General features: G+C 45.8%; 2 long non-coding RNA genes across 2 annotated transcripts; both read left to right on the plus strand.

Moving 5' to 3' along the window:
- Window positions 1-19,606: 19,606 nt before the first annotated feature.
- LOC138565834 (uncharacterized) lies at window positions 19,607-93,322 on the plus strand. Its single transcript, XR_011301645.1, has 3 exons — window positions 19,607-19,931; window positions 55,821-56,045; window positions 93,205-93,322. It is a non-coding gene; the product is annotated as an uncharacterized lncRNA (long non-coding RNA).
- Window positions 71,867-77,187, plus strand: LOC138566246 (uncharacterized). Its single transcript, XR_011301877.1, has 2 exons — window positions 71,867-71,965; window positions 76,768-77,187. It is a non-coding gene; the product is annotated as an uncharacterized lncRNA (long non-coding RNA).
- Window positions 93,323-144,179: the final 50,857 nt, after the last annotated feature.

Genomic DNA, 144,179 nt, shown 5'->3' on the forward strand with positions numbered 1-144,179 from the left:
TCAGAACTGGAAACCAAGCTTGCGATCTCCACTCTGGTGTCACTATCACTACCTCTGTCCAGTTTCGGCAAATATTTGCTTGTGCCCTTCCCAGCATTGTTAAAATGCATGATGAAAATTCCCTGCCTAGGGTTGCAGGAATGCATCCTTCCATAGGGCTTCCAGATCTCGCCTCCAAGTGAAGTACTTCAGCAGTTGAGTGTTCAGTCTGGAAGCAAAATGGTCCGTATTGAACTGACCCCATCTGTCTAGTAGTTACTCGAATACTGGTCTTTGTAACTTCCAATCACTTAAATCCTGTAAATGGCGGGAGTTCCAATCTGCTATTTTGGTCTGCATACCCGGCAGGTTCTCTGCTGTGAGCGAGATCCTCCTGTTCAGGCAAACATTCTGGATCTTGTTCCCCCCAGTTTATGGATATAGCGCACCACAGATATGTTGTCCATCCGAAACAGAACAAAACAGAGTGCCTTCCCCTTGGATGAATGCATTCACTGCTAGTAGCTCCAGACAGTTGATGTGTAAGTCAAGCTGCTCCAGATTCCACTTTCCATCTGTTTCCAACTGTCCGCACCTGACGCCCCAACCTGACCTGTTGGCGTTAGGCTCTATGATAAGCTCTGGAACATCTCTGAATATGGTTCAACTGTTCCATGCACCACCACTGGAGCTCCGCTTTGCTCTCCTTCTCAAGTGGGACAAGTTAGTGGTCCCATCTTTAGCCTTTGCAAGCCCCTGTAGTACAGTGGGGCGAGGAAAATCGCTCAAATGGAAGCCGCTAGCAGACTCACTACTCTGGCTAGACTCTAAAGTGATATAACCTATCACTTGAGGACTGCTCTCGTATTTATCGCTATCATCTTCTGCAGGGTTAGCTCCAGAGTCGATCTTCTGGTGTCTACTACAAAGCCCAGGAATTCTGTCCTTTTGTTGGGGGTCAGTGCTGATTTTTCCTTGTTCACTAGAAACCCTAGCTCGGTCAAGTCAGTGGTCACCCACCGCACTTGGGCCTGCAGTTGCACTTTGTCCTCTGCCATTAACAATATATCGTCCAGATACATGATCATTCTGACATCTTTGTCTTTGAGTGCTACTGCCACTGGCCTCACCAACTTGATAAAGGCCCAAGGGGCTGAGGAAAGGCCAAACAGCTTCTGAACTACCAGGACTGCCCTCTCCAAGTAAACTTTTAAAATGGACAGTGATCTACTGCTACTGGTGCGGTGAGGTAGGCATGTTTCGGGTCCAGCCTCACTAACCAGTCTTCCGTTCTGATTATATCCCATAGGAGGTGAATCCAACCCATTTTGAAATGTCTGTAAACTAACCAGCTGTTCAACTCCTTTAAGCTATTGACTGATCGCACCGTGTCTTTTCGATGGACCAGGAACATATTGCTGTGGAAACCCTGCCTCAAGGGGCTTGCTCGCTGTATCGCCTGTTTTTGCACTGACAACTCTAATCCTGAGAGGTTTGCATCCCCGGGGGGGGGGGGGATGCCTTTGCCTGTGGTTTTCCCACACATTCTAGGCAAAACCCTGCCACCATTTGGAGCACCCAGGCATCACCTGAACGCTTGCGCCAATTTGCTATGAAAAGCTCTGTTTTGCCCCGCACTGGCAGGTAACGCTTGCTGTGGTCACTCACATGGGAAGGAGGTATGAGGCTGGGCAAAGCTTATTTAACATGAAAGTGTTCTTTAACCTGTTGGATGCATCACTTGCCTTTTGGGGCTTCTTTTTTACCCCCTGTATCTGCACCAGAGGGAGTAGAAGAGGCCTTTCTCTTCTGGGTTTGTTTGCTCCCCTTGATTGTCCCCTTCTCAGGTTTGCTCATGGATGGACTCTCATCAGGATTATCTTCCTCCTCACCAGCGCTTTTATTCAAAAATATTGCCCAAAAGACAGAATACGTATGTGTTACAAAAAATATGATTCTTAAAGGAAGTTTATAGTTCTTTCATATATATGAAAAGAGGAATGATTAATAACCTATATACCAGACGTAACACCATGAAACATTTTCACTTATAAAAACCTATTTAATTGACAGAAAAACATTGTTAATGGGATGCCATGGTTAAGTGCATCCCACCCTTGGGACTCCTCTCCTCCAGTAGTTAGCCAGTGGCGTTCCACCTTGGCATCCAAAATGCAGATGCAAAAGATTTTAAGACGATTGTTAAGTAGCAGTTGTGGTGTGGAAGCTTAATATGGTCATAGGGTTATATTTACCGTTTCTGGAAGTGATTGGTGGATGGATGTATGACTGTTTGAAAGCAGGCATTAAGAGAGTTGTACAAATATAAAATTTAAAAGTGTAGAAGGGCTGCCCTGTGCAATGGTGTGCACATGCCATACAGGTCTTTTAATGATCCATGGCCTGGAAAGGGGACTGTGGAGACCGTGGATAGTTATAAAGGTCCATCGATTATGGTCCTTATTGTATGCTAGAGAAAAGTATTTGGGAAAGAAAATTGATTCTATCCTTTTATATTTTTCTATCGTATACAATTGTCCATTAGCACCCTGGGCGGGAAGCCAGCCAATCAGGTGGCTAGGAATGCAGACTTGAACTAGCGGTACAAGCCCGCGTTCCAAGCCGCCTGACGTCCGGCTATCCCTTCCGCCTTCTCCCCCACCCTCCGTTCCATTTCTTTTATTTAACCCCTCACCCCCCTTACTTACCTTATTTCGATGCTGGTGGTTGCTGCTGCCGCATTCACTCCTTCTCTTCACCTCCCACATGCCACCATGGAAAGGGAAGAGGGCTCTGTATGGAGCCCTGCTTTCCCCTCCCATGTTGGCCATCTTGGAAAAGGATTTTCCTTCCTACAGTGCGACACTGCATCCATCCCACTGTAGGAAGGAAAATCCTTTTTTTTAGCGCCCTGGTTTACTGCTTTGGCAACCCGGGATGGCCTTCAAACCCCCCTGCTCCGTTGCAGGGGCTGGAATGGGGCATAATGGCCCGAGCCCTCGCTATCCACCCTCGCTTCACTTGGGCTGATAACTTGTGCTGCTGGGCCATTATCCCCTGTTCCAGCCTCTGGAGAATCTTATTGAGTCTATCTACTTTATTGAGAAATGTAAAGTAGATGGAGTCTATAAGATTATTTCTTTTTTAACTGTGAAAGGTGGTTCCTAAAGCAACTTTATTTTTTTTGCAGGAGAAGTCAAAGTAAGGTGGGGAGGGAAATGAGGGAAGAGGCGCCAACCATTAATATGGAGAGGTAGGTGGACAGGGGAAGAAGTTGCATGTGTGTTACATCTAAGGTAGGGGGCAGTGTTCTCATGCTCCTTGATTACAGCTTCAAAAGCACTTAAAAATGAGTCCCCCCTGCAGAGTGTCGTGTTGCAGGATATAGTACTGTTGTCTTCGAAAGATATGGATCGACATCCTCTTTTATTGCTTGTAAGGAAGCTGGTGGGATTTTGTGTCCCACAGAAGTAGGCTGTGTGGTTACAGTATTGGTTGAGGAAGATGAGGTGGAGGAAGACAGCCTACTACTTGCTAAGAATGGAACAACCTTTCTGACAGCATTGCAGTGGTTAGATTTGGTGGTCCCGTAGGAGTACTGTCCAGGTAGTCCGCGGCTGAGTACAGCATTGCACTCAGTGAATTTCACTTTAGTAGCTTTAGCCTTTGGTGCATTGCCAACAGTGGTAAAGAACTCCCACACCTATGATTCTCTCTGGTTGCTAGATGTAGGCACTTCCTATACCTCACTTTCTTGGTCCTCTTCATTGTCTTTGGAAGTAGTGTGCTTTTTTTTGGTGTGTATGTCCGCTAGCTGGTGGTGGTGGCTCTTGGGGTGTAGGGATGATAATAGCTGATGGAATTTTTAAGATAAATAGCAGTTTTGCTAATATTCTTCCAAGTACGTGCTCTGTGCTGGATTGTTAATGGATAATGAGTAAGAATAGGTGTAGGAGCTTTGCAAGGGTACATTTTGAGGTTGAAAGTTCGTAGATCAGCAGAAAATGCAGTTCTAAACTGTTCACGAAGCACGGACCCGTTTACGAAGTGCGGACGCGATCGCGGATACCTCATCATGCAGAGGATGTCAACTAACACAAAACAATGGAAAAAGTTGAAAAACTTGTATATAAGTATTCAAAATGATGCTAGAACCTGGGGAAAGACAGTTTAAGGTCAAACTTAGTAAATTTGACAAAAATGTTGCTATATTGGGGGAAGTTTGATATTAGTAAGTTGTGGGAAATTAGCGTGGACTGGTAAAAACCCATGAAATTCATGGATATTAATGTTGTTAGTATGACGTTATGGTTAAGTTGCAATAATAAAAAAAACTATGAAATTCAATGAAAAAACATTGTTAAAGGGACGTTGTGCTTACAAGTAAAACCAAAACCTCCCAGAAATGTGCCAGTTATAGTAAGCTAAGCAACCAAAACTATCGCCACCAACGTGCACTGCTGAGATTAACACCCAGGACATAAAAGATGACATCACAAATGTCATTGATGACATCACTGATGTCATCACTTATACACTTATGCAATACATTTTGATAAAATGTCTCTACAAGGGGCTGTGTTTATAATGTTGGTAACACAATGTCAGGAGTGATTGGGAGACCTATTCTGAACTACTTAATGTAGTGGCATTTCAAGTGGACTGGACTGGCTGTTTGGCTGTTAGGCTGGTGGGTAAGTGGGCACTAGATCCTATTTTCTGCTAAATGTAGTTGCAAAGGTATTGCTACTAATGTAGGACTGAGTAATGGCAGCTGGTCTTCGCAGTGGCCGCTTAACGGACATGACCGAAGTTCAAATTCTCAAGTTGGATGCTTTGGTATGCAGCGGGAATGCCGCATACCCATTATCTGCATCAATTGGTGACCCTTGTCCTCCGAGCGAGGTAAATATAATATCTAATGGGCCATTAACATCTTATAACCTTCACAAACAGAGTTATGCTGAGTTATGCACTGAAGCGAAACTTGCAGGAACTAAAGTCTCTTGTAATATGGCTGGTATCAGCAATACTCCCTCAAAGCAAAATTGTGCATACAACTTAGTAGAAGGAGAAAATATTTTATGTGACAGGACTCCAGCTTCAAGCAGTATAAATGAGGCTATGGAGAGTTCTTTTGTGGAAGACAATCATACCATTGGTACCTTGGGCAATGACCTAGCCCCATCTTTTGAATTGAATAAACGTATTAAGGCATCTGTAGCTGGGTTAACCCCACTAATCGACAAAAAGCTACTGTGCGACCATATCATCAGTCCTACCTTCCCAACACAACCACGAATATCTGCTAATCAATCTGAAAACCTTTTGTCAAACTCTATTCAGCAACCTTTTTCTGGACATGACAAAAATTCACAGGAGGGTAATGATTTGCCGCATATCTCTTCACCACCCAGCCCATACTCTTTTCCGGTAATTATAAGAATTCTTGACCTCTTACACAAAGGCCATGATTTCAAACACATGGAACGTCGTGAAATGAAGTCCACATCTAATGAGATACTTGTGAAACTCAATCGTCTCGAAGGCTTTATGTTAGCAAAAGAGACATTTGTCCCGTTGTTCTGCCCCTGTGCTGCCAGTTCCCATAAACCACTTGGCATTTCAGAAAAGTTGACATTAGAACATAAACAAACTCAGTGCCACTTTCCAAATGAGGACTTGGAACTTCGTGGAATTAAGGAGGACCAACCACGACTACTACCCATAGACTTGGCTAATATTTTAGGAACCTTAGGAACTGATATTGTATCCTTGAAGCAGGACATCAGAGAGATAAAATCTACATTTGACACAAAGCCTTCTTCCCCTCAGCCTGACATTTCGCCTGTATCTCCTGATAGTCTGTCTGAACTCTTAAAAATTATCGAAGAGCAGACGGCAGATGAGGAGAATAAGGCTAAAAGTGATAAATCTTCGTTTATCTCAAGACGTATTAAAAAAATCCATTTGAAGGCCAAAAAACAAGCTGAGAAACATAGAAATGACAAACAAATGTTAAAATCACAAGATCAGTTAAGTACTGAAGATAAAAAGATTGAATCAGGAATGAAGCATGAACTACTTCCCCACCAAGAAGAGGACATCATAGATGTAGATCAGCTTTCGGAAGTAAGTTGTGCACTACTTATCCCTGAAAATTAATACAAAAAAAATAAATAAAAATGATGCCAAAGATTTAACAAAATCGACCGATGGGGACACCCAATTGACCAATCTGGGAATACCTGAAACGGCTATCAAAAATAAATCTAAGAAAATGTTGCCCGGAATTGGGATCAGGGATGGGGATTCTGTGACATCTAATGTAGAACCTATAAAAACTCAAAATGAATTGGGGAATTATTTCCCATCAAAGGGCTTAAAATCTACTACTAAGGCAGGGAATATAACAACTAATCAAGAAATTGGAGAAGAGAAAATCACCATAACTGCTCCGTTGATACCTAAACCTTCGGGGCTTACAACTGCTCCATCATATGCTGACGTATGTTGCTCTGACTTATCTACTATAAAACCAATCCACCCTCCTACTAGGAATAATTATGCGATTATTTGTGGTCCAGGAAAGCATACAGACATTTGTCTAGCTGCAAAAATAGATATAGCACCTACTACCTCAGTATATAGGATTGAGCAGGAGATGAGGAGTGATGAGCGAATTATTGCTACTAAGTTAAGTCATGACATAGGACCCATAATGCCATTATCAAAATCACTTGGCCCTGATTCAAACCATAAGTTAGGACCTACATAACCAGCACCTAAACTACCGAGCAAACACAAGTTAAGCCATCGGACACATTATCATTTACTGGTATGATACAAATCTTAAATTTTGCAGTCGAAAGTGGTGCCCTATCTTCAAAAGTACTAGCAAGAGAATTTAATTTATCAGAATTTAAATATCCGGAGCTAAGCGCTATGAATGAATACCAGCTAGGGTCACGTGATGGTGATCACATCTTTAACCAGACCACCGTTTATAATAATCAGAATCTTGCCCCAGTAACTTTAGCCTCACCTGAAGTAGCAATCCCTAACTTAAGCTTGGCAGCTGGTAACCTGCCTTCTGGCGAACAAAGGTCTGCAATCTAGATTGGATTTGGAAGGAACTGGGGATGTATCCTGTTAGGCTAGGTGCAATAATATTACATTGGTTGGCATTTGCTGATGATCTGCTTATAATGGACACTACTCCAACTGGCCTTCAAGCGAAATTACTTGCTTTTGAGAAATACGCCCTGGATTTAAATCTTGTACCAAATGTCAACAAAACAAATATCCTGATACTACATGCTGGCAGGAAATTAAAATCATTTAGGTGGCAAATGGGCAATCTTGCAATACAATTACAGTCTGAAATATGCTATCTTGGCAATCATATAAGCAGTAACTCTTCAATTAACATCTGGAAAGGAAGATTGAACAATAAAGCACGTCCACTAAAGAGCCAAATGAAGATCATTTTTACAAGATACTGTCAATTTTCCTTAAGCCCTATGCGTGACTTCTTAACCATGAAGGTCCAAGTGGTTTTGATTGATATTCTTGATGTGTGTCCTTTTGACTTATGTGAGTACTTAGATACTATGCAAGGACGAATATTTACAGATGTTTTAAATATCGCAATGTCTATCCCAAATTGCATGATTAGACACAAGCTAAACTTGATCTCTCTATCATGCAGAGTGGTATGGCGTCTATTATCAAATTATGCGAAAATATTAAATCCGCCTAGAAATTGTTTATACCAAGACTTACAACATGCGATGGAAACTAATTCAGTAGCCACAATTAAGAGCTTTGAAACTCGAATGAATGTGATACTAGATAGACTTAAAGTCACTTCTGACAACTTGTGCTTCCGTCCTGCCTTTGTTAAGAAAAAACTATTTGAGGAGGATTGGATTCGAACAATTGACCAAATAAAGTGTTACTCTACATACTCCGAATATGCTAAATTTTCGAGGAAACAAATTCCATGCAACCTTTATGTCAATCTATTTCCTTGTCCGATTACTAGGAGACTGTACATACGTTTTAAAATAAATCAATTCCATTGGAATAAAAGAACGGTGTCAGCATTGGGCAGGAAAAGCAATGTATATGCAAACAACGCAATGTAGATTTCCGGCATGTAAAGAACCCTATGAAACTTTAAAACACTTAGTATTGGAGTGTGGTTACGCATGTTTTACCTGGCTAAATTTGTTAATATCGAGTTTACTGACTGTACCGTATTTCTATGGGAGAGACTTATGAATGGTGTACACTACCCATTAATTTTAGCACTGGGTAATTTCTTAAAAATTATAGAAAAGGAACTCACGAGATTTGAAACCCAAGAAAAAATTCATTAACAGAGATGTATGATTTTAATTTTCAAACTTTTGTTTAAAGTACATATCAATTAGAATGCATTTCAAATTTATTGTATGAATATATATCTTGCAAATGGAAAATGATATGAAATGACAAAAAAAGTACATTTTATATTTCTTTTAAATGTGTTTTTACGATTTGTAGATGTAAGATGTATTTAATATGTGATAAATATGATTCAATTTTTGTAAAGGTTTTTTTAACCAAAAACAAATAAAAAACTAAAATAAAAAATACAAATGTATTAAAGAATGTACTCATCTAAACAAAAAATTATATCAGAGTGTTGTTGTTAATACAGGAACATTATCATACACACACATAGGCAATAGCTGCAGCGTGCACCATAGAAGTTCAATAATTAATCTGGTAATTTTGGATAATAAAATAATGAAGTGTACCTTATCAGAGTTTTCAGTAATGTTAAACATGGAAAAAATAGCTAATAATTCAAGACGTGCTACATAGTTGTGTTAGTACAAACAATGCATATGAAGACCCACAATGCATACACATCAGAGACACATATAGGGAAACTATAGTAAGGAAGAAAGAAACAACATCACCAGAAAATGTCAATAACATTAAAGTTCATCATCATTTATACAAATGAATTGTGGGTTTGAGGCCTGCTTATTGCCCCATATATGTGCACCATGAGCTTAGACCAAGCCTAAGGAAAGTACTTTAAGAACATACAAGATGGTTAATGTCTAGATATATAACACATTTTCAATGTGCATATTCTGTCAGTGAATAAAACGGCCTGACATAGATATGTCAGTGAACAAAGTGGCCCACATATGTGATGTCATCAGTGATGTCTTCAATGACATTTGCGATGTCATCTTTGATGTCCTGGGTGTTAGTCTTAGCAGTGCACGGTGGTGCTGTTAGTTATGGTTGCTTAGCTTACCATAACTGGCGAATTTCTGGGGGTTTTCGGTTTTACTGGTAACCATAACATCCCTTTAACAAAGTTGTTTCATTGAATATATATATATATATATATATATATATATATATATATATATATATATAATTATTATTATTACACAGCCTATGGTAGCGGCCGTGTAGTTATGGTTAAGTTGCTAAACTCATGGGAAGACCACTTTTTCGGCAGTTTACAACTTCTCTCCCCCTGGAGGAATCGTCACCAAACTTTGCAAAAAAAGTATGTGGCCAGGTCGAAATTTATTCGCTAAGTTGGGCAAGGTTTCGTGCAGGGGGGGCAAAGTTATAGGGGGGTCCCAAATGTTTTTTGTTTCCTCCATAGACTGAATGGGGAAATACTTTGCACATGGCTGCAGCCCGAACGGCTGGCAGGATTTGCACCAAATTTGCGACAGGAGCTGGGGCTTGGGTCAGAAAGCATGCTTTTGTGTGTTTGGTGGGAATCCGATCAGTACTTTTGTTGCAAACAACTGAAATGTACATCTCTAAAAATTAGTGATATCTGGGTCCGCTCCACGGACCCATTTCCCTGTTCGCTCTGCGGACAGAAGTATCATTGGCTTGCAGAATGGCGTGCTGTCGGAGAACTTTGGACGTGGCTTGTGGTTGGCTGGAGGGAAGCCTGCTGTGCATCAAAAATCTTTGGCTAACGCTGCCATGGTGCATCAGAGGACAGTGCGCCGGCGGAAGGGTCTGGAATATATACTGTACACCATGTGTTGGTGGCAAGAAGGGAGGGAAAGGGCGGGGGAGTGAGAAGTGGTTCATGTGACATATGTAAATAGGTGGAAGAAGACAGAGGAGGGCCTGCAGTATTCGTGCGTATTGTGCCACTTCGCGGGTATCTAGATAGGCGACTACTTTGTGTGGTGATTGGAGGCAGCTGTCATAATGGCCTGATAGCTTCTGCCGTGACCTGTTTGCGGCAACGTCTTTCCGTGGTGGGTGGTGAGTGGTGGCAGGTGAATTTCAGAAGGGGAGTGAATTGCACATGACATAGGTTGGGTAGGAGCACGCGTGACTGTGCTCTGCAGATGGATTGCAGTAGTTGGGCACATGGTGGCATGCATGGGTGCATGAAGTAGTGGTGGGTCTGTTGAAGGATTAGACTTTTGGGAAAACAGAAAGGTGATGGCTGGAAGGTTTTGAATTAATCATAACCACGGGCAAAGCTCTGGGCAACCCTCCAGACCATCGTTTGTCAGCCTGCCAACCCATTACAGAAGGGGAAAAACCATATGCAAATCAGGGTTGGTCCTACCCCAAAAGGGGCAGTCCAGCCCAAACTGCTACATCACATCCCTTCTACACGAGAACACAAGCATCCCCAGACATGTTTCCGCCTTGCTGGGTGTCATCAGTGAGGAGTAGCTTGGGTCTCTAGGCTCGGCAGACGCGGGACCCACGTCTGGGCATACCCGTCCCACTCGAAGGATTAGACTATTGGGTTCATGGCCTAAGGCTGTAGGCCGTAGTGCATGAACTCAAGAGCCTAGAGCTTCAGCACACCCGCCGTCTGACTCTGCATCTGGTGGAGGGTGGTGCTTGCATAGTGTAGTGTATGCAGATTGGTTGGGGTAAGGCCAATGTTGCGAACAGTATGTGGGTCGGTTGCCAGTGACACAGTACTTTGTGAATGGAAGTGGGTACGCCCATAGTATGTGAATGAAAGTGCACAGGGGTGCAGGAGACAGTGTTTTTTTTCTACATTATGGTAACTGTTGCAATTTATTGCTGCATAGCTCCATGGTGGTGCACAGGTTGGGTGGGAGTGCTGGTGACATTGTTGTGTATGTGGATTGTCGTAGTTGGTGACATGGTGACATGCATGGTGGCATTACGCTGCAGTGGGTGTGTTCAAGGTCTAGACTATCGTGTGCATCGCCGAAGGCCGTAGGCCATGCACTCAAGAGCCTAGGGCTTGAGCACACCCACGGCAGTAATGCATTTTTGACTCTGCATCAGTTAGAGGGTGGTGACTTGTACATAATGGTTGTGCAGCACATTTTAGATGGAATAGAGCAGCAGAAGTGAGCTGCCATGCGTATATGTTTGGTTTCGCAGGTGAGGCCACTGTTAGAACATGGTAAAGTTTTTCATGTGTGGTTGGAGATGGTGCAGTGAAAAGTCATGCAGTGTGGGCACTGGGTGCAGTGTTTGCATACTGTCAGTATGGAAGAGGGTATGGTTGAAGTGCAGCTTATATGTGCTTGGATAGTGTGCTGTGTGAAGATTGCTTGGAGTAGGGGCAAAGTTGTGGGCATTTTGTGAAAGGTTGGCAGTGACACAATACTTTAAGTGGAAGTGGGTAAGACCATAGTATTTGAATGAAAGGGAGTAAGGGTGTCGGAGATAGTGTAATGTTTGTAGATTATGTAGAATGTTGCATTTTACGCTGTATAGATAGTTTGTGGTGCGGAGGTTGGGTAGGAGTGCCAATGCCAGCGGTGTGTATGTGCATAGTGGCAGTTGGTGACATGCTGACATGCATTATTGCATTATGGTGCAGGGAATGTGTGCACCCACTGCAGCAATTCAGGATTGACAGTGCATTAGGCACAGGGTGATGATCTTTGGAGAATGGGTGTGGAGCACATTGAAGATGTGCTACAGCAGCACAAGTGAGTTGAAAAGCGTATCTTGCAATCCATAGTTGTGGTGATAGTTGCAACATGCTACAGTATTTGGTGTACGGCAGAAGATGGTGCAGTGAGAAGTTGTGCAGTGTGGCCACAGGGTGCAGTGTTTATATAATGTTAGTAGGGACGAGGGTATGGTTGAAGTGAAGCTTATATGTGCTTGGTTACTCTGCTGTGTGCAACTTTATTGAAGTAGGCCCAATGTTGTGAAGATGTTGTGCTTAGGTTGCCAGTGACACAATACTTTGTGAATGGCAATGGGTAGTGGTGCTGCAGGCGATGGTAGGTTTGTGGATTCTGCTAATTGTGATACGTTTTCATGAATGGGTGTTTTATGGTGTGGGGAAGTTGGGTAGACGTGCCGCTACGCATGTTATGTTTGTGCATAATGTTAGCTGCCCACATGGTCGCATGCATGGATCCATAGTGTTGTGGTGGGTGTGGGCAAGGGTAGCACTGTTGTGTGCATGGCCAAAGGTGTGCTGGGTGCGCCTCAGGATCTTCGTGGATGTTGTAATCGTGCATTCTTTAGAAAAAGGTTTTGGTGGAGGGGCTTTGCAATGAAATGAAACATGCACGGAGAGTGTTTAACGGTAAATATGGAGTGGTGTACAGAAATGATAGTGTGCAATGCAGAGGTTTTGTCTGTAATTGCTGCATGCATGTTTGAAAATTTGACAGCACCCAATGAGGGAGTGCTGCAAAAATGCCAGTGCAAAGTGAAGAAGTATTGTGTCTGTATTACTGGGCCGTGGCCCTCACTGTAGATGGGAAAGCGGACGTGCCAAATCCTGCCATTATGAGCATGGTGGCCATGAAATGGAATTGTGGCAAATAGGCAATTAGTTGTTTAGGGTGTGGTTAACCGGAAGGGGCAGTACTATTTCTTCCCAATACTGTGTTGTGAGGTTGGTCGAGATGGAGAGACGCACAGTGCTTATCGTCAGTGATACATTTGTGCGCCATCTTCACAGGTGTTGTGTGCAAAGAGGCGTTGCTGGTAATTTTGTGTTGGAAGGAGGGGACTCTTTCTGGGGCTGTCAAGGTGACTGCAGTTTCGGCGGGACGGTTCGCCTTTGCAGATATGTGGCCTCCGTTACGCAGGTAGTCTATGTTGTGGTGTACTAAGGAAGTCTACATTTGGGTTACATGTCATGTGGATGTTAAATCCGTCACCTGAAGAGGTTGCAGAATGCAGTGAGGCAGATTTTTCCTACTGACAAGGTTGTTTTCTCATGGATAACACCAAGAGGAGTAGGGCCCATGTCGGTGTAATTTGTCCCAGCCAGAGGTCGGAAGGTGTGTTATAAACAGAAGCATGTGTTAATTCATGCAGAATGCTGGCATGCTCACCACCCACTATGAGATCATGAGGTCGCAAAATATGCAGTGGTTCAATAGAAATGGTATTTATTTGAGTGCCATTAGCAATGCTGTTTTCTTTTACACTGTGCAATCAGCATTGACCAGAATGTGGTTAAAATGTGAGGAGAGGCAAACAGAAACGCATAAAAGAGTAAAAACAAAAAAAAAGTTGCTCGCACGCACGTAAAAAAAAAGAAAAAACCTTTATACATCTACAATGGAAGACCCACTCTCCTACCCAGCTTGATGTTGCTGCCCAGGTGCTTTTCTCATGTATACCACCAAGATTACTATGCACCTATTCCAATGATTGCTTTTGCCAGCTAGAGGTCGCAACGGGTCTCACCAACAGAAGCATGTATACTTTTTTGTCGGTTCGTGGGATGTTCTTCTGCAATAATGACCCCATCAGTTGTGGAAAAGCAGAGTTGTTCCAAGCAAATGGCATTTTGTTGTCGTACACTGGTAATGCAGTTTTCTTTGCTTATCTACAGGATGCGCTGAAGAGTTTACCGGACTAATACGAGCACAAAAAAAACACAAAATCAAATAAAAACCGAAAAAAGTGTTTCTCTAGAAGCATCTACAAAAAAAGCTATTTTCAGAGCTGCACCTTACAACGAACTCCCCCTACTCTGGTTACAATGTATTCCCCCACACCCACACGCAGCACGAAAGCCACATCCGGGGGCTTTCAGGATGGGGTAATGGAAATGGGACTGTGGAGGCAAAGGGATTGCGCGATAATGTTTCTGGGCATGGTGTGTAGGCAGAGGACTGTTGTACAGAACTGATATTGTTACATGGGAGCTCTTCAATGTTATTGGTGGATGCATGTGGAACTTTTTAATAGTACGCAATGACAGCTTGCTGGAAAGAAGACAGTAGATAGGGAAGAAGGAATGTTTCTGCTTTATTGGGGCACAGCCTTCGCCGTCCTTGGGAAAACGCACATGCACATACTCCCAGTTTCAGCTTGCTACCCGTGACATTGGGACAGTGGGCACTATCACACCTGCGGGTGTGGGTCATAGGAAGGGCCGCTCTTAATTTTCTACATTACTGTGCACACTGAGCCGGACTAACATGGTTGCAATTACTTGCAAACGCAATGTAGCACAGCCTATTTGGTCCAACATGACTTACACATCAAACCTATGTGGCTTGATACTGTGTTCTGAAAAGGAGCAGCTCTGGGTGTGACCTTTTGTAGGGCTGCTGTGGAGAACTTGCACCTGGCAAACAGGCCCATATTGTTCAAAAACCTACATACGTATTCAACAGCCCATTGTGGTGTGTTTGTAAGCGTGTACTTACCGAAAAACACTCCCTGCGTTCCTCAACACTGTACTTTGCTGCTGTCCGTGGGTCCGATCGTGTCACTGGGTGCGGTCGCATTGTGACGTCGCCACTGCTCTCCTTTCGAACTGCTGTCCGCAGGACGCGTTTTGGGCGGTATACATTGTGCGCATGTGCATACCGTTTGCACTTCAATAATAGGGTGCCATACATATGCCGTGCATTTTAGGAGACACTGGCTGTTTATAAGGTATAGCAGGTGGGATGTTTATCTGTATAGGTACCTGCAGGCCGTGGGTGAGCACTGCGACCTAATTAATGTTCGTTCGCAGATGCTGCACAGTGGCAGTGTTACCAGGAGACAGAGGAACATATACCCATGCGTGTACTTGCACAACGACCAAATGTCCCCTCCCACACTTCATCGTAGGTGGAGGACAAAATGAGGACATGCGGAGCGTGCTGGCGTTGTACGAATGCCTCCATTGTTATTGTGGATAGGCCGGGAAACTGCGGTGTCCGTAGGTCACCTACCTTTTTAATGAGATTTGTGATGGCATCTTTGATGTCATGGGTGTTAGACCTTGCAGTGCACACTGGTGGCGCGAGTTATGGTTGCTTAGCTTACCATAACTGGCGATTTTCAGGGTTTTTTCAGTTTTATCTGTAACCATAACGTCCCTATAACAATGTTTTACCATTGAATTTCATAGGTTTTTGCTAGTGCAACTTAACCATAACGTCCCTTTAACAATGTTTTTTGTTAGTGAATATATATATATATATATATATATATATATATATATATATATATATATATATATATATAGAAATAATTTTTTTAAAAATATTTTTTTTTCAAGAATTGCACAACATAGAAACATTATGTACATAATATAACATCATAAGGTAATGATAACAAAGCTAACAAAACTATATACATCAGAAAACCCCTCTCCTCCCCAGGAGTCACAAATCAATCAATGAACAGGTCTAATATAATAACAGAAATGTACCCCAAATCTTGTTAAATAATGCAGTTTTCTTCTCCCTTCAATACAACACTCTCTCCATATCCGCTAGAAAATGTATATCTGAAATCCATTCCTCAATAGTAATAGGGTTAGATTTTTTCCAATGTCTCAAAATTAATTTCTTCCACACCATTGCCCCTCGAAAGATCCATTTCTTCTGCGAAGTAGTCAGGTTGTCCAATAAATCTCGACAGCCCAACACGATTGTCTTAAAATCCATATGAACCCTCTCCTCCAAAATCTTTTCACAGATCTGGTCAAACTCAAACCACAAACCTCTCACCCTTGAGCATCCCCACAACATATGCTCCAAGGTGCCTACCTCATGTAAACATGCCCAACATTCAGAGCTGACACTCATCCCCCTTTTCATCATTCTCTCAGGTGTCCAGTAAGTTATATTCAAAATCTTTATTTGACGTGACCTATCAGCCAGACTCAAAGAACACAATTTCACATTCTCACAAATACCTGTCCAATCATCCTCCATAAGATCCTCACCAATTCTCCGATTCCATTCCAATCTCAAAGCATCATTAGCCTGATAGTTCGACACCACCAGTCTATAAACATAGCTCACCAGGCCACATCCACTCACTCCAGGCACCCAACCAAGCCAGTCTATATTGATTCTCTTTCCCAAATCCACATCCCCCACCACCCTCCTGATCTTCCGATAGTCCGTCAAACAAAAAGTAGGAATATCAAACTTCAACCGTATTTCCCTAGCCGTCATCCAATATATATATATATATATATATAAAAGGTTTGAGAGTTTAAAGCAAAGTGTAATTGAAATGGTTTGAGAATTTTGAAAGGCTGCTAGAGAAGTGAAGCATAGTGCTCGCCTTCGGTCTTGACATCGTATTTTTGTTTGGAGAAAACACAATGAAAGGGACATGGGCTTAAAGTAATATTTGCATATTGCACGGAGTAGTAGCTCCACTGGAATTAAAAGACTTAACACAATTAGCATTACCTTGCTGCACCTGTATCTTTCTATACCCCATCTCGTGCTCTCCGTTCTTCTTCCCTCTTTAGACTCAACGTTCCCCGTCCTCCATGTGCCCAGCCTGGTTTCCGATTTTTACACTGGAATGCTCTCCCACCCTCTCTCCGCTCCATTACTGTCTACCCTCTTTTTTTGTCTCTCCTTGAAAACCCACCTTCTTCAATATCCCTGATTGTCTGCTACCAGGATTGATGTTAATTGCCTATCATTCTTTTGTACTGCACTTTGTTTTTAAAATGTACAGCGCTTTGGTTTAAGGCGCTAAATAATATACAAATACAAAACTTGGTCTGGTGCAGTTTTTTGGTGCTATTACCACCATAACAGCACCGGCGATAATAGCATCAAAAATGGGCGGAAAGCTCTGTGCTGGAGGTAAATCTCTAGCTCTCCGCCCAAACCTCGGGATTGGGCGGAGTGGTAATGCGCCAGTAATAGCGTTACCGCTGCAATTTTGCCGCTCTGCCCAATCCCTGATGAGGCCCAAAGTGAGTCCTTACTTAAATATATCTATAATTAGTATTTTTCTTATTATTAAATACTACAAGAAGTACCGTTCTACGAACGGGTTCTGTAGACAGACATGATAACACTCATCAATTGTTGAAAATGAATGGTCATGTAGGTTGCTGTTCCGCCTCACTCTGGCGTGGTGCAGTTCATTGCGGTACAATATCTTGGGAACCATGAATCCTAGCGACATGACACAAGGTTTCTGTTCCTCATGTCAGGACCGGTTGAGAAGCTAAATATTTTGTTTCCCTTCCCGGTGAACATGGTTTACGGCTTCATCAGCAAGCACCAACTTGCAAAAATCATCTGTCTGGAAAAGTAATTTCACCTGATGCAGCAACATTTTTTGTTTCCCTTCCCAGTGATCATGGTTTGCAGCATTTTACAGCTTGATTAGAAACATTTTTTGTTTCCCTTCCTGGTGAACATGGTTTATGAGTTTGTAGGCAGGCACCATCTTGCAAAAATACTTTGGAAAAGTAATTTCACCTGATGCGGCAAAAAATGTTGAAACTTCTGGATTGCTACCTGCCTTCACCTTCGCCTCTCAGGTCCATTCACATCTGATAAATATTTTGTTTCCCTTCCCGGTCCACATGGTTTACGGCTTCATCGGCAAGCACCAACTTGCAAAAATCTTCTGGAAAAGTAATTTCACCTGATGCAGCAAGAATTTTTCTTTCCCTTTCCAGTGAACATGGTTTGCAGCATTTAACAGCTTGATTTGGAAAAAACTTTGTTTCCTGACCTGGTGAACATGGTTTACAGCTGTGTTGGCAGGCCACAAACCCACACCTTTTTTTAATGGCTGAAGGGTCTTAACAGGTAACTATGCCAAATGTGGTGCAGATTGGTGAAACAGTGTGGAATTGTATAAGGAACAATGTTTTTCCAAGCTGCAAACCCACCAACAAATTTTGACTTGTGCTGAAATCCAGGGACCGGGGTGGATGTCCAAATGTCATGTAGCTAGTATTGTCTGAAGTGTCCTAACAGGTAACTATGCAACATTTGGTGCATATTGGTGAAACCGTGTGAAACTGTATAAGGAACAAAACTTTGCCAACCCACACATTTTGACTTGTGCCGAAATCTAGGGAATGGGTTGGGCGGGGGGGGGGGAAATGTCATGTAGCCGGTATTGTCCGGAAGGTACTAACAGGTAATTATGCAAAATTCGGTGCAAATTGGTGAAACAGGGTGCAATTGTATAAGGAACAAACCTTCGCCAAGCCACAAACCCGCAAAACCCACCTCAAACCCACAGCCAAACTTTGACCTTTATATATATAGATTGAAATATCTGGAATGCGTATGCGTTGCTGTATTTAAAATTGTTACATATTACCCCTGGAAGTGCTGTTCTTGATATTGTTTTTATTATGAATTGTGTAATTCTATGTGTTTGTCTGCTTTTGTGGGAGCTATTGCAGTCCTGAAGTAAATATATGACAGACAGACTAAGGCAATCTTCTGGGGGCAATGTCAAAGGGTGCGGGGCAATGGTCTAGGGGAAATGAAAGAGACGCAGAGCATTTCCCTGGTGGGGCAGTGTCAAAGGGCCATGGGCAATCTTCTGGGAGATGAAAAAGCGGCATAGTACAAGTCCCTGGCCTAGAGATAGTGATAATTGACATGGGGCAGTTTTTTAAAGCAAAGTGTAATTGAAATGGACATGTGGCAGTTTTGCTTGGGGCAGTGTGTGTTGGTTTGGTTCTTCTGGGACATTGTGTAATGGCCATGTGACAATAGAGAGAATTAGCACATGGCAGTTTCAGGTGGCATGGGAAAATAGAAAAAAACAGAAAATGGCATGGGGAAATGTTTTGCATACGTGTACCCATATAGAATATAAACATGTCTGAATGATGAGGATAGTGGAAAGACATGTACACACATCTGGCAGTGAGTGAGCAAACCCCTAAGCACTGGAGGGATAAAGCCTCTTGCCACCTCATGCAGTGGAACATTTCCTTGCATGTTCTACTTCACTGAAGGTATCTACACTCATACCTCAGCACCCAGAAATAGCAACTCTGCTCGATCACCCGGGACACTAGGTCCTGAAGAAATTGACTGTGTGCATCAATTGCAAACACCTTTACATCAAGTATATTTATTCAAATTAATTTCAAGTCTCTAAAACCAAATGACAACCCTAACATAACATAGTGGAAAACATAAAACTGAATTCAAACAGCATGACAACAAAAAATAAGTATATAAACAGGACACCAAAGATATCACAAAACAACGTACAACATTCTCAGTGTGTCAATAAAATATTGATCCCAAATAATTTTGCAGTGCATGGAACCATCTAATGCTGTGCTTTGCTCATTGCTGTGTAACGTGTCTAATAACTCATGTATGTTGTCTTCATCAGGTCAGCTATGGTGCCATTGACCCACTCTTCAGCGACAGGGTTAAGTTCCCCTTCTTTTACCGGACAGTCCCAAACATGATCCACGAGCCCCGCGGCATCGCCAGGCTGCTTCGGCACTTTGGATGGACCTGGGTTGAGATCCTCACATCAGATAATGACATTGGCACAAGAGCTGCTGAGGAGCTGGAAAGAGAGATCACCAACAGTGGGGCCTGCGTGGCATTCAATGAAAGACTCCGCAGGGCACCTCACTACAATAAGGAAGAGATGGCGCGGACTGTAAATGCTGTTTATGCATCGACTGCCAATGTGGTGATAATTTACTGCACACGAGACGACTGGTGGGATTTTCTTAGTTTTTACTATAAATGAAAGATGGTCAAGGTGTGGCTGGCCTCAGCATCCACATCATATTTAAAACAACATGTGTATTTTCCAACTCCAAAGCTACTTAATGGCTAGCTGGCAGTCTCCATTCCCAGGGGAGAGATCCCAGGCCTGAAGGAGTATATGTACAGCGTGACGCCTTTCAATGTAGAACATAGTTACCTACTTCTGGAAGAATGGGCTTTGAGTTTCTACTGCGCTGCACCTTATGTGGATGGCACCTTCCCCTATGAGTCCATGCTCCCTCATTGTAGAGAGAATCAGACACTGGGACAGAAATGGCAGGCAGATAAAGCACTGGATGTTTCCAGTTTCTATTTCACGTACAGTGTTTACACCGCTGTCTACGCTGTGGCACATGCGTTGCATCACATGATCACATCCAGCAGGGTAAATGCACGTTCACCAGAGGGTCAGAATCTCAGGAAACACTTCGATCCAAGGCAGGTAATATAATCACTTTCTTACTCCTCGATATATACCAGCCTATAACCAAAATAAAGCATACAGTTGCAACTCACTTGCTTGCTCATCTACTACTCACTTGAACACTCACTCACTCAATGTCTTCCCTACTTGCACCAGCACTCACTCACTCACCTGTTCATTGCCATTGGTCGGATCTGATAGCTCAATAGGTTAATGTCATTGCTGTGAAGATCCGTCTGTGACCACGAGGAGGGACTGCATACATGAATGGGTATCAATAATTGGCACTATTAAGAGGCAAATGGGTATAATTAGTCCTTTCTAAAGTGAGGGGGATCTTATTTAATGACCAACACAATCACGGTTTCCAAGGAGAAACAGCGGTGGGGAGAGCCCTGGTCCGACCTACACAGAGGCACATTGGGTGAGTGGTGCACATGGTGGGATGTGATAGCGGGGAAAGGTAGCACCGATTCCAGCTGCAACACTGTGGCGATGCAGGCTCAGAATCCTGAACAACGGATGTGGAAGAGGTGGGTGGGTGTCGAACGTGTCATCAGTGAAGAACATTGAGGTTTGGTGAATATGGCATTGAAGAAAACAACACAAGAAGGCAGAATGGCAGCACCATTTGCTGGCATACCTTTAACAGAACTGATCATATCACTAATGGGGATTGTGCCTGTCCACACGTTAAATTTGGAAGAGTCATTTTATTGAATTGTGATATAATGCAAAACCTGGAAGTCTGTTCCCTTTTAAGGTGCTGACATAATGCTTTAATCCAGTGAATTCTATCATTTATAAGGTGATAATGTTTTGCCTCTTATTGAATACCTTATTCGTCCTTGATGCTGTCCTGGGAAGAGCCACACTCTCGCTTCAGGGAGCATATTACTGCTTGTGCATCATTAATGTCCATGCACCTGCGGCTTCCCTTGATCATGTGACCAGTCCTTCTTCAAAACGTTAATCTCGTCAGAAACCTTAAAGGTTAGCTGCCAATTTCTGCGTTCATTAAACAACCTGCTTAATGCCTTGAAAAATGCTGTGCCCGCCCGTCTCTGTCCTGCTTGTGCTTGACAGTGGCTGACATGTACTATTTACTGGTGCCACTGCCCATCTCCCAAAGAGAGCACCTGATTCACTGTGCCATCAGCCATGGCAGCTGTAGCTTCATAATAACATTTAGAACCATTGCCATTGTCTATGCGTATGCTTCCACAGTCACCCCGTTTTGCTCTGCTCGTGTAACCATCTTTGTTACACACAAGGCTTATTCATGCATTTCATGCCCTTTTGACAATAATATCTTTATTTTTGAGAACCGGGTAAACGTGGACTGCCCTTTATTAACCCCTTAATGCAATGACTAGACATAGTTTATTCTCATCATGGCATCAATTTCCTTTTTAACATTGTTATAACTCTCACCATGAAATAGAAAACTTGACTTGTAGATGTTTCACGTTGCTGGGCAGTGGTATATATGTGAATGGACCCTTTTATCAATACACTCTCTGCAGCACCACCAAAGCACAATCACTATGAGCGCTATTAACATGAGAACCCCTAGGGAGTGACTGGCAATCACCCCTTTGTCAGGGGGTGTACATGGCCAGTAATGGCCCACCATCCCCAGCCTAGGCCGGCTTGAGTAAAGCTCGGGGCTCGGCGAGGTCTGTGAGCCGTTACAGGCCAAGTCTGCCCCCAAAAAGGGGGTAATAGAGATTCACACCAGGTGTTCATCTGGGGTGCAAATATATATATATTTGTTTAGGAGATTGGCTGCGTGTATTGCGCTACGCCAATCTCCAGAGAAACAAAACCCAAAAGATGGCCACCGCCATAGGAAAAGGGATTAAGTCCCTTTTGCATTTCTGCAGCCGCGGCAGGAGGAGCCTTGGGGCCAGAGCACAAAGCTCCAGTCCAGCAATGTAAGTGGGGAAGGAGGAGGTGGGAAAAGAGTTTGTTTTGTTTTGGGGGTAAAGGGGAAATGGGAGAGGAGGGAAGGCAACAGCGAGACGCTCCATGTTGCCGCCAAACAAAAAAAAAGATGGCACCACACGGGGAGGGTCATCGGGCGGCTGGAAAATGCAGGCGGTATACAGTGTATTCTTCCCCACTCTTCCAGCCAACTGAATGGCTGAGCGCCCTGCATCTGATATAAGACAACACTTATATCAGATGCAGTGCACAGTACTTTTGCTGCATTTGTCCCATAGAGCCCAACTCGTAATGAGGCTCAAGGTTTTATAACTCCACGGATACATCCTGTTATGATCTTGTATTTTTAATGTTCCCTAATCTGTATTTTAGTATTCACACTCATCACAGATTTGTTTCCAATGGCAGTCATGCTTGTACTTTGCATTGTCACACACACATACATGCACATCTTCACATGTCACTCAGTTTCACCTGCACGCATTTGTTCAACATTCATGCTTGAACACGTGATCCATCCATGGTTGCACACTCATCATTAATGTTTATGGATGCATGTGCATGTTGATGTTGTCCACTGCTCTCGTGATGAACGTGAGATGTACAGCTCATGATGCTGGAGAAGGCGGGAGGTGGCGTATGAGGAATGGTTGGAGGTATAGTGAAGGTGCCAAGACTGTGCACTCATGTCTTCCTTATGAATAAATACGTATCTCAGTGTAAGCGCCCATTATTGTAATACCCATTTTGTCTTTCGATGGTCCCTGCTGACTGCGGGTGATCTCGGCAATGGCGTCGCTGTTGTATTCTGGAGGGCTGTGCCAACACCTTTTGAAGTCAGATCAGATAATGGGTGCCCTGAGCACTAAGAGATGCTTTCAGGTATTCCAAACCGGGGCCAAAACTCCTTTATGGGAAGCTTAACTACTATGTTAGTATCAGCCTTGCAGCAGGGATAGGTCAAATTGCAGCTTACTGCACATTTGCAGTTGAATGTGGCTTACTTGTATGTTTATGATTGTAAAGAAAGTCATCGCTTATAGCGCCTTTCCGCCACGTTTGGTGACCTTGTTGTGCGTGGCTCATTAAGAAATAGGGTGCAATTTAGCAACAAATTTGATCTCACCAAAGTGCCTGCCTCTGTCCTGCTCTTGGTTACCAATGTCAGTACTGTGTCACTGACCAGTGGGTTGCCCCATCTCCCAAAGCCTGAACCTGAATCATTGCGCCATCAACTAAAGCATTGGTTATTATTATTATTATTGTATTTATTGACCGCAGACCTAGCTTTTAGAAGCAGCAGGGCGCTTTACAGAGGTATACAGCAGTGCAGATACATAACAGAGCTATTTACAGAGGTATACAGCAGTGCAGATACATAACAGAGCTATTTACAGAGGTATACAGCAGTGCAGATACATAACAGAGCTATTTACAGAGGTATACAGCAGTGCAGATACATAACAGAGCTATTTACAGAGGTATACAGCAGTGCAGATACATAACAGAGCTATTTACAGAGGTATACAGCAGTGCAGATACATAACAGAGCTATTTACAGAGGTATACAGCAGTGCAGATACATAACAGAGCTATTTACAGAGGTATACAGCAGTGCAGATGCATGACAGAGCTATTTACAGAGGTATACAGCAGTTCAGATGCATGACAGTGCCCTTTCCAGTGGTAACAACAGAACAGATAAACAGCAGGGAGTAAGGTGCAGAGGGGCACCAAGGAGGTGTAAAGCTGTACAGGGTAGCAGGGAGTAGAGGGGCAGATGAGTCATGTGGCGCAGGGGTCAACGTAATGGCCTACATGTTGAGGAGGAAAGACTTCTTGAAGCGGTTGCTCTTGAGTTCTTTTCTGAATTGTAGGAGTGTGGGGGCCAGTCTGATGCTGACAGGGAGGCGGTTCCATAGTTTTGGGGCATAGGCAGAGAGGGCTTGTTTTCTGGTCCTTTCCTTTTTGTTGCAGCCGATTTCAAGCCTGCGCGTGTCCTTACTTCTGGTGATGCTGAATTCTTCTGGGAGGTAGCTGGGTGACTTGAGGAGGACTACCTTATAGATGATGCAGCAAAACTTGAAGGTGATTTGTGCGTGGAGTGGGAGCTATGAAGGTCATTGAAGGCTGGGGTTATGTGGTCATATCTGCGTAGACCCTTGATGAGGCGTGCAGCTGCATGTAAGACACTTCTCAGGGGCATAATGGAGGAAAATGGGGGGCATTTGAGGAGAGCATTTCCCCCATCCAGGTGGGATTGTATCAAGGCTTGAACGGTGGATCTAAAGCTGTACGGAGGGAGGGAGGCCTTGGCATTCTGCAGGAGGGAGAGCTGCTACCAAGCTATATCAGTTTTATTAAGTATGTGTGTCTTGAAGGAGAGGTGTTTGTCGATGTGGAATCCGAGGGACTTGGCCAGGAGGTGAGCTTAGGTGTGAAGTCCTTCCTACTCATAATTGATAGCCAAGTGTGTATGTCTTTGTGTTCGGTGTTGTTGGTAAGATGTAGGAATTCGACCCTGGAGCGGTTCAGCTTCAGGTTTGCACTGGACATCCAAGACTGGATCAGCGAGAGGCAGGTTTTGTGCCTGTGGATATCCTTGATGGAGTAAATCTTGAGTTATAGCTGTGTGTCATCGGTGTATTGGTGGATGTGGATGTTGTTTGTGGGGTATCACTACATATTATCCCCACCAAAAATATTGCTGTATATATGCTCGTCTGGAATGGCCATAGGCGATATTTTTGGGGTGCCTAATTTTGGGGGGTTTTGGGAGCAGGGGTTGCGGGGGTGTCCCTTGGTCCTTTAAAAATAATGCAGGAGTTGCAGCGGTGTCCCCCGCAGGTTTCATGCCTTGATATCACCGCAAAAATATGGCGATATTTTTGTATTGCAATATTTTTGCAGGGATATTAACACATGGAACCGTTTGTGGCTAGGAGGGTTCCCATCAGCTCCATGTATAGATTGAAGATCACTGGGGAGAGGATGGAACCCTGCGGTACTCCACAGTCGATGGGTAGCATTGGTGATCTAGAGGAGTCCATCTGAGCAGACGGCTGGTGGTTCGCGAGGTAGCACTTGAACCAGCATAGAACATGGTCGCTGATCCCCATACACCAATGTAGGGTTCCAGTGAGTGCCTGGTGTTCTAGTGTGTTGAAAGCGACTGAGAGGTCAAGCAGAACTAGGAGGCAAGGGTGGCAATCATCAAGGATGTTGAGGGCATCGTCGACCACTACCGCTTTCTCAATGATCTTATCTAGGAAGGGGCAATGGTGATGGGGCGATAGTTACGTAGGTTGTCAGCATCCAGAGTGGGTTTCTTAAATGTTGTCCAGGGTGTGGCGATTTCATGAGGAGGGACAAGAGGTGGGTCTGTGGATGCAGAGCTGGTGTATATGTGCTGGCGAATCTTGTTAAATTTGTCGATGAAGATATTTTTGATGGCAGTGGATTTTCCGATGGAGTGTGGTCTGGCAGGGTTGGGAAGCAGGTTGGCACAGTGCTTGACCTCTTTGATGAGTGTTCTGCTTTTGTTGTCGGCTTCCTCTATGGTGTTCTGATAGTAGGAGGCCGTGGCTGCGTTGATTAGTTGTTGGCAGGTTGCTCGCAGTTTCTTGAGGAGTACCAGGTTGGATGTGCTCTTGGAGCAGCACCAGGTTTTCTCTTGTTTCCGGGTGAGTCTTTTGCTGAGGCTGAGTTTTTGCATGTACCATATCAACATTTAGAACTACAGGTGATTTATATGCTCAATTAACTTTGTTCAAAATTAATCTTAGAATGTTTTCGTTCCCAAAATCCCCTCTTGTCTGGTATATGTGTAAATATTGTTTTTTAAGTTGAACTGGTGGGAATGGCTGAATGTCAGCAGGAGCAAGACTGTACTATACAGACACTGTGTTTAAGGTCTTCTTAACTGAATAACTGGATTTTAACAGGAAACCAAACATTTTACCAATGAAAGGCTTCTCCATAGTTTCACAGTTGAGTGTCAGATCCTCTACATTACTATTGCTGGAGATGGGAAGAACAACGAAGCATAGATTAGCTTAAACAGAGAGGGATCCATTACTAGGCAGCCAGTGCCATCTTGGAGATTGCAATGTGTGCCTTCTCGGTAGTGTCACTAGCAACAGAGTCTAAAAAGAAGAGAAATTAAGATGACTATAATCAGTATTATCTATGTATATCAGTCAGGCAAACCTACTTTACTTTAATAAATGTGTAAGTGGCGCAGCCAAAAGGCCCGAAGGCATACGGGCGCCAAGACCAAAAGTCTCAAAACATAGATGTTAAAACAAACAGAACCTACTCTGCACTTACCACAAATATGCACCCAGATATGGAGGCCCCTATTCAAATGAATGAGTTTTCCGCTTTTTCTTGAATATTTCAAGGGACTCACAACTTCTCACATCCAAGGACACTGCATTCCAACTAATGGGTGCCGCTGCCCAGAATGCACAACTGTTGACAAAGACTGAGCTGGTTCTGGGGATTAACAATAGCTTGAGGTTATTCGACCTCAAGTTCCTGGTGATTACTTTTCTTTCCTCAGCTTATCAGTGACGTAAGAAGGGAATTGTCCTGCTAAGCATTTGAACGTATTTGTGAGGAGTCGAAATTTGATTCTTTCCTGAATGGGAAGCCAGGGAAAACTTCTCCTGGCCTCAGAGATGTGGTTGAACTTCTTAAGTCCCAGAATGGCCCTAAATGTGCCATTCTGTATCGCCTGAGGTCTTGAAAGCTCTTTCTTCCTGATGCCCACCAGGAGGCGTCCACAATAATCGATTTTAGCACTGTTAATAGCTCGTGCTACTGTTTCACAACTCTTTTGGGAAAGGTAAGGGCGAATGTGGTGCAGTAGCCTATTATAATAGGCTGAAGATGAAACTAGGCTATGAACCTGAGCATTCATAGAAAGGGATTGATCAAACGTAACCCCCAGAGTCTTTATTTTATCTTTGGCCTTAATTAGACAATCTCCAATAAGAAATTGCTGATAGTCCTGGCTGAGATTTTTAAGCCTATGGCCAGAACCTAACACCATAGGATCTGTTTTTTCACGATTCACGGCCAATCCAATCCAACACATCCAGGCATGAATCATGTTGTAGATCTTGTTTATCACTTTCCCATCCTCAGCATAATCCCCTTTGAGGGGCCCTAATTGTTCTATTTCCCAAAAAAGATTCTATCAAAGCCAATGCTTGTTCGCTGAAGTTAGTGACCTCCCGAAGTCTCTATAGGAATCAGGTATGATCTACCAAGTCAAACGCTGCCGATAGAGCCAGTGCAATAAGCAGCATGTTCTGTCCTTTATCGATCCTACTACGCATAGTAGATTTTAAATCCACAAGGGCAGATTCCTTACTATGGCCAGGCTTAAAGCCAGATTGATACTTTTTGAGGATGGTATTATTCTCAAGATGGGCTAGCACTTGTTCATACGCATTGTATCTAGGATTTTGAGGAGAAAGGGGGTGTTTGCAGTGGGTCTGTAATTAGAAGGAATAGACGGGTTAAGACCTTGTTTTTTCAAAAGTGGAGTGACCCATACTTGTTTCAGTTATGTCGGGACACACCCCTCTTTGAGGGAGGCTTTAATGATTCTGATAAATTAAGTTATAAGGGATTATGAGCATGCTTTAAATGCCATTGCATGGAAGATATCCCCTTTATATGTTGAATGGTTTTAGTTTGGTCAGGAACCCCCAGAGCTCAGCTTCTGAGATCAGTCTAAAACTAAAAGACGGTTCTGAGCCGTGTTCAGTGTCGGTCTTCTGGTTGTACCCAACATCAAAACATTATGTAACAATCTGTTCAGGGAGTTTTTCTTTTTCAATAGTACATTTTATTTTTTCTAGCGTCTCAGTCGGTGTCCAGTCATTATTTCAAATACAAAAGGGTTGAATACAATACGTTCGAAACAAAAGGATCGGAAAAAAAATGCCATTTTTTCTGTGTATTTTTTTTTGGGTTTGGTATAGGAAAAGAATGGTGGTTTTTCCCCAAAAAAACAGGGGTTTGCGGGTGGAACCCCCCAAAAAAAAAAAAAAAAACCTGCATTCGATTTTTTTTTTCTGATACTTTTGTTTAAAAAATATTGCATTTCGAAACTATGTATTTGAAACTTTCTCTATAAACCGTCTCAGTCATAGCTTTTTGAATAGAGGTGCACCAATCCACATCTCTACGGATACTATCCAACAAAATAATGTTGGGCTTCTCCAATTCCTTGAGGATTATAAAAATCTCTTTGGATCTGTATTGTGCTTTATCGATTCTGGCATTGTAGACACTCTTTTTAGCAGTCTTAATGCTGTATGATAGTTTTTGGAGGATATAGAGTATCTTTGTTTGTCCAAAGAGTCCCGAGAAGACTTCCATTGATAGAAGTCTTTCCTTTTATGGATCCTTAGACTTTTTAGTTCCTCTGTAATTCATCCCTTAGTAGGCCTAGTAAAAACCTTCCTGTTATTAAACGGCGCCAGAAGGTTAGTTGCCTGCTCTAACGCACCCAGGAGAGTATTTGTCGTCTCCTCTGTGGAGTCCAATTCTGAGATTTGAACATTGGTTGGGACCAGGGCCATCTTTAGCACTTTTGGGGCCCTGGGCACGGACATCTTTGGGGGCCCGCTTAACCAAACCAAAGAAATGAAGGGATCAAGAATACTGGACGTGCCCCCCACGCCCATCCGTCACGCTCACAAACTATAGGTTGATATGGTGTCTCGCAGCATAATAAGCATGTTTACTCGCTTAAGTCCCCTTGCCCTCTTCATTCTTATTCTAATCAGAATGATAAACAAGTAGCATTTGAAGATCGACATTAGCAGTCTACAAAGGGGTTACTATTCTAGTACATACAGGATACATTTTATCAATAAATCCAGGAAGGTATGCAGCCTGTAGTATTAATGCAGGACCGTATGTCAAAGGTACATGTAACCCATAATAGACAGAGAACTCACATTAGCTGCCTCACAGAATGCAAAAGTGCTCATGCATGGATAGAGACCACCAATTGAAAGGAAGGTGAACGCTACACATACCGTAGCATGGATAGTGGAGGCAGATTAGAAGCTACCAGGAAGGTGTCTTTATCCAGACAGACTGAGATTAGAAGTTGGATATGGTTTTCAAATAGTGTTGCCATTAGATATCAAAGACACAAATGCCTGTGATGTGCGATATACATATGCTCATTATTAACACAGTGAAACCATGAATAAGGCTTTTATGAAGATCATACCATGAGAAGGACATTTTGAAAGGTTTAGGAACTGGCAATATTGAGAGGTTCGGCAATACAAGATTAAATGAGATGCCCAGGATCACACATTGGTTAAGGGGTGAATGGGTGAAGCTGGGATTTGTGACAACTCTGCAATTTCTTCAATTGAACACTTTCTTTTCCAGTTCTTACCATGAACTAAAACAATCTCATTTTATTTTTTTTTAAAAACAGACTTGGAAAGTACACAACTCACATTATCAAACATGACCATTTTTAAACAAAATATTATAGAAGGGTGTTATGCAAAATGGGAATGATTCTAGCTTCATTCTCTCCATCATCAAGGGAAGTATATCAGAACCAACAAACCAATCGATGTGATTTAACAAATTTAATCTGGGTTTCTCTTTTGTATTTTAAACCTTTAAATACTTCCAAAACAATGGCTTCTGGCATTTTCATTTATAAACGTACATAAAAACCATTGACTTTTACCAAAAAGCCAACCGTTTTTTTGTGTCAAATATGCTTGCCTGAGGCCTGCAACATATGGTCCACTCTCTTCTGTCTACCAACCCTTCCACCCAAATGGCCTACATAAGAAGAAATATCAAGTAGTGGGCTAAACGATACCAGCAGCATGCAAGAAGGCAAACCTCACAGAAGACAGCACAGTAATGTAATATATATTAGATGATTTGACCAGGATCACGGTATCATCTTCTGGCAAATCCAAGATACAAACATGAACGCTGTTGTTCCATATTCTGGAATTTGGATACTTATTCACCTCTTGGACTAACAGTTTATGCCATCGTTGGAGGCGATTGCCTAGGTTTGAGACTCTGAATGACGTAAGCTTGCCCGCTCCTACTAGAGGAAAGCACCTACGGACGTGCTAGTACGTGCGGCCATTTTGAATGGCAAGGGATAAACAATACAGCATTGCCATAACAACGAACTGGCAAAACATTATGCAGCCCATGTGAACGGCCCGGAACGCTGCATACAGTAAAAAAACTAGTGGATATTGTGAAAAAAAAGGGAAAAATAAATTGTCACCAGAAGCTGATGTCAGCATGGTTGTTGCAAATTTGAAGCAGTGAATGCATGGTGGAATAAGCACAATCACATAATATAGCAAAGAGATTGGACTTTCATTACAATAACAATTACAGACGTAAAGTGAAGTGTAAAACAAGTGAGACATGTCGTTGAACAATGAAAATGAAGGTGGAGATGCAAATGTGACACCAGAAGCATCAGTCATATCGACTGACCCAACAAACTTCTTAAGGAAACCCCTTCCATTCAACTTGGAACCACAGGACAGCCAGGGTCAGAGGTGGCAAGAATGGTTGGATGACTTTGAGGAGTTCCTGAGAGCGGTGGGCAACCAGAATGCCACGAATAAATTAGATATTTTCATGAACTTAGTGGGAAGGGAGATGAAAAATGTCATCAAGGCAATCCCTCTAGAAGAGAAATCTACATATTTATACTAATTACAGCAATAAATGCAAGAATCATTGTCCCGCCAAATCAGGATTATGAGAGATACATATTTAACCAGTGCACTCAGAGTCCAACCGAGACAATTGCACAATTTGCACTGCGACTACAACGTAAAGCCACATACTGTGATTTTTCGCATTTCAATGATGATGAGGCGATCAGATTTAGAATAATCGAGGGTTGCATATCATCTCAGTTTAGAAAACACTTGCTAAAGAAGTCGCTTCCTCTGAAGGAGGTGCTGGAACTGGCACAGATCTACGAGAGAGTGGACACCCAGGCAGCCAACATGGAGAATCCTAAGGGACTAGACACGATAGCTGCCATGGGTCAGAGACAGTATATGCAGTGGCAGAGGAGAAATTTAACCGAGACACAATGGCACAACAATCGCGGAGGTTATGGAGAAAGACATTGTTATAAATGTGGATATGAGTTTCCGCATAGGGGTCAATGACCGGCAATGGGACATATGTGTTCACGCTGTGGACAAAACAACCATTTTGAAAGTGTATGCTGAGAGAAGCTGCCTTGGACACCTGCACAGAAGGTGAATGAACAAATGACACAAAATAGAAGGTACACAGAACAGAGACAATTTAATGGAAGAATGAACGCGGAAAGGAGGGATGAGACAAGACCAGGGATGAATCAACCAAGTTTGCGATCAGGTTTGCGACCTGGATTTGTGAGAAGCATGGATGCTCTAGAAATTGAGGAAGATGGACAGAGAGTCTCAGAACAAATAAGATATAGCGATCCCTCAGAAAACAATGAAAATGTGGACATGAGAAGAAAAGTTGAAATGGTGGATTATGACATGTATGATAAGGAATATGTGAGATTGATATATGAATCATCGGATGACAATAGAGCCATAAAGGTGACCATAAGACTGGGTGATCGGAGTATACGTTTCTTAGTTGACACTGGGGCCACTGTAAATGTGATGAATGACAGAATATATGGAGCAATAGCACATCTATATCCCCTGAAGTCATCAAGAACCAATGTATTTCAGTGGGGTGCAGTACATCCATTGTCAGTGACCTGGTGCACAAGGACATCCACATATCAACTGAGATATTTGTCATTGACAGCCCAGTGGAAGGAAGATGTCTCATCAGCTGCAAGACTGCGACTGATTTGAAGATTATAAATATAAACTACAGTGAAGGTGAAATGATAGAGGGGATTCCACGTCAGAGGCAAGAGATTCTGAACATGTCAAAAGGTGAAATGAGCATTGATATCATCAAAGGAAAGTTTCCTAACTTATTCAAGGGAGTGGGAAAGCTAAAGAGTGACCCAATAAATCTGCATATTGTCCCACAGATTAGACCAGTTCCACAACATCCAAGGAAGACAGGTTTTCATCTTCAAGAAAAGGTGTCAAGGGAGTTGAAGCAGTTAGTTGAGAATGATATAATTGAAAAGGTGGAGAGTGGTCCAACGCCATGGGTATCGCCGCTAGTGGTGGTTCCGAAAACAGATGGGCATATCCGCTTATGTTTGGACATGAGAATCCCTAATGTAGCGATACAGAGGGAAAGACATCCAGGACCCAGTCTGGAGGACATGATTATCAGATTGAACAGAGCAACAAGGTTCACCAAACTTGACTTGAACCAAGGATACCATCAATTGGAACTTGACCCTGAGTCACGGGGTATCACTACATTTGCAACTCATGAAGGATTACATAGGTATAAAAGACTGAGCTTCGGAATATCATCGGCGGCAGAGGTTTTTCAGAAAGCAATCAGGAAAGTTATTTCTCCCGTAAAAAACACTTTTAATTACAGTGACGATATATTGGTATATGGAGTCACTCAGAAGGAACATGATGAGGCGCTAGATGGAGTATGTCAGGCTTTGCAGAGTAGTGGGTTAACTTTAAATGAATGCAAGTGTGAAGTAAATAAAGAGAGTCTAAAATGTTTTGGACACGTATTTTCCAAGAGAGGGATCAGAGCGGACTCTAGTAAAGCGAACACGATTATTGACCTGAAACCGTCAAAGAATATAACAGAAGTGAGGTCATTTCTGGGAATGACAGGATATTGTGCCTGTTATGTGCCAAATTTCGCGGTTTTGACGGATCCGTTATGACAGTTGTTAAAAAAGGAAACAATGTTCATATGGGATGATAAGTGCATGGCTAGTTTTGAGGCAATAAAAAAGGAACTCATAAATGGCAGACAACTGGTTTACTATAATCCGGAATGGGAAACAGAAGTCATTGTAGATGCCAGTCCTGTAGGACTAGGAGCAATTCTAGCTCAAGTTGAACCAATGAATCCAGAGAGGCATGTTATAATGTATGCTAGTCATGCTTTGGGCAGAATTGATGGAGGATATTCGCAGGCAGAGAAGGAGAGTTTGGCTGCCGTGTGGGCCTGTGAGAAGTTTCATCACTTCATAGTTGGAAGACCGTTTGTGCTCGTCACAGATCATCAGGCATTGATATCCCTGTTTGGAAACCCAAGAAAGAGGATGCCCCCGCGAATAGAGAGATGGGGCATACGACTACAAGAGTATGATTATACTATTGTACATAAACCAGGTAAGGAGGCCAATCCCACGGACTACCTATCTAGACATCCGGTGGCAAAGGAAGAAAATGGGATGCGAATTGAAGCAGAAGAATATGTCTCATATATGTCCGCTAATACCTTACCACCAACGATTTCAAGGTCGTTGTTTGCTGGAAAGAGTAAAGAAGATTTGACAATTCAAGAGGCAATACGGTTGACGATAACTGGTCAGTGGAAAAGGTTGTCTACACGACGAGAGGTGAACAAATTTGATGAGAGGATGGATATGAAAGAATTGCAAAGGTTGGCAAAGATCAGTGGAGAGTTGGTGTCAACAGATGATGGAATACTCTCGAGGGGCAATAGACTGGTGGCACCTAGGAGCTTAAGGAAGGCACTGGTAATGTTGGCACATGAAGGTCATGGGGGCATAAGCAACACGAAGAAGATGTTAAGAAATCATGTCTGGTTCCCATGGATGGACACAATGGTTGAAGAGACTGTGAAGAAATGTTTTGCATGCCAGGTATCCAAATCGGATAGTAGAGCCTGCCCTCTTCAAATTGTGCCATTGCCAGATTCTCCGTGGAATAGAGTGTCTATGGATTTCTATGGCCCTTTGGATGAAGGGGGATATCTGCTTGTAATAACTGATGAGTATTCAAGATTTCCATTGGTCAAGCATGTCATATCAACAGCGTTTTGTCATGTGGTTGGTATACTAGATTAAGTTTTCAGCGACTCGGACATCCCCAAGACAGTTAAGACTGATAATGGGGCTACTTTTCAAGGACATCAATTTGAAAGATTTTTTGCATATATTGGATTTAGACATCAGAAAATCACTCTGCTGTGGCCACAGGCAAACGGGATGGTGGAGAAATGTATGCTAAACTTGAAGAGGACAAGACAAAGGGCCAAAATGGATGATGTGGCAATGAATCAAGCAGTGTCGCAAATGCTGAGGAGTTATCGAAATTCTCCTAATGATATAACAGGATATACGCCGGCAGAGTTGATGATTCGTTATAGACCTAAAACTAGAATGCTTCTGTTGGAGGACTATACTTTGGAAGAGGTTGGAGAAATAAGGAAGCGTGATGAAGAAAAGAGGAAGAGAATTAAAACCTGGATTGATCTCAAAAGGAGGGTGGAGGAAAATGTAATTGGAGTGGGTGATAAGGTGTTGGTTCGGCAGAGAACACGATCTAAGTTGGACACCAAATATAAGCCAGTAATCTGGAAAGTGAAGGAGATAAAAGGACCTATGATCACTGCTGTGGATGAAGACAGTCATTGTCACGCTCACCTGATTCCCACGGGGGCGCAGGTCTGGCTTCGAGTGCTGATGCTTCTTCAATGGTGAAGCGCAGGACTCTGAAGATGGACAGGAAGGGCCCCTCTACTCTGGCTTTTCTGCTCGCAGGAATATTCCCCTGTGCGTGAAAAGGGAGTATTACCTACTGACGGAATAATGCTCAAGCCTCCCACTCCCTTCCAACCCTCCACGATACCCTTCCACGATTCCCTGTGAAGTCTCACCTTAGGGTCTGGAAGGATGAGTTCTCCATCCTGCTTCTGATGCAGGGGCGCGTTGAAACCCAGTTACTTCACTGGATTGAGGTTTGATGGGAGTTCAAAATAAGCTTGACTATTCAGGTGAGGCGCTGTAAGAGTTCTGTTGCAAGTTCAAAAGTTCAAGCTTGATAATAATGTTCATTGTCCTATTGCAGCAAGCGCTAATGCTTATGTCTTTTCCCCTTAGGGGCCGGGGTTCGGAATGCCGGAGATATGGCGCCCACCCGAAGTGAAACGTGCAGTTCCAGTAAATGACAGGTGAGTTCTGGATGAGCGTTCAGGTAATGTCTTTGCATTCGCTCATTCAAAGTCTTTGTCTTTTTTCCCCATAGGGGCCGGGGTCCGGAATGCCAGGAAGCGGCAGGACCCGAAATGAAATGGGAATGACCCAACAGGTAAGTCTTAGAAGGAAACTGAGCCTTTCCTATTCCCTTCCTTCTCCCACCTTGTTTTCTTGTCTTTTTCTCTCTAGGCTCTGAGAAGTGGGTGCGGATCCGGATGATCGCTGCTGAAGATGGAGGTGCCCAGGAAAGGTGAGTGAAATGAAGCGCTGCAGCGATCGAAGCGAAATGCTTTTAAAATGATGTCTTCCCTTTCAGGATCGTCGGTGTGATGTCTCCGTGATGCAGCTTTAGCTGGTAAGGTCTTCTTTCTCTCCAATTCTCTCTTATCTCCCTTTGCAGGCGACCCAGGATGCTGACAGGCGTGGCTGAAGTCCAGATGCAGGAGCTGACACGGTGAGCATCCAGCTGCGAGGAGCAGAACAACGCGAAGCGTGAGTTGCTGATCGGGCGTGGTTTAAATAGCTTTGGAAGAAGTTCCAGGTATGTATCCTTCCACCGATCAGATATGTATCCTTCCCCGACCACACCCAGGTGGAAAGTAGTCCCACAGGTAAAGTAGTTCCATTCAGGCCTCAAGAGGGCCTGGATGTAGAGAATGGTCTGCATCAGGTAAGTGCACATTAAAACACTTGAAAACATGTCTAGCTTTATAAGCCTGGCGCCTAAGGGGCCAGGCAGGGGTCTAACATGAGCCTGGTGCCTAAGGCACCAGGACTGTGTCCAGAGGGCCCCAGCTTGGGCCCGCTGGCACTTCCCTGGGGGGAATGATGCCTGCCTCTGGGGTTGCTGGGTCGGACCTGGCTCCTTGGAAGTAGGCATCATGACAGTACCCCCCTCAAGGCCCCTCCCAAGGTTGTTCCCTCCGGGGGTTTTGGCTTGTTCGGAAATCTCCGGTGGAACCTTTGTATTAATCGAGGTGCGTGAACATGGTTACTAGGCTCCCACGATCTCTCCTGAGGTCCATATCCCTTCCAGTCAACGAGATAGAAGAGTTTTGACATTTTCACACCTTGGAGTCTAAAATGTCTTTAACTTCGAATTCTAATTCCCCTTCAATTTGAACTGGGTCTGGAGGCTTGGACAGTCGGGTCCCTGGTTGTACTGGCTTCAAAAGCGATGCATGAAAAACTGGATGAATACGCATGTTAGACGGTAAATCCAGTTTAAAGGCCACGGGATTGATTATAGCCTTGATGGGATAAGGTCCTATGAATCTGGGATTGAAGGTTCGCGGGCCCTTGAGGGGTAAATGTTTCGTTGCTAGCCATACCTGGTCTCCTACTTGGTAAGGAGGAGTTTTACTTCGGTGCAAGTCAGCGTTTTCTTTATACTTTTTCTTGGCTTGCTGTAAATGAGTTGCAGCTTCTTTGAAGGCTCGGGTTATTGTGGAATGCAGATGATTTACTGCGGGCATTTCCAGGGTCAGAGGTGGATCTAGGTTAGAGGTCCGAGGATGGTGACCATACAAAGTATAAAAAGGAGTTTGTCCGGTTCCAGAATGCACTGAATTGTTGTATGCATATTCTGCGATCCAAAGGATGTCTTTCCAATTTAACTCGGATTGGTGTAACATGAACCGAAGATATTGCTCGAGAGTCTGATTGGTTCTCTCTCTCGGTTTGTCCGTCGGTCTGGGGGTGGTGGCTGGTGGATAACCGCACATCTATTTGTGCTAGTTGGCAACACTTCTTCCAAAAATGGGAGATAAATTGACTTCCACGATCCGAGACTAATATGGAAGGGAAACCATGTATGCAAACTATATTCTCCAGAAATTCCTTGGCCAAGGTGAAAGCTGAAGGCAAGCCTTTTAAAGGGATAAAGTGGGCCATTTTGGTGAATAGATCCACAATTACAAGGATAGTGTTGTAACCAGCACAAGGAGGCAGGTCAGTTATAAAGTCCATTGACAAGGTATGCCATGGTGCCGGTGGAATATCCAAGGGTTGAAGTAGGCCGGCTGGCCTTTTCTTTTGACCCTTGTTTTGGGCTCAAATTCCGCAAGACAATACAAAAGATTTATGTCTTTTCTCCAAGAAGGCCACCAGAAGTGGCGTTTGATTTTTTCCTCCGTTTTAGCGATACCAGGGTGTCCTTCCATTAATAATTCATGATGATGGGCAATAACAAGTTCTTGCAATTCTTTGCTTGGCAGAAACAACCGCTCCTGGAAGTAGGGTAAATCATCCTTAACGGTGTAATGAGGACCCTTTTGACTCCATTCCAGTAAGGCTGAAGAGTCTAGAAGTTGTTTTACTTGCGTTTGGATGTCCTCAATTGTTTGCAATGAAGTTAGGCCTAAGATTCTTTGTTCAGGTATGATTGGCACAGGTTCTAAACTCGAATTGGGTTCTTCCATGCCAATCCGGGATAAGGCGTCCGCTTCACCATTCTTGCAGCCAGGGCGATAGGTAATTACAAAATCAAATTCCGCAAAGAATAGAGCCCATCGGAGTTGCCGTGAAGATTGAGCTTTGGCCGTCTTTAAATACTGTAAATTTCTGTGGTCCGTAATTACGGTGATGGTGTGTCTTGCCCCAAGAAGGTAGTGACGCCAAGCCTTGAAAGCAGATTTAATAGCCAGTAACTCTTTGTCGGTAATTGCGTAGTTGATTTCAGGAGGAGAAAATTTCCTGGACCAAAAGGCCACAGGGTGTAGTTGGTTAATTTCTGGGTCTCTTTGCGACAGGACAGTTCCAATGGCCGAACTGGATGCGTCGGTTTCCACAATGTAAGGGAGATCTGGGTGTGGGTGCTTCAATACAGGTGCAGAGGTGAATTTGGTTTTCAGGTCCTGAAAGGCTTGTTCGGCCACAAGAGTCCATTCAAAGCGTTTGTTTTTCTTTAGGAGAGCTGTGATGGGTTGAACTGTTCGGGAAAATTCCGGGATGAATCTTCGATAGAAATTGGCGAAGCCGAGCATGCTCTGAACTCCCTTCACCGAGCTAGGAGATGGCCATTTGAGGATGGCGTCCACCTTTCGCGAGTCCATTCGGACTCCTTGAGGTGTCAGGATGAATCCGAGAAACTCAACTTCTGTGGTATGAAAAATGCATTTTTCGAGCTTTGCAAATAATCTGTGCTGGCGTAATCTCTCAAGAACTGCCCTAACATGTTTTCTGTGATCGGATTCTGAAGAAGAGTAGACCAGGATGTCGTCAATATAAACAATGACACAGACATCGATAAGTTCCCGAAGAACATCATTCATAAAGTACTGAAAGGCGGCAGGTGCATTGCACAAACCGAAGGGCATCACCTGATATTCGAAGAGCCCAAATTTGGTGCGGAATGCAGTCTTCCATTTGTCGCCTTCTTTTATACGCACCAGGTGATAAGCTCCTCGGAGATCTAACTTGGTGTACACACAAGCGTCTTTCACCTGGTCGATAAGCTCAGGGATCAGGGGCAGAGGATAACGATTCTTAATCGTTATTTGATTTAGGGCGCGATAGTCTATACATGTTCTAAGGTCGCCCTCTTTTTTCGGCACGAAGAACAGAGCACATCTGAATTGTGTTGTGCCGTATAGTCGCTCATCTACGATCCAGCCAGTGCCTCTTGCTGCACCTAGCCACACTGATACCTCCTAGTACCTAGGATGCTTTTCAACCCACTCTGAACCTATCCACTCCTGCCTACCTCAGGCTAGGTCCACCCTATCTGACTGTGCCCTCCTCCACACGCAGCCCCGCCCAGCGCACTATCATGCCCATAGCGGCCTGCAAGCTCAACGTGGCCACCACCACGCTGCTCACTCTCCTCGCAACATTCACTGCTCTCAAACTCTATACTCCCATCCATCCCCTCATACCCACACCACCAAGCCCACTCCCCTACCACAAGCATCTCGCTACCTCGGATACCACACCAACCATGCCACATCGCACACCATGTGTCGTAATTATGCATAGACTAGAAAGACTTAGAGCTCGCACACAGACCACAGAACTTAGCACACTACCCCTTCCCACAGAATACAGAAACTATAGACTGAGTTCGCGCACCACTTCCAAACGCTGCCCCCGCACGGGATACCCACTCTCCCACAGTCCACCACCCACTAACCCCGCCACACCCCACAATACCACCTCACATAACATATCAGATACGACCACCACTCGCACTTCCACAATCAAACCTCTCACACATCACATCAAGTGTGCCCTCCTCAATGTCAGATCTCTCCCAGCTCATGCACCTGATATTCATGACCTCATAACCAAGAATAACATTGACCTATTAGCCATCACTGAAACATGGCTACATGAAGCATCAGGCCCCGCCGTTGCACTTGCACTACCACCTGGCTTCACCATACTCAGACAAGACAGGCCAGATCGAATAGGAGGCGGAGTAGCCCTCATCTACAAGGAGAACCTCCAGCTCCGACATGTCAGTCACGCCTCGACGAATAACTCTGACCTCCTTTCGGCCAAACTCACACTGTCACCCAACAGCACCATCAACATTCACCTACTATACCGTCCCCCAGGCATCACCACAGACTCTCAGGAAAACATCATTCACATCCTCAGCAACAATATCAAAAGCTCCACCAAAACCCTTCTACTAGGAGACCTCAATCTTGGATTCAACGACTCAAAGGACAAATTTGCAGCCACTCTCACCAAGGAACTCAATGACCTGGGCTTCACCCAAAAAGTAGAAAGTCCTACTCACATCAAAGGCCGCATTCTTGACTGGATTGCAGACCATAACTGCCTCACCACTATCACCTCTAACTCCTCACTGCCCTGGACTGACCACAACTGCATCGAGTTCTCTATTCCCATTACCAAAAACCACAAAACTCTGACCCCCACCAGCGCTGCACAAGTCAGAAGCTCTAAAAAACTCATAGAGGAGAACCTGCGCCCATACCTCAATACCCCTGCGTTAGCTCCCCCATTCGCTAATGACCCCAATATCCTAGCAGACATCTACAAAGATGTCATCACCAAAGCTATCAATGAAATAGCACCACTCGATTTGAAAAAAGAGAAGAAATCCCTACACACCAACTCATGGTTTACTGAAGAACTGCACTCAATGCGATCCCACAAAAGAGCAGCACTAAAAAACTGGCAATCTGACCCCTGCACGAATACCAAAAACAAATTCAATTTAATCTCCCACCAATACAAGATAGCTATCACCGATGCCAAAGCCAACGCTTTCAACACACGTATCTCCAATGCCAAATCACACTCCAAAGAGATCTTCGCCATTTTTAATGAGCTCATCTCCCCCCCTAATACACCGGACGAAATAATCAAAGATGAAGCCTGGTGTACCAGCATTCAAGCTGCCATGCTACACAAAATTGACCTTCTCCAAAAGAAAATCAAAGACCACTTCAAAGCACTTCCGCAACAGACAGAAACTAAACCTACCAGCACCCCACCCACCTTGCCCAAGCCCACCATACCTGACTTCTCCTTCAGAGACGTCACTGAATCAGAAGTTATTAACCTACTAAAAAATCTCAAACCCTCCCCCTGTAAAGGCGACATCTGCCCACCAAAACTCGTCAAAGACTGCGCAGACTGCTTTGCGCCGCTCTTCACGGCATTCATCAACACGTCTTTTAAAACAGGCATCATCCCAGCTAACCTCAAAGAGGCCTGGGTCCGGCCTCTCTTAAAAAAACCTACTCTCGACCCCCTACAACCAAACAACTACAGACCAATAACCACGGTGCCATTTCTGCTGAAATTACTGGACAAAGCTGCTCACTGCCAAATCCAACACTTTCTGGAAACCCACTCCATCCTCGGGACCAGGCAATCAGGCTTCCGGAAAGGACATGGCACAGAAACAGCCTTGGTAGATCTGAAGAATCAGATCACCCAAATCATGGACAAAGGCAAGCCTGCTCTTCTGCTCCTTTTAGATCTCTCAGCCGCTTTTGATCTGGTTGATCACAAGACTCTCACTTCACACCTCACACACTCAGCCAACTTCTCCAAAGCAGCAGCCCTCTGGATCACTTCCTTCCTGGAGGGAAGAGCCATGAAAGTCTTCTCGGACATCGCCAACGCCACTCCCACGACAATCCACTGCGGAGTCCCTCAAGGATCTTGCACTGCACCCACACTCTATAACTTGTTCACCAAGCCCCTCTTTGACAAACTTGACTCATACGGCATCACATACACAAATTACGCGGACGACACACAAGTACTTCTACCCCTCTCAGGATCATACAACGAAGACGCCAAGGCACTCCACACAATCTACTCCGTCATCAAGGCATGGATGGCAGTTAATGGCCTCTGCCTCAATGGTGACAAGACGGAAATCATGATATTAGGTCAACAGAAGACCCTAGACAAACTTGACAAACTGTACGCCAACTTCTCCATTGACAACTCCATCATCCCCGTATCCACAGCCGTAAAGACACTGGGAGTATACCTTGACTCTTCACTATCTATGACTAGACAAGTCAGCGCAATCACTTCCGCATCCGCACACACCACCAAACTCATAAACGCCATTAAGCCCTACCTCTCTAAACCCAACTGCCTCTCTATAGCAAGGGCAACCATTGGAGCCAAACTGGACTACTGCAATGCACTCCTAGCAGGCACATCAGCCAAAAACATAAACAGACTACAAGTCACGCAGAACAATGTTCTCCGGGCCGCTCTTAGTATCCCAAGAAGAGAGCATATCACCCAGGCCAGGCACTCAGACCAATGGCTCCCGGTCAAAGAACGGATCACTCTCAAAATCCTCACCCTCACTCACAAATGCCTCTCTCTCTCCGCCCCATCCTATCTATCAGAAACCATCCTCAAACCTTCCTCCTCCCGTCCCACCAGGACGCAATACTCCAACCTAATCTGCATCCCACGCATCAAAAAAGCCAAAGCCGGAGGTCTAAGTTTCCCCTACATTGCAGCCAAGACCTGGAACGCTCTCCCTGCAGATATTAGAGCTGAAAACGCACTCCCCATTTTTCGCAGGAAACTGAAAACCTCATTCCTTGCAAAATAATTGGGAAACTCTCAGGAATCCATGTAAATATACTGCATTGCGAATGTATGCATGTCCACTGTAAATTCTGTATTGTATGTAATTACTGTATCCTATGTAATTAAGATATTGTCTGTAACAAGCGCCACGATGCCCACGGGCTGATGTGCGCTCTACAAATCTGAATAAATAAGAGCTGAGGAGACAGGAGACTTGGATGGGCGAATAAAACCATTGGCTAGGTACTGATCTAAATACTGACGCAAATGCAGGTTCTCAGGTTCCGTAAGAGCATAAATCCTACTACAAGGTAGTTGAGCATTGGGTACCAGATCGATTTGGCAATCATAAGACCGATGGGGAGGTAACGTGTTAGCCTGTTCCTTCTGAAAAACGTCTTGGAATTCTTGGTATTCTGACGGTAGCTGTACAGGGGTGGAAGTTGCTGAGGCTAGACCCATAACTGGATTTCTTGGATAACAAGTTGGTTCACAATCAGGAAAACTTATCTTCTTTGCTCGCCAGGTAATTCTGGGATTATGTGTTTCTAACCAAGGAATTCCAAGAATTACTTGAAATTGTGGGGCCTTGACCACATCAAACACAATTGCTTCCCGATGTCCATCCTGACCCACCAGTGTGATTCCAACAGTGGAATGCGTTACAGGGCCTGAGGCTATTTCGGTTCCATCTACTGTAGTAATGTCATCTTGGGTTACTTTCGGGCGGAGAGGGAGCTTAATCCTAGAAGCCAATTCACGGTCTATGTAATTTCCAATAGCTCCACTGTCGATGTATGCTTTTATAGCATGCAACTGCTGAGGCTGTTTTGGGTCCACGAGCACCATTGGCATGACAAAATGCGAGGTCAAAGAGTTTGTGTTCAAGCTCGGCAAGCGGACCCCTACGCTTGTCGGGCTAGATCGTTTCCCGAATCAGGTGTCAATAAATCGTTATCAGTGGCTCCAACCACCTTCTTAGGTGGTTTAACCGGACAATTTCGAAGAAAGTGACCGGAAGTCCCGCAATACAGACAAAGTTGCATTTGCCGCCTTCTCTCTCGTTCCTTCTGCGTTAATGGTCCTTTAACACCGCCGATTTGCATAGGTTCGGATATGTCGGGACTCTTGGAGTTAGCGTGGGTTTTGATCGGTACTCGGGTTTCGTACTTGAACCGATCTGCTTTTCTATTTTGAAGTCTGTGATCAAGTTGAACCACCAAGTCTATGTAGTCTGCGCAGACCTCGGGTAGATTTACAATCTGAGCTAGAACATCCTTAAGCTCTCCGCGCAGGCCTCGATGAAACAATGTGATCCTTTTGTTTTCTGGCCATCCAGTTTCCACAACCAGTCTATTAAAGGTGGCAACGTAGGACAGGAGATCCTGATTACCTTGTCGTAAGGATAGCAGTTCGTTATCAAGGGCCTGTCCTTGAGAGTGTCGAGCAAACAATCTTTCCATGCTGGCCTGGAAGCCCTGAAAATCCTGGAGAATGGGATCATCCTGATTTACCAATGGAATAGACCAATCGGCAGCACTGCCACTGAGGTAAGATAGTATAAAGGCTACCTTGGTCTGGTCGTTAGGGAAGGCCCCGGGTCTGCATAGAAAGTGTAAACGACATTGGTTCATAAAGACGGCATATTTCTTGGGATCCCCTGCAAAACGTTCAGGCGGGGCCAAAGGCATGTGTCCAGGTAGATTGATTTGTACCGGGTTATTCACCTCCGGGATTAGGTAAAGGAGTGTGCCCTGCCTGGGTCTGCAGTAACCTTTTGGCCAGGTCATCTGTTCTTTCCTTTGATAGGATCAGTTCTCTTTTGAGAGCGTTAGTCTCCTGGCGGGCTGAGTGCACTTCTGCCCGTAATTCCCCCAAAAGCTGGGCCAGCTGATCTGTCTCGGAAGTCTCCATAGTGCCCGGGTGGGAAATTGTGGGTAGTCTTCGCGTTCTGTCACGCTCACCTGATTCCCACGGGGGCGCAGGTCTGGCTTCGAGTGCTGATGCTTCTTCAATGGTAAAGCGCAGGACTCTGAAGATGGACAGGAAGGGCCCCTCTACTCTGGCTTTTCTGGCTCGCAGGAATATTCCCCTGTGCGTGAAAAGGGAGTATTACCTACTGACAGAATAATGTTCAAGCCTCCCACTCCCTTCCAACCCTCCACGATACCCTTCCACGATTCCCCATGAAGTCTCACCTTAGGGTCTGGAAGAATGAGTTCTCCATCCTGCTTCTGATGCAGGGGCGCGTTGAAACCCAGTTACTTCACTGGATTGAGGTTTGATGGGAGTTCAAAATAAGCTTGACTATTCAGGTGAGGCACTGTAAGAGTTCTGTTGCAAGTTCAAAAGTTCAAGCTTGATAATAATGTTCATTGTCCTATTGCAGCAAGCGCTAATGCTTATGTCTTTTCCCCTTAGGGGCCGGGGTTCGGAATGCCGGAGATATGGCGCCGACCCGAAGTGAAACGTGCAGTTCCAGTAAATGACAGGTGAGTTCTGGATGAGCGTTCAGGTAATGTCTTTGCATTCGCTCATTCAAAGTCTTTGTCTTTTTTCCCCATAGGGGCCGGGGTCCGGAATGCCAGGAAGCGGCAGGACCCGAAATTAAATGGGAATGACCCAACAGGTAAGTCTTAGAAGGAAACTGAGCCTTTCCTATTCCCTTCCTTCTCCCACCTTGTTTTCTTGTCTTTTTCTCTCTAGGCTCTGGGAAGTGGCTGCGGATCCGGATGATCGCTGCTGAAGATGGAGGTGCCCAGGAAAGGTGAGTGAAATGCAGCGCTGCAGCGATCGAAGCGAAATGCTTTTAAAATGATGTCTTCCCTTTCAAGATCGTCGGTGTGATGTCTCCGTGATGCAGCTTTAGCTGGTAAGGTCTTCTTTCTCTCCAATTCTCTCTTATCTCCCTTTGCAGGCGACCCAGGATGCTGACAGGCGTGGCTGAAGTCCAGATGCAGGAGCTGACACGGTGAGCGTCCAGCTGCGAGGAGCAGAACAACGCGAAGAGTGAGTTGCTGATCGGGCGTGGTTTAAATAGCTTTGGAAGAAGTTCCAGGTATGTATCCTTCCACCGATCAGATATGTATCCTTCCCTGACCACACCCAGGTGGAAAGTAGTCCCACAGGTAAAGTAGTTCCATTCAGGCCTCAAGAGGGCCTGGATGTAGCAGCATGGTCTGCATCAGGTAAGTGCACATTAAAACACTTGAACACATGTCTAGCTTTATGAGCCTGGCGCCTAAGGCGCCAGGACAGGGGTCTAACATGAGCCTGGCGCCTAAGGCGCCAGGACTGTGTCCAAAGGGCCCCAGCTTGGGCCCGCTGGCACTTCCCTGGGGGGAATGATGCCTGCCTCTGGGGTTGCTGGGTCGGACCTGGCTCCTTGGAGGTAGGCATCATGACAGTCATGAAGTTACACGAAATGCATCGTTTTTTAAGAGAATGTTCCAAGGGGACTACATGGATGATGAGCTGGGTGCGAGGAAAAGGGGTTGTGATGAACTAGATGGTGACTCAATGTGGGACAATATGTCTATGGGGAACAGGAATGATGTGGAGATAACTGAACATGTGGAGGGTGGTGATGCCCAAAATGATTTAGAAGGAGGTGATACAAAGGCTGGTGTAGATTCTGTGGCCAGCGAAATATTGCATTCGTGGGTCAAAGAAGATAATAGAGAGGAGTATAATAATGATGTCAGAGACACAATGGTAAGAAGTCGGTCTCATCGAGTAATCCACAAGCCGGATCGGCTTATTGAACAAATATAAATGCATGTCGAGTCAACAAACTGTAAGTCATTTCATTTCTGTAAATATGTTATAATATTAAAGTTGTGATAAAACAATGGTAAGGCAAATGACATGTCAAAAGATAAGTAAAGGGGGGTTGTTGTGGTGTTCATTGTTAAACGACGTCATGTTTGGAATGCTATGGGGTCGTGGGTTGAGCAGATACCTATTTTGGAATGTGGAACATAAGGAGAGTTAGTTAAGTTAGATATTAAAAAGATATGAGTGCAAGCATCGTAGTGTGAATATATATATAACTACAAAACAATGCGTTAGCTTTTACAGCAACCTCTATCTGGTACAGACAGGTACATTGCTGATAATAGCAGATGTTGTTCTGCAAAACCAAGTACATATGCAGGCAGGTTTATAAACTTCAGACATAGGAAAGGTTCAACTAGCCTTGCTGGAATGTGATATTCTAATTTTGCATATGAACACATATCTCTGCAATGGGTGCTTCACACACTGAGCAAACTTCTGAACCATTGTGGCACTCCATTTATCAATATGCATTTCACCATTGCCTATTGCACACAATCAACATAATTCCCAGAGGAAGGAAAGAATGCTACAGAGTTGTACCATAAGGAACACACAAACTATGTATACCACAGTGAACATAGAAAGCAATACATGATGAATTGATCAAGGCAGAATGCACTCGCCAGAACAGAAAGGCAATGGGTTTAGAGCCTCAGCAGCATCCCATAAATCTCACAGACCAGCTAGACTTTGGGGCCCCCTCAAAGGTGGGTGCCCTGGGCAAGTGCCCCTTTTGCCCTCCCATAAAAACGTCTCTGTTTGGGACCAACAACTTGCTGATTTTATCAGGTGATAGTTTCATCAAGTTCCTTGCAGTTACCTATTTATAATTAGGGACCCTGTTTCTCTGAGGGGGCTGGGCAATAATAGAAAATTCCACAAAAAAATGATGCGACCATGGGTACGGAAGGATGATAGGGTTCAACATAGAGATGTTCAAGGACGACACCCAGTCATGAGTGTGTCCTTGATTATGTGTCGGATCGTCACTGAGTGGACTAAAACCTGCTTTAGACAGTTATACCACAAGCTCGGTGGTCGCAACATCACATTTAGCCCCTTTCCAGAGGGTAAAATCCCCCAGATTGATCAATTTGGAACTATCCTTAAATTGAGAGAGAATAAAACTCTGCAAGTCATATATGAAGTTCGGCATGGCAGTGGGGCGGTCAGATAAATAAGAAACATATTTATGGTCAACGAGGGATCTGTCCTTAATTTGAGCCATAGGGTTTCACACCCCTTAAGTCTACTTTGGCCAGATTCCCATATGCCTAAATGATCTTTCAAAATAAATGCTCCCCACACCCACCTCCAATCTCTCTATTCATAAAGCGAATAGTGTAGTTCAAGGGGCTGGCCAAAAGAATAGAGGGACCTGCCGCATCATGCAGTCAAGTCTCGGTAACAGTGCAAATATCTATATCGGCGTTCAAAAATATAGTACACCACCTCCGATGCATGTTTCACCAACAATCTAGTATCGAGTAAAAGGAGTTGTAGGGTGTACTTATGCTGTTTTGACGTATCTAACAGCTCTGGCATATTGGCAATACCCCAGGGGTTTCACAGGTATACAATATTCAAAAACGAAAAGAGATCAATTTACCAAGCCGGGCCGAGACCTTAGTCTTCAGCCAAGCCGCCACGTCCGGCACGGACCTACAAAGACCGACTAGTCGCTTTCAATCTAGGGATGCGAGTACTGGGTTGTGGTTCGAGATTACCGCCCATTTCCACATCTGGTGCCCACATATGAAGAGAAACGCCCACAAGTAGCAACCCTACCCAATATGTGAGGCCTACCACACATTGTAGGCCATCACAAATGTGGAAATTGCTCAATGTGTGCGCACGTTAACTAGAAATATGAAGAACATCAACCTTTATGACGTCATCTGGGAATGTAAGGAATTCTTCAACTGTCAAACGACCTTGGCTATCTATGGGATAAAATGCCCCTGTAACTTGATATATATCGGGAAAACAAAAAGAGAAGCCCGCCAATGGATCTGTGAACATAGATCATGTATCAAAACTAGGTTCCAGAAAAACCTATGGTGGAGCACTTCTTAACCAAAAAACACAAATATAATGATTTTTGCTGCTTCATCATCCAAACAGTCAAACCTCTTCCTAGGAGAGGTGACTGAGAAGTTGCACTAAGGCAATTTAAACAAAGATGGATACAACGTCTAGACACAGTGGTAAATGGCCTGAATACCATCATTGAATGAAATCTGTTCATGTAACAGAAACATTAGGGCACCACAAGTTATCTATTAGGACATCCCAACATGACATGCAACCTCCCAACCACTGAGTCATGAGGCATTCTTGTGCCCAGTCTCATACAGGCGTAGACGGGCTTTCAACCCCTGAACATTTAGGTCAAGAGAATATAACATGAAGATACCAGTTCCACCCATTATATTCACCTAATATGAATGAGGGGATACAGAGATAATATACTGCACTGAAATCACTCTGTATGTTTGAAATATCCAAATAAAAATGTTCTTGCATCAGTACTATTTCCCCAAATGAGTGATATCCAAAACATTAACCCCAATTAACACCACCAGAATATAAGGCTAATCAATGGAAGAACAACTCTTAGATTAGACTCACACGTATGCCTTCACTGGACATAGAGAAATCTTTTCAATGGAGGGGTGTTTCCCCTGTAGAGGCAACCCACTCTTGAATTCTCCTGCGTGTCTTAAACAGTACTAAAGAAAATGTCTCACCCACGTGGTAACACAGAAGACCTGCTGAAAGAAAAATGGTCAAATAAGTATTGTAAATTCAGGTGTACAATATACACAAGATAATATTTAAATGCACAAATCTAAAGCAAATGTAGTCATGACAATATCGAAGACTAGAAATAAACTCATGCCTGTATTTGTATACAAAGAAAATGGTTTGCTTCTAAGCTTGTATGCACACCAGTCTATGGAAGTTGCTTGTTGCGCTGCACACGTTAAGATGGCTGCATGAAAATCAGTCTGTGTGTGTGCGTGTGGTGTTTAGTTTCATCAACAGTAAAATGTCTCACAGGACATGCAGACATCACATGACCCTTCTCCTGTATGAAATGGTGAAGAGGTTTCCTGACAAACAGAGAAGTCAATTGTGAATGAGGTGCTTGCCCGCGCGGAAATCCTAGAAGCGCGAACTGAAACGTTATACTCCCGTCATCAACTAATAGTGCCTCCTGGCCTCACAAAGCAACTGGTATATGTGCCTATCTACGCATGTGGCAAAAAGGCCGCGTAGCATGTACGCACCTCCTCCCATGACAACGCGACAGAAAAAGCTTTGTAAGGATCTGCGCCTCTGTGTTACGTGTGAAGCAAACGTTATGAACTCTACAGCATGCGCCATAGATATTGTGCGTCGAATAAGGAAATCCTCCCGCCTGCACATCATTAATAAGAAACCTAGTTTGAAGAAACATGTATTCCCAGACAGAGCTAGCTGTCCCATTGGCCCAGGCATCTGGATAGAACCGAATAGCCCTGTTGAATAGGAAAATCAGTGAGTAGGATTTAAAAGGGGTTGGTGTCCAGCTCATTACTCACAACAGCTCTTCATAACAGGTCTGCTGGGCAGAGGGTGCTGAAAAAAATAGGAAGAAATAAAGACACCAGGCGCACATACTATGGCCAGAAATAATACGGTCAGTGCATCTCAAATGTAAGTGTATAAATAAAGGAAAGTTTAATCAGGATACACATTATGAAACGTAAAATAAATGCATTACCACTGCAGGTGCCGCAGCCTGAACAAATGTGGGCCGCGAAAATATTTTGAGAAAGCCATGAAAAATCACCAAAGAGAAAAAAGAAAAATGTAGCCCAATCTGGTGGAGGTAAATTGGTAGAAGAGCTTCTGCACAACAACAATGCCTCACTGATTAGTGTTTTATGTTCATTGTAAAACAGAATCCTAACAAAAAACTGAGGGTAGCTGAGCGATATGATGTTGTTTCTGTGAATTAATTGTATATCCTGATGAAGGCACTCACTGCACACTTAAGAAGCAGATAATTAAGGATGGGTGGATCATTATTATAGGCCGAAACACCCTCTGTCGAGCGATCTCTCCCTATCAAAACATCCCCATAGTAGAAAAATCGGAAATAAAGAGTATCAGAAGGTACCCGCTGGGTAATGCTTGAACACATAAACCATCGTTAAAAAGAGATACAATATAATATTTCATCTAACTCTGCTTTCCATTCTTGACAAGCATGGTTATTACGCATTCATATTAGTTAGAACAAATTGTTTCTGTTAAATAAAATGCCTGTGGAAACGTTCCCATACCCATATGGACCAATAAGGACTTTCTGAAATAAGTTGATTGCATATAAAGCACTTTAAGTACAAACCCCACATTGCACTTACACACTATAAGAGTAGGCGTGACCTAACAATCTGGTAGCCTGCCCGAAGAAATATGTCTTTCTGAATGTCAAATATATATGAAATGTGTGCGATTTCTGTGCAGTATGTGGTATTAGTTTGACACTTTAGAATTATGTGTATTTTGGTGTATTAAGTGTTTTCTTTGGATTAGAAATGAAGTAAATAAACATTTTTTTTAATGAGTAACAAACGTTGAGGCAAATTGCAGCATTCATTCCATATCTGCATTTTCTCCACAGGTGTCTTATGGTTACCACACAAGAGGGAGGGGTAGCTTAAACTTGCGTGTCTAGTTTTGTTCATGATCCCCCACTTTTCGAGTAAAAGCCCCCTGTAACACAAACGTGGGGTTGACCCATTATGTTAGAAGGTGCCTTGAGATCCCTGCAGATGTGCAGTGTCAGAGACCCTCGTGATATTGTGAAACCCATTTCATCATTTCAGAATACATGAAACACTGTGAGAAGCTCAGGAAATAGAAGAAACCAGTATAAATAGATTGGAAGAAAAAGGTAAGTAATAGACCAGTGAATATTAACAAGCATAAACATGGTCACCCCAATGTGGTTGCCCCACGGTGGAACTCATGATGCAAATAATAGTAACCACTAAAATGTAACACCACATGCTATTGGGACCAAAGCTTGAACCTACAGGGATGGAGTGACAGGGGGTGGAGAGACACTGAAAGGCCTGACTCAGTCCCAACTCTTTCTCTTGAGTCAGCATGTTACAGTTTGCTGGTAATTCAAATCATGTCCAGCCTAGAGAAGATTCCTCAGCTTCCTCTTCTGGGAGTGGATATGCCAGTCATTTGCTTTGGGTTATTCCAGATGGCATGTTAGATTTTATTGGAGATCTGGATGTTTCACACGCATCTTGCTCATGGAGGGATGCTGATGCTGTATCCAGCGAGCCTGATCTAGTGTGCCTGGTCGTGGCCTTTTGAAATATGTACCAGGATAGCCTTGCCTCTAATTCCTTATTAAGTCCTCTTCAGGTCTGATTTGGATGGCCTGTTGGCACCTCCAGTCTTTTAACCTGGGAAGGAAGAGGGGTTGTATCAATGAGCTGTTCTACAGAAGCCTGCAGGAAGGTCCATAGGTCTCAGGGATGTTCAAAAAATGTAGAAAGACCAGATGATGCGATGATTGCCATTTTTGCTGGAGGCAAGCGGCCATAGCGTATCCCCCTGCGGTAGAGTTCCCGGGCGCATCGAGAGAAATTACTTCCTCTTGGTCATGGCATGATTAGAAAATCATGTGAAATATAAATTTGACTCCCAAATCTGAACAACGTCAGTGTATCGGGGTAGACATGCAGTCATTAGCCTGGGCTTTGCGTTATGATCCATCACCTGTGTGTCCATTTGGGGCAGGGAGGAAGTTAAGCTGAAGGGCCTCTGGTATCCATTTTTCCAGACATGCAGCCAGATCTAAGCCCTCCACACTTATCGGGTAGTCCAAAGAACCAAAGAACTGGGACTTTGTGTGTCCGAAGAAAAATAAAACGAATCCGAAAAGAAAGAATTTTCTTTTTTATCCCCCTTTGGCTGCATATATATGTGGGGGGAGACCCTTGCAGTCCCCCCTCTTAACCCTCCACATTTTTTATTAACTCCCCCCATCATTATATATATGCTGTTAAATTGGGCATTCCATACTCGGTCTTTTGGGATTCTGTCTTTTTGCCCTTGATCCTTTTGGGTAATACCAAGAACCTGATATTGTTTCTTCTATTCCAATCTTCTATCTGCATAACTGTTCCTCCACTTTGCATATCCTGTCTTGGAGATGTTCCATCCCTTCCATCCTGTCCTCTAACATAGAAATTCTCTCCTCCATGCTCCACCTGTCCGTGAATGGGGTCATGTATGCTCGGTTGAACTTCATTCCGTCCTGAACATCTTGCGCTCTTCTTTCGATTGAAGACATTGTCCGTTGGATTGTAGAGGGCTCTCCCATAATTAAAGAAAGGTCCATTTGTTCAGGCTATGTCACTCAGGTAGGTCTAATAGGGGTCTGCTGGGGTGCCTATTTCCAACTTTTGACATTGACTACATTTAAGGACTTCTTTGCAGCCATGCTGAAACCAGGCTTTTTCAACACTGTTTGTCCCCCTGTACTTCCAGCTTGCTTATAGGAGGATAGGTACATCAGGAGAATATGACCATAAAAGCTTGGTGTAAGTTGCTTACCCACAGCTTCATTGCCTTCTATGCATTTTTCCATTGATACATCTACATACAAGATGGCCACTGGTTTGTGAGTTTAGGAGCCATAGACCTGCACACCTGATGTATGTGGAAGCCTCATCTTGTATACAAGCCTCAGGAAGCAAGGACACTTCTTCCCCCCCCTCCTCACTGAGCAGCTCAGTTCTCGCAGGGGTCACTCTGCCAGTGCCAGCCAGCCTCTCAACAGTGCGCCCTCATGAGATCATGGAGTGCACAGTCAGGACCCGGCCACTCTGGCCAGCCTATCTGGCGAGTGCCCCAGACGGTCGGGGAGCACACAGCCAGTAGTCTGTCCCTCAGGTGTACCATGCTCCAACGCCGAACAACCACCAGTGATGCCCGTTTCTCCCACCATCCGTCACCATAGGGTGAGCCGGACCCACTGCTTTTTTAAATAGAAGCCTTAGCACAAGGTAATTGTAGGACGTGTTAATCCATATGTTTGTGGAAGATTAAAGAGGTTGGGGCATGGGTGAGAGGGCTCAGGCAGCCATCTTGAGGGCGATCGGCCACGTCCCCATTTTTTGTTGATATTTTGACTGCCAAGAGATTTAGAGCAATTGAGATGGGACAGTGACCGTTATGGATGTTCTTCTGGAAGGGGAAAGCAATGTAAAAACAAATGTTGCTTAAACTTGAATTTTTTAGGCTAAATGCTTTGCAGATTTAAATTATAGGAGCTGGTTAAGCAGGTGGTAGGCAATGGAAAACCATGTATCCCTCTTACTACTTTCAGTTGAAGATAAACATGTTCACCTCAACCTCGCTCTTAAACTGCAGAATACATTCTTCGTTTCTAAATTGATCTTTGAGGGGAAAATCAAGTAACAGAGGAACAGGAAAATCATAAAGGGATTTTGTAGCCACCTGCCTAGTGAAGGAGCTTGCACCAGACTGAGTGAAAGGGGCCTTCTTCCAGTGAGGGGATGCCCCAGACCAAGTGATAGAAGGCCTTCTGCCAGTGGCAGGATTCCCCAGACCGAGTGACAAGGGTTCTCCCTCCAGCTGGGGAATGCCCCAAACCAAGTGATAGAGGGCCTTCTGCCAGAGACATGATGCCCCAGACCCAGTGACAGGGGGTCTTCCTCCAGTGGGGGTATGCCCCAGACCAAGTGATAAGGGGACTTCTGCCAGTGGCAGGGTGCCCCAAACCAAGTAATAGGGGACCTTCTTCCAGTGGGAGTTTCCCCAGGCAAGTGACAGGGGGTCTTCTTCCAGTGGGGGGAGGCCCCAGACTAAGGCTCAAGTGGACTTCTTCCAGTGGGGAATGCCCCAGACCAAGTGTGATGGGGCCTTCTCCCAGTGGCATTATGCCCCAGACCAAGTGAGAGTGGGCCTTCTTACAGTGGGGGGATGCCCCAGACCGAGCGACAGGGGTTCTTCTTCCAGTGAGGAGAGGCACCAGACCAAGTTACAGGAGACATTCTTCCAGTGAGGAGATGCACCAGTCCAAGTAACAGGGGGCCTTCATCCAGTGGGGAATGCCATAGATTAAGTGATAGGGGGCCTTCTTCCAGTGATGAGATGCCCCAGACCAAGTGACAGTGGTCCTTCTTCCAGTGAGGAGATGCACCAGACCAAGTTACAGGGGATCGCCTTCCAGTGAGGAGATGCACCAGCCCAAGTGACAGGGGACCTTCTTCCAGTGAGGAGATGCACCAGACCAAGTTACAGGGATCGCCTTTCAGTGAGGAGATGCACCATCCCAAGTGACAGGGGGCCTTCTTCCAGTGATGGGTTGCCCTAGACTACGTTATAGGGGACCTTTTTCCAGTGATGGGGATGTCCCAGACAAAGTCACGGGGGGGCCTTCATCCAGTGTGATGATGCCCCAGACCAAGTGACAGGGGTCCTTCTTCCACTGATGGGATGCCCCAGACCAAGTGACAGGGGACATCTTCCAGTGAGGGGTTGTCCCAGACAAAGTGAGAGTGGAACTTCTTCCAGTGAGGAAATGCACCAGACCAAGTGATGGGGGGCCTTCTTCCAATGGGGGATTGCTGCAGACCAAGTGACAGGGAACCTTCTTCTAGTGATGAGATGCACCATACCAAGTGACGGGGAGCCTTCGTTCAGTGTGGGGATACTCCAGTCCAAGTGACAGGGGGCCTTCTTCCAATGAGGATATGCCCTACACTAAGTGTGAGGGGGGCCTTCTTCCAGTTGGGGGATGCCCCAGACCAGGTGACAGGGGCCTTCTTCCAGTGGGGTGTTGCCCCAGACCACGTGACCGGAGGTCTTCATCCAGTGAGGAGATGCACCAGACCAAGTGACAGGGGCCCTTCTTCTAGTGGTGGGATGTCGGGAACCAGATAAGAGGCAGGCTTTCTCCATTGGGGGGATACTACTTCCCTCTAAATACCCTCTAACCCTTGCTCTACTTGAGCAGGCTTGCATCAGGTTGGGTACTCTGACAGTGAACTGGTTGCCCCCGGCCAGACCTACGTGTAGTCCATGATTTGTCCAAGGGCAATAGACCTTCAAGCTTGGGGCCGCATGCTCTGTTCTTCCTCCATGGCATCTGTTGTCCTTTGTCCTTATCCTCTTGATCTCATACTCAGCGTGATGCCGAAGAAAGGATTTGGAGGGCAGGAATTATGATTGTGACAAGGAAGTGCAGGTCTCAATGTAATGAAGATGAGAGATAAGTCGTCAGGACTGTAGCCATGGCCGTCACTGATATACGCATGATGGTTACCTTACATTCCTTATCACATACAACCTAACTCTATGTCTCTTTTCTTCTTGACAGTTACATCGTCACATGCGGAATGTCCATTTCAAAACCACCAGTGGTGACATGTCCTTCAATGCTCAGGGGGACCCGCCCGCACGTTTTGAAATTGAGAACTGGCTTTACTTCTCTTCTTTAAATTCTACATTAACCAATGTGGGAAACATCATGATCAACTCTGCAGGGCAAATGCAGTTTAACTTCAGTGACCGTGACATTCATTGGCACCACGGATTTACACAGGTAAGACCTCCCAGATGGGATTTTAGAAAATGAGGACCACAATAGACAGATTTAAAAACATAATTTTCAATTGCCGGTTGAGTGGAGCATTGCAGTAATCAATGAATGGGAGTGTGAGTGTAAGGAAGAGGAGGCTATCATGTTTACTCTCCAGGCACAATCTGGGAACAATCAACCCCTTTATTTAATCCAGTATCGCTGTCATCAGCTTCACTATCCAGGTACAATCTAGAAACAATCAACACTTGTATCTTATTCCAGGATCGGTGTTACCAGCTTCCTTCACTATCCATGTACAATCTGGCAACAGTGAACACTCGCATGTCAACCCAGGAACTCTAACATCAGCTTTACTTTCCGGGCACAATCGGGAAATAATAAAAACTTGTTCTTTAATCCAGATGTATATCATCATTTCATTTCTGGAGCATATGGTAGTGTTTGCACCACATGTGCCAAAGCACTGGTAAGAGAAAAGAGACAGCAAAGAAGGGGTATTTAGAACCACAATATTGGGTTGGCATGGCAACTGGTAATACTTGGCATGAAACTCCAAACTTCTGTTTGTTAATTTGTGTTTCCCTCCACCATAGGAGACAATGATGGGTTGTTATGCAAGGTACTGGTCAATGAAGTGCTTAGCTGATGTATGTGCTCCTTTGCATCAGCCAGCTGGCCTCTAGCGGATGTTTCCTCCTGCTTACCACCTGATTTTCTGTTTACTCTATATACAACCCCATTTGCAACGTGGCATGCTGCTGTGCCGCTGTACTTCAGTCCTTTTACTGTTTCTTTCCCTACTGCCAGGATGGGCAGAGCATAGTGATGGGTGGCACAGTATGCATCCTCCTGACCCAGGTAGCATAGCTCAGGCCCTTTGTGAAATGTAATATGGAAGTGGCCCAAGGCAATTAGCAGCCATTTATACACCTGGGTGCTTCTTTGCGATGCAGTGAAGAATGCAAAGGCTTCAGCACTAGGGATGCATTTCACGGTGTGCACAAGGAAGTCCTCTGCATTGTGCTAACAGGTACACAACTGCCCGTCACTAACATATGTAGTGCCCCAAAGGAAGCAAGAAGCAGTGATTTAAAAAAATAAGAGCCACTCTGCAGATCAATAACACAGCCTGAAAGGGTATCTGCCAAGTCCAGATGTGTGTCAGAATCTGTAAGCTGTCCCTCCACTAGAGTATATCTAGAGTGTAGCCTTGTGGGCCAATGCTGTGGTGTTTTCAAGTCTCCTGGGCCCAGGAAGGTGGCCATTACTGTCCATTCTTTGCTTTAAACAGAGCATGTTGCCTGGCACCTTTGGAATCCGGGGCATACGCAGCTGCCCGGATGTTGTTTTCTTTTCTGCCGCTCGTCTTTCTAGGTCAGTGCTGTTGTGTTTGTATGTCTCATGGGCTCAATGGAGGGCTGTTATTTCGTGTCACTTCTCCTCAAATTTATTTTACTTTTCTTGCTCTATGCATCCATTGTTCTCTATGTTAAGAGGCTGTTTTCTCTTCTGCACAGTTCACCTAGTGTTGGGGAAAAGGATTTTATCTATGCGAAGTGCCCAGCCCTTAACCAATTCCACCAGTCAACTAATCTAGCTCGTTAATGTACCCGCAAAAATAACTAAATAGAAAAACACTACACAAAGCCCACCCCTGAGGAAAGAAATGAGAATAAGCAAAGATAGCACAAAGCAGCACCCAGAGTAATGAATCATGGGTTTAAGGTAAGTAAACCACAATGTTCTTTAAAAAGAACATGTTTCTTAAAATTAAGAAGGGATTTTGTGACCTAACCAGTCTCTAGGGCCCAAAATGAGCCAAGGGAGCAGTTAAGAGTCAACGGTATCTTCTTAGGTAACATGTTTCGAGCTGTTGTGAAAGCAGGTTGGACCAGGTTTGAGGATTGTGCGTCATAGTTAATCCAAGTGTAGAGCAAGCGTGAAGCAGAGTTGAATACTGAGCTCAGGAGTTTCAAGGTGGTACTCGAGCAATACAAGTCGGAATGTGTACTACAGTCGGTTCTAAGTCAAACTGGTTCAAGACTGGTACAGTGGCGTAACACAAAATGTGGGGGCCCCCTGTGAGCCATGCTGAGGGGCTCCCCCCCAACTTGGCAACAAATCACGGGTTGTGCTACACTCTGGGCCTGCCTAGATTATCACGCTTGCACAATACGCATGAACGAGCTGCTGCACGGGTATGCCACACACTGTACTAGGAGAAAGATATAAATATGTGTTTTAATGCAATATACAGCACACTTTCTGAGAAAAGTTGGCTAAAAAGCCAGAGTGTTTGCAATTGTTTTGTAGGGTAACACCAACCCAATACATGCAAGTCATCAACAGTGCACAGGAACATTAATGCTTTACTATTAAAAATGCCATGCCACATTGAAAACATGCCCCACTTGCTGCACAATGTAGACAAGTGTAGACACGTAATAACAGAGTAAAGCATGCCAGGCCACATTTAGACATAATTAGACTGGTTGCACAAAAATGCCAGTCGAAGCAATAACACTCATCAAGAAGAGAGCACCCATTGAAGCCCGGGTCTCTGCGGCCTCCAACAACATGGCCAAACTCTTTAAAATCTGCATGGAACTGGTCAATCCGGTTGCGGTCTCCACCTCTCCTGCTCCCTCTCAGGCCTTCTGTATGGCTCTGGCCTCTCACTTCTCTGCTAAAACTCAGGACATCCTGTCCACTATCTCCCCTTTCTCTTTCGGCCCCCCTTTGTTCATTTCTATCTCTCCTCCATCATGTCTCCTCTTTCTCTCTGGCAACACCTGATGAGGTTTCTAGACAAGCCTGATCCATGAAAGTATCGTCCAAACAGGTGCTCCCCAGCTCCTCCAGAACCATCAAGGACCATATTGACACCCTTGCTGCAGCCTTGGCCGATTTCTGTAAATACTCTTTCGCCACTGGAACGTTCCCCTCTCCCCTTAAGCACTTTCTTGTGCACCCACTCCTCAAGAAGCCGTCTACCGATCATACCTGCCTGGCAAACTATCGCCCAATCTCCATCACCGGTTTATTGGGCAAACTCTTGGAAAAATGCTAGCCATCTCCCAGTTTACTCTCTACATGGAATCGGTGGGTTGTCTCCATGACCATCAGTCTGGCTTCAGAGCTGCCAGAGGCACGGAAACTGCTCCCCTGAACACCCGTGAAGATCTGCTCTCTAACCTTGATTCCAGCATTCCTTATGTCCTAATCCTCCTTGATCTTTCCTCTACTTTCGACACAGTCAACCACGCCATCCTGATCAATCGACTACATGAGAACCTGGGCATCACGGATCAGGCCCTGGAGTGGCTAACCTCCTTCCTCTTGGGCTGCCCCGCCTAGGTCCAACTTGGTCCCTTTCTCTCCACCACCTCTCTCTCTACCTGTGGCATTCCCCAAGCCTCTATCCTCTCCCCTTGCTTTTTAAGCCTCTACTTGGCCCCTTTGGCCCACCTGATCTCTACCTTCTCCTCTAACTTTCAGTGTTATGTGGATGGCACTCAGTTTTCCTTCAGGCTCCTCTCTTTTCTCGTGCACTCAAGACTGTCTATCCGTGATTCAGGATTGGTGCACCTCCAACGACATCTGCCTTAGTGCCATTAAGATGGAGATCCTTCTCATTGGGACCCCTGCCCATGCTTTCCCTCTGACTCTAGCTGCCCACCTTGGGTCCTCTTCCTTTGCCTTCCTGCAAGGCAAAAACCTTTTGTGTCATCTTCGACTCCACTCTCGCTTTCTCTCCTCTCGGTCGTCGCCAAGAAGTCCCACTACCTACCAGCTGCTCCTCCTCAAAGGGACTCTTCCCTTTCTCACTTTCCTCCAGAAGCTCACTGTATCAAGACCCCTGTTTCTCTCTAGGCTGGACTACTGCAACAGCCTCTTTCTCAAGCTGCCTTCCTCTATTCTCCACCCTCTGCAACTAATACAGAACAGGACTGCAAGATTTATCCTTGGCCACAAGCCCAGGGATCATATCTCTCCAGCCCTCCCTACACTGGCTCCCGGTGGTTGCAAGAATCAAGTTCAAGACCCTTTGCATTGTACACAAGGCTTTCTGGGGTCGGGCCCATACTACATCCAACGCTCTCTTCCAAAATACCTTCTTTCTTGAGCCCTTCCCCTAGCTACTTCCAACTTTCTAAGGGCTAGACGCTTCTCCAGGCAGAGAGTGGAGGGTAGATCTCTCTCCTCTGCAGATGCCTCCATCTGGAATGGCCATCCTGCCCCTATAAAACTTGAGCGGACCACCTGATGTTCCAGAAGCAGCTAAAAACTTTCCTCTTCTCCTCTGCTTTCGCTCTCTCCCCGCCCCGGCTGACCTACCTGTCTGCTGTACCAACTGGTTGCTTGGCTACCCTCAGAGTCTCACTGAGTCCAGGCTCTTTCTTGATCAGTCACCCGTTGCACTGCCTCTGGCCTACCATGCACTTAGGTGCTGCAACTGTAACTCTACAGTCCCTTGTTCTCCTTGCACTACCCAGATCCACACTGCAATGGCTGCACTTACTCAGAGCATTACTTCCCTGTTTTCTGCTCCCTTCTTCCTTGCACTTCGCCGTCCCTCTCCCCCTGCATTTCTCATTCTCACACATGCACAATCTGAATGACACAAGGCCTATCTTGTCCCCCCTCTGTCTTCCCTCCCTTGCTTGTTGCACCTAGAAACACTTGTGTACAGGAGTGTTATAATATCTATCATATCATTTTATCACAGATACCCAAAAAAATATACAATGCCGCAGTAAGAAACGGCTAGACTGGCAGCACCCAAATGTCAGTCTAGCCAGGTAATTACACTTAGCAGGACTGCTTTATCAGAAATGCGCGGTTAAAAAAGTCACACCAAACTGACGAATAACTAGACTGGCTGTCCCAACATGCCTCTCTAGCCACTAATACCGCATATCAGGCCTGCTTAACCTGGACATGAACAACCATTATGATTTATCGCACAATTCCGCCACCCCACACATCCCCTCTCCCTCCCACGCCCTACCCTAACCTCCAAAATCGGCTCCTTGTCCCAGAATTACCTTCACGTCCCTCTTCCTTGTCCCAGAGCTTACGTTTGAGTCTACTTGCCTCATAGGTAAGCACTGGGATGAGGAAGAGTGGGATTAGGAGTAATGAAGATACAGATAGCTAAATCAGGCATTACCTCCATGTACCTCTATCTCATCCCAGTACTTGTGTATGAGTCATAGTGCCTCATACACCAGTACTGCCTCGTACACAAGTACAGGGGCGAGGAAGAATAGGGCTATGAGAAATGACGATTACCAATAAGTAATTAAGGCATTAAACACAAGTAGGGGCTTAACAATATTCAGTTGACTGGGCTGCAGCACTCACCCCTAGAAATTTTGGGCTATATTGACTCAAACTGGCTGACCTTCAGAGCAGTTGCCAGACAGAACAGGCACCTGGGTTTTGCTGTTAACAAGGGCCCAGCAATTACTAACGTAAAGCATTTCACTGTTAGTACCTGTATTCAAATGCCACATTTTTTAGGCAATTTAAAATGTGATGTGGGTTTAGTACTTTAATGCCAGGGAAGTGATTGGAAGGGTAGAAATGGAACAGGAGACTGCTCATTCTCACAGCAGTTCATAGTGGGTGCTTTCACACTTAAAAGAGAGAGTTAACTGCTTGTAACATTCAAGCTGCACTAGAATAGTCTCATTAAAATACAAAAAGAAGTTAGATGCCCCCACACAAATAAGTTTGCCCCTCCCCCCATGAAGTTAGCACCTCTCACAACATTAGAAGGTTCAGCCCCCTGAAATGTATCGGTTTGTTGTGCCCCTGAACACAAGCACACACACCATTCACCATATACACGCACGCACACACAGCTACCTATACATACATACATTTAAGTGTGCACCCTTTCACCATACACTCACACAGGCAGCCACCTATACATTTAAGTGTGCACACTTTTTCGGCATGCGGGCAGACCCAGGCAGCCACCCATACATTTAAGTGTGCACCCTTTCACCATACCCTCATACAGGCGGCCACCTACACATTTAAGTGTACACCATTTCACAATACACTCACACACGCACATGTCATGGGGTTGAGCGGGGCCCTATTACTTCAAAAAGAAATGGTTTCTTTTTTAAATCACTCTGACTTCATAAAGAAATGATTTCCGTTAAGGACCAAACCATAACGGAAATCATTTCTTTATGAAGGCAGAGCGACTTCAAAATTAACTATTTCTTTTTGAAGTCATAGGGCTCCACCACCCCATGACATGGAGGCCTCCAACCTGGAGTCATCCATGTCATGGGGTGGGGGGAGCACTCAGACTTCAAAAAGAAAATGTCTTTTTGTAGTCACTCTGCCTTCATAAAGACATTATTTCTTTTACATAAATAATGTCTTTATGAAGGCAGAGTAATTTCAAAAAGAAAAAAAAAAAAGATTTTGAAAAAATAATGTATTTCATTTTTTTCCAAGTGGGACCTCTCCCCGTACATGTGCTAGCGGGGTGGGAGTTTAGTAACAGCTGGGAGGGAGTCAGTGAGTGACGTCCCATCGGTTCGAGATGAGAGCCGGCAAAGAGCAGTTGATTCGAGCTGTGCAGGTGACAGGATCAGTGAGAAACGAAGCCGTGTTGAGGTGGTACGATATGTACATACACATCGGATCGAAGTGTTCGAGTGCAGCATTTGTGTGGTTCCAGACTGCAAGCAGGTGTCGAAAGGGTTTGAGACAGAAGTACGTTGCAGTTCGAAACAGTGCTTGATTCAGTGTGGACCATGGTGGACACTAGTGCCAGTATGATTGTCCAGGTGACGGCAAGGATGCTGGTAACTGAATGCACAGAGAAGTTCAAGCAATTCGAGGGGGCGTTCAAAGATCACTGATTCAAGGAGTCCCACAGAGCATGGTCAATTGTCAATGAAGATCAGCAATGAAGGTACTGTCAATTTCGACTGGTTTGAAGGCTGCAAGTTCGAGCCGAGGCAATGACGCAGTTAGCTGGTACGGTGCGGATTCAAACTTTTTTGAACATGCATCAAAGTGGTTTGAGGTGGGAGAAAGCCCAAGGCAGCTCCGAGAGTCCTGTTGGCACATGTGTGATATCATATTGGATGTGGCTGCAATGATTATAAGTAGTACCATACACCGTGCCGTAACTCAGACATAGATTTATCTTTAGAGTGTATCCTGCCACGTTCCTGGCTACTTATGATCATCATAGTTTTGGTAAAGGGGTGCATATCCTAAATGCAGCGCGTGCACTGCAGAGACTTGGCTGTCACTGCAACTGTGATCTGTGAATCCACTATGTGCCACTGAAAGAACAGGCGCTGCAATCAAGATACTGATGCAGGAGGCCACCAGGCGGCGCAGAGATGAAGTTCACTCTGTGTTGAGCTCCGCTTCCAAGGGCCGTTCTGAGGGTTAAGCCCCACCACGAAGCTCTCCCAGAGGAAGTTAACCACCCCACGGGTTGCGTGAGCCCCAGGAGCGTACCCCGGTCTGACTCAGTGCCAAGGACAGCTGTAACGCCGGCCTGGAAGGCTCTGCCTTCACTGCAACCGAGCTCCACTCCAACTGACAACAATGTGGAACTTCCCTTGCCTCATTTACGACAGGGAATCCTGATGGCTGCCACTCCTCCCCACCTGGCTGCAATCTCCAGACCGGGCTGGAGCTGGTGACTCCCCCGGCGAAGCGGGAGCTTGATTGGTGTTCCGCCCCCCCTCCATCCGAGAGCAGTGGTGAGGGAACTCACCCCCAAGAGCACAGGAACTGCCCGGAACAGGTCGGGCCGAAGACGGAGCCCAGCTGCCCCATTGAGGAGAGCAGGTACTCAGCCCCAGGAGGTGCCCCAGTCCCTATAATGGAAAGCGGCCCCCAAGGTGGCCTCCACTGTGATAGCCCAGCATGGATCTTGGATTGGGATCTGGCTGGGAGGTGCCCCCCCCGTATTGGATGAAACAGGGGGCAATTGATCAGGAGGTGAGGGGGGCCTAGAAGAGGCACACACAGTGAAGACATAGGCCCACAGTGGACCCAGACAGGAGATGGGAGAGGGCCAGGAGACCAGCAGACGCGGTCCTGACCCCCGTCCCCGCGACTCACCAGTTAATGTTATCTAAGGCCCATATATAAGGCTCTTAGCCTTTCTGGTGCCTTTCCGGGCCATGTAGGGTGCCTTGCACCCCCACATTATGCCTATCTACAGTGCCTTCCATCCTGCATCCCTCATCACTCCTGGCATCCACCTAAGTGCCTCCCTGCCCTACCATCGAGCAGCCCTACTAGCAAAGTAAGATGCAACGACAACCCCCCTCCCTCAAAACCTGCCTGACCTCCCTGAACCATTGGGACCACATCACCGTTCACTTCTCTACTGTCATGTTCTACACTATTTGGCTCCTGTTCTCATTAACGTGACAACGTGCACCTCACCTGCCCTCCCTCCCCTCAACCTCCCCCCTCCACGCTCTGCTCCGGTACACTCTCAAATATGTTGCTCTCACCTACACGTAATAACATGTTCGATGCAGCCCCCTTGCAACACATGGAGAGGCTTTCCAAACTGTGTACCCTGGACAATTTTGCTCCTTGCCTACTTGTAACTGCATGTTTGATGTAGCCCCCTTGCAACATGAAGAGAGGCTTTCCAAACTGGGCACCCTGATAAATTTTGCTCTTTGCATCCACCGTAACCAAAGTATGTATCCTACGATGTATGCAACTGTTGTAACCAACCATTTTAAGCAAAAAGCACCCAGATGCCTCCGGGTGCAGTGCTCTATTCAAATGTCTAAATAAATAAATAAATAAACAAATAAAGAAATCATAATGTTCCTATGTGATGGTTTAAAACGTTTTAGGATCATGCATCCTAAGCCGCTACTCAATCTATATGGGATGCACACATTAAATGAGGCTATGGCATTTTGCAAATCAATCAGCAATTGGAACAGCATTTATTTTGTTTCAAGATTTATAAGGTAAGGTAAGATAGCTCAACGGGTTTAGCGCTCGCTGCTGCGATCTGAGCATCATCTGCAGGTCGCAGATTCAAATCCCAGCAAGGCCAACTCAGCCTTTCATCCTTCCGAGGTTTATAAATGAGTGCCAATTTCGATTGGGTGATATTGTATGTAAATATGTGATCTGTAAAGCACTTTGGATTAAGGCGCTATATAAATAACACATCATTATCATACAGAGACCTTGGCCAAGGAGGCTCCTCTTGGCCAAGTGTTGAGCTTTTATTTGAAAGGAAAAACTTAGTTGCTGCTAATATGATTATTAATGTGACTTTTAGTATTTGTAACTGCTATTTTATACTTGCATTTAATATGGTGATTTGGCACAGATTTTTTTTTTTTTACAAAGATGGACGATTTTTCAGGGAAAATAAGTCAGTTTTCGCTTTCTATGGTGGCCATTGAAAATCAATGGAAAAAGGCAGGCAAACAAAATGGCCGCCATGGAAAGGGAGAAGGGACTAGAGATAGTCCCTTCTCCCTTTCCATGGCGGCCATTCAAAAAATAGGGAAAATGTAAACAAAGAAAATGGCCGCCATGGAAAAGATAGAAAGGACTACGTGTAGTCACTTCTTCCTTTCCATGACAACCTGTTGTGGATCAGGAGCGGATGAGCTGAGGACCGAAGTGTTCGCAGCACGTCCGCTTCCAAAATGGACAAAAAATAAGGTAAGTGGGGTTGGGACGGTGGGGAGGGGATTCTTTGGATTCAGGGGGCATGGGGAGGCAACAACACTTACCTTGATCCCCGACGTGGGAAGATGGTAGCCTCCAGTCGTGTGGTGGCTCAGAGCGGGGATTACCCCGTTCCGAGCCTCCTCATTGGCTGTATGGCTGCCACACCGGGGACATGGAAGGAATGTTATGGGGAGAGGGTTTCATGCGGGGGGAAACGGAGCCTGGTCCGTTTCTCGGATGGGAACTAGACACGGCAGCAGAGTTTGAACGAGGAGAGCGGAAGAATTGCTTGGGGAACTAGACACTGTGGAGGGACGCTAGCAGAGGCCCATTCCTCTAACAGGAACTAGGGACGGTGGCTCTGTTGCAGGGGAGAGGAGACTCTCAGAGAAGGCGGACCCAGGCAGGGCAGAGCAGTGACTGGGTGGAGGGTGCTGGGTTCGAGGAGGAGGAGCGGTCTCTGGAGTCGGATGCAAGGAGTGAGAGTGCTCAGAGGAGGCGGTAAGAATGGGTAAGGGGAAAGGGAAGGTTGGAAAGAAAGGGGGGGTGGAGGAGGAGGAGGCAAAGAGGGGGAAGGCATCTTCTGTGAAATTTACACCTGTGGAGGGGGGCAATGGGGGAAATGAAGGACGGCATCGCAGCAGATCCCCTCAGAGGGATGATGAAGGGGGGCTGGCCCGGGACATCTCAGGGTCGGGGGCTCCAGAAAAATGCGTTTTGGAGGGGCTGGAAGTCTCAGTGAGCAGTAAGTCTGAAGAGAAGATGCAGTCTGATAGTGTGTGGAAGGTAGTGTTGAAACCTGAAAATCGTGACAAGACGTTTCTGGGGGTGAATCCGACGGAGATTGCTAGATGGTTGAAGGCAGCAGTGGGAGATGTTTCCCGGGTACAAGTGGTGGCTGGGGGTCGGTTGTTGGTGGAGGGGTCGGATGCTGATAGCAAAGCAAAGATTCTGGAGATGCATTGTCTGGGTAGGCATGCGGTAAGAGTGTTTGATCAAAGTGGAGTGTCTTGTAAGGGGGTGCTGTATGGAGTGCCAGTGGTTATGAGTATGTCTGAGGTGGAGGAGCTACTAGCGGGAGTGGGGGTGGTGGAGGCGCGGAGGTTGGGGGGGAGAGATGCACATGGGGATGTGGGGTCTACAACTGTGGCAGTGAGATTTGAGAGAACGGAGTGTCCGGAGGTGGTGGAGATGGCTTATCAGAGGTATCGTGTGAAAGCATATGTGGCAATGCCATTAAGGTGTTATAAATGTCAACGATTTGGACATGTGGCGAGAGCATGCAGGAATGAGAGACATTGTGGGAGGTGTGGTGGAGAGCATGATATAAAGGAATGTAAGGTGGGGATGTGAGAGTTACAGGGTGGCGAGAGAAGTGGTACAGGTGAGGGCGGCGGAAGGTCTGTCTTATGCGCAGGCTGTTGCAAAGGTGAAACCAGTACGGGTAGTGAGTGAGGTGAGTGAGAAAAAGTTGGTGGTGGATGAGGTTGTGGGAAGAAAGAAAGTGTTGGGTGAAGTGAAAGGTGTAGAAATGGTGGTTGTTCCGAAAACTGAGTTTTTGTGTTTTATAGTGAATGTGCTGGATCTGGTTCAAGGGAATACGTCTATCAGTACATCAGATCTTACGAAAGGAGTAGTGGAAGCTGGGAGGAGGTTTTTGAATGTTGTAGATGTATCAGAAGAAGATGTGTTTAAGAAGGTTGCTAAAGTGCGGAAGCTGAGTGGGGTGCCGGCATGAGGATTTTGCAGTGGAATGCGAGGAGTTTGTTGAAGAATGGACAGGAGTTGAAAGTCGTGTTGTGTGAGGAGTTGAATGTTGACGTGGTTTGTATTCAGGAGACGTGGTTGAGGGGTGATTTGAGATTTGTGATACCAGGTTTTGAGTTGTTTCGTAAGGATAGGTTGGAGGGGAGAGGGGGGGGGTGTGGCTTTAGCAGTTCAAAAGGGGTTGATTGCAAGGGAAATTGTGGTGGATGGAGCAGTAGAGGCGATTGGGGCAGGGATTCGGGTAGGAGGATCGGAAGTATTGGTGCTGAATCATTATAATCCGTGTGAGGTGGTGGAAGTGGGTGTGTTGACTGGAGTGATAAGAGGACATGTGGGACCGTGTGTTTAGTGTGGCGATTTTAACAGTGCCAACACGTTGTGGGGTAGTGATAGGACAGATATGAATGGAGAATTGTTGGAAGACATGGCGGATGAATTGAGTCTGGTATTGCTGAATGATGGGACGGGTACGAGGTTGGATGTGAGGACTGGGAAGCTGTCGTGCTTGGATTTGACCTGGGTGACTGCTGCAATTGCAGGTGAATGTGATTGGAAGGTGCGTGAGGATGGAGACATGGGGAGTGATCATTCTGCTATTTTGGTAACTGTGAGGGGTGAGGTAGGGATCAGGTCACGTATGACTGGGAGTCGGTTGAATTTTAGGAAGGCTGATTGGGAGGTGTATAAGGGAGTGTGTCGGGATTTGATTGTTCCAAGGGGAAGAGAGAGGGGGTTGGATGAATGGAATGAGCATCTGGTGCAGGGAATGAAAGCAGCGTCTGTGGCAGCAATTCCGGAGGTTGAGAAGGGGAAGGGTGGGAAGATCGAGGTTCCTTGGTGGTCGGTGGAATGTTCAAGAGCAGTGGCGGCACGAAAGAAGGCTAGAGCAAGAGCGGTGAGAACGGGAATGTTGGTGGATTTGGTGGCATATAAGAAGGCTAAGGCGGTGGTGCAGAGGGTGATTAGGGAAAGAAAGAGAGGATATTGGAGGGGCTATTGTGGGTCCCTGGGGAGTGATTCGGGTGTGAGTGAGGTTTGGAAACAGTTCAAGCGGATGTCCGGATTAATGAGGTCGCAGGGTGGTATGTCTGTGTTGTTGAAAGGGGAAGAGGTGATTAGTGAGGATGGGGATAAGGCAAATTTGTTGGGGGAATATTTTGCGGGGGTTCACAGTTCAAGGAACTTCCCAGAAGAGGTGAGGATCCGAATGGGTGTGGTAGAGGAGGAAACGCGGGAGGTGGTGGCGAATGTTGGGCCTTGGGAGGAGCAATATGAGGTTTCATTTTCGATGGTAGAGTTGAATGGAGCGATTCGGAAGGGGAAGTGGTCTAGCCCTGGAGTGGATGGAATTATGTATGTATTTTTGGAGAAGTTGCCTGAGGAATGTAAGTCGGAGGTATTAGCGTTGTTCAATGAGATCTGGAAGAATGGAGTTTTGCCGAAAATGTGGAAAAGAGCGATTGTAGTGGCGATTTTGAAGGGTGGCAAGGTTCCTACAGAGTGTAAGTCATATAGACCGATTGCGTTGACTGTTGTGTTGTGTAAGGTTATGGAACGGATGGTGGTTGAGCGATTGGGGTTTTATTTGGAGTCGAATGGATGTTTGAGTGACTTTCAGAGTGGGTTCAGGAGGAATCGGTCGGTGGCTGATCCATTAGTGAGATTAGTGACTGGGGTGGAGGAGGCATTATGTGATGGAGAGTTGGTGGGAGCGTTCTTTTTGGATTTGGAGAAGGCGTATGATATGGTGTGGAAGGGAGGGTTGTTAGTGAGACTGTTGGAGATGGGTGTGAAGGGAAGAATGTTTTTCGGTGGATCAAGGCATTCTTGGCAGATAGGACATTTCAGGTGAGAGTGAGGGGGGTGCTGTCTGAAGTTTGGAAGATGGAGAATGGGACACCGCAGGGGAGTGTGATTAGTGCGATGCTGTTTAATGCGATGGTGGATGGGTTAATTCGAGCTTTGGCGGGAATTGGGTGTCAGGTGGATTTCTTCGCGGATGATGGTGTGGTCTGGGTAAGAGGGCGGTGTTTGTTGTTGGTACAGAGACGGTTGCAAGCTGCGATTGTACTCATGGAGGAGTGGTGTGGGAAATGGGGTTTCTCGGTGTCTGTGGATAAGAGTGTGAGTATGGTGTTCTCAAGGAAAAGAGTGCAGCAGGAGTTGAATTTGGTTTTGAAAGGTGTGAGGGTGAAGAGCGTGGAAGAGTTTCGGTACTTGGGGGTGATTCTGGATAGAAAGTTGAATTGGAATATGCAAGTGGATGGTGTGGTGGATAAGTGTAAACGCAGGCTGAATTTGTTGAGGGCGGTGACTGGGAAAGAATGGGGTGCGCAACAGAAGTGTTTACGAATGTTGTATAAGGGGTTGATTTTGAGTGTGATGGATTTTGGGTGTCAGTGGGTTACACGTCCAGTCAGAAGTTGCGGTTAGATAGAGTACAGGCGAGGGCATTGAGAGTGTGTTCGGGTGTGATGAGGTCCTCCCCAGTAAAAGCGGTTCAGGTGCTTGTGGGAGAGATGCCATTGGGGTTGAGGAGGGATGCGTTAAATATGAGATGGTGGGTGAAGTGTAGTGCGAAGAGTGTGGCTCATCCGGTGCGTGAATGTTTGAAGTATAATTGGAGGTTTGACTATTACAGGGATCGGTGGAGGAGGAAGGGGGGCACTTTTGGGTTTCACATGTGGGAGAAGGGAGTGCAGTGGGGTGTGGGTGATTTGATGATTGTGACAGATACGGATTTGGAGAGAAGGCAGAGGTGGATGATGAGATCTCCAAAGGTGTGTTTGGAGTTGGCGAATGTGGTATCGCAGAAGAGAGGTATGCGGGGTGAGATCAAAGCTTTGGGTCAGGAGTATGTGGCAGGAAAGGAAGGATACAAGGTGTTTAGGGATGGTTCAAAGGATCCTATGTCTGGGAGAGTGGGAATGGCGTATTATCTAGAAAGCATTGGGGAGTATAAAATAGGACGACTGACGAATGATGTGTCTATTTGTACGGCTGAGTTGGTGGCGATTGCATTGGTGATTGACAGGGTGTATGAGTTGGGGTATGAGAAAGTGGTGGTGTTCTCAGATTCATTGAGTGGGTTACAGGCGATTGTGGCAGGGGATGGTGATAGGAAGGATGTGATTTTGGACGTTAGGATGAAGATTGATCGGTGTGTGCGCGGGGGTATGGATTTGGAGTTGGCGTGGGTTCCCAGTCACAGTGGCATTTTGGGAAATGAGTTGGTGGATCTGGCGGCGGGTGAGGGTATGAGGAGGGGAGCGATTGATGTGAGGTTGCCTTTGAGTGTGGATGAGGTGAAGGCTGTGATGATGAGACGGGTCCTGGATGAGTGGCAGGAGAGGTGGGTGAATGGGGTGAAGGGCAGGTGGATTTTCGGTGTTCGTGGGAAAGTGTCGGTGAAGGTGGATGCAGGGAGATCAGAATGGAGGAGGGGGGAGGAGGTGATGCTGAATCGGTTGAGGATAGGTCATGTGGGGCTGAATGACTGTCTATTTCGAATAGGAAAGCGTGAATCAAGGGACTGTGCGGTGTGTGGGGTGCCTGAAACGGTGGGACATTTTTTGATTAGGTGTGAAAGACATGTTACAGAGAGAGAATTGATGAGGGTTCGGTTGACTGCGTTGGGTGTGGCTGAGCTGAGTGAGAGGATTATACTAGGAGGTAATGGGGAGAGAGGCAGGAGGGGGAATAGTGTGTTGTTGGATTTTGTGAGGCAGACGGGGAGGTGGGAGGAGTTGTGAGCTTAAATGGAGCCAAATAATAATTAGTGGGTACGGTGCACATCATCCTATTGGATGGGGAAGTGCCTGCGTGGGTCCGCCCACGCTTCCGATAATTAAGAAGAAGAAGAAGAAGGAGAGGTTTTCACAGTCAGGTAATGCCCCAGCAAGGACCAATGAGATTGCAAGTTACAATTTCATTGTCCCTCGCGGGTACTAATAAAATTAAAACCTAGGTACTTGTACATATCTACTTTAGACAGTAGACACTCCCAAACATGCCAATTAAAGCTCTTATTCTTCTGAGAGTGTTTAGAGGCCCAAACCATTATGTTAGATTTACCAATATTGATCTGCAGATTCTATGACAAGACAGGAGGCTCATATTATGCATTACAATCTTTACTCTGAAACCACAGCAGCAAAGAAAAAACTTTTACAAACAAAAAAGTTTCAACAACAGAACTAGATAAAGTTCAATGTCAATGCATGGGGAACTCCCCAAACCATCATGGAGGATAGGTCATACCCTGCAGGGGACCAATGAGCAGGGACCCTCCTTTATATATGTCCATTACTCTAACGCCAACCCCTCTTTCTTTGCTGCTGACACCACAGAGCTAAGTCACCCCTTTCAGTTGTGTCTTACATTGTTTGTCAGTAGTAGGCTTTATTAGTTTGAATATGACATATATTATTTATATGGTAAATATGTGTTAATTACCTTTTATTATAAAGGAATTTGTGTATTTGATACAATGTATCTGGATAGCCGCGTGCGGCCGTTGGTTTCATTTTGGTGTCTTTCAAAAAGAAAATATGTATTATGCTCATACTTCCTGTTTCAGCTGAAGCAGTGGTACAATGGTTGAATTTCGGACTACAGTCCATGAGGTTGTGAGTTCGAGGGAGCTCTCTAATTTATTTCTTCTTTAAAAATTTCTCGCGCTTGTAAACTCAGGTGTTTCTAGTGCATTAATCAACTCGCTCCCGGCGTGCGCGAGAGCAGTGTTGTTTACACTGTTCCCTCTTCATTTCGCCTGTTTGAATTCGTGCCCCTTGACAGATTTATGGTCACCTGGGGATTCCAGGTGCTGCAGGCTTTGGGTTCGGCCTGCCCCTGTGGCTTATGTTTGTAACAAAAGCCTCTGTTTCAGTACTAAGCCAAGTTAGCTCAAATATAGAGCTGCAGGTCTCCCATGCAGAAAGACCCGGGTTCGCGGCCGACCAGCGCATGTTTATTTGTATATTTTAAGATTAGATATTTTAATTGTTATATTTTAAATAATTGTATTTTACAATGGAGGTATTTGATTGTCACCTTTTTTGCTCAGTTGAGCAGGGATTTCCTAATGGGCATTTGGTCGGTTCATGACTTCTTCAGAAAGATTATAGCACAAACATTTTAATAGTAAAAATGTGGTTTTGTTAAATGTTTGTAATTTCGTATCCCTGGTGACACAACACATTTCCTTACCTTTAGTGCTGGAAAGAAAGAATGTTTACTGATAGACTGTGGGTTTGTTAGGTCAAAGTCTGACCATCCAGCGCAAGAGCCCGATGCACTGCCAGTCTGCAGTTTTATTTTATTTTCTTTGTTTATTTATTCATTTACTTATTTCTTAAGTTATGTGCTTTGCCTTCACTGTAGGTGCCATAAGTTCGGTTTCAGGTTCAGCCTGATTCTATTGCGAGGTTACCCCCTCGTGTACTGCTGATTATCACGCCCTGCTCGGGCGAGCAGTTGGAGGTGCACTTGCTCAGTGTATCCTACCTTCAACTTGACAGTTTTCTTTTGTTTGGGTTATCTTCCCTGGAAAGGTGCAGTCACCTGCTCGGTGGCAAGGTTGCCTGGGGTTTCTGCGAGGGGTCCCCTTCTATACGGCTGTGTCCACACCCTGCTAGGGTGAGCAGTTGAGGTACACTTGCTCAGTGTTTCCTCCCTTAAAGTGGGCAACTTGGGTAATTACCTTAACTGGCATGCACCATAACCTGCTCGGTTTCAGGCTCTGCCTGACTTCTAATGCGAGGTTACCCCCTCGTGTACTGCTGATTATCACGCCCTGCTCGGGCGAGCAGTTGGAGGTGCACTTGCTCAGTGTATTCCTTCCTTAAGGTCGGCAGCTTTGTTTAGGTGCTGCATATGGCTGACGCCATTGTTTGGTCTTGTAGGCGTGCAGTAACCTGCTCGGTTTGAGGCTTCGCCTTGTTCCTACTGCGAGGTGCTCCCTCGTGTACTATTGGTTGCCTCACCCTGCTGGGGTGAGCAGTTGAGGTGCACTTGCTCAGTGTACGCTTTGATAAACAATATGTTTAAGTGTTGACTGGAACACATTTGCGTTTTTTCAGAATTGTCAGTGGCCCAGAAAGCTCAGTGAGTATCAGCTTATATAAGGGCCGGGGATTCGGTCCCCTGTGAGGGCGTAACCCCTCTTCTTTGGATATTTTATATATATTTCATATATTATATATTCTTTATTTATTAAGTGCTTTAAAGAAAAGAGTGTGGAAGTGGTTGTAAACAGACCCATATGGGGTTGTACCTTCCTCTCTAACCATCTATCTGGTGTTATCATTCATCTTTTAGTTAAAAATTCTGTCACCCTTTACCTTAGTTAGTTTCAGGACAACTCAGTCCTTTCCTTAGGTTTTGATTCCCGACCTCAATTGCTCCACCCAATACCAGTGCTGATTAAGCTACAGTATTTTCTCTCAACATGAGGAAGAATAAAGATGATGCGTTATGCCTCTATTGAGGTCTGTAGGGCTTAAGGCTCTCTTTAGTGGGGACGTTTGTTCTCCCCTACTTTTGTCCCATTGGACATTCCTTATTCTTTTGGTTTCTGGTGGAGACAGGGTCAGCTCGAGGGTAACCGTTCAGTTTTTTACATGACAAGTTGAGCAACCATGTTTTACTTGGATGGAGTGTTTGGAAACACTTGATGGTATCAGTTAGACGAGTTGCCAAATAATAACTTGCTGGCGCCTGCCTCATGTTTTTCCTCCCAAAGCTTGGCCTATGGTTCAGCTAACCGTCTAACAGTGTGTTGCAACTTCTCCTCTGCTCGAGGAGTACACGGAGGCTTCTGTACCCTCATGAGCGTTGCTTAACCTCTTTAGAGTGCTGTTTTCATATCCGTGCTGACCGTTCTGATACAGGTTCCTAATTTTGGAAAGGTCTACATCAGTCTTTTATCCTGCTGAGATCGATAAGTGAACACCTCACACCACACGACGCTCGTAGTAGTGTTAAGCACCACTCATATACCTGAGGGTTCGTAGTACTGTATAAGTACTGTTTTGCTATGGACAATGTGCTTAGTTTTTTCCTTCCCCTGATTCCCTTAGTGGCCAGTCAGCCTCACATGAATACAGTGACTCAGACCTCAGGGTTTGAGGGGACAGTGGTCCCAGATTTCTTCTCAACCTTGCATTTACAGGGCATTGATAATTATCCAGAGTTCTTTCCCCCTCATTCCCCTTCCTGCCATCCTTGGGGGAGATTGCATCATAATATTACGCCTCTGGGAGTATCCAATGGTTTCAGTTTTCCTGCCATCCTTGGGGGAGATTGCATCATAATATTACACCTCTGGGAGTATCCAATGGTTTCAGTTTTTTCCTTTTTACAGGAGTTCTGGCGGGTGACCAGTGCAGACTCGCACTGAGCATTTCCCTCCCGTCTGTTACTTTCCTTTGTGCTAATCTCTGGTATTTCAATAAGTTAACTGGAGTCTGTCCAGTCAGGGGATTGGTTAGAGGCGCTAGTGGGTATTTATTTCTCTTAACGGTGTAAAGCGGGGCTTTAATGTGGTCCTCAGGGTAGTTTTCTTTCTGGATTGCAAGGTTTTTCCTTTGGATAAGTGGGGGAGGTTTCTCCTCTTTTGGGAAGGCTCAATATCCCTTGGTGGGATAGAGGGGTCTGGGAGTGATACTATCCCCCATCCACGTTATGACCCTCTATCACGATGCGTTCCAGAGTCTATACATTAACTTTCAGACGGTGTCTGCCGCTACGATTACCAGAGTGCTGGGATATATATTTGGTTGATGACTTGATTATCATAGTCACCTGCATGGCAGGTGGACCTTTGGGGTTTTCACAAGAGTTTGTTTGCAGTAAGGTGCCAGCTCAGGGTGCTGTGAGCTTCAAAGATCTGCAAATTGGCTGAAATATAGGTTGGACCTCTTCTGGTGTACACCTTCAGTTTAACCATTTAGTGATCAGTTCTTTGCAGTTTAGAGTCTTGCTAAGATTTTGGAAATTTGGTGTCCTCCTTCGGTTACTTTTGATCCGCTAGGGGATTTATCACCAGGGAGGAGGGATCAAGGTTCAAGCACCGGGCATACCTACAAAGGAGTTTAGATATCACTATAATGGTAGTGATTGGATGTCGGATACATTTTTTCTTCTTGCCAAGTTTGGCCTCTTAAGGATCAGGTTTATAATATCTGCCTTTTGTCATGGTAGCAGAGTCCTTCTTCAAGAGTTCGGGAGGTCTGAGGGTCTCCGTGTTGGCGGTTTGACGGGTTTACCTTCTCAGGTGGGGCCCTCTCTTCCATTCTGCTTCTGCCTCCAGAAGACTTCCCTCCTTAGTATACACATATGTCTGAAGACAATTGTAGATTAATTCTATTGCTTTTCAGCTCCGCTCAGGATGGATTGTCCTATTACAAAATTTATAAAAATGATTTTTTACTCCCATTTTACCCTTTTGAAGATTTGTCTTTCCCTCTTGGTTCCCCAGTGTAGTTCTGTGACATGCCCTGTTTCTAATGCGATATCTTCCTTTAATGCATGGGATGGAACCTATAAGACTTTCACCCCTATGGGGTACTTTTCTTTATCTCCAGGAGAGCTAGGTGTTTGTTTTCATTGGTTTGCTTTCTAGGTCCCCAAAAATGGTACGAATTTAAGTGTTTTGAATATTTGATTGAACAACATAGGTGTTTATTTCAGATGGTTTTGTCCTAACCTATTAGTATAGGAAAACTTTGTTCAATGTTTTCCCCTCTTTTAACCAGTTGGTTTTGGTGGCCTGTAAGGAACGCTGGATTTGGCACATTCCTGTTTTTCTTGCAGTGGATTTGACTTTGCCTTATAAGACAGCTTTTCGGGCAACCTAGTCTTGGGCAATTCTCTGATTGGTCAACAGATTGATTTAATGAAAGCATTTAAAAAATGTTACCTTTCCTTTAATTTTATTATATTATCTATTATATTGGATCATTTTGTACTTACTAATGAGATGCAAGGGCTTTGAACTTGCATAATATGAGCCTCCTGTCTTGTCATAGAATGACTAATCCCCCACACTAACGTGAGATGGGGGTTTAGATTCTATTAAAGACAAGGAGGCGATTATTATCCCTCCCACCCACCCTGGATATGATATGATATGATATGACAATTGTGATACGCATGTACACAGGTGGTTCAAGTGAGAACATTCTTTGGTTTGTTGTTCTTCCCAACCACCCACCCTTCTTGCTTGTTGTTCTTACAGGTACGAGTTGAGGTTCTGCTCAGGAGTGTGGATCGCAGTTACAAGTTCTGGAGTGCGTGATTTCGGGTGAGAAGTCCTATCCAGAAGAACTTCTTCATTGCTTCAGGCTGCGGAAAGGTTGAGATCTCCGGTTTCGCTGGATCCTTTTTCTCTGCGCTACGCAGTTCAACCGTTCCATTGGGCGTCTGGTGCAAGTCAGCTGCAGAAAGAGGGGTTGGCGTTAGAGTAATGGACATATATAAAGGAGGGTCCCTGCTCATTGGTCCCCTGCAGGGTATGACCTATCCTCCATGATGGTTTGGGGAGTTCCCCATGCATTGACATTGAACTTTATCTAGTTCTGTTGTTGAAACTTTTTTGTTTGTAAAAGTTTTTTCTTTGCTGCTGTGGTTTCAGAGTAAAGATTGTAATGCATAATAATCGCCTCCTTGTCTTTAATAGAATCTAAACCCCCATCTCACGTTAGTGTGGGGGATTAGTCATTATTTACAAGAGAGTATGCTTGAAGAGCATTCAGAGACCTTTGCACATCCACCAGTGTTCTTTCTATCAGAACCCATTTGTCAGCATAGAACAACCAGTGAACTGCCTGTCCCCCAATTTGTGGGAGATTTTCTCTTACATCATCCATAGACTCCCCAAAGTCAGACACATAGAGGTTAAATAATGCAGGGTCCAAAATGCAGCCCTGCTTTAATCCTCTGTGTGTCAAGACTTTTCTGGAGAGCCTACCTTGCTAGAGTAGCCTAACATAGAGGGAGGTATTTATGTGTACGTTTATTATCATCAGCAGAAATCCCTCGGGGAACCCCCATTTTCACATTTTAGCCCACAGTCTACCTTTATCTTATAAAAAGGTGTTTCCATACTTCTCTCTGCCGTTCCTTTGTCCCGAACGGTTCTACTTATTCTTTGGGTCTCTTTTGTTATAACGGGCTGGTCAAGGTGAACCACCTAAGGGCGTGTTCTGGCTGCAGAGGCATCAGGCGCCTTTTCGGTGACCTCTCTGCTTCACCGCCAGTTACCTCCTTTCTAACCCCATGGATGTGACCAGGGGTGGACTTGCAGACCCTCAGGGGTGTCGGCGTGTTTTGTGCAGCCTGTGGTTAAATGACAGGCCGCGCTGTAGCGAGGATAGGGATTTAATTTGGCCGAAGACGAACGGCCCCTCTTCAACAAAATGGCACCTGATGCGGCATCTGAGTGCCCTGCTGAGACAACTTGCTGGCCCATTGGCACTGCGGGCTGGTATGGACCCGAGGGAGCCGCTAGTGCATACCGGAGCACCGCAGAGTGGAGGAGCGCTTGGCGGAGTGCAATGCCAGCAGGGAGATGGCTGGTGGTCGAGTGCCTAAACAGACAGGGAAGCTTTCGGTCTCTTGGGCGGCTGGTATGCACAGCAGGGTTCCGGTGAAATGGCCCTTGCAGCGGGAGCTGGAGGGTCGGTGACTGTGGCTCCCCAAGAATTGCTGCCGAATCCAGCTGAGCTGTGACTAGTGGCCCTGAGTTCCTACGGTGAGAGAGAGGCGCTGTGTAATGTAATGCCGGCGGATTCGAAGGCTGCAAATCCCCATTGAATTTTCGGCTCCATGACAAGTGAGCTGGGCATTTACTGCGGTATTGGGGGCCTTCTCGAGCACCTCACATGCCCCAGACGCATGCCTTACCCTATTTGCAGCGACATCTGGAAGGTGGGGCACCTTTACCTGCTCCCCTCATGTAAAGCTGCACTACCTGCATCCTCTGCATCCACCTACCAGGAGTTGATTTGGCACTGTGCCACTCCCCACAAGTAGGCCTCACCCTTATTTGCAGTGACTTCAGCCTTTTTCATCAGGAGTGGAGGGGCACCTTTATCCTTCCGCTGCACCAGCACTGTTCCTTATTTGCTTGGGTCTCTCCTCGGCCGTGTGTGGGCCCATGTCCCTTGCCTACGCCTGTGTGCTCCGGGGTTTGCATCTTCTTTTGTTCTTTGCCTTCAATGCGCTGGAGGCCTTTTCTTCTTCGTCCTCTTCACCAGGTTTGCGCACTACAGCAATATTTGTTTCAATTTGGCAAAAGTCAAATGCTTGATTCTCTCTGGGTGCTTTTCCTGATGGTTGAGTCTTCCAAGTGCTTGTCTTCTGAGAAGTCAACATCTTAACAGCATTTTCATGCAAGATTGTGCAGTTGCCCCTTCCTCGTTGGACCGGGACTTTCCTGAAAGTTTGAGACCTCCAACTTGCCTCACCGAACCTACTTCTTCTCTCACTACATTTTTGACCCTGTTTTTGAAATTTGCATTTAGGAATGCACGATTTTTACATCTCTGCACCCTCTTTGCATTGCTTCTGTGCCTCTGTTTTTAAATTCAAATTTAGGTGTGCACTTTTTACATTTCTGCACCTTCTCTGCATTGCATCTGTGCCCCAGTTTTTGAAATTCAAATTTAAATGTGTGCGCCTTCTTTGCATTGCATTTGTGTCCCTGTATTTGAATTTCGAATTTGCTTTTAGATTGCATCTGTGCCTCATGTAACTACTAGACCACCTGGTGAGTTTAGCTCGAACTGTGCTGGCCAGCCCCTCTGCTTTTATCCCTCAACTAACCTCTGCCGCCTTTATGGCTCTCGCCATCTCATCTCACCCATCTTCTCTAACTGCTACACTATCACCTATTCTCCCTCTCTTACGAAGTCTGGAAGGAAAAAACATAAAAAAAGACATCCTGTCCACGAACCCAGGCTTACCCACTGTAGAAACCCATGTCAGCGCAACGTCCTGACAGGTCTTTACTGATATCCACTTCTCTGTACCTTCTCCAGATCTATGGACTCCTCATCTCCTCTCCACTCTCCTCCCTTTCACATCCTCTCCCATTAGTGGTGAGACAAAGTGAGAAGTCTGCATGGCTGGCTTCTCATCATCACGCTACATCATTAATGTCTTCCACACAGGCACTATCTTGGTTCAGTGTCCTCAACCCAACCTCCTCCTCTTTGACCGGCGCCTGCTGTCCCTCATTAACTTACTTCCTTCACCTGCCTCTTTCCCTACCGCTCCCTCTGACCCTCCCCCTCTGACTGGTGTACCACGTCCCTGTACTCCACCCCAGAAAACCTTCAAAGGCGGAGACCTCCTTCACCTGGTTACTCTTAACGCCCGCTCAGCCATCAAACACTCTGCCAACATCTGCCCCCTTCTTCAAGACACTGACCTTGACATTCTCGCTCTTACTGAGACATGGTTCAATTCCAGCTCAGCCACTGCTTTTGACTCCCTTCTCACTGATGTCATCAAGATCATCTCCAAGCCAGAACCTCATTGTGCTGACAGTGGGGCTGCCTTAATCTTCCCTGAGTGGGTTCCTTCTTCCGTCATACCCATCCAGCTCTACTCTTCCTTTGAGAGTCTGGTCTGCAAGCTGATCATCTCTCCCACCTTCTCTCGGACCATTGCTATCATCTGCAGGCCTCCTGGCACTGCCACCCTGTTCCTCTCTGAATGGGCTGATTTCTGCTCCTCCCTACTCTCAGACACCTCTTACCTCCTCCTCATGGGCGACTTCAACATCCAATTGAACTCCCTGCATCCACTCTCTTCCTTGACCTCTGCACATCACTATCCCTTTCCATTCTCCCTTCTAGCCCAACCCACTCGGCTGGACACACTCTGGATGCCCTCATCCATTCCAACCTCTCCCCCACCCTCTGATCACATCACTCTGTTGGTCAGACTATTATCTCCTCTCCTCGATCCTGGGTCTCCTTGGCCCTTTGACCGCCCCACCAAAATGCCTGCCAAACTCGTTTTACGGACATCCGTCTGATGAAACGAGTGTCAGCTGCTGCATTCGCATCCACCTTCATCCCCCCTCCCCTCCATCCCCAGACTCTACCACCGACTCTGCTCTCAGCAACCTCCATTTGTCTATTAGCAACGCCCTGGACATTCTTTCCTCAGTCATGAGGATCCACCTGATACCCGCCTCCAAACGTAACACCTAATACGACTCTGAACTTGCAGCCCTTAAACGCAAATGAAGAGCTGTGGAGCGGAAGTGGCAAACCTCAGGCTCACCCTCTGACAAACTGGACTGCTGCCTGCTCCAAAGGCAATACAGACTCTCCATCCATGGCAAGAAGAGGGCTCACACCCAGGCACAGGTATCGGGTGAATCCCACAACATGGCTGAACTCTTTAAAATCTGCAGGGAACTAGCCAACCCTCTGCAGTTTCCTCCTCCCCTTCTCCGTCCCATGCCCTCTGCAACGCACTGGCCACACACTTCACTAAAACTCAGGACGTCCTGAGCACCGTTGCTAGCCTCCGCCCAACCCCTCCCGCACACCCTTGCCTCCTATGGCTTCTCACCCTCCTTCTTCCTCTCTCCCCTCCTTCTCTCCTGTCTGACCTGAAGGAGTCACCAGAGTTGTCCGCTCAATGAACCATCAAGGACAACTTTGGCTCTCTTGCCTGTGAGAAACCAGAGGGTGTCTCACCGTCTAGTCCCTGAGGTCTCTTGTTCAGGAGCCAGGGCACATCCATCGCCTTTGGATCCAGACCCTGGGGGTGGAACAGTATGGGAGGATCACCAGGGTGAGGGGTCCTCGGAGAGTGGGGGTGAAACATCTAATGCTGAGACCTGGTGCCCCTCCCTTTCCAATAGCCCAATCCCATCCTAGGTTATTTCAACATCCCAGTCCCCCTCTTTCCCACACAAATACTAAGCCGAGGTAGAGGAGATCTAAGAGGAAAATGATTGACACTTATACGTTACACTTGAGATGTCCCGTTAATATGGTCAGGCAAGTGACCACAATTGCATACACCTGACACATATTAACTCTCCCCACACAAATAAAAGGTGGAACACTGGGCCACACTGAGCAAGGTGAGACTCAGCAGTTCTTCCAGGGCGATGGCAAACCAGGTGGAGCAGGACGACAGACTGAGGGATGGAAGCAAGGGGGAGAGAAATCCAGAACCTCCCTGTGAGAGGTCTTTACCTGCCTGGGATCCTGAAGATTGCGGATGAAAGGCTGATTGTGTTCTGACTTGAGTGTCGTGTAGACCGATGAGTCCTCTGTCCCCAAGTGACGCACAGGGGAACTAAATAGAAACCCGCTGTGCGACCTTTGAGGCCACAGGTGGGAGATGTCTTCCCAGATCCACGGAGCCTCTGGAACACCGATGCTGCTGTCAAGAAGGAACGGGGTTAAGTACCAGGCAATCACAATACAGTCAGATAAACAAAAGGATCTAAAGTGTCTTACCTATCTGGTGTAAGGGTGACCCAGGTAACCTAGTAGAGAGGTTCGAGACTCAGATGATGCGGCGGTCCCTGGAATGGTAGAACCGCAGGTTAGCGTGGATGACGGGTTAGCCACCTGTAGGAGAGAGGGCTTGACTTGAATCCCAAGAAGGGAAAGGGCGTAGAAGTTCAGCAAGATAACCAGGGATGATCCAAAGACAAGTCGAGGTGAAGTCCAAAATCCGGCAACAGGTCAACAGTTCCAAGCAAAGGTACAAAAGGGGTGTCCGAGGGAGTCCGAGGTAGAGTTCCGTGATCAAGATAACAAGGAGCAAGTAGTAACGCCAAACAGGGTCTGAAGCCAGCTGAGAAGCAATGAGCGTTCTGTCTCTCAGACCTTTATACTGAGCGTCCCTGGGTCATGTGACTTCTCTGAGTCATGTGACGTCCACCAAGATCACGTGAGGAACGCCACAGTGAATCACATGACCGACGTGAAGACGAAACGCCGCCCCTTCTGCTATATGTTCTCCAAGGCAATTGCCAATGCAGAAAGGGTTGTAATCGAGCCCGTACACTAAAGCTGGTACGGAGTTTTCGGTTCTGTGGGTTCACCGAATCACATGAGCCTCGAAGCTTGGGAGGGGATGCTGGGGGAATGTGAGCAGTGTTCTGATGTGTAGTGGCCTGGTGTGCAGAGGATCGCCTAACAGATTGAAAGGAAAGAGGAAACTTGCATGGTGTTTTCACGTTATCAGCAACCCTCCTAGGTGAACGACAGAGTTGGGGAGGCAAGCCACCAACTGTGCACTGCAAACCTTGACTCCAGGAACAGAGCCGTGAGCAAACGCAAGGAGTTCACATAGCCGGTGAGTGAAGTGAATTCCCTGTAAGACCGGTTTGTGTAAAACAAAGATTGTAACGGCAAAAAAGTGGCAAGGGAAGGTTGTGCGTAAGACGGCAACCGTGAGGAAAGCGATTAAAAAATATTGTTCATGGTTAAAGGCACAGCGCAATACCAAGTAGCAAAGTGGTAATACCGTAAGACGCGATATAATCGAAGGTCTTTGTGAAATCACGCAGACAAGAAATATATGGAGAAAGTAGGCAACAAGGCATGAGACTGAGGGGAGCCTGAGAGTGAAAATTGCAAGTACCAGAAGGCATTGCAAGAAAGTATCATTTGGTGAAGATTTTGTTGAACTTTCTTTTTTTATATTCAAGGAATGTTTATGCTATAAAGGGAAAGACAAATGAGAAGAAAAGTCGAAGTGGTCATGTAGAGGTCATAGAAAAATCCTTGCACATTTGAAAGTCTTTGACAGTAGGAAAAGTAAAAGAGAGGCTTGAGCCCGACAGAGGGGAGCCTAATGAATGTGACATAAAGCTTGGGGAAAGGAACCCCATGAACTGTGATATAAATGTCTGAGGCCGGCATAGGGAGCCCTGGGTGAAAGTGTACTTCTGGAGAAGAAGTTGATCCGCGATTTTGAACTGTGGTAATTTTGTTGATCTGCCAAAAAGAGGAACTTGATCATGGCAGGCCAAGCAGGCCCTAGTCTACGATATTTGAACTGCATCTGTGTGTCTGGAGCCAAAGTGTGTCACCCAAGCTAAATGTGCCACCTTACCACGTGCTGCAAAATGAGGGGAGAGACGGTTACTTAACCATACTGACATTTTTACACTGATTTTCTTTTGACTCAATCCGTATCCCTTCACCCAATTGTTATCTTAGAGAAAGGGCAGGTGTTAGATTTTTTTAGCATAGGCCATTATTATTTTGACAAGACTGAACAGGACTGTGTTTTTCTTTAGTTTATGATTGAGATTAGTCCCATTTAAGTATTTGGGCAAGCTAGGAGTTCTCCCAACCCCAATTAAAATTATACAAATAAAGGTTTTGAAACTTGCAATCTTGTGTCAGTGTCTACTTGTGGCACCATGCCTCTCTTACATGCCCCTGTACTCGCTGATCTCTGCAACCACTCTTTTGCCACTAGATCTTTCCCATCCTCTCTCAAACACTCCCATGTGTGCCCCCTACTGAGAACATCTTCAGCAGTTCTACCTGTCCAGCCAACTACCACCCTATGTCTATCACTCCCTTCCTTGGAAAACTGCTGGAGAAGCTGGCCTTTCCATACACACCTCACACACTGAACTTGTTGGTGGTCTCCATGACCATCTGTCTGGATTCCGAGCATCCAGAGGCACGGAAACTGCTCTTCTGAACAACCGTGAAGAACTGCTCCAATCTCTGGATTCTAACTCTCCAGCTGTCCTCATCTTTCTCAATCTATCCTCTGCCTTCGATACAGTTAACCATTCCATCCTCATAAAACGGCTCCATTATACCCTTGGTATCTCGGAGCGGGCATCCTTCCTAACTGACCGCTCGTCCCAAGTCATTTTGGGCACCTTCTCCTCACCTACTTCCTTCCCCACCTGTGATGTCCCCCAGGGTTCAAACATCTCCCCTTGCCTCTTCAACACTTACCTTTCTCAGCTAGCGCAGATGACACACAACTCTTTTTCAACCATCCTGCTGACCCTCTTGTATCTTCCATCATCCCTGACTGCCTATCTGCCATCCAGACCTGATGTATTTCTAACAAACTCTCCCTCAATGCCAGCAAGACTGAGATCATTCCCATTGGGCCCCCTGGTCTGGCCATCCTCTATGGGCTCTCCCCCTGCTTCTTCTTCTGAAGCCAGACACCTTGGAGTCATGTACGACTCATCTCTCTCCTTCCTCCCTCATACCCAGGACTTTGCCAAGAAGTCCTACTTTCAACTCTTCTTTCGCAAAGGAATTCTCCATTTTCTCACTTTCCCCCAGAAGCTCAATGTTACCCGAGCCCTGGTTCTCTCTAGGCTTGACTTCTGCAATAGCCTTCTCCTGAATTTACCTTCTTCCACTTTACAATTCCCCCAGCTAATCCAGAATAGGGTAGCAAGACTTATCCTTGGCCTTAAACCCAGGGACCACATCTCACCTGCCCTAAAAACGTTTCACTGGCTCCCGGATGCCGCACAGATTAAATTCAAATCCCTCTGCATCATCCACAAGGCTGTCTGGGACCAGGTTATCTGCAACTTTTTCTTACTAAATACTCTACCTCTAGACCGCCGCAGTCCTCTGGCACTAACTCTCCGTGTAAAGCGCTTCGCAAAACAGAGGGCCGGAGGTTGATCACTTTCTTCAGCTGGCTCCCTCTTATAGAACATCCTCCCCTGCCATCTTGAGCAGTACTTCCTCAAATTCCAGAAACCCCTCAAGACTTTCCTCTTCACCTCTTCCTTCCCTTCGTCCCTCCTCTGCTAATCTCACAGTCGCTGTGATTGGTGGCCAGAGCCCTTATGTATCCCTCAGGGACCTGTCATCCCATAACCAGTCGCCCCAGCCTCTGTGCCTACCTCACAGCACTTGCCCTGGCACCCACCGGTCTCACTTCTGTAGGCTTGAACTTTCTACCCAATAGCACTTACCATACTATGCACTTCATCTGCAGCTCACCCACAAGCATGGACATTCCAGCACTTACCCTCACCCCCATCTCCCCTTTTCTCACTGCACTTGCACGTTCTGAATACTCACGAGGCATAGTAGGTCCGTCTTTATCTTCCATTGTATTCATTGTTTTTTCAATCCCCTATTTCCTCCCTGCTGCCCTGTGGGCGCTTCGAAACAGAATTGACTTAATTGTATAAGTGCCTAACAAATGCACAATAAATAAATAAATAAAGGTCTTGTGAGATAAACTACCCATGGGATACTTGTAGAGATGCTTGTGATCATTGGACTTTGGATTAATCATAATCAGAATAAGTTTAAACATTTAATAGATCATAATCCATGGTAGCTTCTATATTTGGAGAGACAAGGGTAGATCTATCATGTGTTGACACTTGCTGTATCAAATGTGTCTGTTTTTTCCATAGGCAAGACACCACCTCATTTAGTTTAACCATGCCGCAATGCTCATCACTAGTGGTTAATGTCCGAAGAAACTTTCTGGAACCCTTGTTTATAGCCTTGATTGGGGCTTTCTAATTTTTGACTTTTTAGCCTTCCGCCCAGCTTTTCTACGGGTTTGATTTAATCTTCCCCTTCATTGTGCCTGAAATAGGGGTTAGATGTTTGAAACATCTAATATGAGTACGGGTCTCTGCAACACTAACAATCTCACCTGGATCTGTGGTAATTGCCTTGGCAGATTTTCTGCATTTTCCATCCTAGATCTTCGTGCAGGCATTGAAGACTCATTTGATGTACAGATCTTTCTTGAGACATATCAATGATTGTTAAGGGTTGCAAGAAAGGCCTCATTCCGTTAAACACAACAGAAGTCACAACATCCTTTTCTATTTGGATTGATAGGCCTTCTAGGTCCTCTTTTCGAACACCCTGCTGAGAATTGGACCCTGTTATAAAGCCCTCGATAAATTATATCTTTGCAGATAAAATGGATATTAACGATGTTTGCTCATTAATTTGTCCGTTGAGCGATTTGTAGGGCTTTCACAGGAATATCATTGCCGTTTGATAATGGGGCGGACTGCCCCCCACGGTCGTGGGCTATTGAGGCCACTGAGTAGTCCTTCGTTAGTCTGGATAAGTAGGCACGGTAGATCCCGATGAACCCAATGAGCCCTCATGTTCCAGGCTCTTTGATCCCCCATGAAAGCCTGTTCCAAGGAAACGGGATTGTGAACTTGACATGTAATGATATTCCCCACTTCCTTATTTGCCAAGTTCGATGCTTTCTGCACTTCCCCCTGAGTAGCTTGAGGTAATAAGGAAATGGAACCACTTACACATACACACACTGGGGTGTTGCACTGACTTGCGGTCTCCTCTCACTCTTGTGTTAATTGCAGCAGAATAACTCTATCGTTTGTAAAGGGAGTAGGTTAAGACTTATTAAAATCTCCCGACACTACTTTACCAAAATAGTTAGGGATTTTTGTTGGACAATAGTTGCTTGCCTTGCTCTTAGTCGCTCGACCACCATTTAAGAGCGGGCCAGGCTATCTTGAATGCCTGCTTAAAATAAAGGCCCTAAATCACCCAAGCCGACAGACAACTCAATGGTATTCGAGGTAAGTGAATCTTGTAACGACTATCTCGTCTGGTCACCTTTCTCTTTTGCTGCAGTCAAATCAACCACAGTCTCTTAAATTAGGGCTTTATTTCCTAAAGTGGGAGCCATGCAGATAGAATGGTAATCAAAACCCCACTAGACTAGCCACGGGTTCCAAATTAAAGCAAGAACAAGTAACAGCAATCCAAATAAACTGCAGTGAGTCTGAAGAAGTAGACAGTAATCAACTGATATAATGCTGAAGGTTTTAAGGCCCTGCCGTGCGTACCATTAACTGTGTATTATGTTAATTTGTACTTAGCTCTACCCTGCGAGCGATCCTCCGAGTTCAACTTCAGCTGGGAGGCACCAATTGCTCCAGGCAGCCCCTCGAGCACTTCCCTGCCGAACTGGCAAGACACTTGAAAGACACTTGCTGAGGCACATGCGCAAGGTGCATGCAAGTTGGCTTTAGTAGCTGCATGTGGGTTGGAGGCGGGGTAACGGCTCTGCGAGGAAAACAGCCAATATTTCTGTTAGAGGAGTTTTCCTAAAGCCCTACTGGCAGTAAGAACTTAGTAATCTATCCGAGTGGTTTGTAGATCCCCAGCTCTTAGTATCAGGCTGTACTAACTCAGGGCCTTGGTAGAGTGGCAGAGTAGTCAGGCGTATCTCAAGAGGAAGATGCAAGCTTTAAGTAAGTACACGGAATCTTAGCTAGACAGGCACAACAAAGAAGCACTTACACTAATAGTTATATAAAAAAAGTCTATATTTATTATATTTACACCAGAATAACTTTAAATACTTCAGACGTTTATATGAGAACACTTAGGATTAATTGATAATACACTTCAAAGGGCACTTTCAATTTTGTGTTTGTTCGCGTTTACATTGCCTGCGACGTTAGAAAGGGAAAAGACAATGTTAACCTATGATCAGTTATTGCTCACTCATGCAGTTTTTAATGGTTTATATGGTAATGCATTTACTCTGCAAACACATATAGGGGCTGAATCATGGAATTTGTGCGCTGAAAAACAGGGATGTGGGCGCCATTCTGCCCGCAAATCCCCATTTGTTAAACAGGGATTTGCGGGCAGAATGGCGCACAAATCCCTGTTTTTCAGCACTCAAATTCTGTGAATCAGCCCCATGGTGTTTGCAGAGTAAATGCAGAGTAAATGCATTACCGTATAAACCGTTGAAAACCGCATGAGTGTGCAATAACCCATAATACGATAACGTGGTCTTTTCCTTTTTGTAACGTTGCTACAAATAAAGGGAGGAAAATGGTTAGTTTGTGTAACATATGCTTAGTTCAAGGTTCTAGAGATGGTTTCTTCACCAAGTAAGTCTTTACAGTCCAAAAACGCAACCCTAGTTGAAGGCAGTTCGGGGAGGGCTTGAAGTCTTGACAAGCAGTGAATTACGAAGAGTTCCTGTGGATTTCTTCCAGTTTCTAGTGTTATTGAAGCAGCAAGTTAACAACTAACAAGGGAGACCTTAAAACAGACTTGAGAAGGGGACACAAGCAGCAGCTTGGGTCTGAGGTGAGAGGGGATTGCCCTGGAGTGACTTCTTGGGATCAGGTAAGCAATACCTTTTTCCCCACAGTACCTTAGGTTAGAAGAAAATGTTCGTGCTAGATGCTCTGCATTGTTGCAGCTCTGGACCTGACCTCTGGATTCCTTGGACTGATGACTGAAGGCAGGACAATGGATGGAGTCTCTTTGCAGCATTCTCGAGAGAGGACCTTTAGCACGACTTTCAGCAACTCCCGGGATCACTCTGCGGTTTTTGGTGCCTTGGTGCAGCACCAAGTTAATCTTCCTGGCTTCCTGCAGTCTCATGCTCTGTTGCGGGGGTCTTGGCGAGTGGGATCAGATCAATGTAGTGTCCATACGGGTTCAGCAAAGATTAAACGGATTCGGCCTTTCCACGATGATGCACTCGAAATAGGCAGCAGGTCTCCTGGTATTGGGGTTCCGCAGCTCTTGAAACTCCTAGGACCTCAGGAGATGGCTTTGTTTCAAAGTTCGTCTTGGGAATTGTTGGTCCCACCAGCCAGAAGGAAGGAGTTGTCCTCTTCGGACCTCCTCTGTCGCTCAGATAACTGGGTCAGGACAGCAGTGATCGCTTCATGGTGTTACAAAGGGTCTGCAGGCATCTCTGGTCATCTTCTTCTTTGGTTACTTAAGCTTCCAGTGATAGACTTGCTTTTCACTCTAGAAGCCGCAACTTTTATACAGTTCCAACACACACACTCCTCTGCAATCTCTCTCCGCATTTTACAGAAAGGAGCGTTTGGCTGTCCAATCAGGACAGCCATACCCCCTGTGGGAGCTGGACCTATTCAGGCACTCTGGCAGACAAAGGACAGGGGGGTGGAAAACTCCTCCCCCACTTCCTGCCTGCCCAGACACTCTGCAGCCTAGGTGGGGATACACAAGGGTGCCTGCCAAAGGCAAAACACACACATAGACCTCCCACTCCCAGAATGATAGAAGAAAAGGGCTAACAAAGAACAACCATGCTAGTTATGGTGAAAAAAGAAGTTGGTTCCCAAGTTGGTACTTGGGTGCCCTTAGTGTGCACTACCGAGGTTTTGGACATATCCTGCAGTATAAAAAATACACAATAGTTGGTAGAACACATCCACTACCACCAGCCATAACTAGGTGATTGTCTATGTGACTAAAAAGTCACAGGGGCAGAGAGAAGGGGATACTAGGTATCCCCTTGGCACTCCACTGAAGGTGGTTTGTGCCAATCTCTCTATCCTTAAGAACTGCATTTACTTGAGGATATAGAAAGATAATCTTAAAGGAGCACCCTAAGGGTCCCCACCAACACAGCCCTTAAGGAGCTGTGTGCTGCAGTAGTAAAAACACTCATGCCTTTAAGAGCTATGGAGCAGATAGACTCCATAGTAAAGGTAGAATACAAAGGATAGATTTCCAACAAACAGAGCCTAAAAACATTAATGAGAGGAAAAAGGCTCCACTCATTCCGGATTGAAGGAAAAAGGTCCAGAAAAGTGCTGGGGTCTCACTAGGAGAGAGGATGAAGCATACACATGATAAATCTCTCGAAGATTTCCAACACTGATGCAGAGAGACAGCGTTTCCTTGAATACTGGCAGGACACTTGAAAGGCACTTTGCTGAGGCACACCTGTTTCTCCCTTAATTACTCCTCTGTTGCCTGGATCTTCACACACTCACGTATCCTTTCACTGTACTGCTCTTCTTATCTTTCATTACAATTGATTATCTCTTCTCTTACTGCATCCCTCTTCTCAACTCTCACTACACCCCTCTTCTCACCTCTCATAGCACCAGCTTCTACTATCTGGGGAGAGGACATAGATTTTCATTGGGCACCCGAAGCCCACAGACAAACAGAGGAGGAGGTTTCAGAATATCGAGAGGTGATTGGAGGTTTCTATTAGAAGGAGGTAGGCACATCTGGAAGAGAATGGGGGTTGCTGTTTAAAGAAGGTTGGAGAATGTCACATGGATCTGATAGCAGAACGTCAGTAGGAGGTTGGTCATATGCAGGAGGTTGGAGAATATAAGATGGGTGTGATAGTAGAATGGCAGAAGGAGATTGTCATATGGGGAGTTGGAGAATATCAGATGGATGAGATAGTAGAACAGCAGGAGGACGTTAGTCATATGCAGGCGGTTGGAGAATATCAGATGGATTTGATAGTAGAACGGCATAAGGAGGTTGGTCCTTTGCAGGAAGTTGGAGTCGATTGCCAGGAGAAGCAAAATTATGCATTAAAAGGTGGTGGTCAGCAGGAGCAGGCAGGTTTAAGAGGGAGTGTCTAGCCAAAGGTCAAAAGAAAGGGTGAATCCTCCAATCTGAAGGTGTTGCACCCACAGTGGAGGGAGGAATGAGCATGCAGTGTGGCGTTGAGGAGTAGCAGGAGAAGTGCAGCTGTAGAGAGGTGTTGAAGTGATGGCAAGCCAGGACACTAAGCCTGGGAGCCCCCTGGTCCCTCTACTCACTAGAGGAGACCCAATGTTTACTCAACTACCTACAGTTACACATAAGGTGGCTGTAAACACTTAAGTAGCACAATTTATACGGGAGGGGAGAAGAGCCAATTGGTGTTGAGACTATGAGTTTCTGAGAATGGAAATCCACTGGAACTTAAGAAACTTGAGAAGAAGGACACCTGTGCTTACACTTGTTTGTTGGGGAGAATCACTCTTTTTCACTTGGATCTTTGTTCGATGGGTTTCCATCAGGGAAGTAATCCTGACAATTCCAAGAAGGGCATAGGTTTTGGGCACTGTTCATTTTTCCCTAAGTAGCGGTTGAAGAATCTCGGCTATATCCACGCATCCTGGGAGTGGGCAGAGGGTGGAAGGAAGAGACGAGACCTGCCAACCGTTCTGGAGGGATTTACTGTGGGAAATGGTTTAATACAAATATGTTATTATTTTACTAGTCAACTCCAGGAAACCATTAAAATAGGAATTAACAGTATGGGAAATAAAACTCAACATTCTCTTGTCTGTGGATTCATGTCCTTGTGACCGTTATGTCCTGTGTCCTCCACCCTCGCTGTATCAGGACCTGTGTCCCCCTCTTCAGAACCAATGCTGTGATATCATCTGTGTCTTTACACCTCTTTGGACACCCACCACTCTAGTTTCAAATAGGACCTCCCTCCTTTCAGACTTCTCGGCTGGTTACAAACCTTTTCTTCCATCTTCACCTTGTATGACCGAACACTCTGTGGTATTATGAGCTTCATCCTCCATGCCCCCGGCCTATACCGCTAGCTCATTGTTATTATCACCTGGGTCCCCTATCTTCTCCTCAAACCTGTCCATCTGCATTATTTGCACCTGTGTCCTCCATCACTTCTACCTCAGACCACACACTCTTTGGCATCATCACCATTGTCCTCCATCTTCTTCTCCTCAGTCCCTTTGCTGTATGTTTTTACCACCTGTGTTCTCAATCTTCTCTGTAGATACCCCTCACATTGTGTGATCACCTGAGCCCTCCATTCTTTCCTCCGGATGTTACCATCAAATGATTAGCTCATTGCTTGCTCCTCGGACCACTGCTTTATGTTATTATCAGCTGTGTCCTCCATCTTTCCCTCCTCATATCCCTTGCTCTGTTATTATCACCTGTGTCTCCATTTTCCCCACCTCCGACTGACTGCGTGCTCTATGTCTTTATCAGATGTGTCCCCACATCCCCTTCCACAGACTCCTTGCTTTGTTCCATTATCATATGTTTCTCCATATACCCCTGTTTTATTATTACCTGTGTTCTCCATCCTCTACTATCCAGACCACTTGCTCCGTGTTTATCATCAACTTCCGTCTTTCATCTTCCCTCAGATTCCTTGCTCTATGTAACTCTCTGATGTATTCTCATCGCCCCCTCCTCAGACTCCTTGCTCTGTGTCATTATCATATGTATCCCCATCTCCCCTTCCAGTGATTCCTTGCTCTGTGTTATTGGCACATAGTCTCCATCTTTTCCTCCTCAGGCCCCTCACATTATTATTATCAGCTGTGTCAGCCGCCATCTGTTACCGTCCTGTCGCTTTAAGGAAAGCGACCTAAGACAGAGAAAGGAGAGGTTAATGACATAGGGGCAAATGGGAGGAGTGTATGGGTGATAGGAACGCTGTTCAGTTCTAAGTTGTATTTGAATAAAGAAAGTTGTGTTCCAAGCTCCGGTCTCCTGCGTGTCTTTTCCAGGCCCAGTCCCGGCAACACCATCCTCTCCTACTCTGACCACTCGCTCTGTGTTTATCGGTTTATAGTGATAATACCGAAAACAAAAATCTCGAAAACAAAAGGCCGAAAAAAAAAAATATCGAATTTTTTTATGACGTTTTTTTCTCGAAATGGGGGGGTTCCCCCCCCAACCACCCTTTTTCCTATTTTTTTTTATTTTAACCCTTTTTTTTTACTTACCTGACCCCAAAAACACATATAAATAAATAAATAAATAATTCGATATTTTTTTTTTCGGGATTTTGTATTCGAGATTTTTGCAGTTCGAGATTTTATTTTCGGTATTTTGACCGACCACCGTGTTTATCATCACCTGTGTCTTTCATCTTCTCTCCTCAGACTCCTCGCTCTGTGTGCAGTGAGAGTTGTCCTCCTGGATACCGGAAGGTCCTTCAGAAGGATCGGCCAATCTGCTGCCATGAGTGCGCCCCATGCCCTGGTGGAGAAATCTCACACGTAAGTGGTAGGTGCTAATATTTGATACACTGACTAATATGAACAAAGTGGAAAATATAGCTCTCCTCTCCTGGGAAATATGCTTTTGTGTGACTCAAAAATTTGAACTTGATTAAATGTTTAAGAAGGTATTTGTCTATCTATATTATTTGGTATATAGTCACACTAACCCAAAGGCCTCAGGGCGTTCACAGAACAGAACATCAAAAGAAGAACAGGAAACAAATACAAAGGGACAGAAGGAGCTACAGCAGATTAACCAAGTTCTTTGTCAAAAAGGAGAGTCTTCAAATGTTTTTTAAAGAGCGTAGTTGAGGCACTCTCCATAAGTCAGAGGGAAGTGTGTTCCACAGAACTGGGGCCCAAAAATTAAAACTTGCTGCACCAGTTTTCTTGAGGTTAACTCGCGGTTGGCTAAGTCTGGTGGTGCTGTTAGAGCGTAGAACACGTCTAAAAGGGGTCTTATTTATTCTTGTAGTCAGATAAGGTGGCGCCTCATCCCGTAGGCATTTAAAGACCATAACTAGGCCCATAAACTGAATCCTTTGTTGGACCGGAAGCCAGTGCAATCTCCTCCGGGCCTCAGTGACGTGGACAAGACGTTTTAACCCACAGACCGCCAGTACAGAGCTATTCTGAGTTACTTGAAATTTTCTAATGTTAGTATGGGAGGTCCCTACCAGCAGACTATTGCAGTAATCCAGTTTTGTATTCATGATTGCAGCACCAATCATTGCTTGGTTTGCCTCAGGTAAGAAGGGGCACATCTGCCATAACAAATGGGCATAATAAGAGCAGGACGATTTAAGATGGCTAACCTGCTTCTTAAACGATAGCTGGGAGTCAAAGAAGACTCCCAATGTCTTAACAAAGTTCGAGACTGGGACAACATGGTCTACAATTGTAAAGCTCTTGTAGCTAGGGACCAGGCTTTTACATTTTTGTTGTGTTCCTAAAATAAGAAGCTCTGTTTTAGAGTTGTTCAGAGCCAAAGAGTTCAGAGCCATCCATGATTGTATGGCTGAATAGATCTTGTTAATTTTTCTCAGAGTCATCAACGTAAGAACCAGATAGCTCCAACACAATATGGGTGTCGTCCACAAACTGCACCCCCAAGGCAGACAAAAGATCACATATGTGTCTTGAGTAAATGTTAAAGAGCAAAGGTGACAAACAGGCCCTGAGGGACTCCACATAAAAGGAAGGTCCTTCAGGATTGAGCACTGGGTTCTATGACCAAGAAATGATTTAAACCAAGAGGTGGCAAGGGAGGTACATTTGCCAACCTTCGTTAATCTATCTGCCAAAAGGCAATGGTCCACTAAATCAAATGCGGCCGAAAGATCTAAAAGCAGAAGTAATGCTGCATTCCCATCCTTGATAATGCCAGCAATATTAGATTTCAAGTCCAGTAGAGAAGTCTCTGCCCTGTGATTAGGACAAAAAACAGATTGCTCTACCACAAGAATGTCCTGGTGCTCTACAAACATTTGATATTGATTGTACGCTATTTTGTCCCAACATTTGAGTACAAATGGAACATTTGTAAAAGGCCTATAGTTGCCCACCTCTGTGCCTCTGTGGGATCCAGGTTCTCTTTTTTCAGTAATGGTGTGAACCATTACTCCTTAATATTATCTGGGATGAAAGCTTCCGGAAAGGAGCGATTAACAAATCTGGAGACCCAAGGTGCTAAGGTCGAGATGAAGTCCTTAAATATAAATGATGAGGCTGGATAAGATGTCCCCCTTACATGAAGTTGGTTTTAGTTTACACACCACATCCAAAACTTCCTCTTTCGGTACTTCTTTGATAGTAAACAGCATGCTCTCTGGATCAAATCTATTTTCAAAAGAGGGTATTATATCTGCAGCATTATTAATTGATTTTAATTGATCAAGTATGTTTTTCTGGTGTTTTAACATTTTCTCAGAGAAGCCATCATGAATGCGCTGACACCAATTATTGTCAATAGTCTTAGGGGGAGCACCAATGCTCCCCTTTAGCTCCTATACGATAGAAAACAATTCCTTAGGTCTTGATTTAGCCGATATAATTCTGGCATTCAGACTGGTTTCTTTTGCTTTGAAGATTGAGATTTTTAAAGTTTTAACTGCCTGTTTATATGCAAGATGGTTGAGGACAGAGGGATGTTTGCACCAGATACATTCCAATTTGCATTTGGCCGTTCTGGCCTCAATAATCTCAGAAGTAAACCATGTACAGGGACCACCAAACTTCTTCAGGTGTGTTGATTTAGAGGTGCCAGTACATCAAAGGCCTGGTTCATAGTCTTTCTAAAGACGAATATACATTCTTCAAGGGGAATGTTGTCTTCAAGAGAGGGGAATAATCAGTGCTTTAAAGGTCTCATGAGTCACATTCCGACAATTCCTAGTAAGGCCAGGCAATTTAGTAGGCTAATGTTTTCCATTAGAGAAACAATTGAAATGTATCATAAACGATAGATGATTAGACAAGATACATTCATCTACTGATATAGGAGACAACTTTTGGTTCTTAGATGGGACCCATTCCAGCGCGTCACCACCTGCATGAGTAGGCAAGTCAACATGCTGGACAAAATCCAAGGCTTGGCGTGTTTCCAATAGAGATATAGCCTCTGAATCTGAAGGGTTATTGGCCCACAGGTTAAAGTTGCCCAAATTCAAGAGTGCGGATTGCTGTTTAGAGACACTACCTAAAACAGCAAGTAATTGTTCCTCGAACCTGGGTGTTGTCATTGGTGGTCTATATAGTAATAATAGACTCAGAGTTGAGACAGAATCGATATTAAGTTTCAGTAGTAGAGCCTGGCAATGGTCAAAGAGTGGGACATCTGATATATAAAACGTAAGATCTTGCCTAGAGATTAGTTAGGGCCACGCCCCCTCTCCTCGCCGTTATTTACACAATCAAAATGTAGGAACAAGAAGCCAGATGGAGTTGCCATTTGTAAGGAGTGCTGGGCAGCTGCATGAAGCCATGTCCCAGTAATAGCTAAAATGTCCACTTGGGCTTGTATGTTAAAATCAGCCACTTCCACTGCATGTTTCACTAATGAGCGAGTGTTTCACAGAGCACATTTAAGTGAATATGGTGGGGGTGGGCTGCCGCATCCATATCATCAATGGGATCCACATATCAATAGTTTATACTCGTCTGGTAGCATGAATTTCAGAAGTGGAGACCGATGGGAAGGGTAATGTATGTATGTTAAGTTCATTAACAATAGGCTTACAGATGGGCACCTTATCCTCAACCTGGCTAAAATCGTGGGGAGAAAACAGCTGATTTAGCCATTATTCTGGCCCTGCGGTTCCTCTGTATGGCAGAGATTAGTTCACAAAATGACAGCATTTAAAGCTAGCAATAGGAGACCCGAAAACCCAGTGTGCAGGTAGAGCAAGACAGACAAGACGGAACTACTCACCTTGTCACGAACCGGCACAAGCCAGCTTAGACGCGCTGGCGTTGACGCACCTGACAACGGCTGAAAAGCCCGAAGGAACTACAAAAGGGCTGGGAAATGTAGTTTCCTTTTGCACAATGGTCGTCGGTGCTGCACAGTGTCTTAGGGCAATAAAGTGCACTTTGTAAACATGGCGGTCTTGATGAATTAACACACACAGAAAGAAAACATAAAATTCAATTATTCAACTATAAACGTTGAGTTCAGTTCAATAAAAGCAAAAGGCTAATAAAACACAGCGAGCACAAATCAAGAGTGCAAGTTAGGTCATAGGAGAAATAGGGCCTCATTACAAGTTTGCCAGTCCAGTAACAACGGTGCCGGTAAGCTACGGGTTCTGTGAGCCTGTGCCTTTCAGCCCACCAGGTCTGACCTGGCGGGCTGTCCGGCACCCGCTTGCAGAACTCGGCGGATGCACCGGCACCATTCCTGAATGGGGCCGGTGCATCTGTCCTCCCCATTCCCATTGAGTCCAATGGGACTCAATTGGGAATGGGGAGTAATAATTACAGGCACCCGGCAATGAGGTTTGACCGGGTTCACTGGGACCGTAATGCCCCGGTAAGTCCCCATTGCCGGGTGCCAGTAAATTCATGACTCCGGCGGCATTCACCAGGGTCATAATGATCCCCATAGAGTTCAGGCGCTGATATTTTCCACTTGTTCCTCTCTCTGCTGATCCATGTCCTATAATCAGCTTCTTAATTATGCAGATCACATTAGACACGCGGCCAATATATCAAAACATGGCTATTTCAACAAGACCTGACCAAGGACGAATGCCAGAGGACGCACAGACCGCCAGGGGTGTTGCTAGGTTTGCAAAAGATCTGGAGCTATGCTAATGTCGGGACTAGGGGCTAGTTAGTCTTTTAGTTGTAGTCCCTGAGCTTCTATCCAGGGCTACAACAAAAAGAGCCGGGGCTATAGCCGCCCCCGCCATTCACACCCTAGCGATGCCTCTGCAGACCGCAAGTCAAAGTACTACGCTAATATTAAATGATGCCAGCCCTAAAGATGGCTATTAACACTCAGTACAGTGCTCCACTGCTCTTGAGCTAAGTCCACGCTTTCAACAAAATAAAATAAAACGAATATATCCCCACTCCTCTTTAATTACGAAAATGCCAAAGCTGCATCATTTGTTGCAAAGAGCACATGCGTTTATCCTGCTCTGCACATGCACTTTAGTCTTGGTTGAACTTATTTGCCTCAATCTCTGATCACCAGATTTAGGTAACTTCAACATGGATGTGCTGCAACAGGGAAAGCATGAGGCTTTGATATGATATGATATTCATAACGAGCTTAATACCCAGAGGTTTCTAAGCGCAGACCCAGGGATCGAACCTGTGTTGCTCCGTGTTTTCTTGCTTCCAAGGCGAGCACGTTGCCGCTGAGCTATCCTCCCGAGACAACTATTCTCCCAGATACTAATAGAAACACCGCTCCAGGGGCTGGATCAGCATGATATAAATGCTGTCTCCTTGCTGATGCTGTCAATGCTGACATTAGCAAGCATGAGAAGCTGAGCGGTTATTCACAGCGGGCAGAACCCATCCTTGTGCATGCGGAGACTGGCTTGCTCTGTAGCAATGTAGCCTTCCTATAGCTTGTCAGAATGAATGCACGTGACATGTGATAAAGACTAGAACGATGACACACAAAGTAACAAGTGTAGTCCCTCCCTGGGATAATTCATGAGCTATGACCCTAAATAGGTAGGGCAAAGCCAGTGACCAAGTAGCTGGTGCAATCATACTCACAAACGGTTATGAAGGAAGACATCTGCTTCTCCCTCTGTGCCTGAGTGGTACTCTATATTATATTTCACACTAAAGGTGTAAAGATTTAAGGGGTGATGGGAAGGCTATATTTGGTACTCATTTCATTGATTTCTTAATGAAGACAGGCTGGGTTTATTTACCAGATCTGCACCGATCTAAGGATTGCACGTGGATTCCTGGTGCAGTGAAATGGTTCCATGTGTTAAAATCGTTGCAAAAATTGCTGTGGTGACAAAATATCGCGGCAAAAATGCTGTGGTTTTGCCGCCGCAATCCATGTAAAGGATGCAGGGGACACTCCCGCAACCCCCAAACCCATCATACCATTTAAGGGGAGCAGGGAACACCCCCACCACCCACGCTCACCTTAAATAGTATAATGGGGTCCACCTTTACCAGGTCAAAACACAGCATTTTTGCCGCGATTTATAGACATCATGTTTGCCGCGATTTTATCACTGCATACCTGTGAAATTAGTTGTGATTCCCGAGCAGTTTGAGTTGCTCTCGAACCCCGTTGAAGGTCCTCAACTCTCAGGAAGAATGTCTGAGGAGACCCTGACCTAACACACTTATCTATCTATGTATTGCATTCTGCTGTGCACAGTTTCCTTTGTTCCAGAGCTGTTGTCTAATCTTACATGTGTTGTGTCTTGCATGCGCCTCTTTTTGCCCTGGACCTGTGGGGCGCACTTCTGCATAGGAGGTGCGGCTTGTATCTGTGCATGTGATGCAGTTGGAGTCTTTTGTAAGGGTAACATGTCGGGGTGAAGGAAGAGGGCAAAGTTATTCCTGATCTCAAGCACTGGGTCCCAAGTGTGAGTGAAATGCTGGAGAATGCATTGGAAGGGGACCCTTCTGGGATTGTGTCCCACTTTCAGAGAGTTTCTGATATCCCTAAAAGAGCACCAGTGGGATACCATATTCCATAACATAATATGGTATCTGAAAAAGATCTAGGGACCCCACAAAACGATGTTAGAATTGCCCCATAAAAAGGTCCCCATTTGCTCAATGATCAGTGTTGAAAAAGGCATTTATTGTATTGTATTGTATTATTTATTTTTATAGCGCTCTTTCCCCACTTGTGTGGCCTCAATGCGCTTATTCCTTGGTTGAACGCCCTTGGTGACTGTACTCAATGTGGCTAGAGGTTCTAGGGGATTAGCTTAGATGCGTGTGTGCATGTTTGCCATTCTAAGACTTGGGTGACTGGCAAGGCTCGACGAAGCAGCTCAGTAGAGGTCAGACACGTGGGTGGGTGCTCTTGAAGGTTAGAGATATATTGCTGTTGTGGAGAGAGAGTCTGTGAGGCCAGCTATCCCAGGTTCCTTTCAGGTGGTGGTTGCTGCATGCTAGTGGCAGAGGTGTTGTGGTACGTCAGGTGTTTCAGTCTGCACGGCTATGTGTGAAACTAGGCCGGATGTGCTTAGCCGTAGACGTGGTCTATCGTGCATGGATGCATGGCCGTGTCTGTGGCCTGTGTCCATGCTAGTGGTGTGAGCTATATGTACCGTTGAACTATACGTGAGCTATACGTACGTTAGTTGAATTGATCACTGTGTAATAGAGAATCTGCATATGGTGTTATTTGAAATATGCTTACCTGTGATCAAATTCTACGACACTTATGCTCACCTTTAATTCGTTTTTAGGGTGCCCAGTGAACTTTTTTACCTGGTAAAACTCATATCATCATCATTTAACTAGTGCTTTTGTTAAATGGCTGAAATTAAAGATACATAATGGAGAGATTTGCGTCTGAGGGTCACATGCATCATTCTCAGCTGCTCACCTCCCACGTGTGAGCGTTATCACCTTTAGCCACTAAGTCACTGGCATGACCTGTGCAGGAACACCTATGTGCCTGAGAACGGTGCAGCCGTGCGTGAATGGAGAGTGCATGCATGTGCAGGTGATTTAGTCCCTGTTGGGTGATGAGGAGATATCTAGTCAATGGGCCTCATTATGAGTTTGGAGGTAGTAAGGGCATGGCTACCCCCAAACCCGTGTCCGGGTTCCCTGAATGGGGAAATACCAGGCCATTCTGACCTTGGAGGGCCCGGTATTTCCCCATTCAGGGAACCCGGACCCGGTCCATCCCCATTCCCATTTGAGCCCCCATAGGGCTCAATAGGAATGGGGAGCATGCTAACAACAGATCCGTTAATGACGGGCCCATTGTTAGCATGCTGGGCCGCTCGCGGGTCCCGCTAAGGATGTCTGGTAAAACCAGGCGTCCTGAGCGGGTCCCGCGAGCGGACCTCGTAATGGGGCGGTAAGGGGTTAATGGCTCCGGCACCTTTACCGGCGCCGTTAACCTATTCGTGAGAGTGGGGTACGGCCTCAAGGAGAGGTGCAGGCCGGTTGTGGAACCCCATGAATGGAGGCTTTCGGGAGAATGTGAACACGTGAGTAAAGCCTGTAAGGGATGACAAAGTTAGGTTGGGTGTATGGAGCAGTGTGAATAGTGTGAATACGCAGTGACTGAAATTGAGAGTGCGAAATGATTAGGGATTGTGTTGATTTATTGGCATTTTTATTCATTTTTTAAAAGATATTGGGAATAAGGAAAACAGAATAAGGGAGCCCCCTGAGTAAGTGGAGAGGGTGGCGTCACATGCACTGTCTCGACCAGTGCGGGAGAAATATAAGGAGAACTATAGGACCTCTGTAATAATTAGAGAGCTCTGGAATAGTAGTGTTTGTTATTTTAGCTTGTTACTTTAGTTTGTTTTGTTGGTGTATTTTAACATATAAGGAGGAGACCCAGGAGGGGTGTGTATGGTGTGTGAGGGTGCGACAGGAGAATGTGCGGTGAGTACGTGAAGAAGCTCTTGCGGGAGATAGCGGAAGGGGGGAACATTGAACTGCTGATTTGTTTGGGAATTCACTGACGGTTTTGACATGTATTCGAGACAAGACTGAACTGCATATGCTTTAAATGCTTTAAACTAACATCTGTTTTAACTGTGGTGTGGTAGCATAGGCGTAGCCCCATTACAAGACACACGCATGACACCACAATGGGGGGTAGACACACGCTTAGACCATATATATAAGGCCCTGCCCTTGTGTTGTGATAAGATTAAGAAATATCCCACTCAATGGGTAACTGAAACTAGAGGGGGAGGAATGCCCCACTCCTGGCCAGAGCATGGATCTTTTGATAGATGAGCGCTGGAACACAGGTCTACCTTCCTGACAGCAAAGTATAAGGGAAGACCATTACAAAATAGGAGGGAATTATTGAACCTCAGGAAAATGTTTGAAGAAACAGAGTATCAGAAAGAAGGGGGGTGACACATGACAGTAGCAAAGAGATGGGGACAGGGGAGGCTAGAGAGAAAGGGGAGACAAAAAAGGGGATATATCCTCTAGCAACCTGCCCCACGGAAGGGTATATTAACATATCATATGTGTCAGCGGGCACAATGATAGCAACACCAAGTATGGCCCCCCCGCCATATGTCTCACCTCCAGAGGTTACTTCCCACATGGGAGTAAGCGCAAGAGACTTAGAGATAGCACTGGCATCAACACATACTGAATCAGCCAGGTTACAGACAGTATGCAATGCCATCAGGGTAGCAGAGACACTGATGCCGATGCCGCCCACAGGGGCACCCCCACAACCACCCGGGGAGGGGTGGAAGTCAGGTGACTTCCTATTCATAATAGACAGTGCACCTATAAGAACCGTTCATGTAGAGCATGATGGAGAAACAGACAGCCTGGGTTATGAGAATGTGGGGTCCTGAAGAGGCGATGAGGAATATTGGAGTGATTTTGATGAGACTGAAGAAGAGGGGGAGGGAGAGGCTGAACAAGCACCCCAAGCTACACCAAGGCTAGAAAGTTTATGGAACAGCAGACTGAGGGAGAGATTTGGAAGGATAGCTTTAGCACGGAAGCAGGGAAGTGCAACTAAGGGTGGGTAAAGGAAAGATGAAAATGCAGATGCCTCTGATACACAAGGGTGCAGGGCCGCCTCACTATGTACCCTGGGCACAGATGGACAATAATAACCTCCTCAAAGTGCTCCCCCATTCACAGCAGGGGCAGCAAAGTGGATTTATGCATTTGAAAAGAATACAGCAGGGGTGCCCTTAGCAATAGGGGATATTAAACATCTGGTAGTAGCCGCTGTCGGAGACCAAGCCGAGACTGTGTGGATCAAAGCAGAGAACCCAGGAATAACGTTGAGTAATGATGCCCATGATGGAGCATCATTTAACAAGATTAGAGCACAGGTATGGGATGCACTGCAGCAAACCTTCCTAGACACCCCACATTTGCAATCAATCATGCAGTGTACAATGGAAGATGAGGAAGAGAGTGTGCAGTACATTCTTAGTGTTCAAGAGATGTGGAAAGCAGAAACGGGCAGAGCCTGGGATCAGTCAACATCACTTTTCTATTTTATAGTAAAGAAAGGCCTACCCAAGGAGGTACAGAAAGCGCTCGACAAGATAGCCGGGGTTGAAGCTAAGGGGTGGCCCGAAATTCAAATTATTATAGTTCACCACTGTAGGAGAATCAAAGAGAGATAAAAGGAAATGGTTCCGAGGCGACAGGCTGAGGAAGTGAAACTGGTTCAAAATAAACTAGTGAAAGTGGCTTCAGTAACAACGCCAGAGCAGACGGAAGAGGGAGGGGGCATTTCTAAGGCAGCACATGCAAGAATGGCGGCAGTATGGAGGACAGGGACAATGGGGAGGAAACCAGCAATTTTCGGGACCACTGTGGCAAGGAGGACAACAACGTGGATGAGTTGGCTTCAGAGGGCCTAGAGGAGGTGGATTTGGATGTCCGGGACCTAGAGGAGGGGGACCAGGACAGTGATGAACCTGCGGAAGGTGGGGGCATTTTTCGAGAGAGTGTTGAAGCAGGCAGGGAGGGAACTACAACTATAACCATCAGAATTATGACTGCCAACATCCAGGTAGCCCCCGAGGGCCCCCTCCCAGAATGACGATAGCATATGAGATTCACCAGGCTTGCACCCAGCTAAGCCCCACAGATCTCCGGCCCTTGTCACCCACAACACCAGCAGCAGGCTGTTCATCCCTACCAGCCACGCCCTAACCCACAGCCAGCGAAGAATAGAAACGCTTTTGGTACTGCACCTAACGGCACAGTGGCCCAAATTCTACAGTAGTTTGGGGAACCCTTTCTCGTTCCCCAGGATGAATAAATACCCTGACTAGGACAGCCCACAGAAGGCACTTGCGTGTCCGGTCCTGTCAATGACCCTAAATCCAGAAGAGGAACCATTGGTGGGGGCAGAGATAGGTAACAAACAATTCAACTTTATGGTGGACTCAGGAGCGGAGAAGGTGTGCATCAGCGAAGGTAACTTCCTGCTATTAGGAAAGACTCTTGGCATGCAGGGATTCTCTGGGGCTGTTTTAACGGTTCCATACCTAAAAGATCTAGACATCAAAGTGGAGGGGAACGTCGTAAAGGCCCCCCTCCTATACTTTGAGAGTTCTCCTGTCAACTTATTTGAAAGAGATCTGCTGAGTAAGCTGAACATGATGATCTCTTTTACAGACAGAGGTATCATCTGTGCCACACCTGCCATGTGTGTACTAAGAGCAATGCTTGTGATACTTGCCATGGCCGGTGATGTAGTGATACAAGGTATCCCTGTGAAGCCAGACGTGTTCATTTATAGCATCAAAGTGCTTGTACGAGCTGTCCCTTAAATTACCAGAACCTGCTGGAGAGTGCCCACTGATTTCATTTTTTACCCTGTGGTGTCCCCCGAGATGATACTCTCATTAGATCTAGAAGGATTGCCAGTGTCTGCAAAGAGAATTGTAGTACTAGGTACTGACCACTACTGGTGCCAATGGCGCACTGTGTTATACATTGATCCCACTGTACCCCTGAAAAAACTGAGTGTTGCAAAACATTTTGAGGATAACACCAATGATGGGGAGATCATCCTCATCATACCCTGTGAGATAATGGTGCAATACAGAAAAGTACAGAGTCCCCTCATGGCAGTTGTTGCACCACTCCCATTCAGCCAAGCCGATTTGCAGTACGTCCCCACACATTTATCGACAACAAACCCACATGATGTAGGGATGCTAAAAGAAGTGACCTCTGTAAAAATAACACTCAAGGCAGGGGCAGTACCCCCATGGGTGAAACAATATCCACTGTCCTGGGAGTAGGGGCTCAGGGAGACAATACAGCCCTGCTACCCCAGGGTATCATAGTACCCTCTACCTCATCATGCAACACTGTGATATACCCTATTTAAAAGGCAACAGGGGGCAGTTGGAGGAAGATCCAGGATCTCTGCCTCCTTAATGACGTAGTACAGAAGGAGTTTCCACTTGTCCCCAACCCTGCGTCCATTTTGTGCAGCATCCCCAAAGAAGCAACTAATTTCACTGTTGTGGATTTGAAGAATGCCTTCTTCTCAGTACAACTCCACCCAGACTCTCAATGCCTTTAGCCTTTAGTATGGGCGGAAAGCGCTACAAGCACACTCGGCTGCCTCAAGGGTACTTTAAAAGCCCCAGCATATTCAACAGGATACTTCACGAAGACCTAGGTAGCATCCAGGTTCCCAGCACAATAATTCAGTACGTAGATGATTTACTAGTGTACAGTGACAGTGAGCAGAGCTGCCGAAGAGACTCAATTGAACTATTGCAGTTGCTAGCCAGGAAAGGGTACAAGGTAGACAAGACGAAAGTCCAGTACTGTCAACTGGAAGTACTTTACCTAGGGTAACTAATATCCACAGGTGGAAAAATAATCATCCCTGACAGGGCAGCAACAGTGCAGACCACTCCTAAGCCTCTCACAGTGAAGGATATACAGACATTCTTAGGATTGTGCAATTATTGCTGGGCATGGATTCTAGACTATGCAGCATACATGAGGCCACTCCTACAGCCACTCCTACAGGACTTCAAGGAAGCGCAGAAAGAGAACAACAGAATAGAGTGGTCCCCTGAGATAACCGAGAGTTTTAATGACTTGAAAGAGGTAATCTCGTCAGCACCTGCCCTTGCCACTCCAGACTACACACAGGAATTTTAAATTTTCTCACACTCAAATGGCACACTCATGACAGCAGCACTCACCCAAAAGAGTGCAATGGTCCACAAGCCCCTGACCTATTATAGTGGCACACTTTACTCTGTAATGCAGGGACAGATTGCCTGCGAACAAGCACTCGCAGCTGCGGACTTTGCTATTGAGAAGAGTTCCACAATTGCAATGGGGTGCTCAGTAACACTATACGTGGAGCCCTTACTTTTTGTGATCTTGGATCGCTCAATATCAGCCCTCACCACACAAAGGACGTCCACCTATGAGAGCATATTATCAAGCCCACACATCCATATTGTAAGGTGCAAAACAGTAAATCCAACTATGTTCCTCACACCACTATGCACCACGGAAGATTTGCGACAGCATGACTGTGCGTTTTATGAAGGAGAAGGTGATGATATCCCCAAAGCCAAAGAAGGCCCCATAGAAGGAAAAATCCTCTTTGTTGACGGGTCAGCATCAATTGATCAGGCGACAGGGGAGAGACATGTTGGGGCAGCGGTGGTGCATCTAGAAGAAGGTGAATAAGAACACTTTGATAAAAAGATTGCCCATACACTATTCAGCACAAGCAGGTTAATTGGTAGCACTCATTGAAGCCCTGCCGGCATCCACGGGCGTTCTGTCATCATTTTTTCAGACTCTGCTTATGTCACCACGACGGTGCACACAGGTCTGTCGGGCTGGAGAAGGAGGGGCGTCAGACGAGCTGATGACTCGCAAGTACAACATGCCATCCTGCTCGATGTATTGATTTCCACCCTCTCAGAGCCATCTGTAGTGGTGGTTGTTAAATGTGCAGCACATACACACAATACGGATGAAATCTCAGTGGGAAATACAGCCGCTGATGCGGCAACAAAATCTGCAACATACCTCTCAGTACCCACCTGTGTGGAATATGTTATCGCATCAACCACCACCAGACCAGACATAGACGCATAGACAGCCCTCCCTATCACACAGATAATTGAGTCGTAGCATAGGGCACCACCAGAAGAGCAAGACACATGTCTCAAACGTGGATGCATGCAAATGCCAACTGATCTATTATGGAGGCAGCAAAGTGCAGGAAAAGTAGTGATGCCAGTGGAATTATTGCATACAGCTTTTGAGCAAATGCATTACTCTTCTCATAGTTCGAAGGAACACAGTGCGGGAGAAATTCAGTAAGACTGGTTGATTGACAATGCAGACATGGGGTAAAGATGCAATGGGGCACAATATCTAATTGTGGTGGTGTGTCCCTTCTCAAGGTGAGTTGAAGCCGGTCCATGAGCTCACTTAGATGCCAAGTGTGCTGCAGAATTCCCTCTACAAGAAGTATTCCCCCGATGGAGAGTGTGTGACATTTTAAGATTTGAGAAAGGAACACATTTTTTCAATGATCTCTACAAGGAAATAACAGCTCTCCTAGGGATCAAGCATTGTATGTGTTTGACTTAGCACCCACAAGCAAATGGAGTGGTGAATGACTAAATGGCCTACTGAAGAGCTGACTCTCCAAGTTATGTAACCTCCTGAAAAGAATTGGGTGTACTGCCTGTCCCTGGCCCTAACGACCACCACCTCTCCCCCAATGAAAAAGTAACTGGCAGAACCATGCAAACCCCAATCTCCCCTGTGAGGAGGGCGTCAGATGCCCATAGAACAGCAGCAATTTTGGGGAAAGAATTCAAGCACTATCTGGCCCAATTGACACGTGCAATAAGATGCATCTCAAAGCAAATGGCTCCGCCAAACACCGAAAATGCACAAAGATCAACTGCCCCGCAAACTGACATCGCACCCACACAACCACTGTTGCTGGGGGAGCTGGTCTATGTCAGTAGTTTTGTGCAAAAGTGGAATGACCCCAGGTTCCATGGGCCCTACGAGGTTGTGTTTTCCACCCCTCTCGCAGTAAAAGTGAAGGGGCTCAGATATTGGATACACCGCTCAGACATTCGCAAGGACCCCACCCCATTCGACACCAGTTGCCCAGAGCTAATACAACAAATATACCTCAATTTGTGTAGCTTCATGCTGACCAAGCTGACTAAGTCGCTTCTCCAAGCAACGAGTTGGTGGTAGATCTCTCTCTTCGGCAGGAGCCTCCCTCTGGAACAGACTTCCTGCCTCCCCGAAACTTGAGGAGAACCATCTCCGGTTCCGGAAGCACCTCAAAACCTTCCTCTTTGCCTCTGCTTTCTCTCCCCTGCTAATTTCCTACCAGAAACGGCACTGGTTACCAGGCCACCCTTTCTGATTCTTGGTCCTAGGCCCCACCAGTTGCCCACTTGCACTGCAACCTTGGCAACCCCTGCACCTGGGGACTGTTTTCTGTATACCTACAGTCCCCCTACCAGCACTTATGTCTGCACTAATCTTGCACTTGCCACTTGCACTTGCCACCAGTGGCCTTTTTTATTTATCTTATTTATTCCACTATCCCATGTACTGCACTTTCCCCTCTCCCTTCCCCACGCATTTTTCCCTTTTCCCCCTCCCCATGCACTTGCGCGATCTGAATGATACCTGGCCTAGTAGGATTGTTGTTCTGTCTTCCCTTTGTTCCCCCACCCTTGCCTCATCACGCCTTGAAACACTTGTGTATAGGCGCGTTATAAGTGCCATATCATATCACACCATATGAGTGCATGTGAAAGAGTTTAAAATACTTGCATTGCTGCTAGAGCATGAACCACTCAAAAATTCAAACTCTCTTTCTCTCTTTCTTCCCTCACATTGTTTTCCATGGAATTCCCAAACCTCCCATCCCCATTCCCTACCCGTTTTTTCCAAACAACAGGTTTTGCTAAGATGGAAATGTCCACGCCAAGATGTTCTTCAACTGTGAATAGAAATAGAAGTAGTAACACCAGGATGTACAGATATAATTGTGGCCTTCACTTCATTTCCATTTTGTTTACAATACTAATGTTTTTATTGGGGATATATTGGGGAACATCTTTTATATGGGCTGGCCATTTAAAAAAGGGCGGGGTATCACAGAGAGTTATAATACAAGTATAACCCCCAATGTAATTGAACTGACCGCAAGACCACAACCAAATGAAAGAATTAATGAGAGTGTAAGATTCAATCCAACAGAACAAAACAACATTACCAGCACCACGTATAATGTAACCCTCACAAATAGTAGCAACTCCCATACAACTGTATGTACAAGTAACATGTTTGAAATCTTACTTCCTAATGTCAAGAACCATTTGTGTAATGAAAGCAGGAGTGTAAATAGTACAAACAGCAGAAGCAGGGTAGCAAAAAGGCACATATTACGCCATAAAAGAATAAAAAGCCCAGCACGTAAATTCATATATGATGCATATCATTGCTTAGGCCTAGACGCAGTTGAAGATATTTGTCATCCTGAGCACTCCAACAGTTAGCATTCCGACATGAGTACCGTGGGAAGGCGAACCACAAATGGGAGCCGCTACGTCAGCTCCTTAATACTGCACGCCAAGGTTTTACCAATGATAGAGGCACAATGCCTAATTCATCTTGCGTTATGTAGGATCAAAGGCACGTTCCAGACACGCAATGTCCACCTATAACCTATTAACCCAGACACCCAAAAATGCACAATGAGTTCGGCCAACCCCAACTGTATGAAACAATCCTACCTGGTGATCGAAGGGGAACAATACACCAACAAGTGGAAAGAAACAACCTTCACCTGCAAAGCGGAAGGACTTTTAAAATTTCACGAAAAGATTGCTGCACTTGTAGAACAGACTTGAGCACAAGCATGGACAGAGAACATCACCAAGTTAACATGGTTTGCGGCCATAAAGAAGCCAATAAAAGTGCACCAAGAAAAGACTAATGAACTATGTTTTTACAGCGAAGGAACTGTTTCTATCGGGTCAAACAAACGGTACAACAGAACTGTGATAATTCCAGACCTCAAGAAAGGTACTGCAGCGCTGGTGAACTACTACTGGGTGTGTGGCCAACAAGCATACTTGCAACTCATGCCTTCTTGGAGGGGCTATTGTTCGCTAGCTATGCTTCACTTAGCCCTGTTAGTAGTCCCAGAACACCTCAAAGTGGGACCCATACCTGATGATGCACCCACAGTGCCGCCAACAATAGAAGCACAGAGCACAATGCCACCACCAATCTTTCTCATCGTTCCTGAGAAAGAGCAATATGATCAACTGCAAAGAAGGAAAATATCATTGAATTGCATATCATCATACTCATCCGAACTGCTCACGCAAATACCTAATGAATACAAGCTCTATAATTCCGCAGAGACATTTTTTGCATCCCTAGTGCCCAGCATCCAGACGTGAGCCAATGCAAAATGGCTCCAAATTGTAAGATGGGAGCTGATCCATTTGGCTAATGACACCGAACAAGGGTTCAACGTCATAAAAGTGGAGCTGAGAGCCCTTAGACTAATGACAATGCTGTTGGGGAGAACTCCCAGGTATGCCAGAGCAATACTGGAAGTTTGCAGACTCTGAGGGCCCAACACCCTCCCCCAGTATACATGCAGGACTCAGTCAACAGCAAATTCAAACTGCGATTTATTACAGCCAAAACCAACAGGGATTGACACAATAATTCAGAAAGCTTCCAGCATGTCACACAGTAAATGGCGCGCAGGCCACTTTTGTCTCAGAAACATATCACTGCTCCGTCATTACTTGGGCCTCTCTCCAGAAACCTATTGTGGCGTGGGATTGGACGTCAGGAGCACTATAACCTATATGGGTACCTATACATGTTATTCTACTGGCTCTTCCATGTCAGGGGGATGGCCTGTTCAATCCCCAATTCACTAACTATAACATTGTTGCAGTGTTGTAGACTTCCCGTTGGTTCTTGCCCATTGCTACCCACCCCTAGGGTACTAAACTGTGATTGGCTAGAGCTGACATCCCCAGGCCTGGGACCCGAAACTGTTCTCAGCTCACTGTGCACCTTTTTAAGGTTATGAGAACGATTGTGTATGTATTGTAACTTGTGTGCATCACCTTTGCCTTATGAGAATATTCTCCTGCTATTCTCACCACCAATCACTGTCCATTGTCTGCATCACGTAATTGAGCTCCGCAGCTCCGAATTATGAGGATGTATTCCCTTTTTCTGCAGCTGGTCGCTGTGTCGTCTGGGGATTGGAATGTCTTCCGTATCTCTTGACCTTGGCTGCAGGTCCTGTCTCACACATCTTGCTCTCTGTCCAGCATGAAAGAGTTCTGCTTATCTCTTGCTCAGTGGTTAGAGGCCTGCTGTACTTATCCTAAGCCTTATAATGGGGTTTCTACACTGTTGACGCTATACTATATTCTCCATAGGTTAGTCACACTTGGCTCTGTCTGGATCCATAGGTGCTCCTGCAGTTATATAGGGTTATTCGCGTTTAACCATCTGCAAGCTTTGCTCAGGATCTCTTGTGCCTTGCGGTTTCTGCATTGCTGCATTTGGCTAATGGCAAAAATAATAAAGCAATGGCAGTATGTATATGTCCTCTAACTATAGCACTGTACGCTCATGTTCTTCATGTATTCGAGTGTGTGTTTGTGTCACGAAGTGCGGATTGCACGTGTGCTTCATGTCTAATGCTGCTATGTCGTGGTGTCTCTAACGATGTCAGCAACCTGACTCCTTGGTGCTTAGTCCAGGCTGTCCATATAAGAGTGTCTGACCATGGCCTGCTACTCTTCATTCACACATGGATAGATCTGTACTGTGCCAGGTCGGTAGGCCTGGCTGAGAGGATACCTCTCAGTGTATTTATCTATCATTGGTGCATTTGGGATTCATCCGAAATAGAATGGGTGATTGCAGTGTTTTCTGCCCTTCCTTCTTGTCATGAACTTGATGGGGGGGGGTGGAAAGATCCCTACTCCCTCTTCAATGCAGAATAGGTATGTGCTGGATCTACTGACAGCCAAGGAAGGAGGTGTTTGCTAAAAGATCGGGAGTTCATGTTGCACATTCGTACCTTCCGAAGATGCTGAAAATGGGATATTATGTGAAGCCCCGGGGTGATCTCTCAACATTCCTCCTCACCTGTATCCTCAAATGAACTGTCTGGTGTTTCAGTGACCTTCTTCTTGCGTGATTTCTTCTGTACTTTAGGCCTTTTCTCCTTTTCCTGGTGAAGATAGGGACAAGCTCCCTCGGAGGTCACCTTGACCGGTAAGGTTAACCAGGCCAGGTGAACTCCAAGGAGCAAGCCCCCAAAAATTCAGGGAAAGAACCTCCTGACATAAAAAACCCTGGTTGATGTGTTTAGCTGTAGTTGGCCCAAGATGGTTGAAAAGTAACTGGAGATATGAATCGGTTCTTTCGTCCATGTAGGTTGCGATTCTTGCAGGCTGTCAGGAATAGCTCCAGTAGTATGTTAGGAATAGCACCGCTAGAATGTTAGGAATAGTTCTGGTAGAATGTTAGGAATAGCTCTGGTAGAGGGTTGTCAGCCGGCAGGGCACAGGAGTCTAACGTCGGACGTAATGTCTTGCAGATAGTGCAACTCTTCTAAGAAATGCCCCAAACGGAATAGCGTAGCACAAAGACAGAAAGAAAGAAAAGATGTAAACCGGAATGGATACAGTAGAAACAGAAACCTAAAGTACACAACGGAAACTCGAAGAGAAAAGGAATCAGGTAAGCAGGAAATGCCACTCGCGGACGCCGTACTTTCAGAAGTATAAACAAAATACTTACGGCGCCGCAAATAGTAAGATGACAGTAAGAAGCTGCAGCTCCGGAGGAGGAAGGAGGAAAAGCTGGCAACCGCTGACCTAAGGAAACGGACAGAAAGGTAACCGCCACCTCTGAAGGAAGATGTCCTCGGCGGCCGTGGTTAGAAGGCACGATACCAGAGAGGTAAAAAGGAAAGGAGAAAACTGGAAACCAAAAACAGAGCATGCCGGCTAGTAAAGCATTCCAAAGTTGCCTGAAGGAAGTTAACACCCGAGTTGTGGAATAGGGAAGCCGGCTGCAGAAAGCAGAAGAAAGGAAGAATAACAAACACGCAAGTACTCTGTTCGAAAACAGATACTAGCAGCGAATACCATTGACGGATACAATGCATTGAGTATAGCACTTCCCTTGGTGTTATACATCTGGCGGCCATCTTGGAGGAAGACTAGACCATCAAGGTGGAACCATAGGCCGCCATGTTAGGTGTTTCTCCATTTCTGCCAGCACTTCCAAGGACAGTGTATGACAGTATGCCCCTTCTATAACCGCCTCCACCAGGCTTTCTTGGGTATCTTCTGTGAAACTGCTGGATAGACCTTGGGGCATGAACGTGGAATCTGGGTTCCCAAGATCTCTCCGAAATGGGGTAACCCTTCCAATGTACCAGATATTGAAGAGTACCCCTTCGGTATCTAGAGTCTACCAACCTGGCAACCTCATACTCCTCAGGTTCAGTAGGCTTGGGGATAGCGGTTCTCTGGATGGGTCTCTCAAAAGGGTTCCCCTTACATGTTTTTAGGAGAGAAGCATGAAACACAGGATGAATTCTCTTCATACTCTTGGGCAACAACTGCTTGTAGGTCACTGGATTGATCTTGGATAGGATATTATACGGACTTGAGTATCTTGGGGAAAAATGTCCCAGATGAGTCCAACGAGGTAGATAACGAGTGGACAACCAAACCTTCATTCCAGGTTTACATTCAGGATTGGGTCTTCGCTGCAGGTCAGCATATCTCTTATATTCACTTCATCTCTCCCTTAGGGTGTTTAAAGCTCCTTTGTGTGCTTTATTCAGATCGGACAAAAGCTCTTCCACAGCAGGAGATTTGGATGCTGGCAGACCAGAAAGAGGAAGAAAACAGGGGTGAATACCATACGTACACTTGAAAGGACTCATCCCTATGGCATTGTGGTAAGTGTTATTACATGTAAATTCGGCCATGGGATGCAGTTCTGTCCAGTTATCTTGCCTCTTGTTACAGAAACACCGCAGGTATTGTTCAAGGTTGGCATTAACACCTTCCGTCTGCCTGTTGGTCTGTGGGTGATACCCAGAAGAGAGAGACCTGCAAATTCCTAGTTGTTCACATTAAGCAGACCAGAACCGAGAGGTAAATTGTGTACCTCTATCGGTAACAATAGTACTTGGAATTCCATGGAGTCGGACAATGTCCTTAAGAAATACCGTTGAAGTCTCGGATGCAGAAGGAACCCCAGAAAGAGCCGAAAAATGAGCCAGTTTAGAGTCAGAGTCTACTGTGACCATAATTGCTGTCTTTCCATTAGAACAAGGTAATTCAACCACAAAGTCCATCGATATGTGTTCCCATGGTCTGGAAGGCAGTTCTCCCTGTTGGAGTAAACCCAACGGCCTCTGTCTGGATATCTTACTGGAGGCACATATGGGACAGGCAGACACATAGGCCTGTACGTCTCGACGCATGGATGGCCACCAGAAGACACGAGATATAAGCTCAGTAGTTGCCCTGTCTCCCTTGTGCCCAGTCATGGGTAGGTCATGACAAAACTGTAGCGCCTGAGTATGCAAAGAGGATGAAGGTAGGAATAAGGCAGTCTTATGAAAGAGAAGACCACCCTTCAGTTGTAGCTCGTAGCGCATGACCTCTGCGTTGTGAAAGCTCTGTACTCCCTCTATAACCTCTTGAAGGAAAGTGTTGCAAACTGACAGAAACCTCTCTTCTGGGATAAGCTGTTCTGCAGCTTGCGTTTCACTAGCATCTTTGAACCAACAGCGAGAGAGAGCATCTGCAACTTTATTTTGTGTACCAGGAATATAGGTGATCGAGAAATCGAAACCGGAAAAGTAATAGGCCCATCTGGCGTGTCTGGCATTCCGGCATTCCATCTGTTTGAGCACCTTCAAGTTCCAGTGATCGGTACGCACCACAAAAGGATGCAAGGCTCCCTGGAGTAGGTGCCTCCATTCTTCACAGGCCAGCCTAATAGCCAGCAGCTCTCGCTCCAGAACATAATAGTTCAGTTCACTGGAAGTGAGAGTCCGCGAATAATAGGCAATGGGATGCTCCTGGCAAGCCTGGTCCTCCTGTAGCAAAACTGCCCCAATATCTCCACCTGAGGCGTCTGCTTCCATAATGAAAGGTTTGGACTGATCTGGTTGAATCAGTATCGGTGCTGTTGTGAACAGTACCTTCAGATGCTCAAAATCCCCTTGTGCTTCTGAACTCCACACAAAAACTACCTCCTTCTTCTGTAATGAGGTCAAGGGCAATACCACATTGGAAAAGCCAAGGATGAAGTGACGGTAGAAATTTGCCAGCCCTAGAAATCATTGAATTTCCTTAGCTGACCTCGGTTCTGGTCATTGGAGTACCGCCTTAACCTTTTCAGGGTCCACGCGAACACCATTAGCAGACAGAATATACCCTAGGTAAGACAACTCCGTAGAGTCAAAAATGCATTTCTCAGGCTTGGCATACAACCGGTTTTCCTTCAACCGCTGTAAAACTTCCTTCATATGTAGACGATGCATCTGGATATTGGGAGAGAAGACCAGAATGTCGTCATGATAGACCACAACCGAGATGTAGAGCATATCGGAGAATATCTTGTCCATAAATCTCTGGAACACCGCTGGGGTGTTAACCAGGCCAAATGGCATCACCCGGTATTCGAATAGACCCAGCAGAGTCCGAAAGGCCGTCTTCCATTTGTCTCCCTCCTTAATCCTTAACAAATGGTAGGCACCCCTTAGATCCAGTTTAGAGAATACCCGGGAGCCTTGTGCAGCCTCCAGAATGTCACGTATTAGTGGCATAGGGTACCTGTCTCGGATTGTGATACTATTGAGCCCTCTATAGTCTATACATGGGCGTAACTCTGTTGTCTCCTTCTTTGAAACAAAAAACAGCGAGGCATCACCAGAGGATTCAGATTCGCTAATAAGTCCATTCTTGAGGTTGGATTCAAGGTATTCTTTAACAGCACTTTTCTCTTGCTGAGACAGCGGATACATCCTGCCAAACGAAGAGGAGCATCAGTCTTGAGGTCAATTGCGCAGTCCTCAGGGCAGTGAGGTGGGAGGAGTCTGGGGAGAACATCTTCAAAGACGTCTGAGTAGGTTTGTACTGTACTGGTATCGAGGAGATAGAGGTCTGTGGCAAAGTCACCAAACAACTGTAGTGTGCTTCTGCTCTTGAGTCCTTGATACAGTTCTGACTGCAGTAATCAGAAGCAAAGCTGAGTCTGTTGGCACACCAGTCTATCTTGGGATTGTGTAAACGTAAGCAGGTTACTGTCATGATGCCTACCTCTAAGGAGCCAGGCCGGGCCCAGCAACCCCAGAGGCAGACATCATTTTCCCCAGGGAAGTCTCAGCGGGCCCAAGTCGGGGCCCTTTGGACTCAGTCCTGGCGCCTTAGACGCCAGGCTCATAGCGGACCCCAGTCCTGGCGCCTTAGGCGCCAGGCTCATAGAAGAGGATATGTGTTTAAGTGCTTGGGTGCACACTTACCTGATGCAGACCTTGCTGCTTCATCCAGGCCCTCTTGAGGCCTGAATGGGACTACTTTACCTGTAGGACTACTTCACCACCCGGGTGTGGTCGGGGAAGGATACATACCTGATTGGTGGAAGGATACATACCAGGAACTTCTTCCAAGGCTATTTAAACCCCACCCGAACAGCCACACGTGCTTCGCGTTGTTCTGCACCTAGCAGCTGGACGCTCACCGTGTCAGCTCCTGCATCCTGACTTCAGCCACGCCTGCCAGCACCCTGGGACACCTGCAAGGGGAGAAAGGAAGAGAATAGGAGAAGAAAAGCCCTTACCTGCTAAATCTGCATCCCGGAGTCATTTCTCCAACGGCCCTGAAAAGGAAGACATCATTTTAAAGGCATTTCGTTTCGATTGCTGCAGCGCTGCATTTTACTCACCTTGGCAAGGCGCTTCCATCTTCAGCAGCGATCTTCCGGATTCAACTACGCCCCGGCACCTAGAGAAAAAAAAGACAAGAACAAAGGTGAGAGGGAGAAAAGGAATAAAGAAAGCTCAGTTTCCTTTTAAGTCTTACCTGTTGGATTATTCCCACTGCATTTCGGGTCCTGCCGCTTCCTGGCATCTCCGGACCCCGGCCCCTATGGGGAAAAAAGACAAAGACATTGAATGAGCGAATGCAAAGACATTACCTGAGCGCTCATCCAGAACTGTTTCACTTCGGGTCGGCGCCATATCTCCGGCACTCCGAACCCCGGCCCCTAAGGGGAAAAAGACATAAGCATTAGCGCTTGCTGCAATTAGACAACGAACATTATTATTAAGCTTGAACTTTTGAACAGAACTTTTACAGCGCTTTACCTGAACAGTCAAGCTTACCTGAACTCCCATCAATCCTCAATCCAGTGAAGTAACTGGGTTTCAACGCGCCCCTGCATCAGAAGCAGGATGGAGAGCTCATCCTTCCAAACCCTAAGGTGAGGCTTCACGGGGAATCGTGGAGGAGGTATCGTGGAGGGTTGGAAGGGAGTGGGAGGCTTGAGCATTGTTCCACAGTTGGTAATACTCCCTTTTCACGCACAGGAGGGTATCCAACGAGCCAGGGAAGCCAGAATAGAGGGGCCCTTCCTGTCCATCTTCAGAGTTCTGCGCCTTCGACGCCGCGCCTCAGTGGGAACCAGGTGAGCGTTACAGAACGCGAAGCCTTACCACAATTTCCCACCTGGGCGCTATGGAGACTTCCGAGACAGATCAGCTGGCCCATCTTGTAGGGGAATTACTGGCAGAAGTGCACTCAGCCCGCCAGGAGACCAATGCTCTCAGAAGGGAACTAATCCTATCCAAGGAAAGAACTGATGATCTGGCCAAAAGGTTATTGCAGGGCCAGGCAGAGCACACTCCTTTACCTGTTTCCGGGGATATTTCTACAACAATGGGTTCGAATAACCCGGTACAAATCAATCTACCTGGACACATGCCTTTAGCCCCGCCGGAACGTTTTGCGGGGGATCCCAAGAAATATGCCGTTTTTATGAACCAATGCCGTTTACACTTTTTATGCAGGCCCGGGGCCTTCCCCAACGACCAGACCAAAGTAGCCTTTGTACTATCTTACCTCAGTGGCTGTGCTGCCGATTGGTCTATTCCATTGGTAAATCAGGATGATCCCATTCTCCGGGATTTCCAGGGCTTCCAGGCCAGCATGGAAAGATTGTTCGCTCGACACTCGCAGGGACAGGCCCTTGACAACGAACTGCTATCCTTACGACAAGGTAATCAGGATCTTTTGTCCTATATCGCCACCTTTAATAGACTAGTTGTGGAAACCGGATGGCCTGAAAATAAAAGGATCACATTGTTTCATCGAGGCCTGCGCGGAGAGCTTAAAGATGTTATAGCTCAGATAGTAGATCCACCCCAGGCCTGCGCAGACTACATAGACTTAGTGGTTCAACTTGATCACAGACTTCAAAATAGAAAAGCAGATCGCCTCAAGTATGAAACCAGAGTACCTATCAAGACCCACGTTAACTCCAAGAGTACTGACGTTTCCGAACCTATGCAAATTGGCAGTGTTAAAGGACCATTAACGCAGAAGGAACGAGAGAGAAGGCGACAAATGCAACTTTGTCTGTATTGCGGAACTTCCGGGCACTTTCTTCAAAGTTGTCCAGTTAAACCACCCAAGAAGGTGGTTGGAGCCACTGATAACGAGTTATTGACACCTGGTTCGGGAAACGACCTGCCCGACAAGCGTAGGGGTCCGCTTGCCGAGCTTGAAAACAAACTCTTGGACCTCGCATTTTGTCATGCCAATGGTGCTTGTGAACCCAAAACAGCCTCAGCAGTTGCATGCTATAAAAGCATACATTGACAGTGGAGCTATTGGAAATTACATAGACCGTGAATTGGCTTCCAGATTAAGCTTCCTCTCCGCCCGAAAGTAACCCAAGATGTAATTACTACAGTTGATGGAACCGAAATAGCCTCAGGGCCTGTAACGCATTCCACAGTTGAAATCACTCTGGTGGGTCAAGACGGACATCGGGAAGCAATCGTGTTTGATGTGATCAAGGCCCTACAATTTCAAGTACTTCTTGGAATCCCTTGGTTAGAAACACATAATCCGAGAATAGACTGGCGAGCAAAGAAGATAACTTTTCCTGATTGTGAACCAACCTGTTACCCAAGGAATCCAGCTATGGGTCTAGCCTCTGTAACTTCCACCCCTGTACAGCTACCATCTGAATACCAAGAATTCCAAGACATTTTTCAGAAAGAGCAGGCTAACACCTTACCTCCCCATCGATCTTACGATTGCCAAATCGACTTGGTACCCAATGCACAACTACCCTGTAGTAGGATTTATGCTCTTACTGAACCTGAGAACCTGCATTTGCGCCAGTATTTGGATCAATACCTGGCCAATGGCTTCATTCGCCCATCAAAGTCACCAGTCTCTTCCGCTTTGTTCTTCGTACCGAAAAAGGAAGGAGACCTTAGGGCCTGTATTGACTACCGCGCCCTAAATCAGATAACGATTAAGAATCGTTACCCTTTGCCCCTGATACCTGAGCTTATCGACCAAGTAAAAGATGCTCGTGTGTACACCAAGCTAGATCTCCGAGGAGCTTACCACCTGGTACGTATAAAAGAGGGCGACGAGTGGAAGACTGCATTCCGCACCAAATTTGGGCTCTTCGAATATCAAGTAATGCCCTTCGGTTTGTGCAACGCACCTGCCGCCTTTCAGTTCTTCATGAATGATGTTCTACGGGAACTTATCGATGTTTGTGTCATCGTTTATATTGACGACATCCTGGTGTATTCCTCCTCAGAATCTGATCACAGAAACCATGTTAGGGCAGTTCTTGAGAAATTGCGCCAGCACAAATTATTTGCCAAGCCCGAAAAATGCGTTTTTCATACCACAGAAGTGGAGTTTCTCGGATTCGTCCTGACACCACAAGGAATCCGAATGGACTCGCGGAAAGTGGACGCCATTCTCAAATGGCCATCTCATAGCTCTGTGAAGGGAGTGCAAAGCATGCTTGGCTTTGCCAATTTCTATCGAAGGTTCATCCTGGAATTTTCTCGAACTGTTCAACCCATCACAGCTCTCCTAAAGAAAAATAAACGCTTTGAATGGACTCTTGAGGCTGAACAAGCCTTTCAGGACCTGAAAACCAAATTCACCTCTGCACCTGTATTGAAGCACCCGCGCCCAGATCTCCCTTACATCGTGGAAACCGATGCATCCAGTTCGGCCATGGGAGCTGTCCTGTCGCAAAGAGACCCAGAAACTAACCAACTACACCCTGTAGCCTTTTGGTCCAGAAAATTCTCTCCACCTGAACTCAATTACGCAATTACCGACAAAGAACTACTGGCTATTAAATCAGCTTTCAAGGCTTGGCGTCACTATCTTCTCGGTGCAAGACACACCATCACCGTAATTACGGACCACAGAAATTTGCAGTATTTAAAGACGGCCAAAGCTCAATCTTCGCGACAACTCCGATGGGCTTTATTCTTTGCGGAGTTTGATTTTGTAATTACCTATCGCCCTGGCTGCAAGAATGGTAAGGCAGATGCCTTATCCCGGATAGGCATGGAAGAACCCAATTCGAGTTTAGAACCTGTGCCAATCATACCGGAACAAAGAATTCTGGGCTTGACTTCATTGCAAACCATTGAGGACATCCAAGCTCAAGTAAAACAACTTTTTGACTCTTCTGACTTACTGGAATGGAGTCAAAAGGGTCCTCACTACACCGTTAAGGATGATTTACCCTACTTCCAAGAGCGGTTATTTCTGCCAAGTAAAGAATTGCAGGAACTTGTCATTACCCGTCATCATGAATCATTAATGGAAGGACACCCCGGTATCGCGAAAACAGAAGAAAAGATCAAACGCCACTTCTGGTGGCCTTCTTGGAGAAAAGACATAAAGTCATTTGTGTTGTCTTGCGGAATTTGCGCCCAAAATAAGAGTCAAAAGAAAAGGCCAGCCGGCCTACTTCAACCTTTGGACATTCAACCAGCACCTTGGCACACCTTGTCAATGGACTTTATAACTGACCTGCCTCCTTGTGGTGGTTACAACACGATTCTCGTAATAGTGGATCTATTCTCCAAAATGGCCCATTTTATCCCTTTAAAAGGATTGCCGTCAGCTTCCACCTTGGCCAAGGAATTTATGGAAAATATAGTGCGGTTACATGGTTTCCCTTCCATATTAGTCTCAGACCGTGGAAGTCAATTTATCTCCCACTTTTGGAAGAAATGTTGCCAACTAGCACAAATAGACGTGCGGTTATCCACCAGCCACCACCCCCAGACCGACGGACAAACCGAGAGAACCAATCAGACTCTCGAGCAATATCTGCGGTGCATGTTACACCAATCCGAGTTAAATTGGAAAGACATCCTTTGGATTGCAGATTATGCATACAACAATTCAGTGCATTCTGGAACCGGACAGACTCCTTTTTATACCCTGTATGGTCACCATCCTCGGACCTCTGACCTAGATCCACCTCTGACCCTGGAGATGCCTGCAGTAAATCACCTACATTCCACAATAACCCAAGCCTTCAAAGAAGCTACAACCCACTTACAGCAAGCCAAGAAAAAGTATAAAGAAAACGCTGATTTGCACAGAAGTAAAACTCCTCCTTACCAAGTAGGAGATCAGGTATGGCTAGCAACTAAACATCTACCCCTCAAGGGTCAGCGAACTTTTAATCCCAGATTCATTGGGCCTTACCCCATCAAAGCTATTATCAACCCAGTGGCCTTTAAACTCGATTTACCATCCAACATGCGGATTCATCCCGTTTTTCACGCATCTCTTCTAAAACCAGTACAACCTGGAACCAGACTGTCTGAGCCCCCAGGCCCTGTCCAAATTGATGGAGAATTAGAATTCGAAGTGAAAGACATTTTAGATTCCAAGATAGTTAAGTCGAAACTCTTCTATCTTGTTGATTGGAAAGGATATGGACCTCAGGAAAGATCTTGGGAACCCAGTAACTATGTTCACGCACCACGATTAATTCAAAGATTCCATCGAAGATTCCCGCACAAACGAAAACCCCCGGAGGAAAAGACCTTGGGAGGGGCCTTGAGGGGGGGTACTGTCATGATGCCTACCTCTAAGGAGCCAGGCCGGGCCCAGCAACCGGATGCAGAAGGAACCCCAGAAAGAGCCGAAAAATGAGCCAGTTTAGAGTCAGAGTCTACTGTGACCATAATTGCTGTCTTTCCATTAGAACAAGGTAATTCAACCACAAAGTCCATCGATATGTGTTCCCATGGTCTGGAAGGCAGTTCTCCCTGTTGGAGTAAACCCAACGGCCTCTGTCTGGATATCTTACTGGAGGCACATATGGGACAGGCAGACACATAGGCCTGTACGTCTCGACGCATGGATGGCCACCAGAAGACACGAGATATAAGCTCAGTAGTTGCCCTGTCTCCCTTGTGCCCAGTCATGGGTAGGTCATGACAAAACTGTAGCGCCTGAGTATGCAAAGAGGATGAAGGTAGGAATAAGGCAGTCTTATGAAAGAGAAGACCACCCTTCAGTTGTAGCTCGTAGCGCATGACCTCTGCGTTGTGAAAGCTCTGTACTCCCTCTATAACCTCTTGAAGGAAAGTGTTGCAAACTGACAGAAACCTCTCTTCTGGGATAAGCTGTTCTGCAGCTTGCGTTTCACTAGCATCTTTGAACCAACAGCGAGAGAGAGCATCTGCAACTTTATTTTGTGTACCAGGAATATAGGTGATCGAGAAATCGAAACCGGAAAAGTAATAGGCCCATCTGGCGTGTCTGGCATTCCGGCATTCCATCTGTTTGAGCACCTTCAAGTTCCAGTGATCGGTACGCACCACAAAAGGATGCAAGGCTCCCTGGAGTAGGTGCCTCCATTCTTCACAGGCCAGCCTAATAGCCAGCAGCTCTCGCTCCAGAACATAATAGTTCAGTTCACTGGAAGTGAGAGTCCGCGAATAATAGGCAATGGGATGCTCCTGGCAAGCCTGGTCCTCCTGTAGCAAAACTGCCCCAATATCTCCACCTGAGGCGTCTGCTTCCATAATGAAAGGTTTGGACTGATCTGGTTGAATCAGTATCGGTGCTGTTGTGAACAGTACCTTCAGATGCTCAAAATCCCCTTGTGCTTCTGAACTCCACACAAAAACTACCTCCTTCTTCTGTAATGAGGTCAAGGGCAATACCACATTGGAAAAGCCAAGGATGAAGTGACGGTAGAAATTTGCCAGCCCTAGAAATCATTGAATTTCCTTAGCTGACCTCGGTTCTGGTCATTGGAGTACCGCCTTAACCTTTTCAGGGTCCACGCGAACACCATTAGCAGACAGAATATACCCTAGGTAAGACAACTCCGTAGAGTCAAAAATGCATTTCTCAGGCTTGGCATACAACCGGTTTTCCTTCAACCGCTGTAAAACTTCCTTCATATGTAGACGATGCATCTGGATATTGGGAGAGAAGACCAGAATGTCGTCATGATAGACCACAACCGAGATGTAGAGCATATCGGAGAATATCTTGTCCATAAATCTCTGGAACACCGCTGGGGTGTTAACCAGGCCAAATGGCATCACCCGGTATTCGAATAGACCCAGCAGAGTCCGAAAGGCCGTCTTCCATTTGTCTCCCTCCTTAATCCTTAACAAATGGTAGGCACCCCTTAGATCCAGTTTAGAGAATACCCGGGAGCCTTGTGCAGCCTCCAGAATGTCACGTATTAATGGCATAGGGTACCTGTCTCGGATTGTGATACTATTGAGCCCTCTATAGTCTATACATGGGCGTAACTCTGTTGTCTCCTTCTTTGAAACAAAAAACAGCGAGGCATCACCAGAGGATTCAGATTCGCTAATAAGTCCATTCTTGAGGTTGGATTCAAGGTATTCTTTAACAGCACTTTTCTCTTGCTGAGACAGCGGATACATCCTGCCAAACGAAGAGGAGCATCAGTCTTGAGGTCAATTGCGCAGTCCTCAGGGCAGTGAGGTGGGAGGAGTCTGGGGAGAACATCTTCAAAGACGTCTGAGTAGGTTTGTACTGTACTGGTATCGAGGAGATAGAGGTCTGTGGCAAAGTCACCAAACAACTGTAGTGTGCTTCTGCTCTTGAGTCCTTGATACAGTTCTGACTGCAGTAATCAGAAGCAAAGCTGAGTCTGTTGGCACACCAGTCTATCTTGGGATTGTGTAAACGTAAGCAGGTTACTGTCATGATGCCTACCTCTAAGGAGCCAGGCCGGGCCCAGCAACCCCAGAGGCAGACATCATTTTCCCCAGGGAAGTCTCAGCGGGCCCAAGTCGGGGCCCTTTGGACTCAGTCCTGGTGCCTTAGGCGCCAGGCTCATAGCGGACCCCAGTCCTGGCGCCTTAGGCGCCAGGCTCATAGAAGAGGATATGTGTTTAAGTGCTTGGGTGCACACTTACCTGATGCAGACCTTGCTGCTTCATCCAGGCCCTCTTGAGGCCTGAATGGGACTACTTTACCTGTAGGACTACTTCACCACCCGGGTGTGGTCGGGGAAGGATACATACCTGATTGGTGGAAGGATACATACCAGGAACTTCTTCCAAGGCTATTTAAACCCCACCCGAACAGCCACACGTGCTTCGCGTTGTTCTGCACCTAGCAGCTGGATGCTCACCGTGTCAGCTCCTGCATCCTGACTTCAGCCACGCCTGGGACACCTGCAAGGGGAGAAAGGAAGAGAATAGGAGAAGAAAAGCCCTTACCTGCTAAATCTGCATCCCGGAGTCATTTCTCCAACGGCCCTGAAAAGGAAGACATCATTTTAAAGGCATTTCGTTTCGATTGCTGCAGCGCTGCATTTTACTCACCTTGGCAAGGCACTTCCATCTTCAGCAGCGATCTTCCGGATTCAACTACGCCCCGGCGCCTAGAGAAAAAAAAGACAAGAACAAAGGTGAGAGGGAGAAAAGGAATAAGGAAAGCTCAATTTCCTTTTAAGTCTTACCTGTTGGATTATTCCCACTGCATTTCGGGTCCTGCCGCTTCCTGGCATCTCCGGACCTCGGCCCCTATGGGGAAAAAAGACAAAGACATTGAATGAGCGAATGCAAAGACATTACCTGAGCGCTCATCCAGAACTGTTTCACTTCGGGTCGGCGCCATATCTCCGGCACTCCGAACCCCGGCCCCTAAGGGGAAAAAGACATAAGCATTAGCGCTTGCTGCAATTAGACAACGAACATTATTATTAAGCTTGAACTTTTGAACAGAACTTTTACAGTGCCTTACCTGAACAGTCAAGCTTACCTGAACTCCCATCAATCCTCAATCCAGTGAAGTAACTGGGTTTCAACGCGCCCCTGCATCAGAAGCAGGATGGAGAGCTCATCCTTCCAAACCCTAAGGTGAGGCTTCACGGGGAATCGTGGAGGAGGTATCGTGGAGGGTTGGAAGGGAGTGGGAGGCTTGAGCATTGTTCCACAGTTGGTAATACTCCCTTTTCACGCACAGGAGGGTATCCAACGAGCCAGGGAAGCCAGAATAGAGGGGCCCTTCCTGTCCATCTTCAGAGTTCTGCGCCTTCGACGCCGCGCCTCCGTGGAAACCAGGTGAGCGTTACAGTTATACCCAGAATCACCGGAAAATGGGCGGCTCGGATCACATCAAAGGAGAGTGTTTCTGTATGATGTTCCATCGCAATCTTAATGGGGTGAGTTTCCATCTCATTGGGTCCGGAGGACAGGGGCCTACTATCAACCCATTTGGCAGGAAGGGATGTATCCTTTCTAACCAGAGGAATCTTATGATCCTTGGCCCAGGACGCATCTATGAAGTTGCCTGCATCTCCACAGTCTGGCATGGCAAGAACCATGATGGATGGACCTGTAGTCAGAGAGAGAGTGATCTGAAACACCATTAAGCGGTTGTCTCCTTGGTTTCTGGTACTGGTGCAGCTGTAAGGGCTTGAACTGGCCTTCCCGCTACTTCCCTTGCATAAGTATGGGGGTGAGCGTTTCCCTGACGACATGGAGGAAATTTAGGGCAATTTTGTAGAATGTGCTTAGAGGAACCACAGTACATACAGAGGTTCAGGTCTCTCCGTCTCTTTCTCTCTTCCGGGGTTAAAGGACCCCTGGTAGCACCTATCTGCATAGGCTCTTCAGTACTCGGTCTCTCCTTGGATGCAGAAGGGATGACCAACAGTGGAGGATACCCGCGGTTCTTCCTTCTCTCCTGTCTTCTCTCTGTAAGTCTAAATTCAATCTGCAAGGACAACGTTACCAACTCCTGAAAAGTATTAGGACAAGAGATCCAGTCCAGCTCATCCTTGATCTCTTTCCGTAGTCCTCTGCGGAAGATAGTTTGCTGAGCTGAGTCAGGCCATCCAGCACTCAAGGCCAGTCTCTGGAAATGAGAAACATATGTCTGCACGTCCTGGGTTCCCTGCTTGACATCCAAAATTGCTTCAAAAGTGGAGAATTAGACCTCTGGTCGCTCAAATCTGCCCTTGAAACTCTGGATAAACTGATCATAATTGCCAATCAAAGGGTCAGTGCTTGTGACAAAAGGTGTGGCCCATGTCAAAGCACTACCAGCCAAGTTTGAGATCACGAAACCAACACGTGCACGATCGGTCTCAAAAGCTTTTGGTCTAAACGAGATATAGACCGAACAGGCATCCAGAAACTCTTTCATTAACCTTGGGTTGCCATGGTATTTGACAAAAGAAAAGGGCATGGCAGGGAGATCGCCTCTGCCCTCATCTCGAGCAGCCACCTGTTGACGAAGAGCAGCATTCTCAGCATGTAGATTCTGGACCTCCAATTGTAGTCCTTGGATGGCATTGCACAATTATTGGTATTGTTCAAGAGAGGCCATTTGGACATTCTGCTGTTGTATTCTGTCAAGCCCCGGGGTGATCTCCCAACACTCCTCCTCACCTGTATCCTCAACTGAACTGTCTGGTGTTTCAGTGACCTTCTTCTTGAGTGATTCCTTCTGTACTTTAGGCCTTTTCTCCTTTTTCTGGTGAAGATAGGGACGAGGTCCCTCGGAGGCCACCTTGACCGGTAAGGTTAACCAGGCCAGGTGAAATCCAAGGAGCTAGCCCCCAAAAATTCAGGGAAAAGCCTCCTGGCTTAAAAAACCCTGGTTGATGTGTTTAGCTGTAGTTGGTCCTAGATGGTTGAAAAGTAACTGGAGATCTGAATCGGTTCTTTAGTCCATGTAGGTTGCGATTCTTGCAGGCTGTTAGGAAAGCTCCAGTGAAATGTAGGAATTGCTCCGGTAGTATGTTAGGAATAGCAGCGGTAGAATATTAAGAATAGTTCTGGTAGTATGTAAGGAATAGCTCTGCTAGAGGGTTGTCAGCCGGCAGGGCACAGGAGTCTGACGTTGGAAGTAGCGTCTTGCAGATAGTGCAATTCTTCTAAGAAATGCCCCAAAAGGAATAGCGTAGCACAAAGACAGAAAGAAAGAAAAGATGTAAACCGCAATGGATACAATAGAAACAGAAACCTAAAGAACACAACGGAAACTCAAAGAGAAAAGGAATCAGGTAAGCAGGAAATGCCACTCACGAATGCCGTACGTTCGGAAGTATAAACAAAATACTTATGGCGCTGCGAATAGTAAGATGACAGTAAGAAGCTGCGGCTACAGAAGAGCAAGGAGGAAAAGCCGGCAGCCGGCAGCCGCTGACCTAAGGAAACAGACAGAAAGTTAACCACAACCTCCGAAGGCAGATGTCCTCGGCGGCTGTGGTTAGAAGGCAGGATATCAGAGAGGTAAGAAGGAAAGGAGAAAACTGGAAACCGAAAACAGAGTGTGCCGGCGAGTAAAGCGTTCCAAAGTTACCTGAAGGAAGTAAACACCCGAGTTGTGGTATTGGGAAGCCGGCTGCAGAAAGCAGAAGAAAGGAAGAATAACAAACACGCGAGTACTCTGTGCGAAAACAGATACTAGCAGCAAATACCATAGACGGATACAACGCACTGAGTGTAGCACTTCCCTTGGAGTTATACAGCTGGCACCATCTTGGAGGAAGACTAGACCGTCAAGGTGGACCCATCGGCTGCCATGTTAGGTGTATCTCCATTTCTGCCAGCACTTCCAAGGACGCTTTATGACATATTATCACACGTTATTGCGGCAGTCCATGAACTTGGGGTGAAGATGAAAAAAGAAGCTGGCGTTCAAGAAGATTGGTTTACCCTGGCCTTCAGCTGGGCCCCATCATGGCTTGAAACATTGGTGAAAATTCGGGTGCCATCATCGTGTTTGTCTTGGTGATCTTGTGCATGTGCCAATTGGGTCTCCGGTGTTGTGCCAAAGTAGTGCCTAATAGCGCAATGATGATGGTCACAAATGGCAGTCCTAAGGTACCTCGCGATACACATAGAAATAGAAGTAAAAACTGACCGCCCCGCCCCGTTCACCACATGGTCCCAATTCCTTTTGGAGATATAGTTGACCAATTATACCACACAACCATTGTCCCTCCCCCTGACACTGAAAATTATAAGGAAGTATGGGTTGACCTGGCTGGGGATGGAGTTGCATTTATATGACATGTACCCCAGAGGATTATGTGTGATCAGGAGAAAGCTTGAGACGTGTATAGGGCCTTGATGCCAATAAAGGGGACACCCACATATGAGGAAGCAGTAAGGCAAGAGAACAAGTGTAAATATGGGGGAGGAGAATTTGTTACTGTAGAAGTAACACAAGGGGAAATGTTGGGATAGAAATGAGTATATTCCACCCCTCTAGGTGCTTTCAGTTGAGGCGAATCCCCTATGAAATAGTATAGTGTGTAAGGGGGGAGAGCCCCGCACTGTGAAACTCGCAGCAAATATACTATAGCGCAAACGACAGATGCATAACTTTAGAAAGCACATAGAAAAGAAACGCCATTTTGTAATTATGGCAGAGGCACAGACTTGCATGGCCGCGATGCACCAGTCAAGCTTCATGGAAGGATTTCACTATGCCCAGATCATTAAGGCACAATGAGTCCGCACCACCAACTCTCATGGAAGCTCTCTGCCCCAGTCCTTTCACATTTGCAAACATTTATTATAATTTGGAGCAATACGCCCTGCAAGGCCGTAAGACAACTCCAGGCTCCTCGCAGTGCCCATTCATCACAACCAAGCTGCCAGCAGGCCTCTAACCCCCCACCCATTCGAACCAGAGCCCACACCACTGACGCGACCCCCACACCCTTGCATTCCATTATAAGAAAATGATCCCCCAACCCCCAGCATAAACCAAGAAACCATACATAAAAGATCTACCCATGTGTGACAGTTTCATCCCTCAGCATAAAAACACATCCTTTGTAATGCTAGGTACAGGGAGGGATACATTATAAGATCAAGCAAGGGTAGAGGCCTTGGGTGCGAGAGAAGTGGTATCAACAAAGCCTAGAATGTGTGGGTCAGTGTGACTGTATTTCTTCCTCCCTTCCCCCTGGCCCCAACCCCCAAGCCTCCCAGATGCATGCCAAAGTGATGTAGTAGTAGGCTTAGCATGCTAGCATAGAGTTAACATTGTAACTATGAGAGACCTGACCTTCACTCCGCAGAGAGGTGAGCCCAGCTGACACACGTGGAACTTGACGGACCGCAACGAGACCAACCAATTCTAGCCTGACATCCCCTATGGATCAGGACCATGTATACATTCTTTACCAATCAGCTGTGCAGGTTTAGACCCTATATGTGATGTCATCTATAATGATTTGGTCTCTTAAAAAATGTTTCCGACATTCATTCTGAAGGCAGAATGTTCTCGAGCAGCAGTGTTGTTTGCTGATATTTTGTATTCTGTACAATTAGACCTTCTTATCCTTGCAAGCTATCTCCTGGCTTATTTCCCTAGAGGGTTGTATTCATTCTGGAGTGTGCGTAAACAGCGACTTGCCTACAAAATCAAACAGAAGTGGGAGAACTAGCGCGACGCCAGAACGTGTAGACAGCATATTTCACTTGCTTGTTCTGAGAGGGTCCTGTTCCCCGAAACACTGTAGTTCAGAGGCTGTGCAGAGGAAGATGTGAAGGAGAGCTGTCTTTCCACATGTGAGCCTGATTGCTGTGGTTGCCAAACAGCGGACCTGCACGAGACGAGCAAGAAGCAGTTGCCAAGCCATGGGTCTCAGGAGAGAGAGGGGCTCCCTAAATGTGTGGCCGGACCGGAAACACTGTAACAAGCCCCAGCGAGCCAGAGCAGTAGAAGTTGAGGCAGAAGTCGAGAAACTAGTGCAACACACAGAGCAAGTGTCCAAGAAGCCAGTGAGTGAAGCACAGCATTCTAACACCTTGTGCAAGCATTGCGGGCAACGGTATCAAGTTCTCTGTTCACTCACGTAAGAATTAAAGTGATTAGAAGTTGTTTGTTGCAGCTGAAATACTCAGAATCATAGAAATGTAGCACTTGCGTATAATGGGAAAGGTCTTTTACTTCTGTGAGAAGATAACAGTGCTAAAACCCATTATTCAATCATTAAAAGACTGTTACTGCTTGAAGGCGCGTTCGTGTGTTCCTCAATAAGAAGAGGGAACGCTACTAAGACCATTTCCAAATACCTAATCTTGACAATACAAGTGTTACGAATTTTTACTTGTAAAAAATACATGAAAGTGTGGTTCTCAAAGGTGGACTGAACTCTATCCTTCACTTTCACATAGGAATACAATTATATACCAATCTTTAAACATTAAAAAAGAAATCAAGAACTGGTCACGTGTGCCTAATTCTGACATCATACCTTTCATTTATAAGAAGTTAATGTGCATAACTATTGAAGAAGAGACCAATCATTGCCCAAGCCAAGAGTCTCCCCATATTATCAGTGAAACCAAATTTTCTCAAAGTTAAGAAGCAATCTAACTGTACTGTGAAGTTGATGACAGTTCATTGGCCTAAAATACAACTGTGCAAGCATTACCTGAAGCTAAGAGAGGTGCACCAAGGCTTGTGGGTATTAACTTGGGCTGATAACTGGCAGAAAGGTGTAGGTACAGTTGGGGAAGGAAAACTGACTGCTTGTAAAGACTATTGTGAGGTTGACACAACCTATAGGGCCAGAGACTGTGGAAGACAGAAGAAGTTGGTCTTAAAGGCAAATCCAGGTTGATGGTGGAAGATAGACAAGATAGCCAAAGAGGCTGCCCCTTTTGAAGAGGGGTATTCAAATGAAGAGTGCCTTACCTGTTGAAATACTTTGAAGTATATATCGTCAAAGTACTGAAGCTGTGGTGGTATATATGTCAGTATATGTAACATGATAATGGCCTAAATGAAGTGGCGTACTGTGAGACAAAGGTGACTGTTCTCATTGTGAATGAAATATAAGTGAATTTGTTGCAGTGGAAGCAGTAGCACCAATAGGTCTTCCAGATATATGCCATTGTGAACCTTAAAGCTGTAACCAAGAGAATACCAACTGTTAACCAAGAACTGTATATTACTGGCATTTGTGGCTATTGCATTTCTTTTTTTGAACAGTGGCACGTCTTCTTGAGGAGGTGGCAAAGCATTGTGGCTGGGATTACCATTGGTGCTATTTGGAGGAAGTGGAAAGTGGATATTTTACCAAGGAAAGAGATTTGCTATTATTGAAACTTTGGTTAACAACCCATTACATTGACTTTGAAATTTCAAGAACTGATTTGAGACATTGCTTTCTTTTGTGGAACATTAGAAGAATTGTCCTGTGAATCCTGGGGAAGGGAAATCACCCAGGGCACTAGAAGGTTATAAAGAGACTGTGAATGTTGTTCATGTTATGTTGTATTTCCATATATGTTCTCTGTTTATTTGTTACATGGTGAGAGGTCCAGTTATCCTGTGTTAGTTTTCCACCTTAGGTTTGGTTAGGCAGGGCAATCCTCAGCAAAGTGGGACATTGTAGTATTTATGATGATATTTTCTTTAATAAAATGCATACGTTGATAAATCATCAAACAGTAGTCTGCCTCGCATTACTGACCTCTCACACAAGCCAACCTAATGGTTCTAATACCCATACGCCTAACCAGGGGAACAGGATCTCCTGCCTAATCTTTGTGTATAATGTACATAGAAACATAAAGTTCTTAGTGCCCTCCACTACTTGAGGGCAGTGTGGGCAGGTAGACCGTCGGAGGGGGGAGGGTGTTCTGCAGTTCTATACCTTACTACTTGGCCAAATAAAACAACCGGAAACATCTTTCAAGAGACCTGCCATTGCAGGAAGCAATCCTGTCCAAATAATCCATCCTTTAGCCTGGGATGGATATGGTGGCATGCCTCTTACTGGACTGTTTAAGCAGCTCCTTTCCCCTCCTCTCTGTGTCCGATATAAGTTTTAATTTCCCACTGATCTGCCCAACATCGTTTCTGGAGATAATACCCAGATTTATAAAAAGGTCTCCTACGTTCACTTTGAGTAGGGCCTTAAACAGATGCCATGAGATCCTATATATATTCTCCCTCACAATAAGGTCTCTCCCATTTTTTCGGGTGAGAGCAGCTTTGGGATCAGACCACAGAGTTAGCCACATGCCAATAGGCCTTAACCTAAGCTTTTCGCTTTTGAAGGGTAACTTCAATTCAAAGTGCACAGCAAAGAGAGGTGCCAAGCGAGGTAGATTGAGGAGATGTCTAATAAAGGTGTCCTCCTTTTTTTTAATTAAATAGGTGTCCTCAAATCCCCAAAGCTCAGCACCATACAGTGCTATCTTACGTGGGTTTGCCTTGTAGAATTTCAGGATTTTTTCAATGGACTGGTACCCTAAAGAGTTCAAATATGGTTCCATATATTTGACCTATAAACTGAGCTTGTTTATGTGAGTGGTCCCTCCACTGCCATTTATTTCAGAATGCCACTCCCAAATGATTCAAACGATCCACCTGTTCAAATCAGGCATGGTTCTGAGTAAAGGAAGAGGACGATGACGTTGAAACCTGAAGGACATGATCCTAGCAGCAAAGAGAAATATAATGTGAAGAGCACCACTGCATGACGGAACTTGGCGACAAAGTATAATCAAGTGTAAATGTACAAATAGATACAAATAAAATATCATATCATATCATATCATAAAGGAAATCCATGCTTGAGTCTGAGAAACAACATGCAACAACCACTGCTGGAAGCTGTAACCTGTAGGACACGTTCCTAAAAGCAAAGAGAAATGTAATGTGAAGAGCACCACTGCATGTCGGGACTTGGAGGCAAAGTGTAAAGTGTAATAAAGTGTAAAGGTAATCCATGCGTCGGCACTGCTGGAAGCTGAAACTTGAAGAACAAGTTCCTAGAAATGTAATATGACGAGGACCACTGTTTTGTAAGCTGGAAAGTATAGTTATTGGGCAGCAAGGTACTTCATATGTAGTTTACTGAGTTTACTGAGTTACAGGTAATCAGGTTTCATGAAGTCATTAGGTATCCATAATCAAGGAGCTAGGATATTATGAGAGAGCCCACTGGCTCCCTCCACCCAGGCTACATCTCTCCATCAACTCCAAATAACATAAACATTCTTCTCAATCACACAGCATTCCACACTGACATTCCACACTGACATCATCACTCAGGTGAGGCATGCATACAGGGAGGAAAGCCATATACAACACATATATATGTGTGTTAAACTCTATACATGCGGAACCGCTACCAACTCCCTCACTGGTGCGGGCTTCCAGGTCCTGCTAACTGCCCCTCATCTCCCCCTGCTAGGCTCCTTGCCTACCTCTTGCCGACCAATCTGACTGTAATAATTCCTTTCCCCCTCCTGTCGGACTTCTCCCCTTGACCCCTCTCTCTCCTTCTTTTGTCAGCCTTTTCCCCCTCCTCCCCTCCTACCACTTTTCCTTCTCCATTCCCCTATCATCCCCTCTGTTATGCATCCTGCTCTAACTCTTTCTCTCCTTCCGCACCTCCCCTCTCCCATCTTTCCCCCCTCCTACTCCCCCTTTCTCTCCTACTCTCTCTTTCCCTCCTCCTTATGTCCATTCCCCCCTTCAATCCCCTCCCCCACTCCTCCAGACCTACTCCTTCCCTCTCTCACTGTCCTAATCTTCTCTACCCCCCTACTGCCCATTCCTCCATTCTCATGAACATTGCTCTCTGGAACTCCAGATCCATCTGCAATAAGACTGCTGCAGTCTTAGACATGTTCCTTCGTCTCAACCTTCATTTCCTTTGTCTTACTGAAACCTGGATCCCCCCTCACAACACTACTGTCCCCGCTTCCCTAACCACCTCCTCCTCCTCCTTCTCTCACATATCTCGCGCTGCTGGCCGCGGCGGAGGTATTGGCCTCCTCTACCACCCTAGATACCTTTCCTCTACCCCCTCTCCATCTCTTCCTTCTTTCCCTTCCTTCGAATTTCTTTACAAATCTTTTTCCTCTCCTCACCCCATCTCCTTTCTTATCTATCGTCCCCCTGGTCCTCTTTCTTTCTTCTACGATGACCTTGATCACCTCCTATCACTCATCTCTCCCTCCCTTCTTCCCGTCTTTCCTCACCCCTTTTCTCAATCCTTGACTCCTATCTCCTTTCCTCTCTTCCCTCCTCTCCCACTCACTCCTCTGGCTCCACTCTTGACCTTATCTTCAACTCTTCCTACCCCTCCTCCTCTGTATCTACACTTCCTACCTATCTCTCTGATCATGCACTACTTTCATTCTCCCTATCTCCCCCTCCTCAACCTTCCACTTTGCCCTCTCCTTCCAGCTTCTCACCACGTGGCCTTCGGAACTTTGATCCCTCCCTCTTTCTCAAAACTTGCTCTTCCTCTCTTCGCTTTCTCCATGATTTCTCTTCACTGACGGCCAATGACGCACTTTCCACTCTCTCCTCCTCTTTCTCCTCCTCTCTTGATCTACATTATCCCCTCTCCTTCTTCCGTCCTACACGGAAACCCTATCAACCGTGGCTCTCTCCTCAACTTCTCTCTATGCGACGTCTCCTCCGACGTCTTGAGAGACTCTGGTTTACATCTCCCACGCTTTCCAACCAAACCTCATACTTCTCCTACCACTCTCTTTATGACTCATGCCTCGCCTCGGCTAAACGGTCCTACTACTCTAACCTTCTCCACTCCCAAGCCTCTCACCCTCGCCGCATCTTCCAAACTCTTGCTCGTCTTCTCTCCCCTCCTTCCCCTGATCCCTCTACCTCTTCCACCCTTTCTCCTTCTGACTTTGCTAACTTCTTCTCTTCCAAGATTCTTGCCCTTCAGCAAAAAATCAATAACTCCTCTTCTTCCCCCGTCTCCTTTTCGCCCCACCCCCTCATCCTGCATGTTTGACTTCTCGCGTGTTTCTCCCTCCAAAGTCTCCATCCTCCTCCCCAAAGCCCACCCCTCTTCTGCTCCAACTGACCCTCTCCCCTCCCTTCTTATCCCTAATATCTATCCTCTTCTTATTCCTTACCTAACGTCCTTCTTCAACACTTGCCTTTCCTCTGCTACCTTCCCCTCGGCCTTCAAGCATGCCACTATCATTCCAATTCTGAAGAAAACTTCTGCTGATCCCCTTCTTACTGTTAACTTCCACCCTATTTCTCTTCTCCCATTTCTCTCTAAGCTTTTTGAGCGACTTGCCTACTCTGAGCTCTTTACCTTTGTTTCCAATCTCTCTCTCCTTCCCCCCTCTCAATCTGGTTTCCGTCCTAAACACTCTCCTGAAACTGCCCAACCTACATCCTTAACTCCCTCCTCTCCGCTCGACACTCTAAGCAATATTCTGTCCTTATTCTTCTTGACCTCTCTGCTGCCTTCGACACTGTTGATCACTCCCTTCTTCTCAACACTCTTTCTTCCATTGGATTCAAAGGCTCTGTTCTTAACTGGCTATCTTCCTACCTCTCCTCCCACTCTTCCACTGTCTCCTGGGTAGGCCGGTCCTCACCATCCCAGCCTCTGGAATACGGCGTACCCCAAGGCTCGGTGTTTGGCCCCACCATTTCTATGCCGATGATACTCAGCTCTTCCTTTCCTTCTCTTCCTTCTCTCCCGACCTCCACCTGAACTCTCTTCCTGTCTTTCCGCTATAAAATACAGGATGTCCTCCCGCTTTCTCTCTCTCAACACTGGCAAGACTGAAGTCTTATTCTTCCCCTCCAACTCTATTCCCCCCTCCCCTCCACCTTTCATTCAGTTTCCTCCTTCTAATCTCCATATCTCTGCCCACGCTCGCAACTTAGGAATTCACTTTGACTCCTCTCTCTCTTTTACCCACCACATCTCTCTCACCTCTCGATCCTGTCGCTTCCATCTCTTTAACATTCGCAAAGTCTGCCCCTCACTCACCTTCCATGCTACTAGACTTCTAATCTCCTCCCTTATCTTCTCTCTCCTCTTCTTCTGCTCCTCCTTATTCTTTGGACTACCTAATTCCCATCTCGTCCCCCTCAAATCTATCTACCATTCCGCTGTCCGTACCCTCTGTCTCCTTTCCTCCCGTGACTCCAACTCTGCTTCCCTTTCCTCCCTTGACTGGCTCCCCTTTCACTCCCAACTTAAATGTCATTTCATCTGCCTAGTCTTTAAATCTCTCCATGGTCCTGCTCCCCCTTATCTCTCTTCTCTCTCCTCTCTTTCTACACTCCCTCCTGCTCCCTTAGTTCTGCTGACCACTTCCTTCTCACCGTCCCTCCATCCGCCTGTGCACCCTCCCGCTTCCGTTCCTTCCAGCTCCTTGCCCCCCTGCACTGGAACTCCTTACCGCTCTCTATCCGCTCTATTCCTTCCTTCTCCTCATTCCGTACATCCCTTAAATCTCTCCTTCTCCATTCTCTGCTATAAGAAACCCCTTCCCCTCCTGCCCCCCTCCTCCCTTCCTCTCTCCCCCCTTGATCATCTCCTTCCTCTCTCCCTCCACCCCACTCCCATCCTTTTCCCCTTACCTTCCCTCCCTCTTCTCCTCCTCCCCCCTCCCTCTCCCTCTCAGTTCTACTGCTATGCTTCCCCTCATCCCTCCAGTTTAATTGCTCTTCTCACTGTTTTGTTGGACAGATTCATTATTGTATGTTGCTTCCACTGTTATTGTTTTATGTATCATGTTTTTCTTATGTTCAGCGCTTTGGCGTAAGGCGCTTTATAAATAAAATAAAATACAATTATAAATATACAGATCTCTTTGACATCTAACAAACAAACAAACACCAGATACAACACACCTCCCTCTGTTTACCATGTGACAAAACCAAAACAACCAGAACAGTAGGGAAGGGCACAACACTGCCGCTCTCTTTCATAAACACCAATCGCACAACATTCACACAACCTCTAATGACCAAACTCACTCCTTAACCAAGGACAGTGGTGCCCAACCAGGTGTAACTAACTTACTACAGAAGGCAACACCACAAACCTGTGCACTCTGAACCATCGGAAAATTACTTAACACCTCCTATCCATCTCTGTCACCGATAAACATCTAGGCTGCCATCCTATAGAACTAAGTTGCCCCCTCCTTGGGCAACCAAACTACATTCCGGCACCACTAGCGGAAACAACACACCTCCCGTCCTTCTCTGCTACCGATGGACCTCCATACTGCCGCACTACCTTTTCCCCTCTTTGGGCTGGCACGCTGGCCCTTCTGTACCAACTAAATTCTGATCTAACTTGCAATGGCAACTATCTCTACCACACTACACTGCAAAAAACTCCAGACTACAAGGATCACTCACACCCACAGCAGGAATGCAGCACCCACAAAGGAAGACAAATGACTATCACAGTCAGGTGCAGCACCCCCACGTATATGCCAAATACAAACAGACACACAGAGACTCAGCCAAGTAGGAACCAACACCGTGAGGTCTACTACCACACTGCGCTAAAACTACCGACGACCAAACCTAACTTGCTGGCCAGGCAACATCAACGCATATACACCCGCACACCAATGAGTCCTCATACACCCGCACACAACTGAGTCCTCCGTTGATACCAGTCCTGACTACTTCCTGTCACAAAGTCAACGCATATACACCTGCACACCACTGAGTCCTCCGTTGACATCAGTGTCCAAAGTGACATCAGATAGAACGACATGTTTAGCTATCTACTATCACTCTCATACTCCTCACACAATGAGCACAAAAATACAATTCACTGCCAGAAATATTGTAACTTGAAAGTAAGCTGCTCCTGCAATTACTCAAAGGGTTAACACTATTTAAACACTTATAGAACGCTCGAAGTGTTTGCACCCACGCCCAAACACTTGCTACGAAAAAATGTGACAAACATCCTAAAATTCTAATGCTGCCAAGGAGCAGACACCATACCCAAAAAAAATGGGTTACTCTAAAACATTGGCATCTCAGCACTTTGCAATAATATGATGGCATGTTGAAAGTCCAATGCTGCTTACTTGCAGATTTTCACCTGAAAATAGAAAAGATCGTTATATAGAATCATCGCTTAAAAATAGAAATGGTGCACAAGACTGCATATGAACACAGCGCCCAGATACACACTCCACTGCCCAGGTAAACTGCTCAGCGCACATCAAATAATGTTAACAGTTGGGATCGCGCACAGTCAGTGCACATTTCAAATTTAAACTTCCGCATCACTCGACAGCTTTACTGAAATACTGCATGAGTTCCTGTTGAAGCGAATCTGTCACTACAGACTTCTGATTCCTCCAATCAGTACAATCGTACATCTTTTGTTGAAGTGAAACCGCCACTTCAGATCCGGCGTTCTCCAAGGAGCAACATCGCTCAGCCTCTCAGTTCAGGATATATCTATGGAGTAATGTTTCGGTCACCCATGTCTTCAAATCGCGGCAAAAATGGGCGTGTATACAAAATATTGCAGCAAAAATGCTGTGGTTTTGTCACCACAATCATGTGAAGGATGCAGGGGACACCCCCGCAACACCTGCCCCCCCATTAAATGGTATAATGGTGTACACCTTTACCAGGTCAAACCACTGCATTGTTGCTGCAATTATTTTTACCGGTGACATTTTTTTGATACCATTACCTCACTGCACAGAGGTCCATTACTCCAGGATTCCTACTCTCTCCACAACGCTTGGCATGTCGTAGTTGCACTCCAATAGGAATGCAGAATATAAGAAGTTCCACTCTCACCAGCTCCCCCACTGGCATAATGACGTCACCATCGTGACCATCGGCACAACAGGGAAAGGACCTCCCCGACTCCAACCACAGCAGCGGTCATAATGGTCGCATTCAACTGGCTCCAGCCCTCATGCCATGCACTTTGACTCTGCTCCACAAGTCTCCGACATCACACAACTTCGTAGCTCCGGCAACCCACCGGATTAAGGTAAGAGTGCGGGCACTCAATCAACTGCCACTCGGCTGCGCAAGTGACCATGTCCATGAATATGGATCTGCCTAATTCATATAGTCCACTGTGACTATAGGCCATGTGAACAAGTCCACATTGCTACAGTACAAAGGAGCAACTTCCCTGCAAACTCTGCTCAACTCCACAAAGCAGTCCCTTAGAAGACCAGTATGTGCAAGGCTGCTGAAAACACAATCACTCTCTCACATCTCTCCCAGGGCTGTCCTGCATCTCCATCCTGCTTATCCACAAATGCAGATGTGGCACTTCTCACAAGGGTACTGGCTGTGCGGGTATAGTCTCTCCTTCCCTAGATGCAGGACCACACTCTCTGTCCTCTGTCTTTCCTTTTCTTTTTGCCCTGGGTAGTGGGAATCATCTCCTTGGTGGCAGTGGGTCTCCCTCTTCCTCTCCACAAACTCAAGCTCCATTGTCGCGCCTTGAAAAACTTGTGTATAGGTGCTTTATAAATGCCATATCATATCATAACTACAGCCCCTGCATCAGTCATCCCCATTTCTACCTTCATCATACATAGACGGGTACCTGTTCTCTTCCTTGACTTCCTCCACAGGGTCGAGTTTGAGACCAACCTGTCGCCGGTATTGTAAGCTGGAAATTATAGGTCTAGGTCTTGGGCAGCAAGGTACTTCATATGTAGTTTATTGAGTTACAGGTAATCAGGTTTCATCAAGTCATTAGGTATCAATAATCAAGGAGCTAGGATATTATGGGAGAGCCCACTGGCTCACTCCACCCAGGCTACATCCCTCCATCAACTCCAAACAACATAAACATTCTTCTCAATCACACGCATTCCACACTGACACTCCATACTGACATAGCACCTTTTATCTCGAAGATTATCAATGCCGCCTCCTCGTCAGGGACTATCCCAAGCAACCTTAAAGAGTCTTGGGTACGCCCTCTCCTCAAGAAACAAACACTAGACCCAACTATACCGACTAACTACAGGCCTATCACGACAGTGCCATTTCTACTAAAAATCTTAGATAAGGTGGCATATCTACAAATTCAGGAATTCCTGGAACTTAATCAACTTCTAGGAGCCCGCCATTCAGGCTTCCTGCCACAACATGGCAAGGAAACAGCATTAATTGATCTCAAGACCCAAATTGATGAGCTCAGAGATAATGGAAAATTAGCATTCCTTCTCCTTCTCGACCTCTCGGCTGCATTTGACCTGGTGGACCACAAGGTTTTATGCAACCACTTGGACTCAGCAGCGCATTTCTCTAAGGAGGCCATAGTTTGGATACAATCCTTCCTTAGCAACAGGACTATGAGAGTCTTCTCTCCCTCAGCAGCCACAGACCCTATCCCCGTCACCTGTGGGGTGCCCCAGGGATCATGAGTCTCGCCAACTCTGTATAACATTTACCAAGCCCCTTTTTGATGATCCAGACCATCTTGGTATCACCTACACCAACTATGCAGATGATACTCTTACCACTTACTGAGGAACATGATAATGATTTGGCCTTGGAGAATAGAATTTACAGCATTATTCAGGTATGGATGGCTTCTCATGGCCTCTGCCTGAATGATGACAAAACGGAACATCCTGGGCACAATCTCCCACCTCACAAGATTATGCCCTGAATATTCATCCTTTATCATTGATGGGAACCCCATCAAAGTTGCCAAAGAAGTACCTTGACTCCACCCTCACATTTACCAAATAAGTAAACACCTTGGCCTCATCCACCGGATATACATGTAAACTTATTAGAGCTGGCAAAGATTTCTTATCCACTAATAGCTGCATTATCTTGGCCAGAGCCTTAATCCTGTCCAATTGGACTATTGTAACACCCTTTACATAGGTGCCAACAAATACATAATCAAGAGAATACAGACACTACAGAACAATGCCCTCAGTGCGGCTCTGAGTCTAGCAAGGAAAGAGCACATTTCAGAGACTATGAGACAACATAATTGGTTATCTACCCATGAGAAAATCTGACTGAAAACGGCCTCATTCACCTACAAATGCTTAAACAACAGGGCACCATGTTACTTGATAGAGAGAATTAGTAGGAACTATTCAAGCAGGTCCATCAGAACAGTCAATAATAATTGCCTCTCTGTGCCAAGATTCAAACTGTCTAAAGTTGGGGGTAGTAGCTTCCCTGTCAAGGCAGCACAGCTTTGGAACTCCTTGCCACCCCCACTGCGAGCTGACCAAACATTCACTAACTTTAGACACAATCTCATTATTTGGCTTAAAGACAACAACCATTAATGCACTGGCTTCCGATCTCTCTTGCATTGTAAATCGTTTTAAATTGCCATGTAAATCACGCTCCTGTTTTACAGTTATTCCTTATTGTATGTTTTCTATATATCTACTGTAGCCTGTATATAATGTCTGTACATCCCAATTTGTATGTTGTGTCACTTTGTAACTAAGCTGAAAGCCTTCTTGTATCTTCTGCGCCCTGATACCCTTGGGTCTGGCGCGCACTATAAATAATCAAACAAACAAACAAACAAACAAGCAAACATCATCACTCAGTTGAAGCATGCATGCAGGGAGGAAAGCCAGATACAACATACTGCATGTTGGGAATTGGAGGCAAAGTGTAAAGTGTAATAAAGTGTAAAGATAATACATTTTTGCTTCTGAGAAACAACATGCAAAGACCACTGTTGGAAGCTGTAACCTGAAGGACACGTTCCTAGAAGCAAAGAGAAATGTAATGTGACGAGCACCTCCGCATGTCGGGACTTGGAGGCAAAGTGTAAAGTGTAATAAAGTGTAAAGATAATCCATGAGTGCGTCTTAGAAACAACATGCAACGACCACTGCTGGAGTTCTTAGATGCAAAGAGAAATGTAATGATACAAGCACCACTGCATGTTGGGACTTAGAGGCAAAGTGAAATAAAGTGTAAAGGTAATCCATGCTTGCGTCAAAGAAACAACATGCAACGACCACTGCTGGAAGCTGTAGCCTGAAGATCAGGTTCCTTGAAGGAAAGAGAAATGTAATGTGACGAGCATCTCCGCGTGTCAGGACTTGGAGGCAAAGTGTAAAGTGTAATAAAGTGTAAAGGTAATCCATGCTTGAGCACTGCTGAAAGCTGGAACCTGTAGGACAAGTTCCTAGAAGCAAAGAGAAATGTAATGTGATGAGCACCACCGCATGTCGGGACTTGGAGGAAAAGTCCCTAAGTACATTAAGACCCTACGATTACCCTTCAACACAGTATGCCAGGACTTGAGGGCAAAGTCTCTAAATACACTGATAACTGCCAAGATTGGGGGTTAATACGGCCAAAAACAGTGCAGTTACCTCCACCTTTCAGCTGGAGGTAAATGCAGATAGGTGCCGGAGGTGAAGGCACAGCTGCACCCAATCCACCCAAGAATACTACATAATGCACACACCTACCCCAAACACACTTTCCAACACCATGCTGCCACTATCCATTGTGACCTGGGACATGCAGCTTCTCATGCTGCACATTGACCTACAGAAGCAGGAATATCAGCACAGGGCACAGGGAGGAGACGCCATGTAAGATGAGCGCCCAAAAACTAGGTCTGGCCTTCACCCTGGACCTTGACTGAACAACAGCTGGTCACCGTGTACCGATTGAACAGGAAGGCCATAGCTGAGCTGCTCACCGTAATCCAGGATGACCTAGAGAACAGGATAAACATAGGAACAGCTGTACTATTCCTGGCTACTGGCATCTTCCAACACTCTATGGCCATGCTCCATGGAAGGCCACAGTCCACATTCTCCAACATGCTCTTTCAGGAGCTGGAAGGTCTCTGGCACCAAGGATATTTCCCTGTCCACCACCTCGGCATCATTGCATGCCATGAAGTTACTGTTTTATGTAGTAGCCCACATGCCCAATGTCATTGTTTTCCTGGACTGCACCCATGTGGCTTTGGTGGTCCCCTGGCAAATGAAGAGTTATACCACAACAGGAAGCAGTATCACTCCCTCAATGTTCAGGTCACCTACGATCCCGACCTCTTCATTTCACACTGATGCCATGGTCCTGCAGAGCAGCACCCTGCCTGGATACATAGAGAGGCACAGAGGCCAAGGGACGGATATTTGGTGAGTAGAAGTGCCATCCCACAAATGGATCTTGCAGCACTACAGAAAAGCAATGTGAAGTGGGGGAGGGGTGCATAGGCACAACTGAAAAAGGCATTCCATGTCAATGGCCTGAAAATGCAGGCCCTGCCCACTCAGGCACACATGACAGCCTACAAGCCACAGGACCTGGACAGGATGGAGAATGCTGAATGAACAGGCTACAAAAACACGCAGGACTACAGGTACCACAATTGAACATCATCCATCCCTATTCATTGAACCACAAATCCCAACACAGCACCAGAAAATATTTGTAGTCTGGTAGTAGTAATTCCATGAAGTCAGGTGCATGACAGCATCATGGAATAGACACAGAGAACAGACACATTCTGAGGTGCACAACCATCAAGGCACATGCATGAGAGCAACATACAGGCCCAAAACAGGAACCATGGCATCCTGCCATGACAATCACTGAACCTTATAGCAACCACTGCCGGCTTTGAGCTGAGTGCGTGGCGTTACACGACTATGCAAATAATGAATGATACCACATGCTTCTACTGTGATTGCTAGACACGGTGTGACAATACCCATAGAATGCATGCACAGCATTTCCAACAACATGTCGTTTAAAAGGCAACAGCAAAGCAAAATAGATGATGGCTGTAAGGTTTGAAATTAATCTTAACCTCTGGAATTGCTCTGGGCAACCCTCTAGACATCGTTCTTCACCTGCCAAGCCATTTCAGAAGGGGAAAGACCATATGCAAATAAGTCTTGGTTCCACCCTTAAAGGGGCAGTCCAGCCTAACTTCTTGGTCACATCCCTCCTGCACAAGACCACAAACACCGAGACAGACTCTTCTTCTTTTTTTGGTCCTCGTCTTTTGTGAGGGGACTTTGGGGAGCTGGCTTGAGTCTCTGCAGTTGAAGAAGGGTGCCCACAAAGTTCCAGGTGAATTTGATCTTCGGGCGATTATGCACCGCAAAGTGGAACAGGACCCTGGGTATTGGTGAATTGCAGGTCGTGGAGGTTGCAGCTCTTTCAGGGATGCACAAAATGCAGTTCGTCTTGGGAGTTAGGTACCCCAGTCCAAGGTAGGAAGACGTCTTGTTCTGATCTTCCCTATTGCTCAGAACTGGAGGTTGG

This window comes from Ambystoma mexicanum, chromosome 2p (assembly GCF_040938575.1).
Source record: "Ambystoma mexicanum isolate Mex_15411 chromosome 2p, UKY_AmexF1_1, whole genome shotgun sequence".
Lineage (NCBI taxonomy): Eukaryota > Metazoa > Chordata > Amphibia > Caudata > Ambystomatidae > Ambystoma > Ambystoma mexicanum.